Source organism: Phoxinus phoxinus (genome assembly GCF_949152265.1).
Source record: "Phoxinus phoxinus genome assembly, chromosome: 23".
NCBI classification, from domain to species: Eukaryota; Metazoa; Chordata; class Actinopteri; order Cypriniformes; family Leuciscidae; genus Phoxinus; species Phoxinus phoxinus.
The window spans coordinates 6,891,914-7,013,809 of record NC_136898.1 but is presented as its reverse complement, the minus strand read 5'-3'; the positions used below and the strand labels follow the sequence as shown (position 1 = coordinate 7,013,809).

General features: G+C 37.9%; 12 protein-coding genes across 21 annotated transcripts in view; 8 read left to right on the top strand and 4 right to left on the bottom strand.

Annotated features, from left to right (window-relative positions):
* The first annotated feature begins 2,256 nt into the window (after positions 1-2,256).
* On the top strand, positions 2,257-13,341 carry LOC306992055 (galactosylgalactosylxylosylprotein 3-beta-glucuronosyltransferase 1-like). 4 transcript variants are annotated; one of them, XM_079600480.1, is made up of 5 exons: positions 5,215-6,281; positions 8,087-8,221; positions 11,296-11,795; positions 11,875-12,171; positions 12,285-13,341. In XM_079600480.1, exons 3-5 carry the CDS (start codon positions 11,379-11,381, stop codon positions 12,369-12,371), a joined length of 801 nt encoding a protein of 266 aa, XP_079456606.1. In that variant the 5' UTR covers positions 5,215-6,281; positions 8,087-8,221; positions 11,296-11,378; the 3' UTR covers positions 12,372-13,341. The 4 variants fall into 4 exon arrangements, with proteins under 4 accessions (XP_079456605.1, XP_079456606.1, XP_079456607.1 ...); XM_079600482.1 differs by having other exon boundaries at positions 6,231-6,281; positions 8,090-8,221; XM_079600479.1 differs by lacking the exons at positions 5,215-6,281; positions 8,087-8,221 and adding an exon at positions 2,257-2,401.
* A 13-nt stretch (positions 13,342-13,354) lies between these two features.
* LOC306992054 (beta-galactosidase-1-like protein 2) lies at positions 13,355-16,559 on the bottom strand. Its single transcript, XM_079600478.1, has 6 exons — positions 15,596-16,559; positions 15,010-15,088; positions 14,811-14,898; positions 14,615-14,726; positions 14,417-14,533; positions 13,355-14,206 (listed from the first exon to the last, which is right to left on the bottom strand). Exons 1-6 carry the CDS (start codon positions 15,650-15,652, stop codon positions 14,123-14,125), a joined length of 537 nt encoding a protein of 178 aa, XP_079456604.1. The 5' UTR covers positions 15,653-16,559; the 3' UTR covers positions 13,355-14,122.
* A 1,759-nt stretch (positions 16,560-18,318) lies between these two features.
* LOC306992052 (beta-galactosidase-1-like protein 2) lies at positions 18,319-29,989 on the bottom strand. Its single transcript, XM_079600475.1, has 19 exons — positions 29,698-29,989; positions 29,153-29,338; positions 28,998-29,066; positions 28,158-28,253; positions 27,725-27,833; positions 27,553-27,645; positions 27,395-27,476; positions 26,861-26,925; positions 26,701-26,785; positions 26,382-26,519; positions 24,609-24,689; positions 24,037-24,143; positions 23,819-23,965; positions 23,658-23,729; positions 20,030-20,108; positions 19,831-19,918; positions 19,635-19,746; positions 19,437-19,553; positions 18,319-19,226 (listed from the first exon to the last, which is right to left on the bottom strand). The coding sequence occupies exons 1-19, from the start codon at positions 29,787-29,789 to the stop codon at positions 19,143-19,145; spliced, it is 1,902 nt and encodes a 633-aa protein (XP_079456601.1). The 5' UTR covers positions 29,790-29,989; the 3' UTR covers positions 18,319-19,142.
* ei24 (EI24 autophagy associated transmembrane protein) lies at positions 29,890-35,571 on the top strand. Of its 2 annotated transcripts, none has more exons than XM_079600476.1 (11): positions 29,890-30,094; positions 30,637-30,767; positions 31,669-31,814; positions 32,311-32,371; positions 32,460-32,526; positions 32,607-32,731; positions 33,489-33,608; positions 33,715-33,826; positions 33,920-34,031; positions 34,768-34,842; positions 34,936-35,571. In XM_079600476.1, exons 2-11 carry the CDS (start codon positions 30,726-30,728, stop codon positions 35,096-35,098), a joined length of 1,023 nt encoding a protein of 340 aa, XP_079456602.1. In that variant the 5' UTR covers positions 29,890-30,094; positions 30,637-30,725; the 3' UTR covers positions 35,099-35,571. The 2 variants fall into 2 exon arrangements, with proteins under 2 accessions (XP_079456602.1, XP_079456603.1); XM_079600477.1 differs by having other exon boundaries at positions 29,977-30,058.
* A 1,427-nt stretch (positions 35,572-36,998) lies between these two features.
* stt3a (STT3 oligosaccharyltransferase complex catalytic subunit A) lies at positions 36,999-46,155 on the top strand. The gene is made up of 18 exons (XM_079599701.1): positions 36,999-37,241; positions 37,868-37,990; positions 38,071-38,131; positions 38,212-38,333; positions 39,284-39,429; positions 40,189-40,279; positions 40,949-41,055; positions 41,204-41,368; positions 41,451-41,631; positions 41,760-41,915; positions 43,421-43,512; positions 43,611-43,766; positions 43,853-44,041; positions 44,126-44,242; positions 44,358-44,460; positions 44,583-44,771; positions 45,511-45,626; positions 45,719-46,155. Exons 2-18 carry the CDS (start codon positions 37,903-37,905, stop codon positions 45,755-45,757), a joined length of 2,118 nt encoding a protein of 705 aa, XP_079455827.1. The 5' UTR covers positions 36,999-37,241; positions 37,868-37,902; the 3' UTR covers positions 45,758-46,155.
* Positions 46,156-46,491: 336 nt separating this feature from the next.
* On the top strand, positions 46,492-63,293 carry foxred1 (FAD-dependent oxidoreductase domain containing 1). Its single transcript, XM_079599700.1, has 11 exons — positions 46,492-46,720; positions 58,247-58,467; positions 59,670-59,780; positions 60,502-60,620; positions 60,760-60,854; positions 60,934-61,035; positions 61,130-61,206; positions 61,338-61,498; positions 61,863-61,992; positions 62,075-62,179; positions 62,361-63,293. The coding sequence occupies exons 1-11, from the start codon at positions 46,615-46,617 to the stop codon at positions 62,613-62,615; spliced, it is 1,482 nt and encodes a 493-aa protein (XP_079455826.1). The 5' UTR covers positions 46,492-46,614; the 3' UTR covers positions 62,616-63,293.
* A 132-nt stretch (positions 63,294-63,425) lies between these two features.
* On the bottom strand, positions 63,426-68,672 carry cry5 (cryptochrome circadian regulator 5). Its single transcript, XM_079599699.1, has 11 exons — positions 68,553-68,672; positions 66,982-67,247; positions 66,666-66,860; positions 66,473-66,591; positions 66,234-66,391; positions 65,131-65,271; positions 64,885-65,052; positions 64,229-64,369; positions 63,987-64,138; positions 63,671-63,882; positions 63,426-63,562 (listed from the first exon to the last, which is right to left on the bottom strand). The coding sequence occupies exons 2-11, from the start codon at positions 67,194-67,196 to the stop codon at positions 63,504-63,506; spliced, it is 1,560 nt and encodes a 519-aa protein (XP_079455825.1). The 5' UTR covers positions 67,197-67,247; positions 68,553-68,672; the 3' UTR covers positions 63,426-63,503.
* Positions 68,673-68,699: 27 nt separating this feature from the next.
* dcps (decapping enzyme, scavenger) lies at positions 68,700-73,552 on the top strand. Its single transcript, XM_079599698.1, has 6 exons — positions 68,700-68,950; positions 69,432-69,582; positions 71,807-71,952; positions 72,040-72,153; positions 72,233-72,343; positions 72,942-73,552. Exons 1-6 carry the CDS (start codon positions 68,711-68,713, stop codon positions 73,206-73,208), a joined length of 1,029 nt encoding a protein of 342 aa, XP_079455824.1. The 5' UTR covers positions 68,700-68,710; the 3' UTR covers positions 73,209-73,552.
* A 4,521-nt stretch (positions 73,553-78,073) lies between these two features.
* kcnj1b (potassium inwardly rectifying channel subfamily J member 1b) lies at positions 78,074-81,481 on the top strand. Its single transcript, XM_079600457.1, has 2 exons — positions 78,074-78,193; positions 78,800-81,481. The coding sequence occupies exon 2, from the start codon at positions 78,807-78,809 to the stop codon at positions 79,956-79,958; it is 1,152 nt and encodes a 383-aa protein (XP_079456583.1). The 5' UTR covers positions 78,074-78,193; positions 78,800-78,806; the 3' UTR covers positions 79,959-81,481.
* A 2,870-nt stretch (positions 81,482-84,351) lies between these two features.
* Positions 84,352-90,661, bottom strand: smtlb (somatolactin beta; the record flags this gene model as incomplete). Its single annotated transcript, XM_079599058.1, has 5 exons — positions 84,352-84,546; positions 84,644-84,823; positions 84,914-85,021; positions 85,157-85,341; positions 90,580-90,661. The coding sequence occupies 5 exons, from the start codon at positions 90,659-90,661 to the stop codon at positions 84,352-84,354; spliced, it is 750 nt and encodes a 249-aa protein (XP_079455184.1).
* smfn (small fragment nuclease) overlaps positions 90,611-121,896 on the top strand; it is a 200,105-nt gene continuing 168,819 nt past the window's right edge. Inside the window, exon 1 of the mRNA XM_079598960.1 lies at positions 90,611-90,617. The gene's annotated coding sequence lies outside the window, so the exon portion shown is untranslated. The remainder of the gene's footprint in view (positions 90,618-121,896) is intronic.
* Positions 108,651-121,896, top strand: part of kirrel3a (kirre like nephrin family adhesion molecule 3a) — a 157,872-nt gene continuing 144,626 nt past the window's right edge. For 3 of the 6 annotated variants that reach the window (XM_079598953.1, XM_079598952.1, XM_079598954.1), the window contains exons 1-2: positions 108,651-108,750; positions 110,495-110,738. In XM_079598953.1, coding sequence (XP_079455079.1) covers positions 110,724-110,738 — 15 coding nt within the window. In that variant the 5' untranslated portion in view covers positions 108,651-108,750; positions 110,495-110,723. The remainder of the gene's footprint in view (positions 108,751-110,494; positions 110,739-121,896) is intronic. The other 3 variants (XM_079598957.1, XM_079598956.1, XM_079598958.1) reach the window with 1 other exon arrangement.

Sequence of the window (121,896 nt, the reverse complement as noted above, 5' to 3'; positions counted from 1 at the left end):
CGAATTAGGTGAGTAAATTTATTTTTATATTGCTTGTATGTATCACAATTATATGGTGTTGGATTTTTAAGAAATTTTCTATATAATTTGTTTTTCTTTATTGAGGACTTCAATAATCCTGAAGAGAACCATGGTTTAGTTTTGTTTGACTTGCCTTTATACTTCACTAGCGGAAAGCACTCTTGAAATATAGAATTAAAAGTTTGAAAAAATAACTGGTAAGCCAATTCAGCATCATGTTGAATATAAATATTATCCCATGTTGTGTGCTCAATCATAGATTTAAAACGATCCATATTCATTTCACTAAACTTTCGATAGCTTGGTTTCTCTACAGTCATTCTTGAGCTACCACTAATTCCTGAGTTCAAATTAAATATGGGGAAGTGGTCTGAAATGTCCGCGCACAATATTCCTGAATTAGATTCATAATCAAAAGAGTTTGTAAAAATATTATCAATCAGGGTGGCAGTTCTGTTGCTTTTATATGAAAATAAATATAATGAACAAGACACCCAAAGCACTTATTTAATCCCATTCCAAATACGTGTTTATCAATATTTTCTTTTCTTTAATACAGACGTGTTGTTTCTATATTTTTTTTAATAAAAATAACATAATCACATCATCCATATAGAGATCGCACTGTCAGAGAGTTTGGGAATATTCACACATAATTTATACACATAAAACATGATATCAGAGTTTTAAAATCAAACATTTTAAAAGAGAACATTACATCATGGTTGTTTAAACCAATGAGCATCAAGCTGTGTCGTCAGCAAGTCGTTTCCCATCATGCTTTTGATCAGCGCAGTCGGTGGAGAGCAGGTGGAGAGCAACTGCGCGCAACTGCCGAATCTGACACGTGCGCCTTGCGCTCGCGAGAGTTTTTTGACATACGTCAGCATGGCATCAGAGCCAGGCGGACCCGGGCGGACCGCACTCGTCTCGGACACATTTCTAACCGGCATGCATCTTGCGCTGATCACCGGTGATCGGTTCTGCGCAGATTTTGCTCATCTCAAACAAGCCTAATTTGATGTCACGTGACAGCATGTGAAAAAAGTTGAATTGCGTGAATTTCATGAGACCAGACGAGAAATTCGTAACTTTTAAACTAGTCACACCCCTTGTAATAAACATTTGATTCGTTTGATTTGTCAAGTTTTGAAAGTTTAGAGTGTATAAGAGCATGGCACATTATGATCTAAAATGAAATTGGGAGATTTCTGAAACTATAACGTAGGCTACTTATTTTCTCTCTTTTTTTTATGCAGGAAAATGAGTTTGAAGAACTGGCGCAGACAACCATGGCGATATTTATCACTGGGAAGGAGGATCCTCTCCATCCACCCAAAGACATTAAAATTGTCAACGAAGGAACAGATGTCCTGTAAGTTCGAATGGCTACCAGCATCAAGTGACTGCTTGAACAAGCCACCAACTTTGTGGGCTCAGAGTTTTGTTTGAGCTATTACATAAATTTGTTGTATTTAAATGCAGAGCTTACAGCTCTGTATCAGAAACGGTCAGTGTCTTAGGAGTTCCACTGTTCACTGTCTGAGGAGCAGTTCCAGGATTTGTCATCATATACATTTGAAACGGGTATGTCATAACATTTAATTGTATTTTAGGATGTTTTATGGTGAAATGTGTTCTGTCAGGACAAACCTTCCTAATTTAATATTACTACTAATGTGATGTCATCAAGTGATGATTTGAAATAAGTAACAAATTTGTGGGCTCAAAGTATTTTTGTGTGAAGCAGACTGTTAATCTTCATACATTCAATGTATGTCATTTTATTGAACAATAAATATAAATGTGTTCTGAGTAGTCATTGATCAAAATGTATTAAAAGCATTTTTTTATATGATTTATTATACATTTTAAATAATGACAACTGTTATTTTTAAATTTGAGACGACCTAAAATAATTGATTTACTGGGACCTATAAATATTAGTTTGTTTTAACTTAAAATAATTAGTTTGTTCCAACCTAAAATTAATTAGTTTGATAAACCTTTAAAAAGTGGTTGCATTGATTTAAACTTTTCAGGTTAATCTAAATTAAATGATTTACTTTGAGTCAATGTCAAATATTTTGTGTGATTGATTACTTAATTTTTTTAAGTTGATCCAAGGTTTTAATTTGTTCAGTGTTGAATGGGCGTTACTTGAATGGGTGTGACTTGAAGTATTGCAGGATGCAGACAGATACTATTTGAGAAAGAAGCTGTGAATAAGAATCTGGATTCAGCCTCGTCTTTTAAGACATAGTAAATATGCCGACGAGAAAGGACGTCCTGCAGCTCTTGTTTGTTTTATTACCATGGACTCTACTCCTCATGCTTTGGGTCCAGCAGGCTGGCAACCTGTTGCTTCCAGTTCCGAGGGGTAAATATAAGACCATTTTTACGTTTTAAATGCTACAAGTTAATTTAGGAATTTAGTGGTGTGTAATCTTACGTTTTAGTGCCACCGTCTTTGATGCCTTTAGATGTTGTGGCTCATCCTGTTGCGAGTGTGGCATAAATTCTGGTGTATGTCGCCTACTTTGTGGATGACGTTGGCGTTACGTTAGTAGCGATGTGGTCGCATTTAACAAATTAGCTCACAAACTTAGCGCGATATCTTTATGAAAGTTTTTTTGTTTTTGTCAATAGGCTTACCACTACTTGAATTTGCAAGTAATACTCAATTTATTTTGTTCAAGTCTTGACATAGGGTAGTGCATTTATTGAGTGAATCACCTTTTTTTTTTTTTTGACAAGCTTGTTATAAAATGCCACATCGAATAACTTCAAGCACTCCGTGTACCATGACACTGGATGTACCACAAACAGAGGTGTCAAAAGTATTCACATTCATTACTCAGGTAGAAGTATAGATACTAGGGTTTAAAAATACTTCTGTTGAAGTATCAACAAGCTTTTTACTCAAGTAAAAGTATAGTTTTAAAACTACTTAAAGTATAAAAGTGAAAGTAATGTAAAGAAAAAAATGCAATTAAGGATAAAAGCTTAGACCGCGCCACAGGGGCCTAGTGCACTATCCCACCTCAAAAAAAAAACAAACAACAACAAATTTTTCTGAAGGCCATAATGACTATAATGTTATATTAAAATGTTAATGTTGAAAACATTAACATTTGCCTTTGGCTTGCTCAGTTGGGGATATTCAATTTAATGAATCAATCAATATTACTATTGATTGGCATTACCAAACATGGACGTTTTATTATTATTTTAATTTAATACTGTGAAGCTGCTTTGATACAATCTGTATTGTGAAAAGCGCTATACAAATATTCTTGACTTGACTTGACTTAAAACATTTGGGATCCACTAGGCTACCTGTTTCAGCCGTATATATGCCCATAGAAAATGAATTTCAATTTTAGTACAAAGAAAATACATAAATAGCCATATCCACTTCTCATCAAAGGTGTAGGTTTGATTTTGAGATTGGTGGGGACTGGGGACATCCCCAGAAGTGGAGGAATCAGGAAATTAATAGGATAATTTATTAAGGTTTTTAGTCTATATTGACGTCACCTTAACAATTTTTAAATTAATTTATTCTGTAATGTTACACAATAGTTCAATACTGTCTAGTTCCTTGCTTTTTGAAAGGGGAAAAAAAATACTACGGAAATCAATGCTAGGGGAGAGCCGGGACGATTGAAACGCGGGACGGATGAAACATTGCGATTTTCTTGAAAACCACTCACGTCATGTACGTCATATTTCTTCAGCACGTATAACACTGATAACACGCAATGCCTACCAGACCCGCGAAAACATTTCTTCTTTACGTCATGCCGTTTTGGATTTAAAGCAGGTGTTGTGCCGAATTTCGACTCCCTGCCAGAATCTGACTCCCCCTCAGGTGCACGCGCAATGACGTCACTTCACTAGTCGCGGCGGTCTTTTTTAATGTTAATCGCCGGCAGTTTCCACACGTGTAATTCCTATCAGGAACTCTGGTTTAATGTTTTTTTTATACTTTTCTTTATTAATGGTTGTTTTGCCCTGCTTTATTTGGTTTTCGTTCTTTTAACTGTTATTTTTCATACGTTTGGGTTCAGTAATCTCCATGTCAGTCTGTCTGTTCCCTCCACACATTTAAATGTAGGCTATTTATAGCTACAGTAGTTCGTGTGTGTGTGTGTGTGTGTGTGTGTGTGTGTGTGTGTGTGTGTGTGTGTGTGTGTGTGAATTAATTAACATTAATATTAGTTAATAATCCATACAGTGCACCTTCCAAAAAACAACAACAACTAGGCCTATTTATTAGATCTCATGGCTGAGGAAGAAAAAAAGGTTTGAAAAAACTCGCAACACCTCTTTTATGGAGATAACTTATGAGCTGGTGCAGCAGGTATCTTCTCTTGACTGCATCTTTCTCTTAAGGACAACTGAAAAAAAGTGTTCAAAAAGGAAAAAATTAAAGCAAATATGTAAAACCTTTGTCCCTTTTATGGATTAACATATAACCATAAGCATATAAAGTGACACACAATCACTATAATTGTTATCCAACCTTTTAAACAACTCTTATAATGGGAGAAATCATCAATGAACATTGGATGGACAAAAAAATTGTGGAGTTCTGAGTTCTATTCCATTGATAACAGGTCATTCATGAGAGAAAAAGGTATTCATGTATCATGGGCATGTGACACACTGCCACAAAACCAAAGCGACAGCACTTCCTGGGGCCTTTATCCTAAAAGGAAGTATTAGGGAATTAGCCAAGAGTAGCCTACTGATTAAAAGTTTGACCACATTCACCACTCACAGATGGAAGTCAATTACACAGTAAATGCACTTGTTAGATTTACATAATAGAGTATGTTGTTATTTCTATATTAAGAACTAATGATCTATCATGGACTGCACATGGTTTCTCAATGCCAGTGTATCAGCTGTAGTCTCAAGCTCGCATCAGCTGACTCAGCTGATCCACGTCTCTTCAGGGATACGATGGCTATCATCACAGAATCCATAAAGTCCTTCAGTATTATCAGAAGTCGCGTTTCAGACCCGCAGCACCACCAGTTTCAGAACCCCAGCGCCAGAACCAGAAGTAAGGGGCGGAGCTTACGTTCTAAACAGAGTAACGCGTTTTGGAGCGTAATTTGCTTAGACCCGAAACGGTATACTTTTATTACACACGAAACGTCATACTTCATTACGTATGTTATAATGATACATTAAGGTACAGAAACATTGGGCTTCACCATATTTTTAATATCGTGGTCCGTTGTATGCATTTATATTTACTATGGTTCTTTTTTTATAATAATTTTTACAATGTATTTACCTACATATTGTAAATACAGTTGTTATGATAACACATTTATTTCTATTTGTATATAGGACAGTTAAGCTGTCATTTGTAACTATACAAGAATATAGAAACTATTTAGCTATTTTAGTAAAATGTTCTTATTAAAGTGGTACTACTTACAAGCAGGAGTATGTTGTTTGTGCACCACAAATTGACACTTACCAATCAGGTATTTATTTCAAATAATTGTAAACTAGCATGAGAGAAAATGCCACAAACTATTGTAAAGTGACACATACCATTGTTAAAGTAATTATGAAAACTGTCACCAATCATTCAGAAGTGTGCTGGACCTTGACACTGGCTTTTCACAATGCAGAGTAGTGTACATCTGTAGATCCTATATTATAATGTGGATACAGCAAGTCAAATATTTGAACAAAACATTCGGGAATCTCCAGAAGGAATATATATTAAATTAATGTAGTTATTGTAGACTAATGCCCAATGTTTAGTCAATGGTAGCTTATACAATGTATACACCTTTTTCAGTAAGCAGAGACAGAAAAGAGACTCAACAAATATGTAAGTTAAAGTAATGAATATTTAGAATAAAAAAGGAAAAATTACATAAAAGCAGATCATCATTCATTCAGCGCTGTGTTGTGGTTGCGCTGTGTCACGTGACAAGCAGTGACGCGTCACCATGGAAACCATAAAGTGACAGATTCGAAATAACGGTCGCCTTGAAAAACTCACCTTGGGGGGGTCAATTACAATATTTTAAACTTACGTGTGAAAGGGTTAACATTCTTCAAATTAGTGAAAATTCTGTCATCGTTTACATGCTTGTCTCATTGTAAATAACTCCGCCCCTCACTTCCGGTTCTGGCGCTGGGGTTCTGAAACTGGTGGTGCTGCGGGTCTGCAGCTGGATATATCTCAAATTCGGCACAACATCGGAAAGCTGTTTTTGAGTGCAGTAAGTGAATTCTTTCGTGCGGTACTTTTTTTTGACTGAAAAGTTGTAATTATTGTTTCATGTGCCATTGTAATGATAATACGGCAGGTGTATTAGTACTGTAACACACCCTTAAAGTGTGTATGTCAGGTTAAATTTTTAATTATGATTAACACAAAATAGTTAGGGGAAATACACGTTTGACAAGTTCATGTATTGTTTTGTATGTTTTTCGATTCCTAAAGGCAGAATATAAGATGAAAAAGTTAGTTATTTTCAGTCCTCACTTAAAACTGCCCCTCCCCCCAAACGAATCGTTTGACGTCATAACAGGGAGACGTCTCCCCAGCTCGCTGAGTTGTGTTGATAATTGTACGAGTGATAGAGCGAGAGAATTAGTTATTAGGACATTTATTTAGTTATTTAAGTTAGGTAGTTAGTATACGCAGGCGTATTTTCACGATGGTGAATTACTGCGTTTGTGCTGTGTGCAAAAACACCGTTAAAACCGGTCACAGACTCCACTGTGTTCCGTGCCTGGGTCAACTTTGTTCGGACCAAACGCGCTGACTTCAGTGCTGCTTCGGTGTCCAAGACTTCGGTCATTTGCAGCGCCCATTTCACTGAGAAGGACTACGCGGTTGGAGATCTCATGAGTTATAAAATGCGATTTAAAACCCGAGTGAGACTGGTAGCTGATGCGGTGCCTACGGTGCTACTGAAGCAGTCGATCGCGCCCGCGTCTCTCTCTCTCTCTCTCTCTCTCTCTCTCTCTCTCTCTCTCTCTCTCTCTCTCTCTCTCTCTCTCTCTCTCTCTCTCTCACACACCAACATATTCCAGCATTGCAATCTTGACACCGCAGGCTGTTCATTATAGCCACGGAGCTTCAGAGCTAAGGCGGAGCTACAGATTAGGTGTCCCTAAATAACCCGCGTATAACAGAAAGCCAACGTTAGTTCCGCATGAATTAATTTGCATGCGAGTTTTATTTATTTTTATACCGTGTATTCTCCGTGTATATTCAAGCACCGAACCGTGACGCCCGTACCGTTTCGGTTCAATACGAATACATGTACCGTTCCACCGCTAAGTTATGCCTATACTACCAGACACCTGACCAACTCTCCACTGCTTCTCTTCACACCAGATATTTATGTTTCTTCGATAGGAATTATTTACATTTCTGTTTGGCTCCTCATCTGTCTCCCGCCTGGGAGGCTCAAAATTGTATGGCTGTGGGCCATCGTATAGGTTTGAGGGGGATTTTGCATCTCCTCAGACTCAAAACTCTCCATACTTCAATAGAACTTTGTTGGCGCGACTCCCTTGAATGACGTCACAGCTCAGCCCTTGTTTTAAAAATATGATCTCGACAGAAATGGCTATAAATCTTATTGCAGGGCAGTTACAGTAATAATTTTAATGCTAATTACATTTTCACTCAGACATCTAACCCTTATTTAATATATCTAAAAAAATTTTTTTACCTGACATACACACTTTAAGTGTGCAATATCAAAGTGTTTTAGTTTAAGGGAAAAACAGGTTTAACTGTCGGGATGCGCTGTCGGGACGGTTGAAACAACGCCTCCTGCCAGTTAAACCTGTCATAGGAAAACCGCTGTTAAGGCTATTCAACTAGTAAACACTCGATATGACTCAAGGAAGAAGTATAAGATAATTAATTGTAAACGGATTTGTCTTAGCTTCAGTAGTCATGTCAAAGCAATAACTCAGCATATTATCATCTGAAAAATATTGCAAGAATTAGATGCTTTGTTTCCAGTCAGGACTTAGAAAAACTTGTGCATGCTTTCATCACCAGCAGGGTGGATTATTGTAATGGACTCCTTACTGGCCTTCCCAAAAAGACCATAAGACAGTTGCAGCTCGTACAGAACGCTGCCGCCAGGATCCTGAGCAGAACCAGAAAATTTGAACACATCACACCAGCCCTCAGGTCTTTACACTGGCTTCCAGTCACATTTAGGATTGATTTTAAAGTATTATTACTGGTATATAAATCATTTAATGGCCTAGGACCTAAATACATTGCAGATATGCTCACTGAATATAAACCCAACAGATCACTGAGATCATTAGGATCACATCAACTAGAAATAACTCAAAGCAAGGAGAGTCCGCTTTTAGCCATTATGCTAGCCGCAGCTGGAACCAGCTTCCAGAAGAGATCAGGTGTGCTCCTACAGTAGCCACATTCAAATCCAGACTCAAAACACATCTGTTTAGCTTTGCATTTACTGAATGAGCATTGTGCCACTGTTCGTAGAACAGTATTTGAATGACGATATTAAAGTTTTAGTCTGAGAAAGAGCTAAGAATGTGAATGCAGGGCTAAGGAAAGTGAAAAGAATGTGCAAGTAAATGAAAGAGAAAAGAAAGTTGATACAGGGAAGTCGTAAGAAGATTGAAAGAGAATAGAAAGTTGATAGATGGTAAGTCGTAAGAAGATTGAAAGAGAAAAGGAAGTTGATAGATGGTAAGTCGTTAGAAGATTGAAAGAGAATAGAAAGTTGATAGATGGTTGATAGATGGTAAGTCGTAAGAAGATTGAAAGAGAAAAGAAAGTTGATAGATGGTAAGTCGTAAGAAGATTGAAAGAGAAAAGAAAGTTGATAGATGGTAAGTCGTAAGAAGATTGAAAGAGAAAAGAAAGTTGATAGATGGTAAGTCGTAAGAAGATTGAAAGAGAAAAGAAAGTTGATACATGTAAGTCGTAAGAAGATCCTTTTAAAAGAAAGATCTATAATAGCTACCGGTTGATATAAAATACGTCCGACTGTTTGCACTGTATTTTTTTTTTTTTCAAACTGTGATTCAGGAAGATTTTACTAATTTTTAGGGCTGTCTGATTGGAAGAGATTTTGAAGGGGAACGGGAGAGCTTCACTCCGACGAGGCGAGTGAAGATTAGCTATACTATGGAGAGTATAGAGGTTCTCTGTTTGTTTAAAACAGCAAAAGTGAAACGTGCTCTAAGGGGGCCCCATTGGGCTATACTGGTGAAAGACACCACCCCAGTAGAGGACGTCCCTGGATTAGGTCCAGTGGCACCGCAAACCTGCTCAATCACTTCCATCTCAGATAGGGGTGATTATTAATTATCAGGGCTGTCTGATTGGAAGAGATTTTGAAGGGGAACGGGAGAGCTTCACTCCGACGAGGCGAGTGAAGATGATCTATACTACGGAGAGTATAGTGGTTCGCTGTTTGTTTAAAACAGCAAAAGTGAAACGTGCTCTGTGGGGGCTGGTGTAAGACACCACCCCAGCAGAGGACGTCCCTGGATTGTAGGTCCAGTGGCACCGCAAACCTGCTCAATCACTTCCATCTCAGATAGGGTTTTAATTATTCTTATTTTTGATTATTTTAATTTCTTCTATGTAAAGCACTTTGAATTACCACTGTTTAGCTTTGCATTTACTGAATGAGCACTGTGCCACTGTTCGTCCGACTGTTTGCACTGTATTTTATTTTCTAAACTGTTTTAATTATTCTTATTTCTTTTATTATCTATGTAATTATTTTAATTTCTTCTATGTAAAGCACTTTGAATTACCACTGTGTATGAAATGTGCTATATAAATAAACTTGCCTTGCCTTGCCTTGCTTATTCGCACAACCAATGTGACTACAACAACCTCTCACAAGTTAGAAAGAAAACACAACGCCAATCAGTTTAGCGATGTGTGTTGAGGAGGCGGGACTCAGATCTGTGTAATTGGCCAAATTTTTTTGAACGACGACAAGCCGGAATGAAAACAAGCCGAAATGAAATAGGAGGCTATTTTTAAAATGTAACTAGTAGAAATTTCAGATAATTGAGTGAAAATGTAAGGAGTAGAAGTAAAAAGTCGTCTGAAAAATAATTACATGTAATTATGACAACAGATACCCAAAATTTATACTTAAAGGGTTAGTTCACCCAAAAATGAAAATAATGTCATTAATGACTCACCCTCATGTCGTTCTAAGCCCGTAAGACCTCCGTTCATCTTCGGAACACAGATTAAGATATTTTAGATTTAGTCCGAGAGCTTTCTGTCCGTCCATTGAAGCTGTATATACAGTCTACTGGCCATGTCCATAAAGGTAATAAAAAAATCATCAAAGTAGTCCATGTGACATCAGTGGGTTAGTTAGAAGTTTTTGAAGCATCGAAAATACTTTTTGGTCCAAAAATAACACAAAATAAGACTTTATTACGCATTGTATTCTCTCCCGGGTCTGTTGTCAATCTGCGTTCAGGACTCCGCAGTGACGCTGCTGACGTAAGACGCTGATGACGTGTTATCTGGTGCGCCCGAGCTTCGTTTACAGTCTGAGGAAGACGCACGCTATATTCAAGCTATTCTACATTGTTTGCGTGGATATCATTTTTTTAATGGTGCGTAAATGTGCATGTCGCGGATGAGACACTTTTACAGCGTGCGTCTCCCTCAGTCTATAAATGAAGCTCGGGCGCACCAGATAACACGTCATCAGCGTCTTACGCCATCAGCGTAACTGTGAAGGATTGACAACAGACCCGGGAGAGAATACAATGCTGAATAAAGTCTTATTTTGTGTTATTTTTGGACCAAAAAGTATTTTCGATGCTTCAAAAACTTCTAACTAACCCACTGATGTCACATGGACTACTTTGATGACGTTTTTATTAGCTTTATGGACATGGACAGTATACTGTATATACAGCTTCAATGGAGGGACAGAAAGCTCTCGGACTAAATCTAAAATATCTTAAACTGTGTTCCGAAGATGAACGGAGGTCTTACGGGCTTAGAACGACATGAGGGTGAGTCATTAATGACATTATTTTCATTTTTGGGTGAACTAACCCTTTAAGTAAGGTAACACAGTATTTGTACTTCGTTACTTGACACCTCTGACCACAAAAAAAAAAAAGCACAATCAATATCCACCAAAAAGTATAACAATTAAAAAAAGATACATCAGCTGATAATGTGGTTCCGGTATATTGTGCATCTTACTACAAACTCTTTTTGATGGACAGATAACAGTGAAGCTCACCAAAGAAGCTTACAACTTCATGAGCCCTGCATCATAAAGAACAAGCAAATCACTGAGGTCACCCAGATGAAGTACGTCCACAGCCGCTCTCCACCCTGGTCTGATGCATTGCCAACTCTTCACGTAATAACTCCAACCTACAGGAGGCCTGTCCAGAAGGCAGAGTTGACCCGCCTCACCAACACTCTCCTACATGTCCCCAACCTTCACTGGCTAGTGGTGGAGGACGCGGCGGAGAGGACGGCGCTGGTGTCCAGACTGCTGGAGAACACTGGACTGAATTACACCCACTTGTACGTAGAGACGCCTCAGAATCTCACAGCGCTGAAGGAGCCCAGAAATGCAAGTATTCCTCGTGGCACCATGCAGAGGAACCTGGCTCTCCGCTGGCTGAGGGAGAACATCAACCCCAGCTCGGGTCATAAAGGAGTCGTGTATTTTGCAGATGATGACAACACTTACAGCTTGGAGCTGTTTGAGGAGGTACAGTACATAATACATATGATCTGCTGTTCATAGTTTGTGTCCTTTCACATTCCCTATTCCATCCTTTGTACCACAGATGCGTTGGACTCGTAAAGTATCTGTCTGGCCGGTCGCTTTCGTCGGAGGTCTCCGGTACGAGTCCCCCAAAATCAACTCTCAAGGCAAAGTGTTCGGCTGGAGGGCGGCGTTTGACCCTAGTCGACCTTTCGCCATCGACATGGCTGGGTTTGCAGTGAACCTTGAGCTAATCTTCAGCAAACCTCAAGCCTACTTTAAGTTAAAAGGGGTAAAAGGTGGATACCAGGAGAGTAGTTTACTACAGAACCTGACCACTCTCAGTGACCTGGAACCCAAAGCCTCCAACTGCACAAAGGTGAGTCGAGTCCTAAATCTGAATCTTCATAACCTTTCTAAATCCTTTCAGTTCCTTTTTTGTTTTTGGAAATTACAAGGTTTGTAAAAGAAAATTTTGGGTTCTGGTTTCAGGTACTGGTTTGGCACACCCGGACAGAAAGACCCTTGCTTGAGCATGAAGGGAAAAAAGGATTCACAAATGACAGTGTGGAAGTATGATGAACTGCTGTCGTGCTGTTTTTTTTAAATACTGAAGTATCCTGTATCAACTGGACCGACAGCAAGAAAGTATTATTCAGTGCACTGAATTTAAACTGTCCCCTTGTCAAAGACAAACTCTAGTATTTGAAGAAGACAATCTCACTAAAGAAATTTAAAGGAAATATAAAGAGTCAAGAGTCCTTGTTGTGTTGGAACCATAGATGTATAAATATAGATTCCTCATTAGTGGCTGCTTTTATAGGCCGCTATATGTAAGCCATCCGCCATATTGGAGTGGACAAAACACCAGTCCGTGAACACTCAAGAGAAAGTTGACTAAGTGTCTGCAACCGTAGTTAGATGTGTGTGTGAATATCTATATCCGTAATAGACTTAAGCAGAGAATGTTGCCAAACTAACACAATACAAGGCGAAGGTGTGAGCTGACGTGACATTAAAATGTTACAGTGGTATAAAAACCTGTAATATTAAGTTAATACATATAAAACACAAACCAACACATTCTCGCATGTGAAAGGTTATCCCATTTCTTCAGGAAATTAAATTTTAGCAGTTTAACAACCAAAAGCTGTGGAATGTTGTAGCATCATTGATTCTTACTGTGAATGAAGATACACTGACCGCTCCAACAAGATGACGGGCATGCAAGTGTGTCTGTAACAACTTCCAGAAAAATGCTCTGGAAAACTTCCATTCTATCAGAGCTTTACTATGGTGATTTGATTTCAGAGTTCAGATACAATTTAGATGGAAGTAGTATTTGCAATGATGCAAACACATTCTAAGTTTTTGTTAAAGTATTGCTATGATACAGGGCTGTGAACGGTGATTGTTGGATGCCTCTCAAAAAGGAGTCACACTCCCAAATCTCTGTCCTATTCTGACCCTAGATATGACCCCCCCCCCCCCCCCCCCCCAAAAAAAGTCTGATTGCTTAAAAAGGTATTAATAAAGCACACATTTTCTCAATTAAACTGTTCAATTAGTTGAAGTTTAATTTTAACAAACCTCAAACCATAAATACCATTTCAGCAGGAAATCATTCTCAGTGTTTGCAAAATGGGAACCTGTTTGGTTATCGACATTCTTCAAACATCTTTTTTTGTGTTCACCAGAAGAAAGAAACTGGTTTGAAACAACTTGATAGTGAGTAAATTATGACAGAATTTTCATTTTTGAAAGTGAACAAACCCTTCAGTTAATTTCTGTTAAAGGGTTACTTCACTTTCAAAATGGGAAAACATGATAATGCTGGAATAAATACACTAATGTAAACAATGTGCCTGTGGAAATTGTTGAAAGAAAAATCAGTAACTTGACTTCCTGTTGCCATACGGCCAGTGCAATATTCAAGTTTTCATACAAAAAAGAAATCTAATCAAACTGCACTAATACAACTAATGTCCGCTGGTAACCGGCAAAAGAGACAATAAAAAAGTACAATCTAGCTTATTTCTTGCTTACAAATAAAGATCAAAAACACACTCAACTGGCAGTCCAACTAAATTTGTTTGCATTTGAACACAAACATAGCCTATACACAATTTAGCGTTTGATGATACAGTTCCCAGCAAGACTGCACTTTTTCATGAAAACTTTTGAATGTTCATGGAATGCAAAGAGTCATGCAAATAATAAAATGTTTCTATTAATTGTGTAACAATCCAACAGTGACATAACTTTTTGTAAAAAAATTATTTTGTTCAGGCACTTTGATAGTGTTCATGTCTTTGCTGTCTGTGTCTTGATTAAATCTCAACTGTCATTCCCAGATCAGGAGAGTCTTCAAACTGGATTTTAAAATCCGCTTCTGCTTCTTCAAACACAATCACCTGTTGAAAAACAATAAAAGAACAACAGATCTTTCAGACGTTGTGTATATTTTCTGTCAGTGAACCTCCAGCACTCCAATTCTGAACATTCTATTCAAGATTCTAAATAAGTTTACATGGATTCAAGACTAATATTTGCAGTAATTCTTCAGACATAAGCAACCACCAGTTCTAAGGAGTCCAAATAAATCATCATTTATATAAACTGACTTGGTTCATTCCACTGTTGAGGAAGGGTCCTGGTAGAAACAGAGCTTGCTGTGGTCCAGCATCCCAGTACCGTCCAATGTTTTGCCCATTAACGAAGACTACACCCTTACTCCAACCCTGCATGGGGACATAATAATCAATCCATTATTTCTGACCATATTTAAGTGTTCAAATCTTGTCCAGATTCATTACACTCACTGGCAGCTTCATGAAAGTGTCACTGGGATATCCATTCACGAATAACCTGCCCTGGAAAAAGCCTGGGAAGCTTGGTTTGTTAGTGACGGATTTCCAAGGTGCCCTGTACAAGCTGAAATAAAAGCACTGATGATTCTTGAAGTTTTTTCCCCCCGAATCTTTTATGGCCTGTCACATCATGTGAGATTTGACTCACCTGTCAATAAAGCCAGGAGTCATATCCAGGCTATATATTGTGAAGTCTCTAAGTGGCGTATGATTTAATAAAATGTCCCCAACGATACCTGAAAACAGATTTTGATTCTGATGGTGATGGTTATAATGTTTGAGAGGCTGTGACATGTTAAAACAGAAAGCAGTGATGGGCAAAAACTTAAAGGCATATGGTATTGTACCTTTGCGCTGGTCGTCCATGTCTTTACCGTAATGCACACGGCCGCAGTTTTCCACCAGCAGACTCAGAGTGCGTTTCTCCTACAGAAAAACAATTAGTCAGACGTTTATTTCATTTAAAGTACTTAACTATTGGAATATGTGTAAAATTGTATTTATTTCAGTGATGGCAAAGCTGAATTATCAGCATCTCCACTCTTCAGTGTCACATGATCCTTTAGAAATCATTCAAATTATGATGATTTGGTGCTTAAAGACCCACTCTGATGAAAATCATGTTTTTCTAGGTGTTAACATGTTCTTGTGGCATTTTTATGATGTTAGAGGACATATCTTGAGAAAAATAAGCTCAAAGTTGTATTTCTGAGTATTTCTACATTCAAATGGCTGTGAATCAGTAGCAGACGCTAAAATGCCGGCTAAAATAGACTGGAGTTATGACGTAGTAACTCCACTGGGCGGGGCCACAAGCTCATACTCAAATTGGAACACATACTGTAACAAATAAGTCACTTTTCACCGTCTATCAATCGTCAAAACTAAAGTTTGGAGAACACAGACTGATCCCGTCAGTAATTACATCATTACATAATGAGAGAGGGCAGCCAGCCTCCTCCAGCCAAGCAACAGGCGACATTCGTGCATGTGAAATTCCGCGCTCGTTCAAGTAGACTTGCACACGCCGGGTGGCGACGAGTTTCGCCTGTCACAGTCGTTTGTCCCCTTGTGTGTCAAGCCCATCACTCGTGAGAGAGTCACCCAGATAGCAGACCGATGTCGATTCAACGTTGATTTTTAGTTGTAAAGGTTAGTATCAATCATCAATCAAATTTCAACGTTGAATCAACAGTTACGTTCAATCAGAACGTTATTACACCGAAAATAAAACATCGATTCAACATTGAAATGCGGTTGAATGGCGTAGGCCTATCTGACGTTGATTCAACGTTAATTCGATGAGCAAAACGATGTTGTTTCAATGTCACGAGAAACGTTGTTTCCACATTGATTCGATGTCAGTTTTTCTATCTGGGCAGTCAGTTTTTCAGATAGAGCGGTGACATTAGCATCATAATAATCCCGAAATTCCGAGCAATCCACTGATACTAAATATGTCCTGATTGATCACTGTGGGAGGGATGAAATATTGAGGCGAAGTCGAGCTGTTTTTTACCGCGACGTCTCGGAGTGAAATAATGATCGGTGATCGGTGATAACTTTGATTAACTTCGGATAATAATAATTAACGTGTATATATAATACTGTAATGATTCTCCGTGCCAACGGCTCCGCCCACAACGCAGAGGCGAATTGCTAATGAGCTACTGCCGCTCTGCTGAAGCGAAGTCCCAGAAAACGGCACAGGTTTTGAGATTTTGGCTAAAAATGGCATAATCATAATTTAAAGACCACTGGGAATGTTTAAAAATAGCTCAAAATATGATCGTAGTGGGACTTTTCAGGAACATTTATTATTATAATACATTTTGAAAACAGTTGTGCTTGAAAACAGTTTTTGTGGAAACTTTTTTTTTTAAAGATAAGTAGTTATTAGCCGGGACCTTCTGTCAAAATGATTAATGGCTTTGACCTTTGACCTTAGGGGGATTCCACCGCCCCTTCCGGTATGTGGGATCAACCTGGTATCAGTCGATCATGTGAATTTGACAGGTAGTTTGACCTGTTGAACTAGGTATCTATCGATGATAGTTTTGACAGTTAGTTTGCGGTTTTGAAGATAGTTTGACGGATGGTTTTTGTTCGTTTGAAGTCAAGAAGGGTTATAGGAAGTGTGTGTCACAGCACCCACCCAGCACATTCCTGAGCGTAGTGAGAAGAAAAACAAATAAGTTTAAATAAGTTTAAATAAAATGGAGTCGTAAAAGTTGAAAAACAGTATTCTGTTCATTTAATTTATATAAATGAAATATAAATAAAACATCTTACTAAAGTTCAGATTATATAAATGAAATATAAAATAAATGAAATATAAAATAAACATCTACTGAACCAGTCTAGTGTGTTCAGTCACTGAATCGGGACGAGACATTGCGAATATTTTGTTAGTGCTAAATTTATTGTGTAAGTATAAAAAGTTTAAATTAGATCTTTAAAAAATAAAAAATATGTTTTTAATTAAATTTAATTAATAAAAACAAATATTGAAAGCCTCCAACTGCACAAAGGTGAGTCGAGTCCTAAATCTGAATCTTCATAACCTTTCTAAATCCTTTCAGTTCCTTTTTTGTTTTTGGAAATTACAAGGTTTGTAAAAGAAAATTTTGGGTTCTGGTTTCAGGTACTGGTTTGGCACACCCGGACAGAAAGACCCTTGCTTGAGCATGAAGGGAAAAAAGGATTCACAAATGACAGTGTGGAAGTATGATGAACTGCTGTCGTGCTGTTTTTTTTAAAATACTGAAGTATCCTGTCAACTGGACCGACAGCAAGAAAGTATTATTCAGTGCACTGAATTTAAACTGTCCCCTTGTCAAAGACAAACTCTAGTATTTGAAGAAGACAATCTCACTAAAGAAATTTAAAGGAAATATAAAGTGTCAAGAGTCCTTGTTGTGTTGGAACCATAGATGTATAAATATAGATTCCTCATTAGTGGCTGCTTTTATAGGCCGCTATATGTAAGCCATCCGCCATATTGGAGTGGACAAAACACCAGTCCGTGAACACTCAAGAGAAAGTTGACTAAGTGTCTGCACCCGTAGTTAGATGTGTGTGTGAATATCTATATCCGTAATAGACTTAAGCAGAGAATGTTGCCAAACTAACACAATACAAGGCGAAGGTGTGAGCTGACGTGACATTAAAATGTTACAGTGGTATAAAAACCTGTAATATTAAGTTAATACATATAAAACACAAACCAACACATTCTCGCATGTGAAAGGTTATCCCATTTCTTCAGGAAATTAAATTTTAGCAGTTTAACAACCAAAAGCTGTGGAATGTTGTAGCATCATTGATTCTTACTGTGAATGAAGATACACTGACCGCTCCAACAAGATGACGGGCATGCAAGTGTGTCTGTAACAACTTCCAGAAAAATGCTCTGGAAAACTTCCATTCTATCAGAGCTTTACTATGGTGATTTGATTTCAGAGTTCAGATACAATTTAGATGGAAGTAGTATTTGCAATGATGCAAACACGTTCTAAGTTTTTGTTAAAGTATTGCTATGATACAGGGCTGTGAACGGTGATTGTTGGATGCCTCTCAAAAAGGAGTCACACTCCCAAATCTCTGTCCTATTCTGACCCTAGATATGACCCCCCCCCCCCCCCCCCCCCAAAAAAGTCTGATTGCTTAAAAAGGTATTAATAAAGCACACATTTTCTCAATTAAACTGTTCAATTAGTTGAAGTTTAATTTTAACAAACCTCAAACCATAAATACCATTTCAGCAGGAAATCATTCTCAGTGTTTGCAAAATGGGAACCTGTTTGGTTATCGACATTCTTCAAACATCTTTTTTTGTGTTCACCAGAAGAAAGAAACTGGTTTGAAACAACTTGATAGTGAGTAAATTATGACAGAATTTTCATTTTTGAAAGTGAACAAACCCTTCAGTTAATTTCTGTTAAAGGGTTACTTCACTTTCAAAATGGGAAAACATGATAATGCTGGAATAAATACACTAATGTAAACAATGTGCCTGTGGAAATTGTTGAAAGAAAAATCAGTAACTTGACTTCCTGTTGCCATACGGCCAGTGCAATATTCAAGTTTTCATACAAAAAAGAAATCTAATCAAACTGCACTAATACAACTAATGTCCGCTGGTAACCGGCAAAAGAGACAATAAAAAAGTACAATCTAGCTTATTTCTTGCTTACAAATAAAGATAAAAAACACACTCAACTGGCAGTCCAACTACATTTTTTTGCATTTGAACACAAACATAGCCTATACACAATTTAGCGTTTGATGATACAGTTCCCAGCAAGACTGCACTTTTTCATGAAAACTTTTGAATGTTCATGGAATGCAAAGAGTCATGCAAATAATAAAATGTTTCTATTAATTGTGTAACAATCCAACAGTGACATAACTTTTTGTAAAAAAAATATTTTGTTCAGGCACTTTGATAGTGTTCATGTCTTTGCTGTCTGTGTCTTGATTAAATCTCAACTGTCATTCCCAGATCAGGAGAGTCTTCAAACTGGATTTTAAAATCCGCTTCTGCTTCTTCAAACACAATCACCTGTTGAAAAACAATAAAAGAACAACAGATCTTTCAGACGTTGTGTATATTTTCTGTCAGTGAACCTCCAGCACTCCAATTCTGAACATTCTATTCAAGATTCTAAATAAGTTTACATGGATTCAAGACTAATATTTGCAATAATTCTTCAGACATAAGCAACCACCAGTTCTAAGGAGTCCAAATAAATCATCATTTATATAAACTGACTTGGTTCATTCCACTGTTGAGGAAGGGTCCTGGTAGAAACAGAGCTTGCTGTGGTCCAGCATCCCAGTACCGTCCAATGTTTTGCCCATTAACGAAGACTACACCCTTACTCCAACCCTGCATGGGGACATAATAATCAATCCATTATTTCTGACCATATTTAAGTGTTCAAATCATGTCCAGATTCATTACACTCACTGGCAGCTTCATGAAAGTGTCACTGGGATATCCATTCACGAATAACCTGCCCTGGAAAAAGCCTGGGAAGCTTGGTTTGTTAGTGACGGATTTCCAAGGTGCCCTGTACAAGCTGAAATAAAAGCACTGATGATTCTTGAAGTTTTTTTCCCCCGAATATTTTATGGCCTGTCACATCATGTGAGATTTGACTCACCTGTCAATAAAGCCAGGAGTCATATCCAGGCTATATATTGTGAAGTCTCTAAGTGGCGTATGATTTAATAAAATGTCCCCAACGATACCTGAAAACAGATTTTGATTCTGATGGTGATGGTTATAATGTTTGAGAGGCTGTGACATGTTAAAACAGAAAGCAGTGATGGGCAAAAACTTAAAGGCATATGGTATTGTACCTTTGCGCTGGTCGTCCATGTCTTTACCGTAATGCACACGGCCGCAGTTTTCCACCAGCAGACTCAGAGTGCGTTTCTCCTACAGAAAAACAATTAGTCAGACGTTTATTTAATTTAAAGTACTTAACTATTGGAATATGTGTAAAATTGTATTTATTTCAGTGATGGCAAAGCTGAATTATCAGCATCTCCACTCTTCAGTGTCACATGATCCTTTAGAAATCATTCAAATTATGATGATTTGGTGCTTAAAGACCCACTCTGATGAAAATCATGTTTTTCTAGGTGTTAACATGTTCTTGTGGCATTTTTATGATGTTAGAGGACATATCTTGAGAAAAATAAGCTCAAAGTTGTATTTCTGAGTATTTCTACATTCAAATGGCTGTGAATCAGTAGCAGACGCTAAAATGCCGGCTAAAATAGACTGGAGTTATGACGTAGTAACTCCACTGGGCGGGGCCACAAGCTCATACTCAAATTGGAACACATACTGTAACAAATAAGTCACTTTTCACCGTCTATCAATCGTCAAAACTAAAGTTTGGAGAACACAGACTGATCCCGTCAGTAATTACATCATTACATAATGAGAGAGGGCAGCCAGCCTCCTCCAGCCAAGCAACAGGCGACATTCGTGCATGTGAAATTCCGCGCTCGTTCAAGTAGACTTGCACACGCCGGGTGGCGACGAGTTTCGCCTGTCACAGTCGTTTGTCCCCTTGTGTGTCAAGCCCATCACTCGTGAGAGAGTCAGTCAGTTTTTCAGATAGAGCGGTGACATTAGCATCATAATAATCCCGAAATTCCGAGCAATCCACTGATACTAAATATGTCCTGATTGATCACTGTGGGAGGGATGAAATATTGAAGCGAAGTCGAGCTGTTTTTTACCGCGACGTCTCGGAGTGAAATAATGATCGGTGATCGGTGATAACTTTGATCAACTTCGGATAATAATAATTAACGTGTATATATAATACTGTAATGATTCTCCGTGCCAACGGCTCCGCCCACAACGCAGAGGCGAATTGCTAATGAGCTACTGCCGCTCTGCTGAAGCGAAGTCCCAGAAAACGGCACAGGTTTTGAGATTTTGGCTAAAAATGGCATAATCATAATTTAAAGACCACTGGGAATGTTTAAAAATAGCTCAAAATATGATCGGAGTGGGACTTTAAGGAACATTTATTATTATAATAAATTTTGAAAACAGTTGTGCTTGAAAACAGTTTTTGTGGAAACTTTTTTTTTTAAAGATAAGTAGTTATTAGCCGGAACCTTCTGTCAAAATGATTAATGGCTTTGACCTTTGACCTTAGGGGGATTCCCCCGCCCCTTCCGGTATGTGGGATCAACCTGGTATCAGTCGATCATGTGAATTTGACAGGTAGTTTGACCTGTTGAACTAGGTATCTATCGATCATAGTTTTGACAGTTAGTTTGGGGTTTTGAAGATAGTTTGACGGATGGTTTTTGTTCGTTTGAAGTCAAGAAGGGTTATAGGAAGTGTGTGTCACAGCACCCACCCAGCACATTCCTGAGCGTAGTGAGAAGAAAAACAAATAAGTTTAAATAAGTTTAAATAAAATGGAGTCGTAAAAGTTGAAAAACAGCATTCTGTTCATTTAATTTATATAAATGAAATATAAATAAAACATCTTACTAAAGTTCAGATTATATAAATGAAATATAAAATAAATGAAATATAAAATAAATGAAATATAAAATAAACATCTACTGAACCAGTCTAGTGTGTTCAGTCACTGAACGGACGAGACATTGTTAAAATATTGTTAGTGCTAAATTTATTGTGTAAGTATAAAAAGTTTAAATTAGATCTTTAAAAAATAAAAAATATGTTTTTAATTAAATTTAATTAATAAAAACAAATATTCTACATCGATGCTCTGTGGAAAAACTTGACTTGAACTTAAAGTATATATTTTTATTTATCAGGGTGCATTTTTTAAATTTGGGGGTCTCACAAGTCATCTCACACATTGTGTGAAATGTTCAATAATTCCAAGTAGTATAGGATTTTTTTAAAGAAAATCACCACATAGGCCTATCTTTAGAGAGAGAGCAACAATGAAGACATTTAGAATCTGTGAGGCCGATCCCCATTGATAGGCTGCTTATAAGGCCCATTTTATTTAAACTTATTTGTTTTTCTTCTCACTACGCTCAGGAATGTGCTGGGTGGGTGCTGTGACACACACTTCCTATAACCCTTCTTGACTTTAAACGAACAAAAACCATCCGTCAAACTATCTTCAAAACCGCGAACTAACTGTCAAAACTATGATCGATAGATAGTTCAACAGGTCAAACTACCTGTCAAATTCACATGATCGACTGATACCAGGTTGATCCCACATACCGGAAGGGGCGGTGGAATCCCCCTAAGGTCAAAGCCATTAATCATTTTGACAGAAGGTCCCGGCTAATAACTACTAAGATTGATGAATATGTAAAACAAAAAGAAACATTTATGTAACATTTTATGCCTTTACTGTAACTTTTGATCTATTTAATGCGTCCAGCTAAGAAGGAACGTTCTGGCAAGGTTCTCAAAGTTATGAGCAAACGTTCTTCCAGTAACGTTAATAGAATGTTCACTCAAAGTTTTTGATCTTTAATAATGTTCTCAAAATGTTTGCACAAAAAAATCTTTACACATTGTTCATTTAAATGGTTTAGTTTGAATGTTTGTCTAACATTTTTTAAATGTTACTGCTTGTTTCAGAATGTTCAAAATGTTCCCATATGAAGAATGATAAAATGGAATGTTTCCTTAACATTTACATAACCAAGAAAACATTTAAAAAGCTGTGTATTCATTTCTTTCTTTTAAAAAAAAGAGAAATAAATAAATCACTGACATATACACTCACCGGCCACTTTATTAGGTAAATCCTGGTAGTATCGGGTTAGACACACTTTTGCCTTCAGAACTGCCTTAATTCTTCATGGCACAGATTCAACAAGATGCTGGGCTGCACGTCATAATGCGAATCTCCCATTCCACCAGTCACACATCCAAAAGGTGCTCTATTACAATTTTGCAAATGGAGCTAGAGGTTTTAAGTTTTAGCGCCATGTCACGTTGATCAATAAGCCATTTCATGTTGCATTTTATTGGCTAGACAGTAGACCTAGGTTGTAGCAGCAAACACACTGCGATGATCATGCTAAATAAAATTTCTGACACTGTCAGAAAATGATTTCAGGCTATCTTTGGTCGCAAGACCGTCACAACGACCGTTTTTGAATCTCTCACACTGAGACGCAAGACCATCGTTTAGGAGCCATGACCACAGAAATCCCCACGATTGGTCATCTGTCGTCTGGGACAGCCCAAAAGTGTTCAGTGTACCGGGCATAAATGCATTGAGTTGCTGCCATTAGATTGGATGATTAGATATTTGTGTTAACGAGCAGTAGAACAGGTGTACCTAAAGTGGCCGGTGAGTGTGTATATATATTACTAATTATGATAAAATTAAGATAAGATAGAAAATGGAATAAATGTATATCATTAATACAATTATAAGACAATATTTTTAAAAAAGAGACTCAATATTGCCAGAAAAAAATAAGATATATAAATGAAATAAGATCATACCTTTCCATCAGGAACAGCTAATTCTAAATTCCTGTGATGAAATATGCCTATGAAACTTTGGTTCACAAAAACCTAGGAAAAAAAAATCCAGATTAAAATAGAATTAAAACAGATGCATATTCATGCACGACAGCACAGCTTGACTGTTTATCAGCACTAACCATGGCTCTGTCTTGGATGTTGCGTTCTGATTTTAAAGAGCCTCCTCTGGTGATGGTGGTCTCATAGAGCGTGTATCCATACGCCTGGCCATTACCGTTATTCACAGGCAGATTCTCCATATTAACAGGGAACTGAGATTTGAAAGGCTTGAGGGGAAAAATATTTTGAGATTCATTTCTTGAGTTAGTATTTCTCCACTGTAAAGTAAACTTCTTACCTTGTGTGTGTATGGCAGAGCGCCCCACAGTGAGAGGTGCTGAAACAAAATGGCCACCTCATATTCTTCTTTCCAGCGGAGACCGGGCATCTCAGGGAGGATTTCATCTGAAGAGAACCACAGAAACTGAGCTCATGAGCACACGGCTCAGAACATGTGAGCATATTATTACTCAAATAAAATGTAACTTTCTCCTCTGAAATAACTTAACATTGAAAAAGGCCAGATGGGCAGGAGGAAAATAATATTAACCAGTAATATCTTACTACATTTTCCATGATCCAATCAAATCCTAATGGATAAAATCAAGGCTTTCCCTCATAATGCCCCTATCTGACCAATCAGAGCAAAGCAGGCTCTTGGAGAGGAGGGGTTTAGAGAGACCGAATCCTTGATCGAAACGCTTCAGACACTGAAATACATGTTTTATGAACTTGAATGCTGTAAACCTATTGTACGAGACCTCAAAACTTTGGAAGCTTTAAAATAGCATAATAGGAGCACTTTAATTATTTTGCATTGAATATTCGGTTTCATTCATAAATATGTCAGTAGAGGAAGGGATCACAAACTGTTAAAAGTGCTGAGAAGGTCTCTGAGGAGATGGTATTTAGGTGTGTAATCTCCTGCTTCTGACAGAGGAGCATCATAATCTAAAAGAAAGATAGAAAGGCTTGTGCTTTATATTTTTAAAGCATACAATAATGAACTAAAACCAAACTTATTGGACATTTGAACATAAGTCACCGCGATAAGAACTATAAAATGGCAAAAACCATCTTTGGAAATAAATTATTTAAAGTGTAATTGGATTTTTTAGTTTGGCTCGTGTCCCATTTGATAAAATGAAGAGGGAGGCTTTATGACTTACACATGCCAGCCACCATGGGGTGATCAAAATGTTTTTGCTTTAATAAAAAAGTGGTTCAGATTTGGTTCAAATACAAGCACTGGCTGCAATTAAAGGGTTAGTTCACCCAAAAATGAAAATAATGTCATTAATGACTCACCCTCATGTCGTTCATCTTCGGAACACAGTTTAAGATATTTTAGATTTAGTCCGAGAGATTTCTGTCCCTCCATTGAAGCTGTATATACAGTATACTGTCCATGTCCATAAAGGTAATATAAACATCATCAAAGTAGTCCATGTGACATCAGTGGGTTAGTTAGAAGTTTTTGAAGCATCGAAAATACTTTTTGGTCCAAAAATAACACAACATAAGACTTTATTCAGCATTGTATTCTCTCCCGGGTCTGTTGTCAATCTGCGTTCAGGACTCCGCAGTGACGCTGCTGACGTAAGACGCTGATGACGTGTTATCTGGTGCGCCCGAGCTTCATTTACAGTCTGAGGGAGACGCACGCTATATTCAAGCTATTCTACATTGTTTGCGTGGATATCATTTTTTTAATGGTGCGTAAATGTGCATGTCGCGGATGAGACACTTTTACAGCGTGCGTCTCCCTCAGTCTATAAATGAAGCTCGGGCGCACCAGATAACACGTCATCAGCGTCTTACGCCATCAGCGTAACTGTGAAGGATCGACAACAGACCCGGGAGAGAATACAATGCTGAATAAAGTCTTATTTTGTGTTATTTTTGGACCAAAAAGTATTTTCGATGCTTCAAAAACTTCTAACTAACCCACTGATGTCACATGGACTACTTTGATGATGTTTATATTACCTTTATGGACACGGACAGTATACTGTATATACAGCTTCAATGGAGGGACAGAAAGCTCTCGGACTAAATCTAAAATATCTTAAACTGTGTTCCGAAGATGAACGGAGGTCTTACGGGCTTAGAACGACATGAGGGTGAGTCATTAATGACATTATTTTTATTTTTGGGTGAACTAACCCTTTAAGTCCACTTTTTTATGCCCTTTGCTAACTTCCCACCATCTAGTTCAGTTCTGCATGAAATGCTAGTACTCTAGGTTTGATAGCTCCACACACTGGCCATATTGTGAAGTACATCTTCAGTTCACCCAAAACTTAAAATTCTGTCATTATTTACTCACCCTCATGTTGATCCAAACCTGTATGACATTCTTTTTTCTGTGAAACTTATATGAAAGAAGCTATTTTGAGAAATGAATCAGTGTTATGTTTGTCTAAAGTCTACAATGGAGTTCAAAAGCCGTTCTTCAAACGTTCAAAAGTCGTTCTTCAAAAATCATACAGGTTTGAAACAAGATGAGGGTAAGCAAATGATGACGGCATTTTCATTTTTGGGGTGAACGATCCCTTTATAGTTGATATAATTTGAATGTTAAAAACAATCTCCTATGCTAGTTTCATATGCCGTCACCATTAAGATGAGAGTCACACAAACCATAGCTTGTGACCAGAGCTTTGTAAGACGGGTTGGCCAGCGCTCCATTCATAAAGCCGAAGTTTGTCCCTCCGTAGAACATGTACAGGTTGACAGACATTCCTCGTCTCAGTATCTCTCTCACCACGGCAATCAGGTCTGACATTAGAAAGAAATTTCACATCAGTGCTTTGGCCCTTCATATTCCTCATGTTAAATGAACATTTGAGTATACAAAAGAGCCCTTAGTTTTTTTTTAAATAGACAGATAGATAGATAGATAGATAGATAGATAGATAGATAGATAGATAGATAGATAGATAGATAGATAACATCTTACCCTCTGCAGGAAAACTATGGTGTAAACCGCCCCATCCATCACACCGCCCCGTCCAGAGCTCCATCACCAGCACAGGACTGTTGGGCTTCATGCATTTAAAGTAATTTCAAATATTTCATCTAATACTTACATCTACAAAAAAAGACACTGAAATATCTACCTGGACTGCTTCCAGATATTTGATGTCATCATGATTCATTTTCTGTAGATTTAGAGTTCTTAAAGCTGTGATGGAGGAAAGAATGTGTGACAGTAGGCATTTTTTTTTACCTACTCTACCATTCCAAATTTGAGTTTAGTAAGATTTTTTTTAAGAAATCAATACTTTTATTCAGAAATGACACATTTAATTTATCAAAAGTGACAGTAAAGATATTTACAATGTTGCAAAAGAGTTCTGTTTCAAACAAATGCTGTTCTTTTCAACTTTCTGAAAAAAAAAAAAAACTGTATCACAGTTTCCACAAAAAGCAGCAACTGTTTTCAACATTGATATAATAATAAGAAATGTTTCTTCCGCAGCAAATAAGCATATTAGAATTATTTCTGAAAGATCAAAACGTAATGGCTGCTGAAAATTCTGCTTTTTTTCAGCCTTGGTGAGCATAAGAGACTTTGTTCAAAAACATAAACAAATCTTACTGACAACAAACATTTTTGCATGTAGAGTTCAGTTGCTGTGTTCTGTTTGTACCTCCTTTGATTCCACCAAATTTTAGACCCTCATGGTCGTCTGATGTTAGGAGAACTTCCCTGATGCCCCTTTCTTGGAGAGCCTGATAGAAATTATATTAAAAACATCTGCCAGTCTGTAAACTTTAATAAGCATCAAGGAAAAATGTTCACTTGTACCTCTTTGATAAATGACATGTAGTTTTCGTCTTTTGCATATGATCCATATTTGTTTTCCACTTGAATGGCAACGATAGGCCCACCTTTCTTGAACTGACGACATATAAACCAACATCAAAGATTACTCAGAGTATGTTTTTGAGTACTTTTTGTGTTTTAAAAAGAATCCTACCTGGAAAGGCACGACTTTCGGGATGAGCTTGTCGAAGTACTCGTTTACAGCCGCTATGAATCCTGGGTAAGTGGTTCTCAGCAGCATCTCTCTATCACGCAAAAGCCAGCTGTAGAGGAAAGTGGTTTGTTTGGGGTGGTGAAAATGGTAACAAATGTATCTTTTAATGTGAAGACCCAGTATCTGTAGCTCTAAGTCAAACATCTGTGGCAGGAACAACAAACTTTAGGTTTTGCTCTTTAAGGGTTGTTCTTTCATTCCCCTCATGACACACGTTACCAAAAAGTGTGGCACATAATGTCAGTTTGATCAAATACTTCCTTTGTTGGCTGCCTCACAACTTTAATCACATTTGCTCTGGTATTTGCAGAAGTCGACTTAAAAGCTATGCTACAGGAGAGACATTTTTGTTCTATTTAACAGCAGAAATTACCTGGGCAAGCCTCCAAGGTCAAGGTCAGAGCCTATGTATGGTCCCGGCCGTAAAATTACCCAGAGTCCCACCTCTGCAGCCAAATGGAGGAAAGCTCTGAATTGGATGGGTAAAAAAAAATTAGATACCGGTACCTAAAAATGTTCATACTGAAGTCACACTGAGAATTATAGCTTTGAAAAAAAAAAAAATAGCTACAATAGTTAAGCACATTTATTTATTTAGAAATGTATTATTGTTATTTTAATAATGAAAGCATTCAACACAAATATATATATATATATATATATATATATATATATATATATATAATATATATATATATATATAAAAAGAATAAGAAAATACTTAGTAATACTTGAAAGTGGGAAAATCGCAAAGAAGCACATTCAATTATTTCGAAATTATTTAGTGTCATTAAATATTTAAAGCATTGAACAAAACATTTTCTGTAACCACTTGATCACATGACTTGAATTTCTATCATGCCATTTACAGCCTTTGTTTTAAAAGGTCTCTAAATTTTGCAATGTTATTGGTCTCATCCTTTAGTTGTGTTGCTATGGAAGAGCTTGGCTCTACTTTAATGATGTATTCCCAGTGGTGTGCAGATAATGATACGAACCAGGATGAAACAAGAACGAGAACAAATTCCCTCCTAACAACAGCACACCAACGGTATTGTCAGAGGACCGGCAACAGGAGCTCTCTGAGATGTTTGTCTAAGTTTAAGTCTAACAAGGCATTAAATAGAGGCGAGATCCTTCCAGGATCAAAATATACAGATCTCATATATATAGTGCTGATTTTCTCACATGTGGGAGAGGGAGGAATTCTTACTCTATATCAAGGCCTCCCTGGAAGCGAAATTCTCCATTCTCTGGCTGATGGAGAGACCATGGCACATCACTGCAAGATAAACACATGATTGTCTGAATGTCGGATTATTGCACTCTCCTCAGTTCATAGACTGCAATTACCAATTTCAAACCTACACAGTGAGAGTGTTGAGACCACAGGCTTTCATTTTCACCATCCGGTCCTCCCAGTAGGCTCTGGGCAGGCGGAAGTAGTGTAAAGAGCCACCCAGAATACGGAACGGCTCTCCTCCCAGAGTGAACTGGGAAGAGTTTACTCGCAGACCCATTGATCGATTTATCCTTATCTTCCCTGTCGGACCTCTGGAGACACAAGAGAAACACATGGAGAAAATAAAACATTTTGTTATTATTTTATTAATTAAATCATTTAACAAACAAACAAAATATTAAAAGTTGGAATTCATAAAGAAGTCACACACACACACACACATACAAATAAATTAATACACGTTGGAATTCGTAAAGAAGCACAGTTACAAAGAAAAGGTAAAAACGAAATGTTCCCATACACTTTTACATTTTCCCATTTATGAAAATAATTACCACCCAGCTTATTGAATATAACTGAATTATTATAGCCTATATATTTTTTATAAAAATATTAAACATTAAAGACTTTTTACCTTCGAAGATAAGTTTTGAATAAAATGTCGTCTTACCTGAAGTGTCGGTATATAATAAAGCACGCGAGACTCAATAACAGAACAACATATCGCCTCCTATGATTGTTTCTTATACTGAAAACAGCCATGGTTTTCTGATTTAAGCTATGGTACTGCTACAATAAATTAGTGCTTGCCAAGTTCCGTTAAAAGGGAGTGACATTTATGCCGCAAGTTTCTTGGAAGCAAACAGAAAGTGTCGCTTGGGATATCTACGATGTAGTTCCGGTCAATCGGAGCGGTCTAAAAACTACAAATCCCATCATGTGTCAGATCGCCCCGCGCATGCGCAGCAGCACTGGCCTGATGCTGTTTTGTTGAGAGCTTGAGAACAGAGAGTGAAACTTCAAGGCTTCAGGTGAAGAGAATATTTTAGCCTAAACTGGCACATGAGGTACGATGTGCTGAATTGATATGCATATATGTTTTCTATGGTAATATGTGTCCGATAATAGTCAGATAATGTTGTTTTTTGCTGTAGTTAGCTGCTCAGCTAATGATCTACTGGCTAATGCTGCTGGTTTTGTTGTTTACTAGAAATCTGGTCCATCAAACTGCTTCGTGACAGTGTTCTCTGACAATCAAAATTATATCAATCTAATTTGACCTGAAATATCAAGCGGTCTTTTAGAGATATGGAGAGTTTTTTTGCACCCAGCTTTAGTTCTAATCAAAATATCTTACAAAAACAAGTTTGTTAGTATATATGTGTGACCCTTGACCTTGATCACGTAGAGTTCTATTAGGGGATGTTTTCTCTAAATTCCATCTATTAAAATTAAATAAACTTTCTTTTATTGCTTTCTTTGACTTTGTTTTTCAGTTTGTCTTCAAAGCTGCTGGATCAAATTTGTAGATCAAATGGTTTTACACTAAAATTATAGCATGAACATGATATGAAGCCACAACGATAAAGAGTTCTCTTTCTCTCTACAGTTTGCAGTCGTGTCCTCGTCCTGTCATGAGATCTTGCCTGGCCCCTGGCTGCCCCTCCTGCAGTTGATGACTCTGCAGCCGGTGTGGAGATGACGGACAGTGTCAGAGCGTTTCTCCGCAATGTTGCGACGGTCAGCACCTAATTTTATTTCTAATAATCGTTATGATTTAATGTCTCTTAAATCATAAGTTTTCCATTTGTTTCAAAACATAAAGTTTTTCTTTACATTCAGATCAGCAGTGTTCTGTACAACAAAACAGAACAAAGTTCACAACATCACATTCCAAATACATAATTTATGTATATTTAGAAACATAAATATATTATTGAGAATATATTTAGATGAAATAAATCTATTCATCAAATATCCTGTAAAAATAATCAGTGTTTTCAACATTGATGATAGTCAGAAATGTTTCTTGATCAGCATATTAGAATGATTTCTGAAAGATCATGTGACACTTTAGTCTTGAGTAATGATGGTGAAAATTAAGGAATAAATTTACATTTTTAAATATATTAAAATAGATAACTAATAATACAGTTGAAACTCAAAAAAATTAGAATATCGTGCAAAAGTTCATTTATTTCAGTAATTCAACTTAAAAGGTGAAACTAATATATTATATAGACTCATTACATGCAAAGTGAGATATTTCAAGCCTTTATTTGTTATAATTTTGATGATTGGCTTACAGCTTATGAAAACCCTGCATTAAAAATGAGAATATTGTGAAAAGGTTTTTATATCTGTAAGCCGTAATCATCAAAATTATAACAAATAAAGGCTTGAAATATCTCACTTTGCATGTAATGAGTCTATATAATATCTTAGTTTCACCCTTTAAGTTGAATTACTAAAAAATAAATAAACTTTTGCATGATATTAAAATTTTTCGAGTTTCACCTGTATTTCACAGTATTACCGTATTCATTGAATTTATAATCAAATAACATAATTTGATAGATATTTAACATCATTCACACAAGTTCGCGTCAATCTAAGTGGCAATCTTTTTGTTTCATTTCAGGGGATCAAGGACTCCATCCTGGGCATTGGAACCATTTCCAAGCTCGATGCTCGGATTCAGCAGAAGAGGGAGGAGCAGAGGAGGCGCAGGACGTGCGGGGCCCTGGCGATGAGACGGGCTCAGAGCGAGGAACGAAAACAGGACAGGTAAATGTGCCATTTCACCCCTTTCAGTCAGTCTACTCTAAAGGCCCGGATACACTTCATTTTCCGCGTGCTGCTCCATCTCGCGCACATGTTTCAAAGTATACTTAACCGTGGATGAGCGCGGATGGATGCGTTTGACACATGCACGGTACAATTGCTTTTTATACAGATGTCAGAGGGATGAAAAAACAATAAGAATAGTAGCGTATCTGGCATTGCCTGGAAAGTTTAGAACAAGAACCAAAACAATTGAATAATATACTGCTTTGTTTACTGTTGTTTCGCTCTATATGCACTCTTCTCCGACTACTGCAGAGTACATCACGACTGTACATTGCCACGTAGTGGAGTATTCTGTCTCAACATTTACCTTGCGCTTGATGAAAATTATGTAATTCGACAGTGGACTGTTTCAGAATGTGGACGGCTGAAGTATACTTTGAGCTTAATACTAGAGGTCCTGATAAAATGTTTCTTCCCTTTTTTCCTTTAACAGTGAACCGAAACTAGCAAGTCGAATTTTCCAGTGCTGTGCCTGGAATGGAGGCGTGTTTTGGGTGCGTTTCTCTCTCTTGTTTGTCAGCTGTTTTGATCTGTGTGTTTCACTATTATATTAATAAAAATGTCATTTCTTTTATCTCACAGCTAAGTCTGTTCCTGTTTTATCGAGTGTTCATCCCACTGCTGCAGTCCATCACTGCTAGAATCATAGGTACGCGCCTCCTTTACAGAAGTTTCATGCCATATACTCCAGATATTTCTTTGTTTTTATGCTTCTGCTACTGTTTTCAGGTGACCCTTCTCTGCATGGTAATGTGTGGTCCTGGCTGGAGTTCATTCTGACATCTGTATTCAGTGCTCTCTGGGTTCTGCCTCTCTTTGTGCTTAGCAAGATAGTCAACGCCATTTGGTTCCAGGTGAGACTATTTTTCACACATGGTTTCGATCCTGTATGGTGTAGAAATCAGAAGTATTTTAATCAAGCAGTTTATTAGAGCAAAACAACAATCTAGTAGGCATACTAGACACTACCAGATATAAGTGGGTTGAGGCAAGTTGGAGCTAAACTCTGCAGGACAGTGGACACCCCTGATCTATATTAGGGATGGGCAAAGATTAATCGTGATTAATTGCATCCAAAATAAAAGTTTGTGTTTACATAATATATGTGTATTGTGTATAATTATTTTTACATGCATGTATATATTTAAGATTTTTTATTTATTTATATAAAAATATTTATATATAATATAAATTATATATATAAACTTTTATATACTATATAAAATTTCTTAAATATATACATGCGTGTGTGTGTGTGTGTGTATTCATATATACAAAATAATTATACACAGTGCACACACATATATTATGTAAACACAAACTTATATATATATATACTGGTACCGTAAAAATGTTTTTGGAAGAAGTCTCTTAAAATGTTTTTGTGTAAAAAGTGATATATATATATATATATATTTTTACATAATACTGTAAACAGCATTTATTTGAAATATAAATATTTTGTAATATTAATATAAATTCAGATAGGATGGATAGATGTAATAGTAATGATTGAATTTGACAGAATCAAATATATATATATATAGTATATATCTGTTTTATAATATTTCAAATGTAGAGTTGTGAGTTTTGTTATGTTTTGTTGGGCAGGACATTGCTGATCTGGCGTTTGAAGTGTCTGGACGTAAAGCTCAGTCTTTTCCCAGCGTCAGCAAGATCATTGCAGACATGCTCTTCAATCTTCTGCTCCAGGCCCTCTTCCTCATACAGGTAGTAGATCGCTGAAATCAGTGATGTGAATCACTCAACTTGGACATTTTTCTCTCTCTGCCTTTTTCAAACTCGCCTCCTGCGCTTGTTGATTTTTTTTTTTTAGGGATGGATTGTGAGTCTCTTCCCCATCGATGCTATTGGTCAGCTGGTCAGTCTCCTGCACATGTCTCTGCTCTACTCGCTTTACTGCTTTGAATATCGCTGGTTTAATCACGGTAAGCTCTTGCTCATCTAATCAATTTTACATCAGATCGGCTTTCTGTCCAAACATTTTCTGATTGAAAAGTTTTTTTTAATCTCTTCTGAAGGGATTGAAATGCACCAAAGGCTGTCGAACATTGAGAGAAACTGGCCGTATTATTTTGGTTTTGGTTTGCCCATGGCACTGCTGACTGCGCTGCCCTCTTCATACATCATAAGGTACAATCAGAGTTTATTTCAACTCATTCTGACCCTGAACATCTTTTGTTCAGATTGTGATTAATACTAACTCTGCTGGTGGGGTCCTCAATGCTGTATGATTTATCTTCAATTATTTATAGATTTTATTTTATTGTATTTTATTTTATTTTTCTATTGTATATATTTTTTCAAGCACTCTATATTGCCATTCTATGGGGCTGTTTACACAACAACTAAAAACTGAACTTTTTATGTGTGTTTTTTAGCCATTTTGGGGGCCTGAAAACACAAACTTTTGAAAACTGGATTCAAAGTGCAAGTTTAAAAAAAAAATGATACCGTTATTGTCCATGTAAAATACAAAAATGTGCATTTGTGAAGATTGACGTCATGCACATGCGTATTACCTGTTCAGTCTATAGCCGTGTATAGTTTTTCCTTTACAAAGTGACATCGCCAGCTACTGGCCAGGCAGCAGAATACAGCATTTTAATAGTTTTTGCAGGTCCGTGTAAACGGGTATCATTTTGACAAATGTTGTCGTCTGTACTCGAAAAACGCAAAGTAAAAACTTTTCCCGCTTTTAGTTATCGTGTAAACGTACCCTGTGTGACAAATATCTGAATTTTTCGTTTTATTATTGCATTTCTGAGACATCCCTAGTGTTTTCCTCTGCTAAAATGTTCAGTATTATAGGAGCATGGATAATGTATAATTTCTCTGCCTCAACTGAATCTTACACTCTTTCCTCCAGCGGCTGTTTGTTCTCCATTCTCTTCCCGCTTTTCATCATCAGCGCTAATGAAGCAAAAACCCCAGTCAAACTCTAGTAAGTATTTTATTTTATTTTGTTTTGTTTTGAATATTATTTACGAAAAAGCAGCCATTTTAACGTTCTACATAATTTTTTCCAACGTCGCAGCCACTTCCAGCTCCGCCTCTTTTCCCTGGTCGTCCTCATCAGTAACAAACTGTTCCACAAGACGGTTCACATGCAGAGCTCCATCACGACATCCACGTCCACAGAGAAACTGCCCTCGCCTCACGTATCCCCAACACGCCAGCGACCTCTGCCCCCCCAGTGACCGCTTTCAGGATTCCTAACGTTGTTCGGGTTGAGAGAGTTGGGCGGATAGGAAAACGATTAGGTTCGCATCATCTGAGTTTGAAAGTGTGTGTCGATGTTCTTCTGTGGGATGAATCGGACAGGTTAGTATTGTAATTGGCCGGTGTTCAAGACTGGATACACACAAGGTCATGATTCTCTGTGTGATTTTTTTTTTTTGGACTATTTTTGTACCCATGATGTGCCATTTGGGTGATTTGTAGAGACAGCACAAAGACCTCAGCATGCACATTTCCTGTGAACTGGCCCACCCTCTTATTTTAGGCCCTGTAGTTTCTATCTCGACTCATTTTATCTATTTATGGCCTTCTTTTTAATTTTATGTAATGACTTTTTCTGCCTTGTGTGGCCCAGACAAATGATAATGTGTTTATCAGTTAACACTAAGCTCTATGACATGCTTTAGTTAATGAAAGGGCCCCAACTTCCCCCAATGGTTTATTTTTCTGCACTGAAAACTAAACTAGACTGAAAAACGATCAAATTGAAAGGCATCTTTATGCAAGGGATGTTTCTTGATCTAAAATGTTATCTGCTAGACTTTTTAAAAGCTCATTACTTTATTGACTAGACATCTTAAAGGAATAGTTCAGCCAAAAATTAAAATTCTATCATCATTTATTCTGTTATCTGTGGAACACATAAATAGAGATTTTGCAGAATGTTCATGCTGCTCAAGTCACTATATTCTTTTGTTGTATGAAAAAGAGCCGTGTAAACGTTTTGTGTTCCACTGAAGAACAACATTTGGAATGACATGAGAGTGAATAAATGATGACAGTTTTTTTTGGTTAAAATATTCTACTAACGTAATCATGTAAAACTCAAAAGGGAGCTGCTTTTTATTTTCGCTTCTTTTATAATGTGTTTTTATTTCGGGAATACCATGTCAACATGATCCAGTGTCATCTGTAATGGTTTGGGGATGATTTTCAACAGTATGCACAAGTTTTATTCCTCTGCTGCTGTCAGTTGACACTGCCAAACTGTGTGACACGTGTGAAACTGTTCTTTAAAGGATCACGGATCCAGTTTCCGATGAATGCTGGCATGTCTAGTGGATATCTACTGTGGTGTATGTTCCTGGAGTTCAGTACCTGAAACCTGTTTTCGAACATTTGAAACTGAAGCACATGCTAATCGCCCGTTTTGATGTCATTGTATCTGTGAGGGGAGGGTGGTGTGTATTTTAAAAAGGGTTGTAATTATTGTCAGGAGTCCATAGTGTTACACCTACAGACAGATATTTGTGAGTGACATTTTGTAAAAGTATTACATTTATTTCAATAAATTTGGTCTGTATACAGTACTTGTTTAGAGTGGACTTGTTATTTTACATTTAAGTTTATGCATTTGGCAGATGTTCCTATCAAAAGCGACTTACTTGAGAATTGAACCCATGAATTTTGCACAGCTGTTATGAGCTACAGTAATGTTTTATTATATAGTGCTGTCAAATCGATTGGTCGCATCTAACATAAAAGTTTGTTTATATAATTTATGTATGTATACACTTATAATACACAAACTTTGTTTGCGATAATCGCGATTAATCAATTTGACCGCACAAATATAGCTACATATATTTATTTATATAATATACATATATACTTTAATTGTTTTTTGTTTTTCCTATTCTAATCTCATGTATCAGTCACAATACATCAGACTAAATAAACACTTTGCTTTCAAATTATACAAAGCTTCATGAAAATACTTTTTTCCCTTCTTGACATTATGAACGTGTACGTGAAACGTGATCTAATAATTAAAATAACAAATATTTTATGATTCTTGATCCTTGACATGAAACTTGAAAGTTCAAGTTTTAAAGTTGATTTGAGTGCAGCATGGACTCCACAGTGCTGACTGTCTTTCTCCCATTAGGACACGTCATATCTGGAGCGCCATGCGGAACTCGTCTTCTTGACACACTTGAATGACATCTCGAAGACCAATCAGCGGAAGCCGTTCTTGTGGAATTGCGACGCCGAGCCAATTAGGGCCTTCTCTACGTGGATGGGCGGGACTTGAACGCAGAGAGGGTTGTGTGTGAGAGTGTGGAAGGGCTGGAGTGAGTGAACCGCCGATGAATAAGACTGGTAATTGTGCAAATTTATATATTTTTAAGCGCATTTATCGCAACTATACGGGGTTGTTGTCAATATACGTACTCATGTGCATTAAATAATAAATTTACATATGATAAAATAGCTTGTGAAAGTGTGACATAGGTGTGATATTAGCTAGCAGCTAATGAGCTAATGAAGACTTCAACAGTTTTATTTTCACGAATTGTTTGTCAGGAAAACACAGAGTTAATGTGCATGTTGATGCTTTCTGAATTGATTTATCTGCCTGTACGTTTGAGTTTAAATATCTGTTAGTAGGATTTTGCATAGGAACTGTGCACATACTGACTCTTCCTGACTTCACAGAGACTTTACACTTTAATAGTTAAAATGTGCAGATTGATCGATTTCTTAAACTGCTTTACCCCCAAAATTCGTATTTGACGCTTAATGGATTTAGAAAAACCTCTTTCATTAGGTAAAAATAAATAAATAGCAGAATTGCATAATCATTTAGATGTTTAAATCTGGAAAAATGTTTTTATTGCTTGTACATAGTTTGTTACTAAAGGAGTCCTGTCCTACACTGGTCTGGCATCCTGAAGTGTTATATTTGAAGTTACAATTCAACATGCTGTTGTTGTCCCTTTTGTCAGGTATCAAGTGTTAGTCCTGCCTCCTGTGTGTTAAGATGACCAAGATGGGCTTCCTGCGACTGTCCTATGAGAAACAGGACACCCTGCTGAAGCTGCTCATCCTGTCTATGGCAGCCGTCCTGTGTGAGTGGATGCATGTCCCTTTATATCAGAACTCCTGACTAGATGCCAACTGTCCTCTAATTCTTGTCATTTTCTTCCAGCGTTCTCCACCAGATTGTTCTCCGTGTTGCGGTTCGAGAGCGTCATCCATGAGTTTGATCCGTAAGTACATCTTTCAGGTCGTTGTTTTGGCAGCATCCCAAGAATCTGTTTAACTGAGTCTCCTGTTTGTTTAATGACAGGTATTTCAATTACCGGACCACTCGCTTCTTGACAGAAGAGGGTTTTTACAAATTCCATAACTGGTTTGATGATCGGGCTTGGTATCCACTTGGGAGGATTATAGGAGGCACCATCTATCCCGGTACAGCTTAAGGACATTCATTTCAAAAAATGATAGCAACATAAGGTTGTCTGTGTTTTTCAGCCACTTGCAGATCCAAGTACCAAATCTCAGAATGCTTCAGTCATTCTGCAACGATTTAATTTAATTAAATGTTGCCCTGGAAAATATTATTTCCAATAGAGGAATTCTTGTTGGCAGTGCTGATGTCACTTCCTTATTATTATTGCACAAACATTAAACAAACCTCTAACCATTTGGATTAAAGGGATAGTTCACTCAAAAAAGAAAACTGTCATGATTTACTCACCCTCAAGTTGTTCCAATCCTGTATGAGTTTTTCTTCCGTTGAACACAAAATAAGATATTTTGAAGAATGTTGGTAATCAAACAGTTGACGCGAATTTGTCACTCCAGTCACGTGACGTTTATTTATTTACCACTTTATATAATAGATTGCAGCTTTGCAGTATTAAACATTAAAAAATAGTGTCAGTGTTGCTTTCAATTAGAATTACAACTTCGATTTCTACTATAAAGAAGCTCTTCAGTTTGTTTGAAATGACGTCACACCAGCTTGTTCATAGATTTTGCTTGAAGTATATCTGGCATTTAAACTGTAATATGTAACTTGATGTGTAACAGATACATTAAATTGTGTAGTATCATTACTTTAATTTACTTGATTGGACTTTTTTTTTTGCCTAATGAACATCATAACTGGCAGAGATCTCATAAACTTGAGCCATATTTAGGGACTCTGACTAGCAACACCCTAGCAACCAGCCAGAGAGCCTGGCATCCTCATAGAAGCAGGCTAAAACCACTTTAAACACTGTAGCTTCTGTATACCAACCACCCTGTCATTTTGTTGGTGACTTTTGCATCTATTTAAAACCTATACATCACAATATAGAGTACAGCTCATTTTGCTAAATTAAATGTTATGTGTTTCTCCTTTTTGTTTACAGGGTTGATGGTCACATCTGCGGCTCTGTATCACGCGCTGCACTTCTTCCACATCACTATCGACATCCGCAATGTGTGTGTGTTCCTCGCCCCTCTCTTCTCCTCCTTCACCGCTATCGTCACCTACCACTTCACCAAAGAGCTCAAGGTGAGGTGAACCTCAGCACTCGCCCATCACACTCTTATCAGTGGTACCTGCTCATCATTTATCCATCTAAAGGCTAGCCCTCACTGAAAGATTTTTTAAATATTATAACATTTTCAAAATGTGAGAGACCTCAAACATGGCGATAAATAAAATCATAGATTTAACAGTTTTGTTCCTATAGTGTGTGGAGTGCCACAATGTGATCAAAACCGCACACCACACACTATTCCATTCACAAACTACCAAAGTCCCAACTGTGAACATTAGAAATCTCGCAAAATATCTTGCGGTCAAATGTGACACTAGAGTAAATAAACCTGGCGGACGATGGGCAAAAAGAAATGCCGATAATAATGTTTGGACTGCTTTTTATAGAAAATTCACCGAAAAAGAAAGAAAAAGGTTTGTGCTTGGCCTGCTGCACCATGACTGGTTGTTATACTTTTGTCAGCTCACTTTCTTAGTTGGTATCGTTTCGTTCCATGTGACAATCTACAGAGTGCGTGTGCGGTTGTCCTCAGGGTTCCCCCACACAACAGAATTCTGATCGTAACTATTCAACATGTTGGATATTTATGATTTGAGATCAGTGTGGCCTCTTAACACCTCACACCACAGGAAAATCTGGTACGATAATCTGTAGAACCATCAAGATAATCGGGACTTTACCTGGGATTGTCGGAAGGGTGGAGTTGTGCCCAGAATTGTCCAGATTATCAACTGACGGCTCAATCTAACTGAAGTAACACTTTGTTCCAGGATGCTGGCGCAGGGCTTCTGGCTGCCGCCATGATCGCAGTCGTCCCAGGATACATCTCTCGTTCTGTGGCAGGCTCTTATGACAATGAAGGTACAGTCTTGTTTCAGAGGTATTGTGTATAATGTTATGTTTTTAAAAGTAGTCATCAAGAAGGTTTAGAATTTCTGTAAAAAAAATATTTTACATTAAATTGATCAAAAGTGACAATAAAGATTTATAACATATAAAGATTTATATGTTTGATAATAAAAATTTAAGGTTATAAAATATTTTTATTTCAAATAAAAGCTGTTCTTTTGAACTTTCTATTCATCAAAGAAAACTGGAAAAAATCTATAAAGATTTCCACAAAAATATACAGCAGCATGTTTTCAACATTGAATAATAATTTGTTTCTAGAACACCAAATCAAAAAAATTATTTCTGAAGGATCATGTGACACAGAAGACACAGACACTGAAATTCAGCTTTGCATCACAGGAATAAGTTGCATTTTAGAAAATTTAAGATGATTTAGTTATTTAAAAATAATATCACAGTATTACTGTTTTTTAAATAAATGCAGTCTTGGTGCGCATAAGAGACTATTTGCAGACCCCATGCTTTCGAATGTGTGTGTGTGTGTGGTTTATTAATATTTGGTATACACATAAACATTTATGTTAATAATGTATATATATATATATACATATAAATATATATAAATGTATATTTAAAAAAATATATAAAATATAATTTTGTTTTCTTTGTGAACTAAAGGAATCGCCATTTTCTGCATGCTGCTGACATACTACATGTGGATCAAAGCAGTGAAGACTGGCTCCGTTTACTGGTCATCCATGTGTGCGCTGGCTTATTTTTACATGGTGAGCCAAATTTCAGACCCATTGTCGCTTTGAATTGGGGTTGTTTTAGAGCAGATAATTTAATGTATGTTTTCAGTTGAATCATTATTTAATTTAAATACACAAAACAAGTGATTTCATTAACAACAACTTTGTGTGTTGGCATCAGGTGTCCTCCTGGGGTGGCTACGTGTTTCTGATCAACCTCATTCCGCTGCACGTGCTGGTGTTGATGCTGACCGGCCGTTTCTCTCATCGCATCTACGTGGCGTATTGCACAGTCTACTGCCTGGGCACCGTCCTCTCCATGCAGATCTCTTTTGTTGGATTCCAGGTAAGGAGCACGAGAATTACGAGTAATTGCTCTCATTATAAACTTCCAAATAGGTAAGTAATCTCTCCTGCTCTTCCTGTAGCCTGTCCAGTCCTCTGAACACATGGCTGCATTCGGAGTGTTTGGCCTGTGTCAGATTCACGCTTTTGTGGATTACCTCCGGAGCAAGCTGAACACGCAACAGTTTGAAGTGTTGTTCAAGAGTGTCATTTCGCTGGTCGGTGTCATCCTGCTCTCTGCAGGTGGTGTGCTCATGCTGACAGGTAATTAAATGAAATAATTACATTTTTGAATTTAATAATAATTAAATGGTTGTTGTTTTTTTGGTCATTTAAATATTATTTGTATTATTATTTTTTAAATAGTTTGTTTTTGTATTGGCTTATGTTAGGGACAATCTCACCTTGGACTGGCCGTTTTTACTCTCTGCTGGATCCTTCATACGCTAAGAACAACATCCCCATCATCGCCTCTGTGTCTGAGCACCAGCCCACCACCTGGTCCTCCTACTACTTTGACCTGCAGCTTCTGGTCTTCATGTTTCCAGGTACAGCACCTTCCTGAGTTTTTGCGAACGAACGCAACGTTTTTGCAAGGGAACGCAACGTTTTTGCGAACGAACGCAAAGTTTCACTGAGGAACGCAAAAGCATAGACTTATTTTTTCGCCCATCTAATTTTTTTTTCTTTACCTTGTCCCTTTAGAGGCCCTTTAGATTAGACCGGCACTATTCTGGATAAATTGAGAATCAAATTTTTTTTTTATAGTTCGAACAGACATGATTCTAAACTAAATAACATGTAATTTACTAGAAGTTCTGACAAAATGTAAATTTCTGCAGTCTATTTAAAATGTTTAATTAATCTGAATTATTTAACAAAACTGGGTTTGATTCAAAGACTTTCTCATAAATACTTTTTTCATTCCTGGATGAATCAGTGTTTTTGAACAAATCTCTTGAATGAACGATTCAATGACAAATACATTTTTAACAGTCACCTGTCAACACCTGGTGATGTAACTATGCAATCGATACAATTGTTATTAAATTCAAAAGGTGATTTGCTCTATTTTCTGTAGACATCTTCTGTGATAATATGATTATTTGTAACATGGAAATAACGATACCGTGTGGTTGAAAAGACTGTTTGTTTAGCTGTTTCATACATGACTACTGCTCTCTCTGGATCAGCAGCTGCGCAAACACAGATTCAAATATTCCGGTGTGATTTTTGTCAAAGGTTTAATGGACAGAGACAAATCATTGTCATTTAGGAATAAGATTGCATGGGTGTTTTTTTGAATCAAGATCATGATCTTTTAACGATTAGTCATGCAGATCTAATATGGATTCATCGGATAAGTGTTTTTAATGTAAACAAAAAAGAAAAAAAAATTAATGTAAGAATATTACACAACAATGTCTAACAAATCACGTAGGAGAGAGCAGAAATATACGTATAATCACATACATATCTATAAATCTGGTGTTATCTTTTCCTCTTCTGTGCTTGTTTTAAAAATGTATTTACTTATCTATTTTCAAATTTAATATTATATATAAAATCTGAAATTTCTGTTTTCTGTCCCTTGTATTTGCACCCCTGTTGCCACTTCTAAATGTATGCCTTAAGGGCTGTTCACACGAAGGACCATAACTATAATGAAAAAAAGATATACAGTAGTCCTACAAATTGTTCCTAATATAGAAGAATAGTCCACACCACATATATAATGATAACTGAATCACTTTCAGAACTATTTTCTCCAGCTGATGAATGATAAAAACCATGACAGCCAATCAGAATCCATCCTGCTTTAAAGCTGCAGATGACAAAACTGCAGGACATGCTTAGAATAAACAGAATGATATTGTTTGCTGGTGTGGACTCTAATATAGTTGTCTTTATAGTTATCAATCTTGGTGTGAACAGGCCATTATACCCACTAGAACATGCAGTTTTTAATAAAGAATGCGTAAAGATTAGAAAATAAATAATAACAACACTGCATCAGATGTGTTAAATCTCTTGTCATTGCTTGTTTCTCCAGTTGGCCTTTATTACTGCTTTAACAACCTCTCTGATGCCACAATTTTCATCATCATGTACGGCGTCACCAGCATGTACTTCTCAGCTGTCATGGTAAGGCAGTTTGACTTTATTTTGGTTTGAAGTTGGTTTATTGGTATTTCTCTCTTCAAAGTGGAAGCTCTGACCCTAGTTTTATCTGTTCTGCTCAGGTACGTCTCATGTTGGTCCTGGCCCCCGTCATGTGCATCCTGTCTGGCATTGGCGTTTCTCAGGTCCTCACCACCTACATGAAAAACCTGGATGTCAGCCGACCGGACAAGAAATCCAAGAAGCAGCAGGACGCCACCTACCCAATCAAGAATGAGGTACGATCAATGCTCCGTTTAATCTATCTCAGTTTTGCTTGTGTCATTGGTTCACTCAGTGATGCCCTGCTCTGATTGGTCCATAGGTGGCGAGTGGGATGATTCTGGTCATGGCATTCTTCCTCATCACATACACTTTCCACTCCACCTGGGTGACCAGCGAGGCTTACTCCTCTCCCTCCATTGTGCTCTCCGCTCGCGGTGGTGACGGCAGTCGCATCATCTTCGATGACTTCAGAGAGGCTTATTACTGGCTCAGACACAACACACCGGAGGTCCGAGGGATCCAGCATAAACTTCCTGCTTCTTTTGATTCTGAACAGTTTTGCTAATCTCACATTGCTTTTGTTTGTGTACAGGATGCTAAAGTCATGTCGTGGTGGGATTATGGGTATCAAATAACAGCGATGGCCAATCGAACGATTCTAGTTGACAACAACACTTGGAATAACACTCACATCTCCAGAGTTGGTCAGGTGATTAAGGAATATAGTTTTACAGTTTACAGTTTTTATATTGAGATATATAGCGGAATTAAATATATTTTAGGCATTTTTATAAATGTTTTTTTTAAAATAAATATCTTTGCAGGCTATGGCCTCCACAGAGGAGAAAGCCTATGAGATTATGAGAGAACTGGATGTTAGCTACGTCCTGGTGATCTTTGGTGGATTGACGGGATATTCATCTGATGGTACGGCTTAGTTTAATTTTGAACCACCGAAGCAGCTTTGTGGTCCTTAACGTTTGAGCTGTAATATCTGGATTGGATGAAACCTGAATAACATTTCATAAGTTTACATGAATTTCTTTTAGACATCAATAAGTTCCTGTGGATGGTCCGTATCGGAGGCAGCACGGACACAGGGAAGCACATAAAGGAACACGACTACTACACGCCCACCGGAGAGTTCCGTGTGGACCGCGAGGGGTCCCCCGTCCTGCTCAACTGTCTCATGTACAAGATGTGCTACTATCGCTTCGGCCAGGTCTACACCGAAGCCAGTGAGTATCTACTTGTTCAGCTATTTACAATATTTGCTCCGTTTGATGTTTTTCCAGTTAACCTCTTGACGTCCACTTTTAATGATCCTGCCTTACATTTTGTCTTGTATACACACACACACACATATATATATATATATATATATATATATATATATATATATATATATATATATATATATATATGGTATTTATGTGTTATTAATATTTTATTAGCATTTAGTGTTATTTTATTAAATAAAATATTAAATACCAATATAATAATTATGAGTATTTGAATGTTTTATTGATTACAGTAATATTGTTTTATTATAATTTCCATATTGATCAATATTATTATATTTAACATTATTTTATTATTTGTATTATTTCTTAATGAATATTATTATATTTAACATTAATTTAATATTATTTTATATATAATATAATAATTTATTTTCTTACTGATTCATATTTCCTATTATATTTCCCATATTTTTATCATTTAATGATATTTTATATATAATATAATAATTTATTTTCTTACTGATTCATATTTCCTATATTTTTATTATTTAATTATATTTTATTATAATAATATAATATATAATATAATATTTTCACTTACAAATAAGAAGTACATTAGGTTGCAAGTGCTGTTTCATGTTAACTTTAATTGTTAACAAAAAAATTCATGGTTTTAACAAAAAAATCTTAAGAAGTTTTGGACGACTAGAACTATGTTTACCTTTCATTTCAGAGCGTCCTCCTGGTTACGACAGAGTTCGTAACGCTGAGATTGGCAACAAGGACTTTGAGCTGGATGTGCTGGAGGAAGCCTATACTACAGAGCACTGGCTCGTCAGGATATACAAGGTAAACTTGAGCTCACCTGTGCATCTTTAACCGTTGTTGTCCTTCCAAACCATCCTAACTTCCAATGACGCTCTCCTGCTTTACCTCCACAGGTCAAAGACCTTGACAACCGTGGCCTCTCAAGAACGTAAACCCCAGAAGCTCAAAATCCCACCCCCCTCTCTCGAACACACAGCACTGAACGTCTGCTGCCCCCCTTCCCACGATCTGAGGAGAAAGCGTGAAACTTTTTTATACTTTTGTTGTAATTGCTGAAAGAGATTTTCTTTTCATACCTTTTTTTTTCTTGGGTTTGTTTTTTAAATTTGATCTTCAAATATGATGTTTTGTCTGTACTCGGGGCAGAAAGGTATCAACTGATCACCTGAAAAGGTGAGGGTTAAATGTTTAAAAATGTTCAGAAGTCATTTCTGCAATCAACTGGCCAGATAACTGTTTGATTTTGTCTTTAAATGGGTGAATAAAGGAGTGACTGGGATAAAATTGAACAGTGTCTTTCTTTTTAACCAATAAAAACACATGCATGCCCAAGTTTGCGTCAAGACCAGACTCACTGAGATCGAGACCCCAATCAATATCACACCCCCAATATGCTTAGACCAAGATTTGTTGGTCCGAGAACCAAGCAGTCCATTTTAATGCATTGAAATAGAACGGATTTGTTCCCCCATACATACATTAAAAATAATATTTAAGTTATAATAATTAAAATGCATATTATTACACTGAGTTTCCGGTTTACAGTTCATATTACGGCTGGGAAAATTCACACAATACAAGGGGAAATTATCTTAGCAGTTTATGTACACGCTCCCTACTGGCCACTCATGAAACCACATACCGGTATGTGGGCTGGTCTTCCTGTGGCGTCATTGTGAGCATGCGCACATGGCCAAATGTTTTACTCTCCACTGTGAGCGGCGTGTCAGTGGGAAGGTGATTGGAGTGTATTTTCCTGAATAAAGACAACAGTCTGACGACAGTTGCAATGTGGCGCAAGTTGTTGGCCTCCGTCCCTGCTTTCAGAGCTCCGAAAGCGCCCTGTCGGAGTTTTAAAAGCAGCAGCAGGAGAGCTGAAAAGGACTTTAATAAAGGTGAGTTGATCCACTTAATATACTTCATATATTTATACCCTATGATTTATACCAGTATGGCATGCGTTAAACCCTGCAGAGCGAAATTTAAGCAGTGGCAAGAATCACGCGTGCCCTCCATACATTCTCGTTTTTCTAATCCTAGTATGCTAAAGGTTAGCTTATTAATATGAATTTGGTCATACTGGCGTGTGGCGTTGAGCAGTGTTGCCAGATCTCGCGAGACAAATAAGCAACCAGGCCTGTGAAAACAAGCCCAAAACAAGCGACTTTTTCTACGGAGCCCCCTAGGTTTAGGGAAGAGAAAAATAAATAAACTGTGTGCAGTTTTACAATCCGTGGGGACGGATTTTAAACTGTGGGTACAGATTGTCAATACAGTACAGTTTATTTATTTTTCTCCCCCCTGACCATCAGGACATTGACCACAAGAGGGAGTTAAACCACCTTTTAACATTATACAACTTTAATGGATGTGTGACAAGCTACATAGGTGGCTACCTTCAGCTCAGCTCTCTATCTCGATTCGTTCTGTTTGGAGACCGCGAACCCAATGTCCGTAAGCCTCATTGAGGAGAACGGTGCTGCATTTTTTTTATGTTTGTCTGTGCTAGCATGTTGTACGAGGTCCGCATGGTGTGCACGTATTTCACACTTACGTTACATACTCTGCACAGTGCTTTTGAGGCGCCCCCCGCGACGGGTTTGATCCATTCTTTTACTCCTTTCTCTTTCTCCCAGTCTTTGTTATACCTCTTGCCGTATTTCGCCAACTTTGTCCCGGGCATTTGTTCCTCCAAAAACACTATTCTACAATCCAGTCAGTAAACATCAGTCGCTCGCAACTCGCGCGCATTCATTTAAACGTCACTCACTGACGTTTTCCTAACCAGAAAAAAAAAAACAGATTGCCCTGCCTCTGATTGGCTAGTACTCGTTGCCATCTGGGTCAAACTCCTACGTTTAAATAGTTTATATACTGTCTATTTGTAACCCGTGTCGTGGCAAGTGTGTTACCCTCACCCTCCTCAGTATAAGACACAGAGGGGCGTGAAAGAAGACACTGCTTCAATCTATGGACCAGCGATCAGAAGACCAGAATTCGCTCAAGAGACTGTGTTAGCAGCAAAGAAGCACAGGGACACACTGTTTAAGTTGGAAAAATTGGCAATTTGTATTTAAAAGGAATAACAAGCAATTAAAACGAAAGAAAATGTTCAAAAAAGCAATAAAATTAAACTCAACACATCAACAAAAGAAAATAAACCAGAAATGAATAAACTCTTATTTATATCCTTATTATCTTTCCTAATTAGTCTCTATTTTTATCTACTATAATTTATACGGTCTATTTAGTTTTAAATCTAATTTTACCTAACTAACTTATTTAGGTATAATTAAGATATCTGGTTTCTTTAGCCTAGTTATTTGAGTTATTCCTAATTTGTCTTATTTATATTAAGAATACTTTTCTCTTTTGGTCTGATTTAAAATGTAACTCTTTTCAATTTCAACCTTTCAAATTTCCTTTCAGTTCCCTCTTATTACCCAAAAATAGAAATTATGAACTCTCAATCAATAATTCAAAAGAAATAAAATCACAATATAAATTGAAACAAAATAACAAAAATAAGGCAAATAAATCAGTGTCAAATTATCTCAGTGTTCACAGAAATCTCAATGTGATATGAGATTGTACTAGTTCTCAGCTCCAGTGCAACGTTCCTTCACGAGATCCTTCTTCCGCACACTCAAATTAACTCACGGTTCAGTCGGATAGGAAAAGAAACCATGTACTCGACTCTACCACACAGTTCACAGTGCGATTCTCAGTTCTGATCCTTATTTGGGCATGGCTCGCCAGTTCCTGCTTGCACCAACTCTCGAACTTTCGCAGTGAAGCAGGGACATCTCACGTGTAGCTTCCCCGATCCTCGATCCTCATTCCAGAAAGCAGCATCCAAACTCAGCAAATAGAAAATGGCAGAAAAAAACAAAACAAAATCCCGAATGGATATAAAAAAGAAATGGAAAGCCCAAAGGGGGGGGGAAAGGAAAAAGAAAAGAAAGAAAAAACCCAACCAAGAGTACTCCAATTATCAATTAGAAAAAGTTCGCGGCAGCTCTTTCAGCTTTAGGCCCGTACTTGAATGCACGTACAAAAAGCTAGTTTCACTTTTACTCAAAATCAATCACAGTATCAAGTTCTGTTTCTATTTCTCAAAATCTTTGTGTTCTATATCTCTAAATCTCTCGAAACAAACTACTAGCTCGCTCAAGTCTCTTTCTCTTCTCAGATCGCGCTCACTGCTTCTCTTTCGGTGCTTAACGTGCTTCTCTCGGAAAATGATCATTGCATCATCTCTCGACTCCGATGACTCCACCCACTAAGGTGGCCAACTCTGATTCGTTCATTAGGACCAATCACTGTCTCATTAAATCAAATCACTCTTCTCTAATTTATGTATTCTTATTTTCTCTTTTCTTTACAGATATTTAATAAAATAACTGTTCATTCACATAAGTGTCAGTCTCTTTATTTTCTATTTCAAAAAATAAAAACATCTTTAGTAACCTGGGTTACACCCTCCCCTCTTGAATACATGCACGTCCCGCTGCATCTACACGTTTTGGGATTGAATCGAAACCACAGGTACAGCATTAACAGAAGCATTTACTTCCTCTAAGGCAGTACTGAATGCCTCACTTAGACCTTGCAACAGAGATTGAATCACTACGGTAAGTGGATTCCCTAACTGGGGATATTCAAGCCTTTTTGCAGGTCTTCGCTCTCTTTGCGAACGTCTGGGGATAACTCCCTCTTCAGACTCTGTGTCATTCTCTCGTTCACTTTGATCAATTTCAGTGTCTTTAGCTTCACTCAGAACTGGATTCTCTTCATTTCTGTTTTCACCTTCACAACCAATTTCTGTTTCAGCTTCCTGAGAAGGAAACTCAGAGCGGGGATCAATTTCTGGTTCTACCCTCACTGGAATCTCTAAATCAACACGAACAGGTTCCATCCCAACAGGAAGAGCTTCCGCTTCTCCAGATTCAGGTAAGTCAACAGGGACATTCCAAGGATTTCGACAAGGTAAGTGCTCGGGGCTCACCAAAACTCGGGTTTCAAAATCCAATGTATCCCTAAATGCAGGATTAATGAATCGATCAGTGTCAGACTCATATTCACACTCAGATTCTGGCTCTTGTGAATCATTATCATCTGCACAGGCTCTAGTTCTGGGCCTGCGAACCCTTTGCTTAGGCTGTTTCTCATGTTGACTCGGCTGCAAAAATCCACAAGGTAACAACAAGTCACGATGTAATGTCCTGAGGGGACCACTCTGCCCAACTGGTCGGACAGTGTACACCGGTAAATCGCCCGCTCTCCTAACCACTTCTTGCACTCCTTGCTCCCACTTGTCTGCGAGTTTGTGCTTTCCTCGCAACCTAACATTGCGCACAAGAACTCGGTCACCCTCTTCCAAAGTTGAATCAACCACACGTTTATCAAACCTTCCCTTGTTGCGCATTGCTATCTTAGCAGAATTCTTCTTAGCTATTTCATAGCTCTCTTGCAACCGTTCTTTCAAATCTTTAACGTACTGAGAGTGAGATTTAGCTGGAGATTCCGCTGGCAATCCAAAAGCTAAATCTACAGGCAGCCGAGGAAGACGTCCAAACATAAGCTCATAAGGAGCATACCCTGTTGTATCATTACGCGTACAATTGTATGCATGTACCAAGGGCTTTACAAACTCCTTCCACCTAGACTTCTTCTCATTCTCTAGCGTTCCCAACATTTGGAGAAGTGTCCGGTTAAAACGCTCTACCGGGTTACCCCTGGGGTGATAAGGCGTAGTACGAATCTTGTGAATACCCGCTACATGACACAACTCTTTTATTGTACGGGATTCAAAATCAGGTCCTTGGTCACTATGTAGCTTTTCGGGAAACCCATAATGTACCAGAAAGTTTTCCCACAAACTCTTCGCAACTGTACGAGCCGTTTGATTCTGGGTCGGTACTGCTACGGCGTATTTCGTGAAATGATCCGTAATAACCAATATGTTACTGGTATTACTGCGGTCTGGCTCTAATGACAAGAAGTCCATACAGATCAACTCCAAGGGTCTACTGGTTTGAATGTTAACCAGGGGAGCGGCTCTGTCTGGAGGTCTTTTTCTACGCACGCAACGTTCACACGTCTTGATCTTCTTCTCCACGGCTTGGGACATTCTTGGCCAAAAGAATCTGGACCTCACCAAGTCTAAAGTCCTCTCAATACCCAAGTGCCCCATATCATCGTGAAGACTACGCAACACCATGTCTCTTAGTCCAACTGGCAACACTAACTGATAGTGAGAGACTCCGTTCTCTTGCTTCTTCCTATACAACACTCCGTTCTTCAACTCAAATCGACTCCATTCTCTCAACCACAATGCTAAATCAGATGGCTGACCCCTCAGGGTACCTGGCTTAGTTCCATTTCTCATCCACTCAACTATCACCTTGAGCTCTGGATCTTTCTCTTGCCATTCTGCCAATGCTGCCTCAGAGAGATTGGGAAGATCAGGCAACCCATGCTCAGTCTCATGTTGCAACTCCTTCGGCAAAGCATTAACACAATGAGCGAGAGACTCAACTAATGTAATAGAAGGGTGTGTCAAACTGAGACTTTCAGGTAAACTAATCACCTGATGCCTTTCACATATGGCTTTCACTACATCTGCCATGAGAACATCAGACTTGTTTTCAGGATCTGCAAGGTGATGAAGTGTAAACTTCTCAATTCTTTCTCGTTCTTTCTGAGAGACCAAATCATCAAGAGGCTCACCATGTGGACGCCGGGAAAGACCGTCCGCATCCTGATTCTGACTCCCAGCCCTATATTGGAGTTTGAAAGTGTAGGTTGACAAACTAGACAGCCAACGGTAGCTGGTAGCATCAAGTTTCGCAGATGTTAAAACGTACGTCAAGGGATTACTGTCTGTTACAACAGTGAAGTCTGTACCATACAAATAATCACTAAACTTAGCTGTGACAGCCCACTTCAATGCAAGAAATTCCAACTTATGTGCCGGATATTTCGCCTCACTTTTTGTCAATCCCCTACTGGCGAACGCTACCACTCGCATCTGCCCGTCCTGCTCCTGGTACAATGCCGCACCCAGCCCCGTAGTACTAGCATCAGTGTGGAGCGTATACGGAAGTCTGGGGTCAGCAAAGCCCAAGACAGGAGCAGAGGTCAACTTTGAAATAACATCATCAAACGCATTCTGACATGCATCAGTCCATCGATCACCAAACTGCTCTTTTGTGTTAAAATACTCGCTCCCCTCTCGTTTTCCACTGCGGCCCCTGCGCAGTGGAGGGTACCCTTCAGTGAGTCCCGTGAGAGGCTTGACCATTTTCGAGTAGTCACGCACAAACCTTCTATAGTACCCCGCAAAGCCTAAGAAAGCTCTCAACTCTTTTAAATTTGTGGGTCTCGGCCAAGTTTTTAGAGCTTCAATCTTAGCCGGGTCAGTCTTTACTCCGTCCTTTGAAACAACATGCCCCAAATACTTGACTGATGTCTGAAAGAAACGGCATTTTTCAGGCGCTAGCTTCAACCCGTACTCCTTAAGCCGGTTTAGGACCTGGACTAACCGCGACTCATGTTCTTCTAAAGTCTTTGAAAAGACAATCAAGTCATCAATGAAAACTAAGACCTGCTTCCTGTGAAGATCACCCATACACCGCTCCATTAACCTCTGGAATGTACTTGGCGCATTTGTGATTCCCTGAGGCATCCTATTGAATTCCCAGAAGCCTAGGGGACATACGAAAGCAGTCTTGCACTTATCAGCTTCATCCATTTCGATCTGGTAGAATCCAGACTTCAGATCAAGTACCGAGAACCATTTGGAACCAGTAAGCACAGAAAAGACCTCCTCTAGATTTGGTAGCGCGTAAGCATCCTTAATCGTTTGGGAGTTCAACTTCCGAAAGTCGATGCAGAGCCGAACCGAACCGTCTTTCTTCCGGACCACCACTATGGGCGAAGAAAAGGAAGACTCGGACTCGCGAATGACTCCGGCAGAAATCAATTCCTGAAGATGCTTTCGAACGGCATCGATGTCTTGAGGGTGAATTGGACGTGCCCTATGCTTAAAGGGTGTCTCATCTGACAATCTAATCTGGTGCTTCACTTGACTAGTACAACCAAAGTCAAGATCATGCAAAGAGAAAACTTCAGGCATGGAATTTAGCCGGTTCGAAATTCGCTCTTTCCAATGTGAAGGCAAAGGAGAATCTCCAAAGTCAAAGGTAAGGTTGGCAGAGGTAGGTGCTGATGACTCTACTCCGCAAGAACTCTTGGTGCTCTCTATCACTTCCTCTACAGCGTAAATCTCTGCAAGTATAGCTTTAGGTGGAATTGTTATATCAGTCCGAGTGTCATTCTTAAGCAGAACTGACAGCTGAGAGGATCGTCTGGATGGTAAAGTGTGTACACAACTCGCCACCGAAAGACCGCTGAACGCTGGGGTTGAAGGCGGTTCAAGAGCTATCAATTTCTCTAAGCAAGGTTCCCGAAGCTGAACATAGCCATTCAAGACTACTGTGTTCCCGGCAGGCACAACCTCGGGGATAGCTCCCATCAATTTCACATGTCCTAATGGTTCACTGCTAGCTTGCCTCCATCTCGCTTCAAGGACTTTAAGCACTGCCTGATACCCATGAAGATTCGAACAAGGATTATTCTGTTTCTCGTTGATACAGTGACCATAAAGCACATCCAAGGAGTTGGTACCTACTAGAACTTGCGACAGACTATTGAGGTCCGGAACTACCAAAGCTAAGGTAGGAATTTCAATTTCTGCACCCACAAACTCTTTCGGAAACTTCAAGACCAACTCTATGTACCCTAGATACGGAACTGCTTGTCCATTGGCTCCTTCTACCTCTAGTAGGTTTCCCAATGACTTCAACGGATGATCAGACAGGTGCGACTCGTAAAACGACTGGGGAATGGTAGTAACCTGAGATCCTGTGTCTAGGAGACAACTAATTTCTTTACCCCCAATGATAATATGCGCTGTGCACTTTACTCCTACTAACCCCTCTGGCAGGTTCTTTAAGGGTGATCTATTCTGATTACTCGCAACGGCCGCTTGCCTATAACACTTAGGGCGGTTAAAGTTACACCTTGTCTCTGTATGCCCCGCTACAGAGACATCCCCTAGTTTAAAGACAAGGAAGAATTCCCGTGCAGAGAGTCCCACTGGGCCTGCTGCTCTCTCAGCTTACGACGCTTTTCTTCAACTCTCAAGGGGTTTGCTGGATTATCACAGGCAACAGCCAAATGACCGTTCTCTCCGCATCGGAAACAATATCCGGGACGAGGCCGATTGGCCATTTGTTGGGCCCTTCTAACATCTCGACCAGTATCTGTCTCTATCAAACCAGCAGTCACACGGGAGTGATCTCTAAAATTTCTCTGAGCAACATTCTGAGCTTGCAGTTCAGCTACCTGTCGTCGTAGGTTAGCGACTTCTAAGCTATCTGAATCTTCACGTTTTGCTTCTTGAGTCATGGAAACTCGCATAGCGGCTATCTGAGCACGCAACTCTTCCACTACTTTTCTCAAAGCATCAAATTCTGTTTTCTCAGAACATCCGTTCTGGCGTTTCTGATCTGAACTTCTACCTAAAGTAGCAAGTTGAGCCTGAGCTTCTGCAAGTTGCTTTCTTAGAGAATCTGTTTCAGAACTACTAGCATTTGGTGTTTCATGAGAATACACTGACACTTGCTGGGTGGCAGCTCGAGGTTTCGGGTAACCAACAGGAGGTTTTGGCAACCCAAGGTGTTTTTTCATTCTCTCTTCTTTGGAAGTACGTTTATTCTCTTCTGTTCGAATTAACACAACCAACTCGGCGAAAGTGAGTGGCTGGGTTCCGCTCTTCCCTAACTGAAGGCTGTCAATGAGACCATTATCCCAACATCCCCTCATAAACTGCTTCAAAAGACAACGATCATGATCTTTCTCCGCGATACCTCCCCTCTTAATCGTCGAACTCAGAAGAACTTGCAACCGGTGCAAGAAATCGGATGACTTTTCACCTTGGTTCTGTAAAGTGCCCATAAACTTGGCCAACAGTTCGTCACCATCCTCTACGGAACCATACACTGATTCTAGCAACTCAAGGTACACCGCAGGCAGAGCTGGAGGTCGCACGTGCTTCACTACGTCTGCGGCAGGAGACAACAAGCTATCTAGGATCCTACGTACTCTTTGCAAATCGGAAATAGCCGGATCACTTAGCAGGAGTTCTACACTTACTCGCCAAGTGTCAAAGTCAGGTTCATTTGGAGGACGCGGGCACCTCCCTGAGAAATTCCTAAGACGGACTGAAGTTTGCTGTAACATCGCAGCATCAGCTGACTTCACTATGTGCTCTACAACCATCTTTTGAATACCTGGTGGGTCTACAACATTTATGGGGAAACCAGAACGAGTGGTCACTGTAACACCATCAACGGTGGTTTCTGGAAAGGCCATAGGGCCCGTCTGTCTCTTGATTGGGTTTTTGAATTCTAAATCTCGCATTCCTACTGTTTCTGTCTTACTGGAATCATCACAGCTCACATTTCGCGCTCTCTCTGGAGTACAGTTGGTAGAGTGAACTTCCTGGAGTTCATTTAACTCCTCCTGAAACACATTTGAAAGAGGTTTCTCACTGGCCGTCTGGTTACAGACGCTAGCCAAAGCTCGAACTTGAAACATGACACTTGGATTCGAAAGACTTCCCAAAGTTATGGGTAACATTGGCGCTAAGTCCAGCATTGCAGAGCTGTGAGCATATTCTACAATGGCATGCTGATGGAACTCAGACGTTTGATCGTCAATTATCAAATTACGTTTAACTGAGCCATACCTTTGCAAGAAAGTACTCAGCTCATCATCTGTTTCGGTCAACGTGAGACCTTTGACAATAAGCGCATTTGCTACGTCCACACACTCTCTCTCAATGATTTCCATTGTCAAAACGCAAGATCAACGCTTCTGAGAAAAATTTGGTTACTAATTAGCTTGTTTCCTAATACTATCCTTGTTGCTAAGCAACAGTCTCCTGGCTGGCTCGCCAACTTTCTGTAACCCGTGTCGTGGCAAGTGTGTTACCCTCACCCTCCTCAGTATAAGACACAGAGGGGCGTGAAAGAAGACACTGCTTCAATCTATGGACCAGCGATCAGAAGACCAGAATTCGCTCAAGAGACTGTGTTAGCAGCAAAGAAGCACAGGGACACACTGTTTAAGTTGGAAAAATTGGCAATTTGTATTTAAAAGGAATAACAAGCAATTAAAACGAAAGAAAATGTTCAAAAAAGCAATAAAATTAAACTCAACACATCAACAAAAGAAAATAAACCAGAAATGAATAAACTCTTATTTATATCCTTATTATCTTTCCTAATTAGTCTCTATTTTTATCTACTATAATTTATACGGTCTATTTAGTTTTAAATCTAATTTTACCTAACTAACTTATTTAGGTATAATTAAGATATCTGGTTTCTTTAGCCTAGTTATTTGAGTTATTCCTAATTTGTCTTATTTATATTAAGAATACTTTTCTCTTTTGGTCTGATTTAAAATGTAACTCTTTTCAATTTCAACCTTTCAAATTTCCTTTCAGTTCCCTCTTATTACCCAAAAATAGAAATTATGAACTCTCAATCAATAATTCAAAAGAAATAAAATCACAATATAAATTGAAACAAAATAACAAAAATAAGGCAAATAAATCAGTGTCAAATTATCTCAGTGTTCACAGAAATCTCAATGTGATATGAGATTGTACTAGTTCTCAGCTCCAGTGCAACGTTCCTTCACGAGATCCTTCTTCCGCACACTCAAATTAACTCACGGTTCAGTCGGATAGGAAAAGAAACCATGTACTCGACTCTACCACACAGTTCACAGTGCGATTCTCAGTTCTGATCCTTATTTGGGCATGGCTCGCCAGTTCCTGCTTGCACCAACTCTCGAACTTTCGCAGTGAAGCAGGGACATCTCACGTGTAGCTTCCCCGATCCTCGATCCTCATTCCAGAAAGCAGCATCCAAACTCAGCAAATAGAAAATGGCAGAAAAAAAACAAAACAAAATCCCGAATGGATATAAAAAAGAAATGGAAAGCCCAAAGGGGGGGGGGAAGGAAAAAGAAAAGAAAGAAAAAACCCAACCAAGAGTACTCCAATTATCAATTAGAAAAAGTTCGCGGCAGCTCTTTCAGCTTTAGGCCCGTACTTGAATGCACGTACAAAAAGCTAGTTTCACTTTTACTCAAAATCAATCACAGTATCAAGTTCTGTTTCTATTTCTCAAAATCTTTGTGTTCTATATCTCTAAATCTCTCGAAACAAACTACTAGCTCGCTCAAGTCTCTTTCTCTTCTCAGATCGCGCTCACTGCTTCTCTTTCGGTGCTTAACGTGCTTCTCTCGGAAAATGATCATTGCATCATCTCTCGACTCCGATGACTCCACCCACTAAGGTGGCCAACTCTGATTCGTTCATTAGGACCAATCACTGTCTCATTAAATCAAATCACTCTTCTCTAATTTATGTATTCTTATTTTCTCTTTTCTTTACAGATATTTAATAAAATAACTGTTCATTCACATAAGTGTCAGTCTCTTTATTTTCTATTTCAAAAAATAAAAACATCTTTAGTAACCTGGGTTACATATTGTTTAAATAACATATAGAAAATATCTGCTTGACAACTTATTATGGAGCTGGGATCAAGCCCAAATAAGCAACTACACTTTAGAAACAAGCCCAAAAAAACGCGACCCGCGACTATCAATATTTGTAAGCGACTTTACAAAAAAACAAGCCCAAAGCCGCTTATAATAAGCGGACTTGGCAACACTGGCGTTGAGCGTCCAGTCATGTAATCTAATCAACATTCATGAGCCAAGTCTGGCTCGCAGTAGTCATTCGTCCATTGATTGGCCACCTGCCTTAACTACCTCTTTCCTCTCAGCAAATCAGTGAGGGCAAACTTAACGGTGCCTAATTAATATTCATAAGTCTTTGTAAATTCGACTCCTGCATACAAATATTATTCAGACTAATACAAAACAGTAATCAAACATCGAATTTTTTTTAATTTTTTTATTCTCTCTCACAATATTTTATATCTAAATAATCCTAGTCTGTTTGTTCGTATATTTCTCTCTTGCATTTTTAGGATAGAATATATTTACCAGATAAAATAAGATTTTTCTTATTTTAGCAGTTTATGTACACGTTTTAGAAAAAACTTATTTTATCTGGTAAATATCTTCAGGAGAAATTTACCACAAACCAGCATTACATTAACATACAAATTTCGCAGCCTTATCTAACAATATTACAAACACAGTAGGTTTCTAGAATTGTTGGTAATGAATCATGATTTAATCTCTGTCTCCAGCCAATAAAACATATACCCAGAAAATGTTTAGGTTATCTGTCATGTAACTCGTTGCAGAGCTGGAAGCTCAGTTCCGGGCATTTCGGGAGAAAGCGGCCGCGGCGCTGCCGGGCAGTGACTGGAGCCCGTTTGAGTTGACCCCTGGCCTGCCCCCTGAGAGGGCCGATGTGGTGATTGTAGGAGGGGGAGTCGTGGGATGGTCCATCGCATACTGGCTGAAGAAGAAGGAGAGAGTGAGGGACGGCCTGAGAGTGCTGGTGGTCGAGAAAGACCCTACTGTGAGTTTATCCAAGGGCACTTAGCAGCATGTCTCAAAAACTAGTGAGCATGTTTTTTTGATTCTACAGAGGTGTTGTAAAGGTAAGCAGCTCACTAGGGTTTGAGACAGAATCTGCTATATACTGTAGGATGTTAATAATCATTATTACATCTTTTAAAAGTTCACCCTCAAAAAATCTTATAATTTACCTCATGTCGGTCAAGCACATAGATTTTCTTTCTTGTGTGGCGCTTCAAACAGACATTGGCTCATATTCATGTCTAGGGGAAACAGAATGAAATTTAATCAAATAATTACAAGTGGACATTTATATTAATTTAATTCGATTTAAAAAATTCAATCTAGGTTTTCACTGAGAAAGGTTTGATGATGAATATCAGAGTAAAAATAAGCAAAATGATCGTAACTTGGATAAATATCACTATTATGGTAACACAAACCTCAGTTCAAAATGCACAGAAGTTTTAAATTAAATATATTCAAGAAAATTTGATTATGATCCTTTTTCCCTGCATCATCAATTACAACGAAACCAAATTAGATATACAATGCAACCCCTTCAATTCAAATGAAACAGAATTAAAAAATAATAATCGGCTAGGGATTTTGTACGTCAGAATGTAGGCTCGCTAATGGTGACGTATAACCCAGAAGCGCTGCACTGTTACACTACGTCAACAGCTTAGGAGAATGACATGGAAGAGAAGAGATGGTTGAATAAAGTCGTTATTTTTGTTGTTTTTTTGCGTAGAAAGTATTCTCATCTCTTGATAAACTTAAGGTTGAGCCACTGTAGTCTCTTGGACTATTTTAACGATGTCTTTACTAACTTTTCTGGGCTGGTAGATATCGATTACCTAGTAGCCTATGAAGGAGTGAGCCAGCTCTCAGATTTAATCAAAAATATTTTAATTTGTGTTCCGAAGATGAACGAAAGTCTTACGGGGTTGGAACGACATGAGGGCGAGTAATTAGTGACAGAATTTTAATTTTTGGGTGAACTAACCCTTTACCAGCAAACACTGAACCAGACTATCTAAATTCTGAATATGAACAAGCAATTCCATTGGATCCAGGATCAGCAGAGCCAATCAGCTTGTGCCATCTGGTAATGATGTGATTGCTTTCAGAATTATAGTTATATATTTGTGTGTGTGTGACTTTTTGTTGTTGTTGTTCATTGTACAATTCCTTCTGCAGTATTCTCAGGCGTCGACTGTGCTGTCATGCGGTGGAATTCGGCAGCAGTTCTCCCTGAAAGAAAACATCCAGCTGTCAATGACTTCGGCTGATTTCTTGAAGAACATTAATGTAAAACATTTTATATTGCACTGTTAAAAGCTTACTGAAACACTATTCTTGTTACAAATGCACTGTATCATACAGAAATTGTTACATGAAGACTAGGTATTAGTATTTCTAGAAACTTTAAATACATATTTTGTTGTAAATAGGCACTTTTTTTTTGGAAATAGGCTAATTTTCCAACTCCCCTAGAGTTAAACAGTTGAGTTTTACCGTTTTCGAATCCATTCAGCCGATCTCCGGGTCTGACGGTAGCACTTTTAGCATAGATAATTGAATCTGATTAGACCGTTAGCATCTCTCTCAAAAAAATGACCAAAGTTTCGATATTTTTCCTATTTAAAACTTGACTCTTCTGTAGTTACATCGTGTACTAAGACTGACAGAAAATGAAAAGTTGCGATTTTCTTGGCCAATATGACTAGGAACTATACTCTCATTCCAGCGTAATAATTTAGTCATTTTTTTGAGAGAGATGCTAACGGTCTAATCAGATTCAATGATCTATGCTAAGCTATGCTAAAAGTGCTACCGTCAGACCCGGAGATCGGCTGAATGGATTCGAAAACGGTAAAACTCAACTGTTTAACTCTAGGGGAGTTGGAAAATGAGCCTATTTTCAAAAAAAGTGTAGTGTTCGTTTAAGTGTTCAGCAGGAGCATTTCTGCTGGTTTAGAGTTTGAGAATACTGGTAAATTTGTATTTCTGTTCTGCTGAAATGCCACAGAATCATCTCTGGGTGGTAAATGAAGACCCCGTTGATCTGCAGTTTAATCATTCAGGATATCTCTTCCTCGCCAGCGAGAAATCAGCTCATATTATGGAGGAAAACTACCACACTCAAAGGTGACAGGACAAGTTGAAACACCTGATTTAATTTCAGGATATCGAAATTACTTTGTGTTACCTCAACCTTTCCTATCATCTGATAAACAGGCTCACAATACAAAGTTAAAGATTAATAAAACCAAGATTTCATATGTAGACACGCTGGTGCGAAGGTCGCCCTCCTGTCACCGTCCCAGCTGAAGGAGCGATACCCCTGGATAAACACAGAGGGCGTCGCTCTGGCTTCTCTTGGTTGGTGAATGTTTTCCAATCTTTGATACATCTCACATGTGAGCTTTGTTACTGAGTAACGTATTTATTCCTCACCAAGGACTAGAGAACGAGGGCTGGTTTGATCCCTGGTCTCTCCTTAACGCTCTCAGGCGCAAGGCCATGTCCATGGGAGTCTATCAGTGCTTCGGAGAGGTCACAGGTCAGGATTCACAATTGCAAATTTTGTCAAAATAATGTTGCTGGATTAAAAAAAAAAAAAAAAATCTTGTGATTCTTTTAAATGTGATTTTCAGGTTTTAGATGCTCTTCAAATGTGGCAGAAATCGCGGATGACGACTTTGTTGATGTCAAAAGGATAAAATATGTCAATGTAAGTTTTTATCTCAGAACCCGCCAGCTGTATAACACACTGTTTTGAAACTCGCTTTCATCGTCTTCAAATAGACGCTCTAAAGTTGAGGTGCACTGAGAGCATTACAGAAAGAAGTGATGTCGTTGTAGGTGCAGATGCCCAACAGTCTGGAGTATCAGCCCGTGGAGACTGCCATTGTGGTAAATGCAGCAGGTGCAAACTCCGGGAAGATCGCCACCATGCTAGGCATCGGATTAGGCCCGAAAGAATCCATATCTGGTATTCCGTTTCCTGTGGAGCCCAGAAAGAGGTTAAGACTTTTTTAGAAGTTTTTATATGGTAATTTGCAATGGTTTCTTACCTACTTGGATGAATAAGCAGTGGCATACACTCTAAAATAAATCATATTTTTATAGAATTATTTAAATATTATAATTAATTAAATATAATTTGTTTTCACACACTAAAAAAATTATAATTGTAATTTAACTGAATGAGCAGTGCTAAATAATCTAAAATAACTGTTGAAAAATATTATAGATATTATACTATATATATAGTAATATATTAACTAAATGGTTTAAGTAATTAATTAATTGAATCCATTCTTTGATCCATTCTCCAAACAATTATTTGTGGAGTCTCACTGCCTGCATCATTGGTATCTCTCACAGGTTTGTTTATGTGGTGCATTGCCCCGATGGACCAGGGTTGGACACTCCATTTCTGATTGACTATTCAGGGGTTTACTGTAGGCGAGAGGGACTGGGAGGAAATTACATCACAGGAATGTCACCAGAGGAGGTACAGGCATGTTTTGATCTGAACTCTTCATAGTCTGCATGCATTTGTTCATTCATTCATATATTATTTCTGCCTTTTGCAGACAGAAGAACCAGATGTCAGTAACCTTGATGTGGACCACGATTTTTTTCAAGAGAAGGTCTGGCCTCGTCTGGCCAATCGTATTCCTGCATTTGAACAACTGAAGGTGAAAGTCGTTATATAGAATTGTTATTTATGTTGGACTAATTTAGCAGTTTCTGATGTTTTTAAGATGGTAAAGTGCAGTATATGGCGTAGAACTGTGTGTGTGTGTACTAGAAAGTGCAGGTAAATTCTACCGCTTCATTTTTCCCCCCAAATGAAACACTTTGCTTTATATCTGTCAGGTTTCAAGCGCGTGGGCTGGATTTTACGACTACAACACCTTAGACCAGAACGGCATTGTAGGAATGCACCCTCTAGTGTCCAACATGTACTTTGCCACGGGCTTCAGCGGTCACGGACTACAGCAGTCTCCTGCGGTCGGACTCGCCGTGGCTGAGCTTATTCTGGACGGGGGCTATAAGACCGTCAACCTCAGTGCTTTTGACCTGAAACGGATCTTCCTGCGGGAGCCCATACTGGAGAGCAACATTGTGTGAACACTGAAGAGCACAAAATCATAGGGTATGCGTCCTCAGGATGGAGGCACTTAACATGAACGTTGCAAGAAGCACATCATGATTCAGACAGAACTCTCAACGCATCAATGGAATTGATTTTTCAGGAGGATGAGTTCAGTTTGGTAAAACATTGTAAGAAAGCTCAAATTATTAGGACATTAAAGAGGAGTAATCAAGGCTGCTGTGGTTTCAACAAAACATACTGTTCAAGAAATATTTGAAATGACTTATGGTAGAGATCGGGGAATTAATTTGGTATTTTGTAATTGCATATATTTAAATATGCATATGACATGAATCATGAAATATCATTTTTTTAAAATTATTTTCTTAGATTTGTTTCAGAAATGAATACCAAAAATAATCAAACTTTAAAAGTTTGTCCTTAAATGTGAACCATCATTCATTGACTGAATTGTATAAATCTGTACATTTTTAAACGTCTGTTAATATGGATGTGAATACACGTGAATATTGTGGAAGATTGACGAATTTTTATTTTATTTTATGATTGTTTATTTCTTGTTTTATATATTTAAAAGCAGAAAATGCCATATATATAAATATATATATATATATATGGCATTTTCTGTTTTACTTTAAAGTGTGTATATGTGTATATATATAAGAAATTAATACATAATTTAAAAAAGAAATACACTTTAAGCAGAAAATCTGAAACATTAACACATTTTAAAATGCACATTTACAGCATGCAAAAATGAACATGTTTCTTTAGTGTAAGAACCATGACAGCTAAACAATCTTTTAAAATTTTGTATCACATATGTATTAAAGTTATAAAGAACCATAATTGACCCATAGAGGAATACAGTATATCAATAATCAGGATGAGAGAGTCCAGCTTCATCTCTTTGCCTTCTTCTCTGGCATTTCACTGATAGGTGTCGCTTTGCGTTTTACACCTGGACAGAAAACAATCAAAATCAGACTCAAAATGTCTATTTGAGTCAAGAAACTCATCAGAAGATGATATATTTTTATAATTGTATATGTGAATAATATTTATTTACCTTTAGTGATGGGTTTGTCCTCTGGAGAGCGCTTTGCATATGCTGCTTTCATTCTCTGAATATTCTTCTTATGGACAACTTCATGCTCCACAATAGGACGAGGGTAATCTTTTCCCACAATGCACCCTGCTCTCTCCTGAATGCTCCGAGGAGCTTTCCAGGGTTCATATATGTACTCGGCAGGGAATTTCTTCAGCAGCGGAAGGTATTTCCTGGTAGACGTGAGGAGAGTTGAGTTAGTATTTAGTAAGTAGTTGTTTCACAGATACTTTTAAACCAGAACAGAATGTGAAAAAGATGTAAAAAAGAAACTAACTTGATGTAATCCCCATTTTTGTCGGTTTTCTTGCCAAAGGCGATGGGAGAGTAAACCCTGAAGTACTGATGGAAGAACGCGCTGGCTGAGAGCCACTGCCAGTTTCCTGCATTTAACGACCAATCAGCATCCAGCAGCAACTCCTCAAACACCTTCAGGTGACAGTGAGCAGAAACACAGCAGGTTAATGATTATATATCTCATATATCTGTATTGCTCTATACTATAGCTGGTCCTCAAACCTTTTGGCCCTCCTCCCAGCTTATCCACAAGTCTCCTCGGGTCAGGAAACAGGCGACCGCATGCCGGGCCAGATGATGGATCCAGCCCTCCTGACGTAACTGTGTCATGATGGCATCAATGAACGGGAAACCGGTCCGAGCCTGAAACCACACATACACGTCTTCTGTAAACATCAACCGAAAATATTTTTTTACCAAAACTAAAATGATTGTTTTTATCTATCTGAAAACAGAAACCATATATTTAATTAATAATTAATTAATCAAATCAACGCTCAAATAAAATCAGACCTGTATATAAAAAAATGTATCGCTCATAAGGCTTTTTAATATCAGCTTTTTAATGCTACATTAATTCTTTGTTGAAATTTAAACATTTAAACAGTTTCAAACTTTAAGTAAAAATAGAATGCTAAACATATTATATTCATCAAAATATTTTATGAGTTTCTTTCTAGCCAACAAGCTGCAACATTTATAGTACAAAGCTTATTGCAATTATTGGATGGTAATAAGCTGACATGTTTACCTGTAATAGTAATTTTCGGCCAAATATTTTTGGTTGCCAAAATTTTGGTGCATCGCTATTCTTTTTTTAATACATTACATTAATAGGTTTTAATACAATCAAAAAAAGCACAACAGCTTGACTTTACCTCCCTCCATGCAGCGAGGTGCTCAGGGTTGTTTTCCCAGTCCACCTGCACACAGTGAGGGTTTCCTTCCATACGGTTGAAGTTTGGGATCCCGACGGCAGTCGTGTAGAAAAATTCTCTCCACAGCAGCTGACCATGCAGGGAAACCGGAGGTTCAGAGTGCTTCTTCTGCAAGAGACACATCACAATCTTGAACTGTTAAACAACTGCTAGCGGCTCAGGTCATGCGTGAGACCCCTGACGTACCCCTCTGTACACGTCTGAGAGCCTCCACCAGAAGGTGCGCGCAGACAGGCAGCCGAACCGCACGTAGGGGCTCAGGACGGTGGTGCTGGGGATCAAGGCGTTGGGGGACGTCTGTGGTTTTTCAAACTTGCACACCCACCCCTGCAAAAAGACAAAAAAAAACAAAAAAACATTTGGCAAGATTATATTGTTATTGATATTTCAAATTGATTGTTTTGCTTGACTAAAGCTACTTATGCTTAAGATTTAATTGTATTGATCAAAAATATTTGTATAAAATGATACAGCATGAGATTAGAGGAATATTTATTGGAATCATTGTATTGCATTTCATGATGTATTTTGCTCGCCACAATTAAATTGACCTTTAAATTGTATTAAATGTTTTAATTAAGACATTTAAAGTCGGAACTAATATGTATATGGATGTTTATGTATGAAGCCTATTCTAACAATATTAAAATCTTTCAAATTAAAAAAAGTTTTTGTACCATTTTTTTCAAATATTTATATACAGTATATATTTATATACATAGTTCATGTACATACATATGAACTCTTTAGTACCACAAAGCAAAATGAAAATAAAAACATTTAAATGAATATACATTTATAAAATATTCAAATATTGCGTGTTGTTTTTGTTTATATTTTTGTGCATATTTTATCCTAAGCTCAAATTTACAAATTGGTGTTCATTTTTTGTTGCACTATTCATTTTTTTTTATGTCTGAGTTTTATAAGGTTCATAGTCTGCGTCCAAAATGTAATACTTATTGTATGTGAAAAACAGTAGTAGTAAAAAAAAGAAGTACGCATACGCTAGACACTTTACTATCCCATGAGGCCAAGGGAGAGGATTTATGTATGGAAGTGAAGCGACGCCACTGACCCTGTTAGTTCACATGACAGTAACAACATGGCAGATGTATAGTACATCTAAATTTCGTTCATACCACCCATATTCATACTATATAGAACATACTTTTTAACGGTTGTGAAGTAAATTAAATTTCAAATATAGTAGCTACTAAGACAGTACGTGATTTCGGACGCAGCAATATATGCTATTAAAATGCACTGAAAGGTGTTGGGGCAGGTACCGGTCTCTGCATGTGCTCATCCAGTCTGCGCAGAGCTTCCTGTTCACCCCCCGGGAACAGATCTGGTGGTCCTAAGGATGATGTATCCAATCCAAGATCTTCAAGCGTTGGAATTCCAAACTTCTCTTCATGGTCCTCAGAAAATGGAGTGGACGCACCTTCCAGAGAAAGAGGCATAATGAAGGAGAGAAAACCAGCAACAATCGAATCTCATTCAGTATGATGTCCAGGGCGGATACCCTTCATGTCCTCTTTGGTTGGAGCAGGAACAGGTTTTTTAGGGGGTCCGATGGCTTTCAGCACACTCTGGAAGCGAACGTAAGTCAGGGGAGTCTTGCCGTTGTTCTCGTCGATAATTCTGTATGAAAAAGCAGGTGAGTGTCTCTGTGCGAATCTTTCTCAAAATATGATTTAGAAATTATGACGCATTACCTGTCAATGTTGTGGAGAGTGTGAGAAATCTTTGGAATAACTTCCACGCCATATTCCTTGGCCAACTTCATGACTTCCTTGTCTCTGCTCTGACTGTACGGCTCCGTATCAACCTCAAAAGTCAACCGAGTGATCTTCCATTCCTCAAAGAGCTTTGGAAGGACCTCTGAGGGCGGCCCACTGACAACAAACAGCCTAGAGGTACAAGAAATGACACAAAACATGCTTGAGAAAAACATATTTGTCCACATTTGACCCTTAGCTCAAACCTCCACGCCATCTTTAGTTTGTCTTTAGTGTGTTTTTCCCTCCCTACCTGGAGTTGAGTTTCTTCAGACTGGAGTCCAGGTCTTTGAGAGCTTCCATCAGAAATCTCCATGGGTTGATGCCGATGTGAGTGTTAGTGGAGTACCAGGGGTCCAGCAGGAACAGGGGGTAGATGTGTCTACAGTCTTTCAGGGCAGCGATCAGAGCAGGGTTATCATGTAAACGCAGTCCTTTGCGGAACCAGTGAATGGAGTTTTGGCTCATGGTCGCCGCGTTCAGCACACGCAGACCTCCACACAGGAAGTCAAAAGGACACTGGAAAAAATGGTTTAAATATATATATATAATTTTTTTTACACAAAAGTCAATTTATACAAATGTGTTTTATAATGTTTTTCAAATGTTGGTTTTAAAATGGATGTCAATAGAAATATTTTCATAATATTAATAATTTCTGTTTTGTATTTTTTGCTTGATATTTTGTTAGTCCCACTTTTCTCTTATTTTTGTTTAATTGTTTTTAAATGAAATTAAGAGGTTCGAATGGAACTTAAATTTTTATATAATATATATATATATATATATATATATATATATATATATATATATATATATATAAATAGATATAAAACTAAAAATCGTATCAAATCCATGTCTACCTCAAATCAGTATCTTTTGTATTTTTTGCTTGATATTTTGTTAGTCCCACTTTTCTCTTTTTTTGTTTAATTGTTTTTAAATGAAATTAAGAGGTTCGAATGGAACTTAAATTTTTATATAATATATATATTTATATATATAAATATATATAAAACTAAAAATCGTATCAAATCCATGTCTACCTCAAATCAGTATCTTTCATTTCTGCCTCTCACTTTGAGCTCTTACACTTTTTGTTTGAACTGCCATTTTCTATTGAAAACATAATTCACTTAAAATGAGATTTTAACTGTATATTAATATTGTTAATGGTATTTCATTAGTTGAATATTCAGTACCGCAACATAAGTCTTGTAGTCTTTCAATTGTATGTTTTTCAATTCCATTCACGCTTATTTGTATATCTAATTTTACAATACATATCGTTTCAAATATATACATATAAATCTAATTTATTATTCCTGTGATGGTAAAGCTGGATTTTCAGCATCATTACTCCAGTCTTCAGTGTCACATGATCCTTCAGAAATCATTCTAATATGCTGATTTGCTCAAGAAACATTTATTATTATTATCAATGTTTAAAACTATTGTGCTGCTAATTTTGTGGAAACAGTATTCAGTACTGCAACATGAGTCTAATAGCTGCTTATTAGAAATACAAATCTAGTTTCAGACACAATTACATTAATTTCTGACTCTAATGTACATCATTTAGTTGATATTATTAGTATTACTACTACAATTATTGTTGTTGTCAATATTATTATTATCATGCAATCGATCTGATTCAAAACTTTGCCAGTACACAGAGTATTACTATTTTGCAACAAGCATTTTCTTTCCTCCGGTTGCGTTTAAAGTCTCTGCAATCAAATACAATCACAGTCAATTGTGCAGTATAACTCAACTAAATAATCTATAGCTATTTTAACCGATTAAAAAAACCTCAGTACTTACGAGTTTTCAGGTTACGTGAAGTCTCGCTGGCGTTTTGTAACAGCTTTCTTGATGTTACAAAAGATGTAATAGAAAAAAAATCAGCAGCACGTGTCTCACAAGATCAGCCAATCAGAGACTGTTTACATGCCAAGGCACGTCCATGCTAACCAATCAGGATGCGGTCGGTGAGACATGCGCAGAGGTTTATTTTTTTCCTTGTGTTTCCAGCAGTGAATCTTGATTGGTTGATTTCGAGCGGGTTAATCATGGCGGAAAGGGAGAACGACGGAGCTGCTGCAAAAAGACCTAAAACAGACGCGGGTGAACTATCATCCGACAGCCCGGTCTCGGACTTTAAAATCACCCGCATTCTGCGTGAATGTGCGCGGGAGAAGAACATCTTCATTCATGGGAAGGTGCGTGTGCAGGAGAGAGACATGAAAACACCCTGGGAAATAACCAAATACCATCAGAAATCACTAACTAATCATTTTACTTATCTGTTAACGTTATAGATTTATTAGTACTTATTTCCAAGGTACTAGTAGTATCTATTGCAACTTTTACAGTAGTTATTTGCTAGAACGTATAAACGCTAAGCCAAATGCTCATTGTCCTAACATTTATATTTTATGGATTGATAACTTAATTTTTTAAGGTATTTTATACAATTCCCAGTTATACTAGTCATATTTTTAAATGAATTCTTCATTTAAATAAATAGATATAACTTATATCTAACTAGTCAGATTGCTATAATTCATTTAAAACTCTGACTAGTATAACTGGGAATAGTACTAATAGGATTACCTGCTAGCAAATAAATGTTCACTAGTTAGTTTAAAGGAATACATGTTTAAATGTCTTGAAATCCCTGACATATGTTGTGTTTCCTAGGTGAAGGATCAGGATGCTGTTGTGATCCTGGAGAAAGCTCCCATCAGAAAGGACACACTGTCTGAGTTACTGAAGAGTAGTCAACTCCAGCTGGAGATGAAGAATGACGTGTACAGCACATACCAGCTGCAGGCACCAGCACACCTGAATGGTAGGATTACATCTGTTTGTCCATATATTAATAACAAATGGCAAACAGAATGGGATTGATATACTTTGAACAAACTTCATGAAATCAACCCCAATGTTGGAAGAAGATCTCAAACCGATGGGACCAGATTTTTTCGGCATGCTCAATTGCCCATTATTGTAGAATAAGTGATTCCAGAATAAAGCCGGTAAAGTGGTATTTTCAGCATAATTACTCCAGTCTTTAGTGTCACATGATCCTTCAGAAATCATTCTAATATGCTAATTTGCTGCTCCAGAAACATTCATTGTTATAATAAATGTTGAAAACAAACTTAATTTTGTGTGGAAACCGTGATCGATTTTTTTCCAAGATTCTTTGATAAATAGGAAGTTGAAAAAACAGCATTTATTTAAAATAGAAATCTTTTTTTAACATTATTATAAATGTATTCACTGGCAGTTTTGATCAATTTAAAGGGCACCTATTATGACATTTAAAATGTTCCTAATGTTGTTTAGGGAGTCCCCAACAACAGTTTTACGTGCATGGAATGTCAAAAAACACTTTTGTTTTCGTATAATATGCATTTATTTTTTACCTGATTTGCTCACCGACTCCCAAATGATTCGTTCAACGACTCGTTTTCCCAAACCCCTCCTCTGCGCAACGCTAATCTGCGTTGATTGGTCAGATGACCCAGCAGTGTTTACAGAGATAATACTTATTGTTTAACACGAAGTACAGTGATGCTTTTATCAATTAAATCGTGTTATAATAATGATTATTGTCCACTGCTTTGTAGTTTGTAGTAAAAAACTAAAAATAAGATAAAGAATTTAATGTTATTAGCGAGCATAGCCCAGAGTTAATATTGTAAAAGCACAATCAGTCTTTGTTTGCGTTAGCCCGATGCATAAACATAACGTTTTTACAAAAAAAAAAATGCAGTTACGTTACTACGAGGTATTATTCTATTCTTTAAGACAACTCCGAAAACAACGACAAACACTTCACATATCTCTCAATACAATTGTCATTGAAGACCTAGAAGCTAAACGGTGCTTACACAACAAACAAAATAATTATTAAGCATGCTACATAAAACATAAAAGCAACAATTATTAATAACACTTACAGGTTGTGATACGGAGGAGGAAGCTGATGCAAATACACTTAGAAATGAACCTTCCTTCAATATCAGCCGGCTCCCGAATCCAAGTTTGATTGCATTTAAAAAGCAATATCGTCTTCAAAATGGCGCGAACAAAGCACAAGGCTCAGCCTATACTTCTGTGGTATAGTTATATGAATTGTAGCCACAAATGCTCCTCCTTGGGCAGATTAAAAAAGTTGGCTTTTGAGTCGCACTTCAGAACACAGTGCGTCTTGTCTCGTCGCCATGATATTTTCATGATATATTGCTGGCCTTGGAGCGCAATAAGTGGGCGTGTCATATTCAAATAACTTGACAAGTTGACGTCATCTAGTCAGAGAAAAAGCTTCGGTCTTCTAACGATTCATAAAAATGACTCAGAGTCGACTCTTACTTTTGAAAGACAATAACTTTATATACGGTGCACTTTCTTATTTCAAACTTTGCAGGATGTTTTTGTTCACTTAGATCTATGTTACACACTACATGAAAGGTACATTTCAAAATTCCATAATAGGTGCCCTTTAATGCATCCTTGCTGAATAAAAGCATAAGAATTAAAAAGAAGTCTTACTGACCCCCAAATTTTGAACAGTAGTGTGTATTTATAGACTGGCCAAAAAAAGAAAGAAAATAAAAGTATCTATTTGGATTGAAATTGGTAAATGCTTAAGAGTCTATGATTGAATAATTATTGCAGTGATTATTATATTTCTAGCATGTTATACTGTATATTTCGGAAACAGTTCTTCTAACCCTAATTGATGGAGTCTGTAGCTTTTCATTATATATATATATATATATATATATATATATATATATATATATATATATATACACACACACATAAATGTAGAATTTTTATAAAATAAATAAAAAATATATTTTTTGCAAGAACTTCTTTAACATCCCCTCTATAATACATTACACTTTTTATAGTTTGTCCTTTTTATCATGGCTGCTTATATGGCTGCTTGTTGAAAGTCCAAGACTCTATTACATGCAATGTACAAAATCCACACTTTCCTGAGTTAAACCAAAAGTCCATTTGAAGGTTGATTTATGTCCATACATTTTTTTTTGTGCCAGAAATCAAAACGACAGTGATTTGCCCTGCGACAGAGAAGCATGTTAAGAAATATTTACATCAGGAGGTTTTTCTAGTCGAAGAATCAGGGGAGGATTATCGTACAGTCACACTACCGTACATCAGCAGCCAGAGCTTCAGTGTGCAGGTGAGCCTTCATTTCACTCTTATTCCTTATATATATACATTACATACAGCTTATAACTGCACTGCCCATGTTTCATTTTCATTTCAGTGGGTACACAATATACTGGAGAAGAAAGCTGAGGCTGATCGTATTGTTTTCGAGGACCCAGACCCTCTTACTGGATTTGTTTTGTTGCCCGATTTCAAGTGGGATAAAAAGCAGGTGAATTTGAATCAGAATATTTGAGACTCCATGAATAAAAGGCCAGTGAAAATCAACGCTTGTTTCCTTAACTCTCCAGATACAAGACCTGTATCTGATTGCCATCGTCCACCGGAGGGATGTTAAGAGTTTGAGGGATCTTACATCAGAGCACCTGCCATTACTCACAAACCTTCGCAGTAAAGGAGAGGTGAGCTATAGATTCATCTGTCAAATTCATCGACAAATGATTTTCGTTTACAATGAAGAAAGTGGAACTGTTATTCTGTTGTCCACTAGATGTCACTGTTGATCTGAACATGTAGACTTTCAATGGGCACAGGACTTACATTCTGTTGCCCTGTTGTTGATCAGATTGCTTCTATTGTTCTCAGTTGTAAGTCGTTTTGGACAAAAGCGTCTGTAATTTATCAAATGTAAATGTGTACTTGCTTTTTAAAAGTATATGGCGCAGTGGTTACCACATAGTTTGGGGTCGGTAAGCCTTTTATGGTCACTTTTAAGTATTGTGAAATGATTTACTGTCAGTTTTATTAAATTGAATGCTTCCTTGCAGAATAAAAGTATTTATTTATTTTTAAAAAAAATCTACTGATGTTGATCTGTGGTGATCCTGTGGAAGATAACAGTTTGATTCCAGCCTGCAACATATCAAAAAAGCACAATCTCAAAATCCCCCAAAATAACACATCAACACCATACGACGGCAGATTTTTCCAAGTACATTTGCGAGGTGTGGCATGGCTGCGGACGGCAAATTGAAATTCAAGTCTTGTCTATGTCCACAGGACACCATTCAGCGGCAGTACGGTGTCCCTCCGAGCAAACTGCGCGTTTATTTCCACTATCAACCGTCGTACCATCACCTCCACGTCCATTTCACCTCGCTGGAGTACAACGCTCCGGGATGTGGAGTGGAAAGAGCCCACCTGCTTTCCGATGTCATTCAGAACTTGCAGGCAGATTCCAGTTACTATCACAACCGTAGCCTGGCGTTCCCACTGCGGGCCGATGATGGTCTGCTCCTCAAGTTCAAAGAGGCCGGGAAACTCTAGAGACCTGTTTTTTTTGGGGAACAATTTTTTTACTTGTTTATTAATGTTATGAGGATGTCGTAATTGCAGGTTTAAGTACACAGACTGCTAATAAGTAAAAAAAAAATCATTATTAATGCCAATTCACACTGCAACCAACAGACACTTCGCTGAATGTCTGAGAAGTGACTTACTGTAATCTGGTGTTGGTCAGTGTCTATCAGTGCCGTGAGAAACGGCCTTTACAGAATCCACTCTGTGTAGTGTAATGTGGTCATGTTTTGATCTTGTTTGTTTTGTCTAAATCTGGTTCGATTTTAATACAGTTTAATTCTGCATTTTAATAAAGTACTGATTGTTTTTAAGTACTGAGTTGTGTTTTGTCTGTCATGCTGTGGTTGATCATGTGCATTCAACCCAAATTCAACACCCAAAACCGCAGTTGTTTGGTCAGGCTGTGCACCTGTCTGGTGCGACGTGGTCATTCATTTTAAAGCAGAATCGGAGCCAGAGGGGTCCCAGGCCTTATTCTTTGAGGTTTTAGGGGTCCTTTGAAGAGATTTGGCTGAGACTGACAGAGCAGCGGGTCGCAGTGTCGCTCCTGCGCTGTTTTAAAACATTTCTGAAGAAATGAATGAAACCTACTGGCTTAATATTAGTCTAAGAAGCATGAGGAGTAAAATATCATGAGTGCAACACAACTGATACTGTTTTTGCTTTTCAGTTGCAGATTGTTTTTTGTTAACAAACGTAGTTCTTTGGTTCAGAGCTCATTGTAAATCCGGGGATAGAAAAAGAAAAAGTCCAAAACTCCACAGGAGAAAAACAGGATTGACTGTTCAAAGTTTGTCTATGTGCTGCTTGTTTATGTGGTTTATGAGTTTTTAGAGAAGATTTCACTGTTACACTTTACATAATCAAAGTCTTACAATGCCCTCTATTCACAGGGAATCACAGGATAGAATTGTTTCTCTTTTGAATATCAATACTCTTTTTAAAGGAACAAAAGGTTCACTCGAAAATTCAAATCTGTCATTAGCTACTTGTCCTACTTTATATTTTGGTCTGTTTTCTTACATAAATTTCTGTTTTATGGCTTTAGACGTCTTGGAATTTCTGGCCTATTTGGAGCTTAACAGTCATCTGTCTATGTTAATTCTTTTCGGATAAAAATCAGGTTTGGAACGACATGAGGGACAGCAAATGATGAGTTTCCCACTTGCACCTCTCAATCATTCTCATTACGGCTTGACATCCAGACTTGACTAATGTTGAGATGATTTATAAGTCAGAGACTCTCATCTTTGTGTTGTTCCTCTAAAAGCACCTGAAGCCAGTCGCAACAAATCCCTTTGAGAAAGCCCTTAGTAAGAATACTTGTACAAATATAACTAATGGTTTTCTTCCCTTAAGGGTTTTGATGCATCTGGCTTGGCTACTGCTAATTTCAGTGTTGTCACTAGCTAAAGCTCTTGTGTGCTCCCACTCATGTGGCTTTAGCTCCTTATTATATGTTCATTATTTCCAAGTAATTACCAGGTCTTATTAATTATCTGCTGTGATATGTTTGGCAGCAGGATTCAATATTTTGACAGAAAATTCCAGAGAAGAATTTAAAACTCCTTAAGAGCTTTTAAATGGCCTTACGGAGGCTCTCCAGAACAATTACATAATTATACCACACAAGTGTTGCTGTCAGACCGAGCCTCTCCATCTCCATATATCACTCTCCAGTTCAGAACAATGCTTTTTGTAACTTATTCTTAAAAAAATAAAAAATAAAAATTTTTTTTAAATGTAAAGTAAACCGAAAGCTCAGGGTCCAATTCTCCTCTGGCCAAATGAATGAACATGCTGTGGTTTAATTCCAGGCTGCATCACAAGTCTTACATCCCAAGTTTTACATCCCATTGTTATTTTTTCAATTGAAATACAGTCCAAATAGCTAAGACTGGTGAGCGTGTTTATTTTGGAATTTGTAATATTTTATCATTTTATTTAAATTAATTTGTTTAAATATTTTTTTGATTACAAATGAAATTTTCTGGTTTTAAATTTGTTTTCATTTTGTCTCAGACATTTGGATTCCACACATCTATAGGAATCAAACGCCATGCTCCACTTGAGCTGGAGTATTATTATTTTTGTACACACACACACACACACACACACACACACACACACACACACACACACACACACACACACACACACACACACACACACACACACACACACAGTTGTAATCAAAATTGTTTAACCCCCATTAAAAATCAGGTTTATTGGCAAAATAAAGTGAAATTCAACTGAAAATGCAACTTTTAATGACTTTTGCAGTCTCAAAATTATTCAACCCCTTCATGGTAAGCGTCTTTAGTACTTAGTAGAAGACCCTTTTGCTGTTATGACCTGCTGCAAACGAGATGTGTAACCAGACACCAGCTTCTGGCAGCGTTTCTGAGGAATCTGAGCCCATTCCTCATGAGCAATGGCCTCCAGTTCAGTAATATTCTTGGGTTTACGTGCTTCAACCGCCTTCTTCAAATCCCACCAGAGATTTTCTATGGGGTTCAAGCCAGGTGACTGTGATCGCCACTGTAGAATCTTCCAGGACTTCTGCAACCAATCCTTGGTAGACTTTGAGAAATGCTTGGGATCATTGTCCTGATGGAAGGTCCTATGCCGCCCAAGCTTCAGCTTCCTCACTGACGGCATGACGTTTTCTCCTAGGGTTTCCTGATATACAAAAATTGATTTAAAAATGAATCCATCTTGCCTTCCACACGCTACAGGTTTCCAGTGCCAGAGGATTCAAAGCAGCCCCAGAGCATCACCGATCCCCACCATGTTTAACTGTAGACAGAGTGTTCTTTTCAGCATATGCTTCATTCTTCTTCCTCCAGACATACCGCTGATCCATAGGGCTGAAAAGTTCCAGTTTTTTTTATGGCTCTACAAAACAGAATCCCAAAACTTCTGTGGTTTATTTATATCATGTTGAGTAATTTGGAGCCAACTTTTCTTGTGCCTTTGGGTCAGTAGTGGTGTACGTCTTGAGTTCTGGTGTTCGTTTAGTACGTGCCTTAAGCTAAAACCTCAGTGCCTGTTGCCACCAATTCTTGCTGGAGGTCTTTTGCACTCGAGGGTTTTGCTGAACTTGCCGTCTCAAAAATCTGGTTGCAGTCGTTGATAGCGTCCTTTGTCTGCCCTGTTCAGGTAGTGTAACCACTGTTCATTTAACTTTGAACTTGCAAACTATGCTTCCAACAGTGTCTCAAGGAACATTTAGTCTTTTTTGTATCCTGTTCCTTTTTTGTGAAGGGCGATGATATCTTCTCTTAACTATTTGGACCATTCTTTTGACTTAGCCATATTTCTAACATACAGTCAAACGTGACGCTCAACAAACCTAGCCGGGTCAGATATCATGTGTTCTAGCTCAAGCACACCTGGTGCAACTATGAAGCCCTTGATTAGTTGCATCATGCGTTCTTGAGACAACATCTGTTTTGCAGATTTATGCTGTTTTGAGGGATTCTATTCAGGGGGTTGAATAATTTTGAGACCACAGAAGTCATTAAAAGTTGCATTTTCAGTTGAATTTGGGGAAACTACTTGAAACATTTGTTGTGTTGAGCTATTTGAATTATATTTCAATGTTAGATTTGTTCATTGTAAACCACTGAAAAGCCTGTAAATTTTCTGATTTGGAATGGAGGGTAAATAGTTTCGATTACAACTGTGTGTGTGTGTGTATATATATATATATATATATATACATACATACATACATACATACATACATACATACATACATACATACATACATACATACATACATACATACATACATACATACATACATACATACATACATACATACATACATACATACATACATGCATACATGCATACATACATACATTTACAAACTTTTATGCTAGCTTAATCCGACTAATATGTATGTGTAAATGTATGGCAATGAAACCCATGACTTTGCTGTTGCTAGGGCAGTGCTCTTTTTTTTTCTCTGTAATAATTTACATGAGATATGAGTGTGGTTTGACCATGTTTGCCAATCTGAGGTTTATCTTACTGCAAGTGTTACATAGGAAGTTGTGTGAGATAAGTGGTATTTGTGTAGCTCTCTATCAACTTCTCTCTACCTGAGCGTTGTGTTTGAGTGAAGTTTTGAATTACATGCATGTTATTTTTTGATTGGGATTCAACTTTTAAAGGTTTTCTGCCCCAGTATCCTGAGTTTGAAAAAAAAAACAAAAAAACATTCATACAGAACATCTCAGCGCTTTCTTCTTTAGTTCTAAATTCCTTGCGCTATGATGTTTATTTACATTCAGCACTTAAGCCAAAGTCTTACACTTTTATTTTCATATGATTAACTTAAAAACTGTAGTAAACTTAAGAGGTGGACATTCTCACAAAATTTAGTCAAACTTTGCCCTTCACTGTAAATTACTATCCCAATCTCAAACCATTCACATCAGTTTATTTAAATGCAAATGCAGAGTTGTGGATCAGCGTGGCTGGAAGTGTGATTCAACTCAACCCTTTCTTTGTGTTGTTCTCTGCATAGCTTTTGCGTTCCCATGGGTACAAGCAGCGAGGAACTACACTGCTGAAGTTCCTCTTTTCAAATGGGGTTCCCTGATTGCAGTCGAGGGTCTGAGGAGGTATTTGGATAACTGGAACATTGACTCAATGCAAACCTATCCCGTATGCTATAACAGTGGCGCTTTAATTCGTTTTCTTATGGTTTGCGTTGGTTGGTTGGTGAGCGAACTCTAGGTCTGATGTGAGGTTAGTTTTTGGAACCATTTTCTAAGCTGTCTTTGCTTTATAGTGTGTAAACTGTGGCATGTGCCTGGGATTAGGACATTTCATTGAGGATTTTAGCAGCACCCTGATGTTTATATGCTCAAGAGGAGAACTTCATGGCCTGAACTTCAAGCAGCACTGAAGTTTGCTGGGACGTTTTCAGTTTGTAGGTATGTGGCGTATACTTTTTCACACTCACATTTATAGGTGACAGAGAAAGCAATCATTGCTGTATTGCTGTGTTTTGAGTGGATTATGAGCTGCAGTATTTATCTTTCATTGCCTAGAGAGGTTTGGGTTTTGTAAACAACATATGCATTTTAATGTGCTTTTCTTACTGAAGGAAATTAAATTTTCACCTGAATTTTACCACTTGCAAGACATCATACTATTATTGTTGTATTAGAAATCATTAGGAAGAGAGATTTTGAAAATGCTTTTTAGCATTAAAAAATATTTTATCATTTTTAATTGTAATTTATTATTTGTGTGTTTGGGTAAATATGTATATATACACATACATTTTTTATAATTTATATATTTTATATATTTTTATCAATTTTATATATATTTATGTATTTATATATGTATATATATAAATACATTTCATATATATAACATTTTTACATTTTATATCCATTTTATTTAAATAACATCTGGTTTAAAATATTTAGTGTATAAATTATTTTACTTAAAGTATGTAGGCTACTTTTAATTATTAAATTAATCAAAAGTGTTCAGTGTTGTTGATGTATGCACTTCTGTTTTTCTGTCAGCTGAAAGATGTTCCAGTTCATCCGGAAACAGATTCATAATCACCTCGTGGAGCGGAAAATTAGGAAAACACGTCTTGTTACGAAGGACGGCCACTGCAACATTAAATTTGGGACTACTGAGTATCACAACCATTTTGCTTTCCTTCTGGACTTCTGGACGACGTTTGTTGAGATCCGCTGGTGTTTTGTAATCATTTTATTTGCTGCTGCCTTCACGGGAAGCTGGTTCATTTTTGGTTTGCTTTGGTATTTGCTTGCGAAAAGTAACGGAGACTTGGATGTGCTCCAGAACTCGTCTGAATCTCAACAGATGAAATGTATAGAGAACATTAACAGCCTCACGACCGCCTTCTTGTACTCTTTAGAGACCCAGACGACTATTGGCTATGGCGGTCGGGCTCTCACGGGTCACTGCCCGGGCACGGTCGCCCTGTTGATCATCCAGTCCCTCATGGGCGCCATCATAAACTGCTTTATGTGTGGACTCATTTTGGCAAAGATCTCTCTCCCGAAGAGAAGAGCAAAGACGGTAACCTTCAGCGAAACAGCAGTCATTTGTCTTTGGAAGGGGAATCTGTGCCTCCAGATACGAGTGGCCAACCTACGGAAAACTCTTCTTATCGGCAGCCACATTTATGGAAAGCTTCTGCAGACCACCATCACTCCAGAGGGGGAGACCATCATACTGGATCAGGTGAATATCGACTTTTTGGTGGATGCTGGGAAGGACAATCTGTTCTTTGTTTGCCCGCTTACTCTGTACCACGTGATCGACAAATCCAGCCCGTTTTCCGAGATGGCCACGGACACTCTTCAGCAGCAGGACTTTGAGTTAGTGGTCTTCCTGGAGGGTACGGCTGAATCCACCAGCTTGTCCTGTCAAGTCCGAACTTCCTACCTTCCGCGAGAGATCAAGTGGGGTTACAGCTTCCTGCCCGTCATCTCTCGCACCACGGATGGGAAATACCGTGTCGACCTGTCCAATTTTTCCAAAACGGAACCAGCTGTGACCCCGCACTGCGCTTGCTGTTTTCACGAGGAACATACCAAGGAGCTTATTCTCCACCGACACGGACGCGAAGGCATCGATAACCTGGGATTTGATGTCATTGACCTTCAAGACTCTGTTGATGTAACTGAGAAGGGTTTGCCTGATTGAGAGGCACACAAGTATGAAGTAAACATCCTGTGAAAGTTAGAAGCCACATAAAAAAAGAGAGAGGAAGAGGACTCACCATAGACAGTTACTGTATGTTCCTAACAAACTGGCTGTGTTCCAAAACCTAGAAAGACTTTTAAGGTATTATATGGGTTTCTGACAATAATGTTGGTAAGATGCCTTGTTTTGATTACATTGTAGCTTTGTTTCACTATATTAGTGACAACATTGCATAGACTTCCATTGATTTTATATCAGGTTAATGACATTTTCTATCGCCTAACCCGATACCTGCCCCTAAACCTATACAAATACATATACTACCGGCGGTCAGTGGTCAGTTTATGGTTAGTACGTTTTTTAAATGTTTTGAAAGAAGTGTTTTATGCTCAGCAAAGCATTTATTTGATTAAAAATACAGTAATATTGTAAAATATTACCATTTAAATAACTGTTTTTTTTAACCCTCCTCGCATTCTTAACAAATCCTTCCCTCGCAGGTCAAAATGACCCGTAGCCCTGAAATATATATATTTTTTGTCCAGAAAGCTTATATCATTTCATTTTTATACATATTTCCCCCTGCTTTTTAGTACAATTAATGCATTTTTTTTGATAGATTTAGATTTTTTGATTTTTTTATGTACCTTTTAAAGTAGGCTACTAGATTGTATCAATAAATAATATATTTAAGCACATTTCTCACATTCCTTCAAATGAAATTCAAAATAACTCCAATACATGCATAAACCATTTTTTTTTTTAGGTTTTTCTCGCATTCCGTTCATTCCTAAGGAGGTCGAAATTACCCGCGATTGGTAACTTTTTTTCCTCAATTTTTTTTGGTCTGTATTCATGGTTCAATTGTGACCTAAGGTCCTAAAGTCTTGGACCCCTCCATTGAATACTCAATTTGGAAAAAAATTTTTTTTAATGAGTTTCAGGTCAAAATGTCCCGAGGGAAGGCTTTGATCAATGTAATGCATCCTTGCTGAATGAATATTATTATTTTAAATATATTGTAAGTGTGTGTGTGTGTATATATATATATATATTCAGCTTATTAACATGTTAGCAGCAAACTGAGTTGCATTTGCATGACAGGGACGCCCTGAAAACCATAGTAAACCATTCAGTTTTAAGGGGAAAATTAAGACTAATGCTGCATATTTTAAGGTGTGTGATTCCACATGCATCTCATAATAACCTGTCACTGATTTGTTTTATTTCACAACAGTCATTTTATTAATTTAGCTGAGAAAAGACATCAGTTTGGGATATTTTTTTTGCTTTTGAACTGCACAAAAACCTTTTGTATATTTGTCTTTAGTTTTCCCCTCACTAACCACACCCACGGTGTAAACCTTTCCTTTAGCTAGAATACTGCACTAGAAGGCTAGAATGTTAGAATGTTTTTGTAGACATCAAGGCAGTTCTCTAGGTTTTGGAACAGAGTCAGTATTTGCATATCTGTGTTAAATTTGACTACGGTTTTCATTCTGTTACATAAAGATCTAACTTCTAACAGAATCACTGGAGAACAGTTTGTGAAACTTCTTTAGAATACGGTTTTTAAGTGCTCTTTGATTGCAGACATTGACAAGAGACGCCTGCTGAGTGTTCATTGGAGGATTAGAGCTGAAGCCAAATTGTACATAGTACAAGAAACATAGTAGTGAGTGGAACCAAGTTCCCCCCCTGCCTCAACATATTTTACTAAATTATTAATATTATAATATTATTAATGTAAAAGCATTCAAATAATTCATGACCAGAGAGAGTCCTTAATGTCAAAACATTCGAGAATAGATGCGATTTGAGAATGAATGTGATTTTTCTAATTGCATTGTAAACATTTTGCTGTGAAGATTAAAAATGTACTGACCTATAAAAATAAGTATTCACTCTGAATTGAGCAGCTTTTAAGGTCATAACATTTTAGAGAGGGTGGAAAGGTTTGACTCTGCATGAATGTCATACATTTTTATCTCTATTCACTTATATGGGTGAGTAATTTCAACATTACATAAACAGTAAACATTTTTTTAATTAAATGTTGAAGTGTTTTATCCCTGTAAACTATTGTCAATGAATTTGCAATTTCTGCCTTCCAGAGTTTTGAAAATCTGACCTAAACTACTGGTGGGTCATCCGGAGAGTGTAAGTAATGTCTGACAAAATACACATGCTATAATTCTTTACATAAATATGCACATGGCAAAAAATAGCATAACAAACCATCAGATAATAATACGTGCTAAAACATGGGTAACATATTTGGTCAGAATATGCTAGCACTGTATTCAAGGAGGCAAAAACATGGCAATTTTTTTTGCTCTGGGTTATCGTCGTTTTAAACCCCTCTTTAATCCCCGGGTATAGGAATGTTTCACACTTGTAATTTACAAGTGTATTTTTTTGACATCATAGGTATGTCCAGCCCGATCTCATGAAAGTGCGTATCTATACCACAAATGTTATTTCTCGTAGGCCAAAACGCGGAAGCGAGTTAGCAGTTTAGCACTTCCGGTTCCATCGTCCCGTTTTGAAAAAGGTGTTTGCTAACAAGTGGCTAAATGGGACTACAGAGGCTGTCGAGGAGTAAACGTCATCACGCCAAAAAGGTAAACTCAGTCCACTTTTACAGCATTGTTATCGTTATGTGCTCTTACAAACCATTTTAACTCAAACGTTCTGGGAAAATGTTTTTAGACAAAAACTGAAAGAGTTGTCGGAAGCCTATTAGTGATGGTGTACTTCGTTTATAGCCTACCTTTAGCTTTTTACTGCTGGTGACTGCATCTAGGCTTCAAAATTCATAAAAGTTGTGTTCATCTGTGATAATCATCTTGATGGGCAAAAAGTGCATTTATCATAAACTTATTTTGATCACAGAGCTTGTATTTAGTGATGATCCAAAAGCCTTTGGGAAAATCCTATTGGGTTTTTGTCGAGGGAACCAGCATGATGCCAACTGCCGGTTGGCCAATAAAGAGACGTCGTACCTGCACCACTCTATACTTAGGCTATAAAGGAACTACGCCACAGTCACATGACTTCAACATCACAATCACTAATGCTGCGTTCACGCCATGTTGTAATTACCGCAGTCTCAAGATGACACCACGTGACGTTATATTCAGAGCTGTCCTTGGACTGGGAATTTTGCATTTCTATGGCAACACTATCAACGCCTAAATGAATCTACAGAAGTCACGTCGTTCAAGTAGGAGCTCTTAAACAATTCACTCCTTTTAAGCTGTAATTACGAGCTCTGAGGGTGTGAATATATGTTTTACAAGTTGAAATCACTCTATTGTGGTAAAAACGACATGCTGTGAACACACCTTAAGCTTCCGACAACTCTCTCAGTCTTTGTTTAAAAAACATTTTCCCTGAAAGTTATTTCAAACATTTAACCAAAAACCAGTTCTGTCATCCTGAGGTCAATGGGAAGTGCTAAAATGCCAACTCGTTTCCAGGTTTTAGCCTACAAAAGTACATCCCTGCACCTCTCTATTTGTCTCCATGGCATCGGAGCAACACACCAACTCTCTTTCGCCTCCAAATGCTCTGTAAACAAAATGGAGCTTTTTGTAATTCACTTTTTTTCTCATTTCTTAGCACTGTTCGCAGAGATACTTGGTTGCCATGTCTCTATGCCAATGTATCACTATAACTGCGACAGTGAACCGCTTTTTTTACCCTTCCTTCACGGCATCAACACCTCTCCTCTTAAATTTACTGTGTCCGTGAATTAAAGAGTGTGTAAGATCTGGGCTCAAGATAGACGTCTAATTTTCTCCTCGTTGAGTGATAATTGCGCACTAACTTTGATGTTCTCATTAGACTTTGAGGTAAGAATCGTGAAGTGTTTCAGTGTAATTTCCAAATATCCTCCTTTTGCTTTAATGATACAAAGAAAGAGCGAGATTGAACAAAACCTGATGATCCATGTTGTCCACAGTGATTTGAGAATGATCAAATACATCTTATCTTTTGTTCAAATATTATGTGACTCAGTTTTACACCACAATTTCTTTCTTTTAAATCTTTCAAAATCCTAAAATTATATACATTTTGGTTTAAATGGAAATAATCCAGATTTTTTTAATGTGATCTCAGACAGCAATTCACCATTTCTCACGGTACTGTATGTGTATGAAAGTGATCTGATTCAATATTTCTCTTAATAAGCATTTTAATTTAGAAAATAACATTTTACAAACCTTAAGTCAACCATATCTGACATTAGAGACAAAAACACAATCTCCAAGTAAGCATGTAAACATTTTTGGTTTAATTCAAATTTGTGCAAATGCAAAACCAACTTTGGCTAAAAACGCTTAAAATAATCTGGCAGAAGTGTGTGTGTGTGTGTGTGTGTATTAGTTTAGAAAAAGGAGCAATTCTCTTTATCAATCTGGCGGCACTTCAGGAGTTTGAGGAAAGTCTCTATCTTGTGCGCATCTTTCCTGAAGCAGTAGAGCACACTATATCCTCTTCTCAAAGACTCAATATCAGAAGAGACGATGTGATCGGATGTCTCTTCAGAAACCTCCAACAGCAATCCACCTTTACCCAGTATCTGACAGCGAGAAAGAGAGACAGATTGATTTCCAAACATGTTTCCAGATGAAGGAAAAAAAAGTTTGGTCTAATAACTTTCGAAACTTCATATTTACCTGTCTAACAAGAACCAGAACCCCCTGCTCCAGACTCGTTAGTTTGGTAGACATCCATTTGCTCCTGTTAAGCAGGGCACTTGAGGTGTTCTCATAATTCTCTAGAGACACCTGCAGATCTGCCAGTGGATCAGTCCAGAACTGGATCAGAATCAGGACTGAGTGAAGGATCCATTTATCCTGGACGGGAAAACAAAAAAGACACGTTTATCTAGGGAGAATGTTACTATGTTACAGTGAATTTCATCAGATGCCATTTGAGGAACTCACCGAAATCTGTTGTATTTCAGTTTTAGACATCGACACTGTTTTTGGAGCACACATGGTCCCACTGGGAACATGCAGATTCGCACCTCCGAATGAATCGAGCATCTCGTCCTAAAAATATTTCGGAATTATTCAGTAAAGTTGACTGTTTACATATTCTCATCTTTAGTGAGACTGAAGTCATTGCAAACTCCAAGAAGCAGCTTTTTATAAGCATATCTTTAGGTTCATCTCTCTGTTACTCACAAACAGCAACTTGGACTCCTCTGAGACGCGGTAAATGAGCTCTGCATGTTGAACGGCTCGGTCCAGAAGCTTCTCCAGTGAGATGGTACAGGACGTTCCTCCATTATCTGGATCTGGACAGTCCACAGCGGATGCGATCACGGCCTGCACTGAGCAGAGCACAAACGCCACACAAACCTGGAGAACTTCAGCACAGATAGGGGACAAAAGGAGAGAGATGCGTCATGTTCACATTGGTTTTATTGCAATATTTTATTGCAAAGCACCTATTATTCGTTAGTGAGAATATTTAGTATAGACAATTCCTTATTTATAAGCTTTTCTGACTAAAATAAAATAAGCAAGATAAACTTCAGTTAGTCATAAATAAATAATATTATTATAAATAACTTAGTTTGAGCTATTATCTTTTCCAATTCAGCCAGATGCAAGGACCCTGTACCTGTAGTTTTCTTCATTATTGTGGAACAAAAGTCTTGTTGGACTCTCTGGTTGTGGTTCTGTCATTTATCTATGCCTTATATACTCTACTGCCTTTATGAATTATACAAATGATTGAACAGAACTTGAACGTAAGTGATGGTAAGTTGATATTTGTGACCACATGTCTTTGTTTATATGCATCATCTCTGACTAAAGACAGATGCAGATGCTGTTTCTGAGTGTTTCCTTTACAAATTGTTTTTTGGCTAATGCTTCATTTATATTACATCCTGCCACATTTCACCTGAAACTACGTTTCTAACACGTCTATAAGTATTACACATGTGGTGATCACATCATATTAACTGAGAGACTGTGGTAGATTTATACATTTAAAAGAACTGATAAGAATGTAAATGTGTACCTTGAAATGCAACGCAAGACGCCGGATAAAAACGTCTGCCAAATGCATAAATGAAATTATATAAATGTAAAGTCACCATGAAATCAAAACTCCACTCACATGACATCACAGAAATAGCAAACCACTGGCATCCAATCAAATCCTGATGGCCAAAATCAAATACCGCCCTACATTTTGTTCTCGTTCGGAAAAACTCAGATTTCACTCAGATATCCGTCACATTAGGGAAGAAAAGACTATAACAACTTTAGTTTAATTCCGACTTTAAAAATTAGAATAAAGCAGCATTATTTAAAGGGGTACTTCACCGCTGGGAAATTGGGCTTTTAATAAAAGTTGTCTGCCTATACAGTAGAAAGGTGTCTTTTTAGACTAGAGAAAACGGTTGTCTTCCCTTTTGCCAAATAGGTAGGGAAACTTCACCACCCATAATGCACTTGGCATGTTGCCATCCAAAGCCACTCCCGCCAGTCTGATACAGATAGGCTTACAAGAGTCAAATATAGCTTTGCTTTAGCAGGAAATACCTCTTAGCAAACTTTTAGTCACAATGGCGTTGACTTGCCGAAATTAGTTACTTCAGTTTCCAGTGAAGGATCCAGTGCGTTATGGGCACAGTGGCTAAAGGCAGCAAAGAAGCGTAAATACAGAGAGAACGATGCCATAGACAATCTGAAAAACCTCTTTGTTTGTAGTCAACATTTCAAACTATGACCACAAACACAGTGTTTTAGGCCAAACGGAGGAGGAAAAGAAATAAATGTTTGTCAAGGTAACAGAGAATGAGAAAATATTGTCCATTTACATATACTACCGACATTGTAACAATACAAAGCAGGTTAAACATCGGCGATGTTACACTTTATTTGAAATATCAATATCGTTATAATTCAGTAAGTGCAAAAGGCCTAAAAATAGAAGCCCCTACAGTAAGGGATTTCTGAGAAACGCTGGTGAAAGTGGATTGGACCGAGCACCACATCACACTTGTAGCCAATCAGCAGTAGGGGGCGTGTCCACTCATTAGGGGGGAGGAGAGAGAGTGAGCAAGAGGGAGATTTGAAGAAAGGCTGTAGAAAGAGAGATGGCTGAGAGACATTACAAACGAGAAAAGCTCAGAGGAATATCACTAGAAAAGAAGAGTTATGATCAGACAAGAGCTTTAATATTACAAAAGTTTTCCAGTGCAGGAAGGCCTGAAAACAGATGCCGAGGTTGCGTTGTGGATATTATATATATTTTTTACAATATGTGACCCCCCCCCCCAACTCTCTAGCCTATAAATGACAAGAACAAAAATACAAAATGTATAAATAATTTCACTTCAAATCAATTTTTCATGTTCACATATTTATTTGGAGAGTAGCTAGGATCATTAGTCAGCGGTTCATTATCATAAAAAACATTTTTTTCACCTGACAAACTTTACATGATTCATTTTTATTACCGAAAATACATGAGTTTTAAATAAAATGTTAAATAAATTGATAAATATCATATGTAGATGAACTGATGAGACCAGCAGACACTATTCAACACTCATGACGTGGGAAAGTATGCGGTGTCTTCCTCATTTTATTATTCATAGTTTACCATTTTCATCAGGGTGTCCACTGAAGACACGGTGGAGAGTATTCTTAAGGTCTGTGCAGGGATCAGATGTCAGACTGGTGACGTTAGTCATGTCAAAAGTGTCATCTTTACTTCTTTATGATGTAAGGATGAAACCCAGCTGAAAAGTGTAACAACATGTCTCAAACGCAGCTCAGGTGCTTGCATAAGAAACTAAAACCAGATTTGGTGAGTAAACTACTTAAAATAACAATGCTTTTTTTTCTTGTATGTGATTTTTTTGTGCCCATTTTCACTCTTAAAAGAAAAGGTTATATAGAATTGTCACTATTGAGTGAAGGTGAAGTGTTCTATCAGGTGCTTCATATTTAGACAATTTTAGATTTTTCCATTATGGGATCCTTTAGTTGTAATTAATTAATTTGGTTTTAATTCATTTTTTATTCATAATTTCATTTTTTGAAAATGCAGAACGTTTTCTGTGTTGGTTAACAAATTATTATGTCTATGGAAAGTCCCCATGAAACATGAAACATGTTTGTGTGCACTGCCCGGACAAAAAAAGACAAAAAAAAGATGTTTGGATTTAAATGGGGGCAGTGTGTAATGTACATATAAAATTTTTTTTTTTTTTTTTTTTTTAGCAGATTGGTATGGTGATCTCTACACTCTAAAAAATGCTGGGTTGTTTCAACCCAATTGTGGGTCAAATATGGACAAACCCAGCCGTTGGGTTAAATTTTTAAATTACATTTTTAACCCAACGTTTGGGGTTTGTCCATATTTGACCCAAAATTGGGTTGAAACAACCCAGCATTTTTTAGAGTGTACATTACATACATAGATATGGTTTTGATCTTTTGATCATTTAAAAAAAAAAAAAAATTTATTTACCAGGCAAAAAATATTGAGTTTAATCACTTAGAAATGTTCTATAACAAATCAATAAAAGAAGAAACAATACTACCACCATTTATAGTGAATCTGTTAATTGTCTTCCACTAGATGTCAGTAAAGGTCTGGGAGGCTCTGACAGATGATGGACCCTATTCATCAGTTCCATCACCGAGGGGCTCGGGTTCATTTGTGCAGAGGAGAGATGTCACGATAACAAAGACAGATTGTGAAATGATACACTCTATCAATCAGACGTAGAAAGAAGGAAAACAAATCAACTGCAGTCTAATGAAGAATGAAACGGAGGAAAATGAAAGTGCGAATGGAAATGTGTGATTACCTGTTGTACTCTCGTCTGCACTTGCTCTCTTTTAATTGAGGGAAGGGAATGAGCTTTACAAATTCATTACTTTCAGTACATCTCACAGACACACGCGCTGGATCTATTTGCTATTGATGGGAGTTCATTTGTTTGCCAAATCAAATCAGACTCATTTGTGGTTTGCGCGAGACCTCGGAAACCGAACGTTTTTGATTGGTGGTGGGCATCGGAACAACACAAATGTGGGTTTACATGGCCACTGGGTTTGTGTACATTAGACTACATTCACAAAGCCATTGGGAGATTCTTCCTTTCCTTTGATTTGTGCATCAGATGCTTTAGAAGCATGAATGGGGATAATCTGTTTCCCTCTCGCAGGTTAATCTCTCGTTCGGTTCTCAAATAATTCGCAGGTGAATGAAAGCCACGAGACAGATAATGACGGCAGAACAATTTGAGAGGATAATGTTCTCCTAAAGCCACATCTCCCAAGAAAGGGCCCACGGAAAACTCGACGAGTACCTCTTGAAATAATTGGTCATCTCGAAAGAGTAATCTCACGCCCCCCCCGGCCCGGTTCTCTGCTGGGAGATTTTATAGCTCTGCCATACTTATGAGCTATCTTCCTCTGATCAGTGTTTGCTCGGCGGCGCTGTCAGATAAAGGACTCGCTGGCAAACAGCTTGAAGCTGCGCACTGACATGATCTAGTCGTTTCATTCTCGACTATTGCCAGCGCCACACTGTTCCCATCGAGACCGGTCCCTGACCCTGAACCCTTAAGAGAGCATAGGCACCGGAAATCATTGCCATCTCGTTATTGTCAGGCATATAGCAAACAGAACAAACATGCTCTCCGCTGTCCGATGGCACCGCTGGAAGGCAGCTTCATTGTTTTTGCAGCGACACGGAGGTCATCGCCTGAGGAGACCAAAGGCTTCTGTAGTCGAGTGCTCGGGGTTTCCAGCGAGACTCCATTCTCTCTGAAAATCACACGGCTTCTCGCTGAATGAACCCTGCTGGTCTACAGCCAGCTGGCTAATAGAGAACTTTATTCATTCAAATGTGTGACTTATAATTAAATCATGAGCACAAGTATGGATTCAAAGCGCCGCACTCTTGTGAGGATGGAAATAAACAGCTGTAAATTCTGCTCTCGTCGGCCCTCCAGGAGCCCATGTGAAGGAAACGGTTAAATATTCACCGCGCACCTGATAGCACAAAAGCCACATAGAGAAATATCCATTAATTATCCCAATTCATCAAGTTAATAGGCTGTGTTTGAATAATAGTCTGAGTATAAAAAAAGAGCAATGGTTTTACCTCATTAGCCTCTTTAATACTCTCTTGCAGAAAGAGAACATCAGCACGCAGAAACCATCATTACACGCGTGCACACACGCGTTTATGACGGGATATGTTTTTTTTCCCGCTGTCTATGCAATTATTGCATTAAAAATACAGCCAAAGATCAAGAACATTGAGATCAAGAGATGGAATGCTGTCGTTTTCTCTACGCTGGGTGAACTGTTTAGAACACGCTTGTAACATTTCGTTTCTTTCTTCATCTGTGACTGATCATCCGTGGCTTTTTTTCTTGCTCTCTCATCTCATTTCTAACTGTGCTTTTAAATGCAAAAACTAGAAACTCTGAACTGTTTGAGTGGACAGAACAGAAAAGAAAAAAGTAGCCTAGGGACTAATCTGAGAGAAGCTTCCAGAGTAAAAAAAAAAAAAAAAGTTGATTAAAATGTCTTTCAATAACAACACATTTGAGAAATCTCACCTGTACCCCTGAGTGCTTGTGCCCTGCGTGTTTCAGCAGATGTAATAATTGGTTTTGTTCCAGAAAAGCTCTTCACTGCCATGCTTAAAATAATACTCAGGTTTTTTTGGCCGGTTAGAATAGAAGAGAAAATGGCAGAAGAACAATTCTGGCATTCATGGATACGTTGAACGCATGCATGCATCGAAATCTCCCAATATTGCTCTTGAACGCAAAATCTAAATTCTAAAAAGACACAACCAAAGTGAACTCATCGCCTTAGAGTTTCTGTATTGTCTAAAAACTATGGCTGACTACACAGACAGAATATTTGGAATGCAGTTGTGCGTGCATGCAGTGGCTTTATGGATTCAATTTACTTTCCCAAGTCAGTCTCGGCTGTCATCGTGTAGTCTGGGATATCTGGTGTCTCAACACCAAAGGCACGATTAAATCTGTCGATGCTCCACGGGTCCACGTGTTGGGTTTGGATCAAGTTAATCTGAGACGCTTTTGAAAATATTTGCTGTGTTTATTTTCAAGGTTATCATCATGTGCACATCCCTTGTTCCATTAGCATTTGTTTTCATCTGCTGCCCGTCACGTATTAGTGTTTTATCCTCTCCAGCTGGCATCTGAAAAATAAGATCAAGGTAAAGTGGTGTGAACATCATACAACACAATTTGTCTCCCATAATGATAGATTAAATCTTAACAATCAGTTGGCATACTAACATTCACCAGCCTCTAAAAGTGTTTGGACACTTAAGTCACATGAATGTCATGCCGTCTAATCACAAAATATCAAACCGATTGGCGTTAATTTTAAAGGGAACCAATTATGCCCCTTTTTACAAGATTTAATATAAGTCTCAGATGTACCCAGAATGTATCTGTGAAGTTTCAGCTCAAAATAACCCACAAATACACGCTTGAGTGGAAGGAAAAACATGCTTTTTTTTCTGGATGTATCTTTAAATGCAAATGAGCTGCTGCTCTCCTCCCCCTCTACAGAAGTGGGTGGAGCCTATACAGCTCCTCAGATACAAAACATCTCTTTGGTTTTGATTATCATCTCTCACTGGCAGCCAGAAACAAGATCACATTACCCCCCAATCCTACATTCTCTGCACTGGTTACCAGTCCGATATTTTGTATATAAATCTCTCAGCAACCAAACCAAATTAAATTGAAAACCCCCATTATAAACCCCGTTAGGAAAATCTCGAAGGAACCTGCAGCGAATTAGTCTTTCATTCGCAATGTTGTCATTACCATGTGATCTACCAGCATCAGTTGCGTTGCTTCACTGCCATTCACAAGGCAAATTCCAAACGGCATTTTTGCACCCTTGAAGGGCACTTCCACAAGTCCGTTAGTGAAGGGAACATGCAATGGTCACTTTAATGAAGTATTTTAATAATTTATGGTCATGTTTTGGCTTTCGTAGTGAGTAGGGCATAGGGATGCTCACTTCCGATTTGAATTTGTCCACAAATCTTCTCCCATGGCCTCATGGGATAGTAAAGTGTCCATCGTATGCACACTTCTTGCTGGAAGTAGTAGGTCGTCCAGGGACTTTTTACCTACCGGTACTCTTTTATGAGTAGGCTATTGTGAATTCCAACATGCTTATTTTGTCACATACTGTTTTTCGCCTATAGAAGGGAATTATGCGATTTCAGATACAGCCTCAGTGTGAAAAACTTAGTTTTAAAAGACCAACAGTATGTCATTTAAATTTAGAACATTTACACGTTGTGAATGTTAGCGGAACATGTCCAGATTTAAAGACGCTGAAACATGTTACTATGTTGATTCAACATACTTCACACTTGGCGTCTTTTTTGAAGCTGCCAGCATCTGTTTTACATTATAATCCTATGGAGTAAACCGTGTTTTCAAAAAAAGTCCTGAGCGCTTTTTTAAACGCCACCGCCAACGTCTTTTTCTGCAGCTCAGAGCGTTTTTCCAAGTTGAATAAAGTTAAACTTTTCTAAAAAAAAAAAAAAAAAAAAAAAAAACGCCCTACGTCAAGCGCCTTTTTGACAGCTAACCAATGACAAGCGAGACCTGTTGTTTCCATAACGACAAGAATGGCACCATGGCACTTCTCGTAAAGAGTAGGGGTGTAACCCCGGTGCCCTGGCCACGTTCCACCCATTGGGCCTTGCCAATCATGAACTCCCAATAATCCCTATCCATTGAATTGGCTCTATCTCTCTCTCTCCACCTATAGCTGGTGTGTGGTGAGCGCACTGGCACCATTGTACTGTGGCTGCCGTTGCATCATCCAAGTGAATGCTGCACACTGGTGGTGGCTGAGGAGAGAGAAAGCGCTTTGGGTGTGTACATATGAAAAAGCACTATATAAATGCCTCATTCATTCAATCATTCAAGAAAAAATGTCAAAGGTGCCGATAGAAGGACTTGTACTAGTGTCGGAGCACATTGAGTTATACAAAACTCTACCATATACACCATAAAGAGGCTGTGTGGGCACAGATTGGACGGATCATTGGTTGTGCAGGTAAGTGTATCATCAACTACTTGTCGTTAACAATACTATCTCCTGTTTACGTTAGATAACATTAACGTTCGCTCAGCAACCGTTATCCATACCGTAACCAGCTGATAACAGCAGCTGTCAACAATTGTAACCTTATCTACTACCTTTATAGCAACAAAAGACGCCCGGGTGATATTTGGAACCAAACGTTGCCAGTTTTTTTTTAAAAGCACCTGTCACAGTGAGGCTCTGTGACTAGAGACTCTTATTTTGGAGAAGCATCTTATAATCACAGTGGACTGAGAACATGCATACATGCATACTTTTCACACTAACATCTTAACACACTATCTGTTTTGTGCATATTTTAACATCAGTTAACGCGGATATATGTGTGTCACTGATTGTGTATTGTTGCGTGTTGTACCTGTCCTCTCCATGTCCTTTTCTTTGGTTTAACGTTTACGGAGTTATTCATTTCTCTTTGTTGATTTATGTATTGTTAAGAACTCAAACAAGACCGGTAACCATGTTAAATGTTTATTTATTTTAAATTAACCACTTGCATAACAATAAATTGTCATACTTACGTACTGGAACATTTTACTTCACCAAACAGACAAAACCCGGTCACTGTAACTGCCACCATTTTTGAATACCACTTTCCCGCCAATAGTCGGCACAGTTAATTGTTCTCATGTGTGAGGGGGAGATTGGGGTTCTGTTTGATTCTTTGCTAAACATTGTTTAACGGTAATAATTAATTGAGTTTGTTTTGTTTTCAATGTTTATATATTTTGGTATTATTCTAACAGTTTATATCTTTGTTACTGTTAAATCTATTTAGTTTGGTCTTGCTTAAATTGCTTTATTATCTGTAATTATCAAATGGTTTGGTCCAGATAGGAGGGGCTTAGCCTTTTTAAGAAGGCGCCTCAGTGTTGTTAGAGGCTCGTAGAGTGAGTGGTTGGATAAGTTATTGCTCTGTTTTGGGTCAATTTATTGGCGTAGGCAAAGTTTTGTGCAGATAACTTTGAACAGTTTATTTTATTTTTATTTGTTTAGTTTTCTTTTGGGATTTTCACTGTAAATACCAGATGCACTTTTTGGATTAAACACTGAACTTTTGACCTCATCATCACGTCACTTCATTTTTACGCCTCCATCTGCCGGTACATCCAGAGCAGTGGTGCTGCTACTGCTGGTAACATCTGTGAGGCCTCTTTGTGGCAGTTGGCACACCCCTGACTCTGTTACAGCACCCTTGTCTACTTTTTCATGTAAAAGAAAATGCCAAGTGTGAACACGCCCTAAGACGTTAATCAAAAAAGGTTAAAAAGAAGGAACTGAGTTCATCCGTTCAAAAAAAAAAAAAAAAAAGCTTGTGCAGAATTAGTCTGACTTTATGCCCAAATTTTTTTCAAGGCCACTAATAAAATGAAGGAACATTTTTTTTAATGAGGCATACATACGACCTGTCTCAGAACTGTTTTTCTAGCTTAACTCATGCCACACTAACCAGGAGCAGTAAACCCCTTCATCTGGAGACTAAAAAAAACCCAAGTCCATCTGCTCAGTCTTACACCTTTCTTGCTAAAGCACTTTCTCTTTCGCACTCATTTTCTTGAGTTTCCCTTGCCCTGCTAGTTTTGGCAGGTTCTGTGGTTTGCATCTGTTCAGTGCTGCAAACCAGGCTTCTCCGCTTCTCTCATTAGAAAACGCCCCTACTGTGAGTGACGCACAATGAGTCTGTCTTTAGTGATTCACAGCATTTGACGCCAGCTAGCCACAGCACTGCCGATCACGCTATGACTTTATAGTTCTGCACTATAGAACAATAAAATGATTGACAAACAGGAAAGCATGCCAGAAAAGGTCAACCAATTTATTTGGACACTTCATTACTTTTAACAGGGAGGACCTCCAGAATTGTGAGTTATGATACAAAATCTGATTAGATGGGCCACATTTAAACACTTGTTGTGCACATCAACTGAAATCTGTATTAATGCGCTAAGTTGCTTCCTACCATCTTCAGTTGGGTTAATATATTATTTGGCATGAAGGATTGTTTATTTTGATTATTAGTTATAATCAAAAACGTCAGGCCCATTTGATCAAGATGGATGCCATCTGGAACGTCCAGTTAAACTACGGAGCCCCCAAAGGTACATGGTGATGGAAAAAATATGAGATGGGAGGAAAAAATATATTTCCCTGAGAAACTTAATTCCCCCTAAATCCTCAATCACTATTCCTTACGTAAGGCCACTAATACAGGTCACTTGAAGGAGTGAATGAAAACGAGTGAGCGAATTCGGACAGCTGTTGAGTGTACATCGGTTGTAAACTCGTTATTGCGGTGCAATGTGGGATCGAATGAGTGCACTCGATACCGTCCATGGTTTCGGACACCACTACAAATGTCTGTCCCATCAAATAATGCCCTATAGGGTATAGGGGGCGATTTCGGATTCAGCCTTTGTGTTTACAAAAAACCCCAAGAGTTTCTTTGGGAAATCCAAAACATTTGTAAGCGCAACGACCAATGGCGTGAGTAAGGCGGGGTTATCTTTTTTGTTCGACTAATGGCAGAATTATTTTTGTGATTCCATTGGCACATTTCACCCTTATAGTGCATAGTAAAGTGGAACATTATTCAGGATTTTGAGCGCTTTCAGCGTCAACACAACAACAGAAGCCTGCGTCATGGAATCGGCCCGCCGTCTGCCTTTTCGATCACATCTGAGCCTTTCCGAAGGGCTGCAGAGATGGAGCGGCTCTTCAATTCCAACTCCGCTCTCCTCTCAGCTTTCAAGCCGCTCAGCTAATTCCTTCACTAAGCTGCACCTACCCTGAGGAGGCACTGAAGTATTCAATACTCAGTCAATCCATTAGGAACTGAAGCAGCTGCCTCAGCTCCAGCCGAGAAGAGATTCAATTTCCATGGAGCTGAAGAGAAGCCTGAAACCTCTGAATGAATACAATAACAAATTCCATGAAATTAATAATTAAAGACAGAGAAAGACTGCGGGGACCAGGGTGAGTCGATAGGAAGAATAAAACCATATCCCCGTTTCAGATACACACAGAAGCCTGCAGCTCTTAGAAAAACCTGAACGGGGGAAAAGAAAACACTATTTGAAAGCCTAGTGGCATTTTCTGTTCCTCAGGCCTCCCTTCATCTCAATCCGTGCTGTTCCTCTCATTGCCTGTTTGAAATTCAACCTTAAATATAAGAGTTTAGACTCAAATGTCCTTTATTCACCTGTCTGACTGTCAGGAAATGCATGGTTCTGTGCTACATAAAACTTCATTTGTTTTTCTGTCAAATTATCTAGATTTAAAAATGTACATTTTCTATGCAGGGGCATCATGCACCATTTATTTGTTTATTTATTTTTAGGGGGGCACAAGTGCAGTTCTGTGGTCACTAGGGGGCGATAAATCATGACCAAAAAAACAACACTTCTTAAAAACTTAGTAGTGGGACAAAACAAAAACAACTTTTAATTTAGTGCTAAAGTTTTTGTTTATCATGAAAGGAGGTCTTGGTTTAAATCCGGATGCAAAATATGTTGAATATGGGTAAAGTGGGACACTTTTTTGTATTCCTTTTTTTTTTTTTTTTTTTTTCATATTTAGTTATTCAAAATTTTATTTACAATTACCAATGACGTTCAGAAAGTACCTTTTTGACCTGTTTTCACCTTATCACTTTATTTTTAAATATACATACCGGTCAAAAGTTTGAAATAAATAAGGATTTTTTAAATGTTTTTGAAAGAAGTCTTCAAGCAAAAACGTTTTTCAACATACACACATATGATAATAATAAGAACCATTATTAATAGTTGATTAACAATAATATTTGATAATTTAGCACAAAATCAGCATATTAGAATGATTTCTGAAGGATCATGTGACACTGAAGACTATCACAGGAATAAATTAAATTCTATATATAATAAAATAGAAAAAGTTATTTTAAATTGTAATAATATTTCACAATACTAATGTTTATATTGTATTTTTCATCAATTAAATGCAGCCTTGGTGAGCATCAATAAAAATTTTTTTAAAACATAAAAAAAGTCTTATTTATTCTAAACTTTTGACCGGTCGTTTTTATATATTTATGTATATTATATAGAAAATCCATCTGGCTCAGTTGGAATGGGCATGACGTTTCAATCAGTTTTTAAAGAGACTCTTTTAGATTATTAAAAGTGTAAATGGGAGAACATGAAGGTAAGCCACAACCTATTTATAACAGGCTGTTCCAGGTGAATTGCAGAAAAAGTTAAAATCCGCCTCTGTTTGAATGAGACATGGAAAAAGAAGAGAAAAAAAACACAGCGGCATGATCCTGGTACAAAAGCTTGTTGTCTCGGTCTGCTCTCCGGGGTCTACAGACAGGAACGTTTTCTTCAGATGGGAAAGGGGCTTGTTACCCTGCCAGTATACAGCAACAATGTGGGTGTCTCTCTCACACATGGAGGATAGAGTTCCTAATGTGAACGGTAAAAGGACAAGCACAGAGCCAATTAAAGCCGACAATAGAACAATACAGAAAGCCTCAAACTGCTCCAAATAGGCATAGGCCTCAAATTGAAACCCCTTGCCTTTGGTTAAACCAGTGTCATCTTCTTCAAGAAGTTTGAGAAGAGAAGCTTTATGAGAAACTTTTTATTATCATCCAAACAGAGAGGAATCCGATTGGTTGCAACAGATCAATGTGATTATAATTAGAACTGAGGCAACATCCATCAAGAGTTTTATTTTTGTGCCATGAATAATTGTATTTACAAGGTGTGAGCATGTGAACAACATCACAATCCTGTGAACTGAAACAAGTTGGATTTTTTTGGCAGCATGTCAATTTAAGAGTCATGTCAGAAGTTTGTAGCGCTGATCATAATCAATTAATGTTGGAAGTGTGAATGTTGGAAGTTGTGAATGGACGTATTGTTGGTGAAGACAGTTCATTTAACTGGTTTATTAGGTTGCAGGCTTGCCTGACACAACTACTTTTCCAATCATTCTCTGTGACAGCACAAAAATGGTGATCTACACTGATAAACCATCATTCGCACACCTAATGTGCAAACAATAAATTGCCCAATGCATAACTTTATTGGGCACAACTTTCGTTTTACAGTGAAGCTGTGCAAAAAAGTCTTTAGGTTAGTCTAAGACAACAAATGAATACAACTGATATAAGATATAACATTGTTTGGTTTTCTTCAGAACCACAAATTTGCTCAGAACTCATGTTGCGGCAAAACAAATCACACTAAAAGGGTCTGTAACTAGCTAACACTGCTAATGTGTGAATGAATGTCTTCATGAATTATGCCTTTCCTCAGTATGGATTTGATACAGGTTTTCATCATGAAAGGTGAGAGTCTTTCTGTCAGGACCACTATCGTCAAATACGATTGACAATTATCATGCAGTTTGGATTGGCGGTATAGTTCTGTTCTGGGCGAGAACTCCCTGCGCTTCATGCAGCCTATAAGAGCAGGGAGAGCAGCAATTACCCCCTTGGGGTAAACAGAACAGAACCAACATGAATGTATTGCAGATATCATTAATTCAATATTTTAATGTAAAGATAAATTAGTCTGATTCAAAGGGGAATCAGAATTCCAAATCCTGACTGACGAGAGGAGCTGGGGATGGAGGAGGGTAATTTGCTCCTGAGAAACGCGATAGCAGCTGATATTACTGAAGAGCTTATATATGGATGCTGTGATATGCGTTGTATTCCTATAGGTAGACGTGGATCAGCTGAGAGTCAGCTGATGCGAGCTTGACTAATTGCCAGAACTGACGCTACGCTTGATTTTTAACATTTTAAAGACATAAATTAACATAACATTTGCTAGCTTTATACACTATACTGTTTTGGGTCTTTTTCAAAATTTTTGTAAAAAGGTATTTTATTGCACACCAAGTCTGCATTTATTTCATAAAAAAATACAGGTCAAGTCAGTAATATTGTGAAATATTATCTGTATTATCTGTTATTATCTGTTTTCTATTTTAATATATTTTAAAATGTAATTTATTATAGTGATGCAAAGTTGAATTTTCAGTTTTTAATTTTAGTGGGTTTTTTCAGGAGTCTTTGAATAAAATGACTAGAACTTTAAAAAAATATACTTTTTATATATTATAAATGTATTTACCCCCACTTTTGATTGATTTATTTTTGTAAAATAAAAGTATTAAAAAAAATCTGAACAGACGTATTATATTAGAAAGTACTTAGAATAGTGACAGGATATATGCTATCTATATGCTAAAAATAGGTTTAGCCTGTCCATAGTTACATTAATAACACCAGAAAATGACAATCAGATGAAATGAGAAAAAAAAAAAACATGTACTGCAGATAAAAAAAGCCAAACTTTAGAAGCTTGATTTGAAGTTGTAAGCCTGTCCTCTTTTAGAACATGTTGATTTATTCATGTATGTTTTGCACCAGGCCCGAAGCTGCAGGGAAAAGAGGTCACTGTCAGCCCTTCCTCCCATCCCGAGCCCCGCGCAAACCCCAAAAACACGCTCACGTACGCCGGCGAGCTGCCCGTCTCCACGGATCTCTCCAGATGCACGTCACAGGGATCAAAGGCTAGCCCTTGTCACCACGCCGTGGCTCATGACAGTCGTCACGGAGAAGAAGAATTCAGGGGACGAAGCCAGCCAGGGAAAAGGGCACCGGCACATATGTGTGTGCTTCTTTTTAGCACACAAACTCCATGTTCTCTCCTCCCCACCTGCATTTGCCCCAGGCACAGAGGCTTACAAAAACTCACCTCCCCTTCCAGCTCACATGATAAATATGAGAGGTTTGAAAACCCCGATCAGGGAGTGACAAACAGGATTACATGCTGTTTGCACCTGGTTGTCATAATTAGAGCACTGATGACAGGGGAGGACTTAATTGAGATGAAGATCACACAGAGGCGGGTGCGATGCACATGAGCGCTTAACCGCTGTTTAGAGTGATAATTACTCCCTCGGTCACCTTAAATATTATTACCAAGCTTTTCGACTGTACAGGCCCGAAACTTACTTTACACAAGGACGTAACAACAAATGCTGCCAGGTGCATGTGCTTGAATTTATGTCTTACTGAGTTCTGATATCTACCACAAGGAGTGCTATTGTAAACTACTCCTGTCAGTTTCTCTCAGCTATCGGGGCTGTTTCTCAATATGTGTTCTTGTCTGTAGCCTACTTGTGTTCTTGTGCACGTGTGAATCGTCATCAACCGCTGCCCAAGTACTGTTCAAATTCAGAGTTTACATTTAGCCAAGTACAGTTCAACTCATAGATATACATAATAAAGGCTAGATGTCTCGTCCGTGCTGCTGGCCAATGGAGGTCGACGTCCGCACCTGGCGTCCATCTTGTCACAGTCAGCTCGCTCACTCGTAACATTGTGTTTTAATGGTGCATGTACTTTAAAAAAAAACATAACTTGCTGAATTTTCTACCGATTTTCAAACGGGTTGGTTTGTTATAAACGTCAGATATGTAGTTATGACACTGCTTACTTATGAATAATTATAATATTATATATTTCAACATGTTCAAGCATCCATAATTATAGCCACGTTAATAAAGTTTGTAAGAAACCAAACCGTTTGTAAATCCGTCAAGATTTCAGCGAGATAAGAGTATTTGTGTTCGTGCTGATCACTCACCTTACATCAGGTACCCCAGAGCCCGCCAGAAAGCTTGCCTGTGACAAGATGGCCACCGGGTGATGACGTTAGAGACTCCGCCGTAAGACATCTAGCCTTTATTATGTGTATCTATGGTTCAAATCACCAGATGTGTTCTTGATCCGCCCCTTTTATCGAGGAGGCATCGAGAGGTGACTTGTGCGGATTTGAGAAAGCCAGGTATCCCAGAATGCATCTCGCACCAACCAGCAAGCGTCAATAGCGGAGGAGAAAACCTGCATAATTAAAAAAAATATTCTGTTGTTGTATCACGAAATGTAGTTTTAAGAGTTTTTCAGGCAAGAAAGTAGTTGTTTAAAGCTCAAATATGTGGTTTATTCATAAAGATAGCACCTATTTGAAAATTTGATTGACGTTTTTTGGAGTGCTCAGCACTCATTAACCCGGAACAGGCTTACCTCGTCTAGTCCTTCTGACGTTTGCCGCTGGCTCTGATGTCTCTGGTTAAACATGAGATATAATTAATCTCATATAGATCTAACGGGCGAACTTTGGTCTCATGAATCTATAATTTGTAATAATTTTGTTTTTGAGGTGTACTCGAATATGTTTTTATGCTTGATTGTAAAAAAAAAACGCATTATTTTTCATATCAGACAACAACATAGTCGGCCAGATCCAGCCCACAACTGGTACTCGTTGAATCCACATGTACCAAAAGTGGCCCGATGACTGCTGGGCTGACATGTTGCTGTCTGGTACGTCTTTTTACATTCTTACAGCTCCTCTATCCCCAGTCTGGTCGAATGCACTGTTTTTGATGAAGCCACTCCTTCCGAAATACGAAATGTGCTGAAATTGGTTAGCTGGCCCAGTGTGCTTTGATTGACACCGTTTGTCGCGTTCGGGAAATGTCCCGCCCCTTCAAAACAGCCAGCTCTACTCACTCAGATGTAAATAGCCTATAAAGGATGGCGTCAATTTACAACCAATTCATCCCTGATTTAGACTTAATAATAATAATAAAGGTAATAAGTGACGTAACAATTGAGTGTTCCCGGCAGAACTTACACTAAAGCTTTCATTCTTGAATACGGGATTCTGTTAAATAAAATATCTTCCTTTGGAGTGATCGTCTTTGAACCTCTCTCACTGTACAACGTACAGTAGGACCTTTGTTTAGGAGCCCCGATCACAGAAATCGCCACGATTGGTCATATTTTGACTAGGACAGTCCAAAATCGTACAATGTGTACCAGGCATAAGAGTTTTACTATAGTCGTATTGGAATTGGTCACTTGCAATGGAGTCATTTTCGCTGTAAGGTATCTACTTTTACTCAAGTATGGTTTTCAGGTACTCTTTACTCCTTTGTTGACTTTCATTTTATGGACATTCTTCAAAATACCTTCATTTTATGTTCCACAGAAGAAAGAATACCGTTTTAGAACGACATGAGGTTGAGTAAATGATGACAGAATTTTATTTTTGGGTGAACTATCCCTTTAAAGACATGTAACTCTATTGACCCCTACTGAGATTTGTTACACCAACGCAAGTGTGTACACCGGGCTATTCATGTGTTTCTTGCCTAATACACATAAAAAGTGTTTCGAAACAGTTCTAAGAAAGCATAAGTTATAAACATAAAGACATCACCATGATATTCTCTCTGAAATTCTAATGCCGTGTTGATGTTTAACTCCAAACCTTTGTGTTTACTTTGCAGAGTTCCTCACAGTTTCTCTCTCATTGACGCGCGGCAATACGATCTTTCCCACAAAATGCCAAACCACATCAATATTGAACAGATCTGTGAGTCGGGTAAATTATGTAGATTATGTTTTAAAAGGCTGGGAACACTTCTCACATCAATGCTGGATGAGCCGCTCCACCTGGGCGCATTTTGATGTGAATGCGGAAGGGAGCGCTTCCATTAGCTGCGTTCATATTATTGATACACACCTTTTGAAGAGAGAGCACGGGAACAGAGGCTTTTCAGCGACTGTTTTTTATACGAAGGAGCTGCTGTTTGTACTGAGGAAAGGCTTTTGTTCCCGAGCTACACAGGTTTGCACCCCACAGTCAGAAACACAGTTGAAGAAATTGAACAGAAAGTCATATTTTACTAACACAACACCTAGTTTGCAACAACTTGATAAAAATAACATTAAATAAAAGACATTTGCAAGCAATCTCTGCGTCTGGGTTCTAAAGCAGCTCCTGGCAAGATATTTTCTTTAACAAAGCGCATTTTCTCAGACTACCTGTCTTTTATGTTATATGTTGGAGCCATGTGCACCCAGTATTTATTTGCTCTATATTGTGAGAGAACTTTGTAAAGATCTCACATTGACATTTAGCTGCTCATCTCCATTTCAGGAATTAATGCTGCAGTCATAAACCCTGTAAATATAGGCTATAGGTGGTTAGACCTAGCCTGGTTTGCAAAGGATGATCTATGTGCTTTAAAAGGGGTGCAATGAGGCTGAATGACCTTTTTCCGATATTGAAGTGGGAAATATACGTTTTATTGAAAAGTTATGGAATTTGTCTGAAAAAAAATTATCAAAATTGTCTGTCTTGATTAAAAAGTGTTAAAAAAATATAGTGCAGAGCAAAATGTGTAACATTCAACAATATTATTGATCTGATTGCATTGACACCATTGTATTTCTACATACTTGATCAAATCACCTGACAATCAATCTTTTGTCATTGCATTCCCTGACCTTATGGATCTGAAAAATGTTGCTGTTTGGTAACAATGAGGTGGTGAAAGTGGTGGTGCGTTTTTTTTTTTTTTTTTGCTGCTATATGTTTTGGGAAAATCAAATCAAAGGTGTCTTTTACCTCGGGAACCTTTAGCCCCTTCTACTCTATACCCTTGATCAAAGCACTTAACCCTAGGTTACCGCCACTCAGACTATAGAGTGTAGGCTACGTCACTAGCAATTTCCACTGACCGTGGTTGTGCGTGAATCCATTCTTAAAATCTCAATTCTATTCTTCTCTCTATGTGAATGCTCCTGTCTGCTACACACTGCAATCCTGCAAACATATTAAGAGGCAAAGATAATAAATTTAAGAAGCTAGAACATTTTCATTTTTATATTTATATTTAATGGCATCACTTACAAGAGGGTTGGGAACAAAGTCATCAGCTATTAATTTCTTCTCAGGTTTCAGTGGCCTTTATAGTGGGTTTCTTTTTTTGCTGTAGGGAGAAACGATCTAATTCATACAATTTGCTGAGGCTAAATTTAGAGAGTAATTGCTAGTGAAGGTGCTTTCATCAAAAGCCACAGGTGGTTGTTTATTTCTCCCCAGATGCCTGCAGCTTTCTCAGAAAAAGCTTTTTGAGTAAGTTCAGATCAAAGACAACAACTTTAGGTTCTTGTCAGAAAATGGTCCGCTGTGTTCGGTTCGGCTTTTAGGTTCTTGTCAGACAATGGTCCGCTGTGTTCGGTTCGACAGGAATGTTTGAGGATAGTATTGCTTACGTTGCGGCTGAAGGTTGGCTAGATGATGTTGTGTGCCTAATTTGCTTTCAATCATCGCACTATTGTGGCCTTATCCTGCTACTGATGTGCTTCCAGCTCTGCCTGTTTCATTTACGACTATGAATAAATGAGCAAAAAGCAAAAATTATGACATGTAATCTTCTGGCATTTTGGCAGTGCCATTTATATTTGCACTTCTGTGTTTTGAAAATGGGATTTCTTTCAGGGAGAAAATAGCATTTCTTTCTGATGCAAAAATGTCACACGGAGAAATCCAATGAATTGAGAATCATATCTTCATCATATATTCTGTCTCGAGTCATTTTGAGTTAACCGGCGTATTCTGTCGAACATCCCCGAATTCAGCTAGTGCGCGCACGTATTCAGCGCGGGACGCGAATATCACAGCGCTCACCACAATACTTCTGAGAAAATGATTTGTTTAGTTTCAAATGAGACGCTCACAATTTGCATGATACTATTTCAAGCTCCATTGAAACTGAACCTTTGGTGCACTCGCGGTGTCTGATAGGAAAATAGTGTATCGGGTCTTGTCATTTTTCATCAAGCCTTGAGATTTTTTGATCTTTTATGAGAACGCACTGTCAGGAACAGTTTACATGACAAGAAGGTTTGAAAACACATCAATCATTCCGATGATAAACATGGCTCATGTCATCTCCTCTTCCTGTCTGCTCTCTCCATTTATCCCACTTGTGAACGTGTCCTTATTATGTCACGTCCAATTAGTGAAACGCCTTTAGAAAATGGAGACCTCTTGATTGGCGACAGAGAAGAAGAGCTTTGGCAAACGCCGGGAATGTTGTGTATGGATTCTGACACTGTGCTCCATTGAATATAAATATATATTTTTACAAAGCAAATGCTCATAAAATGTGTAAAATATCCTTCTAAACTGTTATTAATTCAAGCCAGCCCAATGTAAACACACTTGAATTAGCCTATAGTGGGGGAATATAGCCTATTTTTTTTATTCCAAATCAGCTATGAGTGTAAAAAGATAGAGGAGCACTCTGAAAATACGCATCAGTGACAATGTTATGAAATTGAGGATGACACCTCTAAAATTACCCAAACCTTTTCAGTCTGACAGCTGTAGCAGACTGGCACTTTAAAATGAACAGCTCCTGTTTTCAAAACCCAACAGCGGCTCTATCAGCACGGCCACGGATAGTTTCGCAGAGGGCCGGCTCTAATCGTAAAGGTTCAGTGTTTTTGGCAGGAGAAGGCAGGTTCCAGATAAGGCGAGGATTTATGCACAGACAAGATTAGAAATACGCGCGGCTCTGTCACAGCACACTTCCTCCATGCAATGCAGTGATACTGAAACTAATCTCGCGGCAAACATATTGGAGATCCTGTAACACAAACCTAGATGGGAAGGAATGGCCTAATCTATCTGCATTCGCGCCATCGGACTCCACAAAGGACGACGTTTGCCGCGGCTGCAGGCTGAGACGCTTTGCAGATGTGGCCCGTGAATGAACCTTTTAAAAGAGGAATGAGGCTCAGTCCGGTTCTATAGAGATATGAGTGTAGATCAATATCTCCTGCTCACAGTGCTCAGCCAATAGCAGCTCTCATAGGCCTACTATTTAAAAAAAAGGACAGGTACTAACCCAGAGGAAAGGGGTATTGCTGTAGCTCAGGAGACTTAATGGAGAGGTTTCATTGAAGTTCTACAATTATTTATGAGAAAAAATAGGAGAAAATTATTGACATTAATAATTGATCACCCAGGTCATTTGTGCTCAAATATTTTTTTAAAGAAAAGTACTGTGTGCTCATTTGAAGATATTCATATCAATGACATTTTTAAGCAAATTAAGACGTTTCTTGACCTGAAATATTTCACATTGATTACCACTCTGAAAATGAACAATAACAATAAACGTCTTTTTAAAATATCAGGTTACATTGCATCTAGAAGGTATATGGTTATATATTTTTCTTTCATTTTGGTTGGTCTGTATGAAGCTGTGTGTGTTTAATAACTCCACTCTGCTTAATTATACCACTTTGCTCTAAAATATTTAACAACATCGGTTTAAGGGCTCATTAACAAATTGGTCAATTCAGCATCAGTTAAAGAGGTCCATCTGTTTTACTGAAGGCCCCATGTGGGCCACTCTGAGATTCACAGCAGAAAATAAATGCTGTTTTTAAAATCCAAATATTATTGGTTAAAGAGACATTTTCACGAGCCATCGCCATGTCACGTGTGATTCCAATAAAAATAAAATTTCAGATAAATATTGAGGGACATTCGCCGCTGAAAGGTGTGCCTAATCTTCTAAATGACACTGTAAAAATGAAAGCTGATTCTTTGGTGTGCATCCCTCCATCTGGAAACCCATCTGTACCTCCTGTTTTATGGATCTGATTCTCACTGTATCCAAAACTCACATGAAGGTTAATGACTGGACAAACTGTAGCATGCTAAGGTCATGCATTAACCGCAAACAGGGTCAGGAAGGGTAACCAGAGCTGTTAGCATATGGGTAAATATTGAATATGAAATAGGATAAGCTTAGGGATGGATCTAGAGACAATGCTTAATGTGACCGTACAAGCTAAAGACTATCCGCTGGGATTATTTATTTATTTGTTATCTATTCTAGGGAAAAGCTATTCTGTGACATGAAGCAATTAACACTGTAATAAGATAACGTCTTTGTGAGGGAACGCTTGATTCAAAGCAATTTAGAAAGGCTTTGCTATGGTCGTATCGTTAGAGATCCCTCATAATACATTTTAAAAAGATACTGTCAAAAAGATATAGTGTCAATGATGCTATACTTGACACAAAATAAGAGGTATGATAAGAAAAAGATTGATTACCCCATGCTTTAGGAACTTTTGATATTGCGTGAAGTCCTAGGGTGGAAAAGAACCATTAACCGCACCTGCTGTTGCATTACCTACATCTGTTCCTTATTACACTGAAGCAAGACACATGATGAGCCAGCTTGACGCATTGGCTGCATTCAAAAGCTTAAGAAGCTGACTTGTTGCCTCGCTGCTTTAGGCAATGACTTTGAAGGGAGCACAAAGCTCACTAAACTGATTTCGGACAGACTTCTGAGGCAGCGTAACAGTTTATTGATCCACAGCAAAATAGAGGGAGATTCTGTGAAAATTAGGCAAATATTTAATTACTACAATAGTAATTTCTCGCTAGAAATGACATCAGAAGTGGAAAACGTTGATCAAAAATGCACATTTACACACAAACTGACAGCAAACACACCTTACAGATGCTATCTTTATTTTTGTAGCTCAACTGTGACAGAATGGAAAGGACAGGATTGTGGGATATCAAAGGCAGCGAAGGATACATCGATGCTGCCTTCAAAAATCAATCAGATGAAGGTGTAGGAGACAGGAAGTGAAGTTAACATTGGGTTCGGATGCCTTCCTACCTTGGAATGCGTCCTCCGAAGGCAGCATTTTTACGTTTTCAGACGAAGCAGCTCATAAACATTCCGGGTTGTTTGGCGCTTTAATGACTGATCAACGATCGGCCCATAATTCAGCTGTTTGGATCTTGCTGAAACGTCATGAAAATTAAATGCAATTTCATAATTTAAATCATTTAATTCTAATGTAGAATTTTTTTTCCTCCAAATATTTTTGTCTGTGAACCTGTGTAAAACCCAAATGAATGATTTTTTTTAAATATCTGTATTAATTTGATGTATTCCGAGTAAATTAAAAGCAACAAAATACACAGGGAGGCCTGTTTGAATCAGTCAACAGAGAAGCATCACTTTTTGTGGAAATAGTTAATATATTTTCTCATTTTCAAAAGAACAGAAGTCATGTGTGGAAGAAAGGATTTATAAAACCTACTCATTTCTATAGTCTTCATTAACATTTACTGACGTTTCATTTCTGTGTGGTTTAACTCATCAATAATTTGCTGACTTATGTAAATTAGGAACGGTGCAATACAGTGGAACATTGGCTGTAACTAAGGTTTTATACTATTTAATATATAGCAACTATTTTACATCTCTTTGCAGCACAAGCTCAGCTTATGGTAAAATTTATTAGTTTTTATTTTTTTGGAATAGTTTTTTTTTTTAATTACAATTTAATTAGGCTTTAAATTTTTATCTCAGTTAATTTATTATATTTAAAGAAAAAATGACTATGCAAATAAACAATATTTTTGTATAAGTTATGGCCCTTCAACATTTTGATTTTATGATCTTTTATATGCACAACTTTGCAGAAGCTAATGCTCCAGAATCTTTTACATAAGCCTTTTACATTATCATATGTAGTATTCAGAACTGCCTGACACTTGTCATCTTGTGAAAATCGTCTTGACAAGATCTCATCTCTCAATTCACCCTTGCCTCATGTAGGCCTATGCCCTATGGAATATGGTTTTTGACCTTTCCAATATGGCGGACGCGCGGGAGGGATCTCTCAGAGTGGGCTGAACTTGAGGCAGGTATGTATTTTCGCCGTTGTGCACGAGAGTTAAGTAATATCAGAGGTTACGTGAATTTCTGTATCACTATTGGTAGAACAAGTGTTTTAATTCTGGCAGCTATGTGTTTTATTGTTGGTAGTATATGGAGAGTTTTAATAGCGCGCTGTGTAGGCTACTGTAGACGCGTTTAATCTGCTCGCGAGTTTTGCCCGTTCGTTCACATTGCTGCATGTTTCATATACGATTCATAAGCGCATATCATTTTTAGAAATGTAAAACGCGGTGCAGTTTGTTGAGGACAGACGTGTTGTCGTTTTGCTACAGAAATGTATGATTGTCTACACATTTGTGTTTTGGATACTGTTATCTTTTAGTAGCCTAATATTAGAAGAATAGAGATAGTTTTCAGCCTAAGAAACCTGTCAACGGATGCTCTATCTATCTATCTATCTATCTATCTATCTATCTATCTATCTATCTATCTATCTATCTATCTATCTATCTATCTATCTATCTATCTATCTATCTATCTATCTATCTATCTATCTATCTATCTATCTATCAGAGGTGGAAAGTCCAGGGGTCAGAAAGTAAAAGTCCTGCCATATGTTAATTCCACCCATGAACTCAATCAGCTGATTTCACTAATTAGTTCTATCTCCTGGCTGAAAAACTGTGCTAATTAGCAAATCCAGGTGATTGGAACAAAATACTGAGGAGGACTTTTACTTTCTGAACCTGGACTTTCCACCTCTGCTATCTATCTGTCTGTCTGTCTGTCTGTCTGGATGTTTTGTTATGGAAAGTTGTATAATAATGAAATTAAGATTACATTTCTGTGTATGTACATGAGGTTTTGGTGACATCACAAAGGGTGGGCAGAGCTGCAAAGATATAGTGTAATATGTATGATTGAATGATCAGATTAATTTAATTTGATGCTGACATTAAATGGTATCGAATTGAAAGAGACTGAGGTCGATCATTATTACAAAGTAAACCCTGATGAGGTGATCATGACCCAAATGTGAAATGCGAATCCAAATGTGAGTTTATTTTGTAATAATGACCGTCAGAGTGTATAATTATCCCACTTACAGTACATGGCTACGAAATAAATCAATATGAAATATTTTTGTAAGAAAAAAAGAGATTGTAGCATGCTAGTTTTTTAGCTGACTTAACCGCTTTTCATTAGTATCAAAGCTCGTTTACTCACGAGCATGTTCATCAGCATGTTTTCTGTGATGGTGGCTTTTGCACAAGGGATCTGTGGATCTGTTTTCCAGCTGTGTTTAGAATGAATGCACATGTTCAGATGGCACAGGGAATATCATTCATCAGGGGTTTTGAACAACAGTACACATGGGCAGCGAGGAGGCATTTATCTCCCCGGAACAACACAAACACAGAGCTGCTGCCCTGGAGACTTCAGCTGCATGCTCAAATCACCATCCCTCTTCATATTCCACTGTGTCTAATTAGCCAATTCAGTCCAGACCACATTTATAGACCCGATGGAACATACAGACACACACTTATACACACATGCACACAAAGAAACTGTCCTGGAATTCACATGTAAATTAGATTGCAGTTCATAGAGCTTTGTTCCTACGGCGTGGGCGTCTGACTGTAGACATTTGAAGACGATCTAGTGGAAAGGACCTGGGCATTTATTCGATTAAAACCATCAGATAACGAATTTGCTTGTTAATAAATGCAATAATCATATTCTAAACTCGTGCTATTCATGTCACAGGCAGCCATCCACCCCAGCTTGCGCTGCAGATTGGCCCAGTATGTTCTCTTGAGGAGAATCACACTGATGTCTTCTGACAAGCTTCGTTCCACAGGAGAGAGGGGTCTGTCACCAGGACACCATCGCCCAAACGCTTGCCTGAGGCCGTCTTCCCCACTGACTCACATTCTACAAACAAGACACTAAAAATAACCGCTTCGAAAAGGTAGAAAAACAGCATGAAATATCCATGAAAAAGTCCAAGGTAAGATTTTCTTTAGGAACTCTTTCTATTAAAATTGGCTAACTCCATTTGAAACCGATTTGTTTCAAATAAGAGCGCGGCGTAAATATATCCCGAATTAGAAATGCTTCACTCAGCCTTTAACAAAAAGCAAAGGAACTTAATAGATGTGATTGTAAAACACTGACTTTCACATCTACTGTAAAAGAGAAAAGCAATTTCAGGCTTATATTCCAATTAAATGATTCTGAAATGATACCATGCTGAGTCCACCTCGTGGGTGGGTAAATTTTGGTTTAAAAGTGCACGTTAAGAGAAACTTATTTTTCAATGTGCATGGGGCACCTCATGATCATTTTCCCGATGATGAAAGTTTAAACACCCCAGGTTGCATCCTTTAATGATGTTCTAGAAAACTGCACTGAGTTTATTCGTCTGCAGAGGTGAATGCTTTTGTGATTTTTATTTTCATGCAAAATCATGTTTATTCATTAGGCATTTTGTACTCTGGGGGTCATAGATTCAACTTGGCTTTTCTAAACGTTTCTTTACCTTTTGTAGCTAGCGTTAATATTAAAATGAACACTCTGACTAATTAGATAATTACATGATCAATGTTTGTGACAGGAATGCCTCCTAGAGCAACATGAAGGCTGCTTTTATTTCATTATAAAATATAGATTCACCCTCATCTTTGAGAATCTTTGATTAGAGAAGGCTATTCATAAATAAAACACAGTACAAGTTTACTGAGAACTTTCTGGGAGCATTTCAATGGAAATTTAACTCCACGTCTGTTAACCCTAATGAACAAGAAAAATTATTCAATATTGAAATACTTAGTATTTTCCCCCCTCTTAAATAAAGTTTTACTTTAGTAAGTTTGAAAAACATGTTTAAAATGATGTACACTCAGATGAGATGAAGAATCCAGTCATATGTGCCTGGTTTATTTTACATGGAGATGGACAACATAGGCGCCTTATGAATACCACTATTTTGAGATCATGTGACGAGTCGAATATTCCCTGACAAAACAGAATTGCAAAAATAATGACTGTTTCCATACAGGTTTCCCAAACTCTCTTCCCATCTGCAATTGGTCGAAAAACAGATAGCCCTGCACCAAAGTCACACCATTAGTGGAGCAAATGTTACCGCATTTACAAAGTGTTTCTGAGGGAATCAGTATGCTAATGTCTTCCTCACAATTATCTCCGCTTATTATGCTGTGATAGAGGCGTAGAAAAAAATTGCTTACTTCACCTTTTAACCATATTTGGCCCACAAGGTTTCTCATGAATACTTCAGACAGCGCAGAGAATAATCCCCATTAGTACTCGGCTCTCTTCTTTCAGAAACATCCTCAGGCAGGTGTATAAAATATATTCCAATGATGCCATTACAAACACCTCTATTCCATTTCTTACTGTAGCACCTTTTTAAAAGCCTTCTATCTCTTTCAGTAACCGTTAGCGATTTGCTGATGACGAATGATGCTGAATTTAAGGCCATTAGTTAATTAGTAGATCATAACATCCCTGAGGACAAAAGAAGCCCCAGAGTGGCTTCCTCTATCAGAACCGTGTGTCATTAGATGAGAGAGAGACGCTAATTAGAGGGCTGAAAGAGTCTAGATATTATATAAAACCTCCCTGAGCTCGATGCTGTACATACGCACACATTTAAATGTAATATACAGGCCTGTTGTCTCCCCGCATAGAGAAAGCCTAAATCTAATTTTGGGGTTTCAAAATCAATAACCTTTTGCTAAAAGCCAGGCTTGTTAGTGCGAGAGGTGCATCTGGGAAATGGAAGCTGTATGAAACAAAATTCTGAGGTGAGGCTGAGGTGTTGCCACTCTCATGTTGTTAGAAAAGTCGATTTCAAATAGGCTATGTTATATGTGACAGTGCAAGTGAATGAATAACAGTCATTAGAGTCTTGCATCCACTAAGGCTACACCTCATTAACAGAATAGATTAAATGTATTTTTAGAATTTATAAATTAGATTAAAAACAATATATTGCCATACACAACCCATTTAGCTTATATAAATGTACATGTATAAAATATGTTGAAATAGGATATTCATTGGATCATCAAAAGTGGGGTGCAGGAGGGGATGATAGGAAAATAAGAGCAAATTTGTTTTTTTGTTGGCATAGTGTGCACTGATGAATCAAGTAAATCAGTCATTAAAAAATGATTAATCATTAAAAACAGGAATATGTGAGAATGTACTGTAAATGGGCTCCAGTTTTGATTGCATCTTGAAAAAAGTTTTCTTGTTTTGCTATCCGATCTTTTTCTATCCAAAGGGAGAGACAGAGCGTTCTTTTTATAGATATAAAAAAACATATTTTGATGGGAAAAACATGACATTTTTATCCTATTGTTTGTTATATTTATTTGTTTGGTCAGTGTTTTTGTGGATTTGGGTTCTTTTGCTGTTGTTGGGTGTAAGGACCGTTGAAATAACTAAAATAATTTGGCGAAGTGATATGGAACTGTTATCGGTCAAGACCTATTTTTGCGTTTATTGGAATATAATTGCACACTTTAGAACGTTCGTCAACCAATCAGAATCAAGCATTCAACAGCCCCGTTGTATAACTTATTTTAATTTATTATCATAATCAAGAACACACTAGGTTGGTAGTGCAAGTACTTTTACCGTTTAAGAACTTGCCAGTACAAATTGCCAATTAACAATGTGTACTTGTCTCCCATGATTGACATTGTCATCCAGGTACCTAGAATACCTAGATAAAGGTGTGTAGTATTTGGCTGGTCATGTGATCTGAATATGGTGACCATCTTTAAGTGGAATTAAACAAGCTTTGTCTTGGCCACTGACGTGAGTCTCAAACATAATTCGTTTGTTTACAATGCTATTAATTTGAAGGTGCAAAACCTGTTTAAAAGTCTACAAAAATACCCAGCGCACCTCTAAGCAAATCGATCAAAACATCATCAGTGACCTCCAGCTTTACGCACCCGTCTCCCGACTCGGCCGGCAGAACCTGATTCCTCTCGTCAGTGTCTCATTATGAAATAGAGAGGCGTTTAATCATTTATTTATTTTTCTAGGTTCCTGACGCACGTCTCTGACAGGAAAGCACTAACCGCAAGCGTCCGGTCAGCGTGCTGTTGCTCTGCTTTGAATCAATCAATATGCCTGGGCTGAATTTGGCCTGCAGGTAGTAGCACATACAGATTGAATCATTTTCAGATGATCAGATGGCCAGCACTGATGCGAGGAGACGGCCGCGAACGCCGACTCGGCGCACGCGAGACTCTGTGGCACGTGGTAATGAGCCTGCGAGTCTCTGATGCCTGCCTGTTCCGTGCCCCGTCTGCCCACTAACGAGACCCTGAATGCATCATCGGCTGACTGTCCGCCTCTGTCCCGTGGTGTCATAATGAAGCTTGAGAGGCCTCACACCTCACAGACACTGCTGCTCCCTGCCGCCCGATGCCTTTTAATGGCTTGTTTGTTTGCCTTTGTTTTATTCCTCCTTTTCAAAAGGCGACGGCACGTAGTCCCGACGAAATCGCCTGGGGCTCTCCTTGATGTTTATGTTGCACGAGAAGCGAATGGGATTGGAGCAGACAGAGCCGTTTATTGCCGAAGGCGAGTGCATCCGTACTCGATATCTGAATGGGGTTATTAACATCCCCTGTTTGCACCTCTTGGATGGGATTTTTCAGCAATCATTTTCACTCATGTGCAAGGCGCTGGAACTCGAGAGAGAAAGATGTGTGCTTGTAGGTTCAGAGGGTTTTATATGGATTGGTGGAAAAGTCTCTGTGCTGCTCCAGCGAGAGGTTTAAGGCCATAATTCTAGCTTAAGTACAAGAGGTCAGCAGATTTGCAAACCGTAAGCAATGGACGTAGCGCCTTCTGAATTATTCAAACCTTCCCGAATCATCCTTGCAACAACAACAAATGTGAAAATCTAAATTCACAATTCATTTGTTAGGCCAGCATCTTTCAGTGGCCTAGTAAATATGCCTGATTTGAAGTGGTTTTACATTTACATTTTACATTTTGGCAGACTTAAATTTAATTTAAGTTATTTTAAATTAGAATTGTATCAGTCCTTGCTTTCCATTGTTATTGAAACCATGATCCTGGCATTGATAGCGTCATGTTTGAGATACATGAAATGTTTTAAATAGGCAAATGCAACATATTTAAAAAATAAAGGTTCTTCGATTGTTCTTTGTGGCTTAAAAACACTTTTCGCCTTTTTTCTGGTGGTTAATGTTCTTGGTGCCTATTTGTTGGCTAACTTGTTAGTGACTTAAAGCGTCAAATTTTTAAAGCGTAAAGGTATCAAATTCATGTTTGAAATATGATGAGAGTCAGCTGATGCGACAAACGTGACCTGCCAGAACTAACGCTTTGCTTGATTTTGACTAATTTTGAACTAATTTGAAAATTCCAAGGGAACCCATGGCTCAAATGGTAGTTATTTTCTTGGCTTTTAGACTACAAACAGAACAGCTTTATGCAGATTTTATATTAGTTTTTGTGTTCTTTAAAACCATAGTAGAGAATTTGATTTTTTGTGTGTGTAGATCTTAAAATGTTCGTCAGTGTTGGATCAAGCTGTAAAACCCTTTTTGGTTCTAATTGGAGCCTTTAGGTTTATTTTATGTGTACTTCATCTTCAAAGACCGAGGAAGTCTTGGGTGAGCACTTAAATCTACTAGTGAAGGGCTGGAATCTAATGAAATTACAGTGATCATACAGAATTGATCTTACCATATAAAACATTGCCAATTAGCGTTGATGTCAGTGAACCTGCAATATATTTTATTGTATATATTTATATTTTATAGTATACTAAATTTTATAGTTACTAAACATTGTTTAGTAAACAATGGCCAATATAGTGTTGGAGATTTTATGCTTATGCGCAGCCTGATGGCCAATCTTCACTGATTTTACTTTCAGTATAAGCAGAATGTGAAGGTTGAATTAGTAGAGCAAAACACAGCTGTAGATAAAATATTGCAATCCACACAACATAATGGGAGACATATCAGAGTTCAAAAGAGGATACATTTTTGGTGCGCGTCTCACTGGCTCATCTGTGACCAGGACAGCAAGTCTATGTGGTGTATCGAGAGCTATGGTGTAATATTGGCATACCACCATGTAGGACGAACCACATCAGGAGTCACAGGAGTAACTGTCGACACAAAAGGAAGCTGTCTGGAAGGGATGTCCAGGTACTAACCCGGATTGTATCCAAAAAAAATATAAAAGCACAGCTGCCCAACTCACTGCAGAATTAAATGCACTTCTGTTTCCACCACAACTGTTCGCCTGGATTCAATATCCACAGTCGGGCTGCTATGGACTCAGAGAACAATATATTCAACCCTTTGGTCACTCGTGCCATTGCCAAATGTCGGTTTCATTGGTGCCAACAGTGCAAATCTTGGGCGGTGGACAATGTGAAACATGTATTGTTCTCTGAAGAGTCCACCTTGACATCCATGGGAGTTACAGTCTGGAGAAGCTCCATAGAGCCGTAACACTCGGACTGTTGCTGCCCAGACTGAAACACGGGTGGATCAGTGATGGTTTTGGGCTGCAATATCATGGCAGTCACCAGATCTAAATATTTTTGAGCCACTTTGGGGTATTTTGGAGAAGCAAGACAGAAAACATTTTTCTCCACCAGCATCACATAGTGACCTGGCTGCGGTTCTGAAGAGGAATGGATCAAAATAACTCTGGCCACTGTGCAGGACTTGTATCTGTCATTCCCAAGACAAATTGATGCTGTGTTGGTCACAAAAGGAGGCCCTACACCATACTAATAAATTATTGTGGGCTAAAACCAGTGGCCAGTTGCATAAACTTTTCTGATTCAAATTAGACCAATCTATCTTTTTATGTAACTGAGTTAAAAATAGTTTTAAAAAAATTAAGTCAATAACTGTTAAGACTAGTCTAAGCAGTTTATGCAACCGGCCCCAGGGGTTTCAGTTTCATTGTCCAACCCATATAAATATGTTATTTGTTACATACAAGGACATTAATCTTAAATAATGAATGCCGCATATGCTGGTGTGGTGCAATGAAGAGCAGATAAAAACATGGAGGAGTCGTATGATTCATGCATTCATTTTTTAAAAGACATGTAATCACTTCTAGATTGAGACATCTGCAATCTCTAGTTTTCCAGCCCAGTGGACACTACATTTCCTCTCTGTTCATAATAGACAAATCACTCAAAGCAACCCAAATATGGTGAGAAATCTCATTTAAAACCCTTCAGCCTGCAATTTCAAAGCCAGGTCTGCCAACCCAACACTGCTGCAGTGTCCTGATGACATATGAATTTAATCACATGACAAATCAGAAACACAAGGTAAGGCAAGAATATCGTTCCCTCTGCAACCCCTGGGGGAAAGTTGCGAAGATGAATTAATTTACCTGTTGTATTGTCTTTCATAGACGTGTCCTAAAGTATTTCTGTCTCTTAAGTGAAGAGCTCATTTAGTGTGCAACTTTGCTAGAAGAAGAAAAAAAACCTTTACTCTTAGAAACAAATGTACCTTTTGCTTTTAACTGGGGCAGTGCACTTACACAACTTTTGTTCTTTATTTACCCCAAAAATGTTAGTTCGTATTAGTAGACTTATTATGAGTTTCTCTGTTTAATTTGCGCTTTGTCTCCACATTAAGTTTTCATCATAGTTTAGTTTTTTGCCCAAAGTTTTCTATAGTTTTAGCTTAATTTTTTTTTAATAAAATGTAGTATTTCTGGGTTGCTACAGTGCACTAAAAACGGTTACATTTTTCATCACAGTTTAGTGTTTAATGCAGATGGGTTGTTTTATATGTATTATATGCATATATATTTTTTGACATGTATTATATGCATTTTTTTTTTTACATGTGTAATATGTTTAAGAGACAATATTTTACTAATAAATTGAGCAATTCTATTTTAAAAGCCCACTAGAAACCAATTGCCATGTTTTTATGACTACAATACGAATACCTTAATTGGATTAAAATGATTATTTAAATGTATCCAAAGCACCACTGAGGAATCACTACATTTGAGCTGGATACATTTTCCTCTGGTAATATTAGCTTTTTGCTAAGCTAACAACGCAATACTCTAGTGCATTAGAAATTGATTTTCTGATATTTTTTGTTATTGAATGAAATATATCTGAAGGCAACATTTCTCTTCACTTTGTCCACAATCTTAAATGTCTTTTGTTTGGTAGAGTTCTTTTGTAGAGTTTTTTCTTTTTCTTTTTGGAGAATACATGCAATGCTCCCTTAGAATTTGTCCAGAATAAAGTATATCTTAGATCTCATCACACCTATAATGTCTTAAAATGCTGTCTAGGTATAGGAAGCTTCGGTTTTGGAACAGAGCTTGTATATTATTGAGACATTTTCACATAGTTGTTTTCAGGCTGAGAGAGGAGAGATGATTTAGCAGGCAGGAACAGTTCAGCTGTCCACAGAGATGAACAGTTGTGTCGGTGAAGCTTGTCAAGCTGTCAAAGAAGAGCAATAGCAGCATCAAGCTATCTGAGAATTAATCTCAACACCAATCAAAATAGTAAAGATTTGGTGCTGGAGAGCTGGTCCAAGCCTCTTAGAAGAGCGCCTGTCATGGTTAAGATGCTGTGGTCTTTGGTTATGCCAATCAAGTGTTCGAAAACTTGAGATCAGACACGTATGACATTGCAATAATGGCGCCGTAATAGAATTCTAGCATGCCAGAGTCACAATTTCTTCATCCATCAGCCCTCGCCGGTGTGGCGGCTTTATCTCTAGAGGAAGACATCACACAGAGTTGTGTGTGAGTAAACCCACACACACTTAAATTTATCAGATGACATGGCTTTCCTTCCATCAAATAATCTTCAGTGCAGATAATAAAGAGATTAAACACTTCTACTTCTGGACGGGTTTCTCCGTGGAGCAGATCCGAAACTGTTACGGATGGTGGAGCTCATTCATCGGCTAGTTATTTAGAAAGAGGGGGAAATGGATTCCGCACTTTGACTATGACTAATACAACATTCAGTTAAATGTATAAGAAGCCAGTGAGCCGTAAAGAAGCAGGAGAGGCTTAAGACTGTGCCGAATAATTCAGACTCATGCTCAAAGAGGTAGGAGGGTAAAATACAGTGATTAACGATTTGTTTCTGTACGATGTGGGTATGTTGATCATCACTCGGCTGCTGGAGCAGAGAACCACTATAAACCCAGCAATAGAGATGTTCATGTAGGTCAGATAGAGTTGTTGGTAAAACCACAGTATCTTTCTGTCTGGTGTTTCCCCCCAAAATAGTTTTTCACAATCCCTTGCTTTTTTTTATTTATTAATTTTTATCTGGGGAAAAAATGCTTTTATCCTCTCTGGGTACCTTGTGTCACCGTTATTAGTGACTTAACAGCGTTTCACTGTATTTTTGTATCATTTCTTGACACAACTTCCAAGCTCTTACATTAGAAAAGAGCAAAAGCTTTTTTCAAGAAAATGGTGGATGGCAAAAAGCCTGCAATCTATATTGTGTTGCTTCTTGCACGTTTTGCGGCACTTTCAAAGTGAAATGTCCAGTGAGTGGTGTTAAAGTGTGTTCCGTTTGAACAAAAACAGATGAACATGAATCTGCCGAAGTTTTACGAATGTTGGTTGTTGTACGTATTGCGGCAGATAGAAAATGAAATGTCCATTGAGAGGCACTAAAAGGTTAAATGCTCTATAGGGTGGTGCAGTGATGACGTAGTTTGGTAGGCCAACCCGGATTGGCATCACCCAATAGGATTTTTCCATTGGCTTTTGGATCATTGCAGAAAATAAGGTCTGTGACAAAACAAATCTTTTGATTCTTACATGTTTTGTTCAATCTTCACAACTGGACAGAACTTTCATGATTTTTTAAGCATAAGTCAAAAGCTAATCGTAGGATATAAATGATCTACGGCATGGTTACATGACTTCAACCATGGCTAAAAACGTCACCATCACTAAGATGCTGTTTACACGACACCTATTCAACTAAAAATTTACACGACAATGGTGCTTTGAGAGCATTTGAGACTTTTGAAAACGGGTTTCAAAGTGCACGTTTTTTTAATGTGAATTTGTAAATGCGCATGCATATTACATGCTCAGTTGGCGCGTAGTGTTTCTTTACAAAGTGACATTGCCAGCTAGTGGCCTGGCATGAATAATACAGCGTTTTTAGTTGTCACAAGGGCGTTTTACTGATGTTTTTTCCCCCGAATAAAACGCGAATATAGCTATCTTGCGCTTGTGTTCACCACAGACTTTATTTCAAGCATTTAACCAAAAACCCATTGTCCTCAGGACGATGGAACGGGAAGTGCTAAAATGCTAATTCGCTTCCAGGTTTTGGCCTACAAAAATACATCATCCCTGCACCACTCTATTGCAAAATAACATACCACATACCCTAAACACATTTGCTGAAAGTCTTTGAGCTATTTTATTGTGACTTGTGTTTCACAGCTCTTGTACAGCGTTCCACATCGTAAGTGCAGTGCTGTACCGGGGTGAGCTATTGAGCAAGCTTATTCTATCAGAAAATACAAGTAGAGCCATACAAATAGAGCTGGTTAAAAATTTTGAGCTGGTAATCAATATCTATTAGTTTATAAATCATACACTTTGGTAAAAGTGTCTTGAGGTCATAAAGAGCAAGGAACTGCGCTAAAATAACTCCTTATTGATCAAAATCTGCCCCTGTATCATATTTTTTGTGAAAAGGAATAGTTTGTTGTGTTTTACTGGCATAAGTGTTCCTCTCAGCTGGAAACTGCAGTGAATTGAATGGTTTTGGACATCTGCAAAAATAGGTAGAGGCACGGTTTTCCAAGGTTGTATGATTAGTATGTGGCTACATTTAACGCATTTGACCATGTTTAAATCCATTCTGCCCCCCCCCCCCCCCCCCACCCCCCATCAAAATCAGAGCAGAAAATGCTTCATTATTTTTTTTAAGTAAATTTGTTCATGATCTTGTTATGCTTGTTATCAAAAAAAATAAAATACTTTACAAAATTACAGTATGTCAGATACAAAAGGTCAAAGTCAATCAGGCAAACATGCTAAGTATGTTAGTTGTTTTAAAATGGCTATGCAACAATTTGTGATAATAACATTAAACATTTGTATTAGCTTTCCAGGCATGCTAAGATATAATCAGGTTTGATCAACATGAGCTGTTTTTCTGGCAGACAAACAATGCTTTTATAATGATTAACTGCACATTATGTTCCATGTTCCTGTTACTTTACCACTGGGTAACAGGTAAAAGGTTATTTTTAAAAAATCACACATATTTCTCTGAATGGCTAAATATGGTTGAATGCTATAGAGGATGAGTCTTTAGTTCTACTTAATACAAAATTATACAAAAAACGAGATGGTCGGTGTATATCACATGAAGCTTAAAGTTATTATGGATCAGAAAAAATAACAAATCAACAGCTGTTTATTCACACCGAACTCTGATGACTTGGATTTTCAATTTGATCCTCCATTTGATTTCCATTCATGCTTGTAATTGGTGATGATTTTTTGTTTTTTTGATGAACATGTAAGCAACAAAAGGTAAGTGCAGCGTGATTTGTCTTTCAAAGGAAATGTTTTGTGGATGCTTCTAAACCTCTGTTTTCATCCTTATGCTCTTCATTATGCTTTAATAATGATCAGTGGAATTGAAATGCTCTGTTTGTCAGCGAGGACATCTCAAGGTTAAAACACTCACTGTGACTGTAATCAGACAGTATCGGCTTGATGTATAGAAATAATCTCAATTAAACTGTGCGTGAGATAGGATATGCAGGAACATATGCACTATTTGCTCTGCATGGGTTTTGACACACAGAAAACATCCCATCCATTTACAGTCAACAAGAAAGGATTTTTCGCAACCCATTTTTTTAATGATAGTCTGGGGTGGGATTGATTTTTATCCAAAAAGGATTGGATTGTAAAAGTGAGCATTCTATACAAGACCTGGATGGGAGCTTGCAGTCCTGAAACACCGCCAGCAAGGTTTTTTTATGGTTAGCATGGCCCTGTTAGCCTGTGCTGGAACATGTAACTACACCATCTGGCAGCGAAAATATGTTCCTCTATAACTGCAGTTC

Excerpts from the sequence above, each read along its gene's own strand:
- LOC306992055 (XM_079600479.1), top strand. The coding sequence starts at position 2,290 with ATGCCGACGAGAAAGGACGTCCTGCAGCTCTTGTTTGTTTTATTACCA. Across the intron at positions 2,402-11,295 it reads GTTGCTTCCAGTTCCGAGGG|ATAACAGTGAAGCTCACCAA; the intron begins GTAAATATAAGA and ends TTTGATGGACAG. Across the intron at positions 11,796-11,874 it reads GCTTGGAGCTGTTTGAGGAG|ATGCGTTGGACTCGTAAAGT; the intron begins GTACAGTACATA and ends TTTGTACCACAG.
- LOC306992054 (XM_079600478.1), bottom strand. The coding sequence starts at position 15,652 with ATGCACGAATGTCGCCTGTTGCTTGGCTGGAGGAGGCTGGCTGCCCTC. Across the intron at positions 14,899-15,009 it reads CATGGACGACCAGCGCAAAG|GTATCGTTGGGGACATTTTA; the intron begins GTACAATACCAT and ends ATCTGTTTTCAG. Across the intron at positions 14,727-14,810 it reads ACTCCTGGCTTTATTGACAG|CTTGTACAGGGCACCTTGGA; the intron begins GTGAGTCAAATC and ends CTTTTATTTCAG.
- LOC306992052 (XM_079600475.1), bottom strand. The coding sequence starts at position 29,789 with ATGGCTGTTTTCAGTATAAGAAACAATCATAGGAGGCGATATGTTGTT. Across the intron at positions 27,646-27,724 it reads CGAAAGTCGTGCCTTTCCAG|TTCAAGAAAGGTGGGCCTAT; the intron begins GTAGGATTCTTT and ends ATATGTCGTCAG. Across the intron at positions 26,926-27,394 it reads ATTTGGTGGAATCAAAGGAG|CTTTAAGAACTCTAAATCTA; the intron begins GTACAAACAGAA and ends CCTCCATCACAG.
- ei24 (XM_079600476.1), top strand. The coding sequence starts at position 30,726 with ATGACGGACAGTGTCAGAGCGTTTCTCCGCAATGTTGCGACG. Across the intron at positions 30,768-31,668 it reads TTCTCCGCAATGTTGCGACG|GGGATCAAGGACTCCATCCT; the intron begins GTCAGCACCTAA and ends GTTTCATTTCAG. Across the intron at positions 34,843-34,935 it reads AAAACCCCAGTCAAACTCTA|CCACTTCCAGCTCCGCCTCT; the intron begins GTAAGTATTTTA and ends CCAACGTCGCAG.
- stt3a (XM_079599701.1), top strand. The coding sequence starts at position 37,903 with ATGACCAAGATGGGCTTCCTGCGACTGTCCTATGAGAAACAGGACACC. Across the intron at positions 41,916-43,420 it reads TCTGGTCTTCATGTTTCCAG|TTGGCCTTTATTACTGCTTT; the intron begins GTACAGCACCTT and ends TTGTTTCTCCAG. Across the intron at positions 44,243-44,357 it reads ACATCTCCAGAGTTGGTCAG|GCTATGGCCTCCACAGAGGA; the intron begins GTGATTAAGGAA and ends ATATCTTTGCAG.
- foxred1 (XM_079599700.1), top strand. The coding sequence starts at position 46,615 with ATGTGGCGCAAGTTGTTGGCCTCCGTCCCTGCTTTCAGAGCTCCGAAA. Across the intron at positions 61,499-61,862 it reads CCTGTGGAGCCCAGAAAGAG|GTTTGTTTATGTGGTGCATT; the intron begins GTTAAGACTTTT and ends TATCTCTCACAG. Across the intron at positions 62,180-62,360 it reads CTGCATTTGAACAACTGAAG|GTTTCAAGCGCGTGGGCTGG; the intron begins GTGAAAGTCGTT and ends TATATCTGTCAG.
- cry5 (XM_079599699.1), bottom strand. The coding sequence starts at position 67,196 with ATGAGCCAAAACTCCATTCACTGGTTCCGCAAAGGACTGCGTTTACAT. Across the intron at positions 66,392-66,472 it reads AACCAAAGAGGACATGAAGG|GTGCGTCCACTCCATTTTCT; the intron begins GTATCCGCCCTG and ends TTTCTCTGGAAG. Across the intron at positions 64,139-64,228 it reads GCTGGGAGGAGGGCCAAAAG|GTGTTTGAGGAGTTGCTGCT; the intron begins GTTTGAGGACCA and ends TGTCACCTGAAG.
- dcps (XM_079599698.1), top strand. The coding sequence starts at position 68,711 with ATGCGGTCGGTGAGACATGCGCAGAGGTTTATTTTTTTCCTTGTGTTT. Across the intron at positions 68,951-69,431 it reads ACATCTTCATTCATGGGAAG|GTGAAGGATCAGGATGCTGT; the intron begins GTGCGTGTGCAG and ends TGTGTTTCCTAG. Across the intron at positions 72,154-72,232 it reads TCAAGTGGGATAAAAAGCAG|ATACAAGACCTGTATCTGAT; the intron begins GTGAATTTGAAT and ends TTAACTCTCCAG.
- kcnj1b (XM_079600457.1), top strand. The coding sequence starts at position 78,807 with ATGTTCCAGTTCATCCGGAAACAGATTCATAATCACCTCGTGGAGCGG.